Source organism: Trichosurus vulpecula, chromosome 8, assembly GCF_011100635.1.
Source record: "Trichosurus vulpecula isolate mTriVul1 chromosome 8, mTriVul1.pri, whole genome shotgun sequence".
Lineage (NCBI taxonomy): Eukaryota > Metazoa > Chordata > Mammalia > Diprotodontia > Phalangeridae > Trichosurus > Trichosurus vulpecula.
In genome coordinates this window covers 84,004,869-84,149,047 of record NC_050580.1, presented here as the reverse complement: position 1 = coordinate 84,149,047, position 144,179 = coordinate 84,004,869, and the positions used below count along the sequence as shown (strand labels likewise).

Here is a 144,179-nt window from a genome sequence, read left to right as displayed (position 1 = left end):
ATTTACCCCACTTTGAACCAAACAATACGGGGAATACCAGAGCTCAGAGATACATTTGTTTGTTAAATTATTGATTGCTTTCCCAATCCTCCACATTTTTATGTTTATGACCTTTGGTGGACAGTCAAACTAACCTTGTTGCTGAGAATTTAATTGAGTCAAAGCCTCTGATATCCTGACATTTTCCTATAATGTAATCAGTAAAAACAGGAAACTACATATGATCGGTATTCAATATATCACAAGTCTCTCTAATATATTCCACCTTCACTTACCAAATGTTAAAAAGACATTATTGCACCATAAAAAAGCTATTTATAATAATAAATACATATAATGAGTTACAATTATTTCCTTAATTCCTATCACTTGAGTCCACTGCAGATTATAATAGCACCTCTGGATTTTTGTTCAATTTGAGTAACCTTTATGATACATCCCTGACCTGTTTCTTTGCCCCTGCACCTGGAGATAATTTCAGGTCATGTCACCCCTTCTGTTTTATTAGCCCTGTATAATTTTGACATGGAATCCCCTTCTATTGATTGAATGATTTTATGATCATTAATTTTACTTGAGGTTCACTACTAATTTGCCTATGAAATGTTTCTATGGTATCTTATCAAGTACTTACCTAAAGCCTTATCCATGGTCTGATGAGAAATTAAAACGTATATTTTAATCTTCATGAATTGGTCCTGACTTAGTTTCATTGAAGACTCTGGCAAAAGCTGATTTCCTCTGAATTTCTACCAATCATGCTCCAGCTTATTCTCTCTTTTCTTGTGAACACTGAATAGTCCTGCACAGTTTGAGTAGAAGTACTTTGATAGGTAAAATCTTGGGGGGCAGAGGCAAGATGGCGGCTGGAAAGCAAGGACTTGCTTAAGCTCTCCCCCAGGTACCTCCAAACATCTATAAAAATGGCTCTGAACAAATTCTAGAGCTGCAGAACCCACAAAATAGCAGAGGGAAGTAGGGCTCCAGCCCAGGACAGCCTGGATGGTCGCTGGGTAAGGTCTATCCCACAGAGCCACGAGTGGAGTGGAGCAGACCCCAGCATGGGCCATGCCAGGATCAACCAGACCAGAAGACAGGAAGAACAGGCAGTAGGGCCCTGAATCATTGAGTTGTGGCAGTTACCAGACTTCTCAACCCACAAATGCCAACAACAACAGAGCAGATTAGTAGGAAAAACTTCTGGGACAGAGTGAAAAAAGTTTGCAGTTGGTCACCATCCAGAAGGCGATGGAGATGGTGCAGCTCTGAGGCTGCTTCCAGAGCTAAAGCTGCAGTTGCTTCCAGCCCCAGGCCCACCAGGTGGGAGAAATTAAGCAGTGGATTAGAGTGGGAGTGCAGAGCCTGCTTTGCCCTGCCTGGATCTGGGCCGAAATCCTGGTTGGCTGTTCTTGGGGGAGAAGGAGCCCTGGTGTGGCAGAGCTTGCTGTGTAGAAGTAGCTCTGAAAATAGCAGCACAGCCCCTCAAGCTTGGAACAAAGTACTTAATACTCTACAAGCAGTCATACCCCAACAAAAAGCTCAAGGGTCAAGTAGTTGGCTGGGAACATGAACAGGCAGCAAAAAACGGTTTCAGATTCAGACTCAGACTTTGGGATCTTTTTTTTTTTAGTGACAAAGAAGACCAAAACATGCAGCCAGAAGAAGTCAACAAAGTCAAACAGCCTACATCAAAAGCCTCCAAGAAAAATATGAATTGGTCCCCGGCCATGGAAGAGCTCAAAAAGGATTTGGAAAAGCAAGTAAGAGAAGTAGAGGAAAAATTGGGAAGAGAAATGAGAGTGATGCAAGAAAACCATGAAAAACAAGTCAATGACTTGCTAAAGGAGACACCAAAAAATACGGAAGAAAATAACACCTGAAAAAATAGACTAACTCAAATGGCAAAAGAGCTCCAAAAAACCAATGGGAGAAGAATGTCTTGAAAGGCAGAATTAGCCAAATGGAAAAGGAGGTCCAAAAGACCACTGAAGAAAATACTACCTTAAAAATTAGATTGGAGCAAGTGGAAGCTAGTAACTTCATGAGAAATCAAGATATTATAAAACAGAACCAAAGGAATGAAAAAATGGAAGACAATGTGAAATATCTCATTGGAAAAACCACTGACCTGGAAAATAGATCCAGGAGAGATAATTTAAAAATTATTGGACTACCTGAAAGCTATGATCAAAAAAAGAGCCTAGATATCATCTTTCAAGAAATTATCAAGGAGAACTGCCCTGATATTCTAGAGTCACAGGGTAAAATAGAAACTGAAAGAATCTACTGACAGCCTTCTGAAAAATATCCCAAAAAGAAAATTCCTAGGAATACTGTCACCAAATTCCAGAGCTCCCAGATCAAGGAGAAAATCCTGCAAGCAGTCAGAAAGAAACAATTTGAGTATAGTGGAAACACAATCAGAATAATACGAGATCTAGCATCTTCTATATGAACGGATCGAGGGGCTTGGAATATGATATTCCAGAGGTCAATGGAGCTAGAATTAAAACCAAGAATCACATACCCAGCAAAACTGAGTGTAATGCTCCAAGGCAAAATATGGATTTTCAATAAAATAGAGGACTTTCAAGCTTTCTCAGTGAAAAGACCAGAGCTGAATAGAAAATTTGACTTTCAAACACAAGAATCAAGAGAAGCATGAAAAGGTAAACAAAAAAGAGAAATTATAAGGGACTTACTAAAGTTGAACTGTTTTATTTACATTCCGAGATCATGGAAAGATTATGTGTGTAATTCATAAGACCTCAGTATTAGGGTAGCTGAAAGGAATATCCATATATACATACATATATACATATATATATATGTATGTATATGTATATATATATATATATATGAAGAGGTCACGGGGTGAGTTGAATATGAAGGGATGATATCTAAAGGGAGAGATAGAAAGGGGTAAATTATCTCACATAAAGGCGGCAAGAAAAAGCAGTTCTGTTGGAAGGGAGGAGGGTGCAGGTGAGAGGGAATGAGTGAATCTTGCTGTCATTGGATTTGACCTGAGGAGGGAATACCATACACACTCAATTGGGTATCTTGCCCCACAGGAAAGAAGGAGGAAGGGGGTAAAAAAGGGGGCACAATAGAAGGGAGGGCAGATAGAAGGAGGAGGTAATCAAAAGCAAACACTTTTGAAAAGGGACAGGGTCAAGGGAGAAAACTGAATAAAGGGGGACAGGATAGGAGGGAGCAAAACATAGTTAGTCTTTCACAACATGAGTATTGTGGAAGGGTTTTGCATAATGATACACATGTGGCCTATGTTGAATTGCTTGCCTTTTTAGGGAGGGTAGGTGGGGAAGGAAGAGGGGAGAGAATTTGGGACTCAAAGTTTTAAAAGCAAATGTTCCAAAATAAAGTTGTTTTGCATGCAACTGAGAAAAAAGATATACAGGCAATATGGCATAGAAATTTATCTTGCCCTACAAGAAAGTAAGGGAAAAGGGGTTGGAGGGGGGAGTGGGGAGACAAAAAGGAGGGCAGACTGGGGAACGGGGCAACCAGAATATATGCCATCTTGGAGTGGCGGGGTGGGGTAGAAATGGGGAGAAAATTGTAATTCAAAATCTTGTGGAAATCAATGCTGAAAACTAAAAATATTAAATAAATAATAAAATTTTTAAAAATAAAGTTACTTCCAGCTCTAAAAATAAATAAATAAATGAAATGTAAAGTCTTTGAGAATATGGATTATGTTATTTTTTTCTCTTTGTATTCCTATTACTTGGCATATAATAAACACTTAACAAATGAAAAAAAAGTACTTTGATAAAGTAAGTTTTTCTTTTTAGCTGTTTGTGAGATCTCTCTAGTATTGACAAATTTTATCCAAAAGTTCCTGAAGAAAATGGTGTATTTTTTATCATAATCCAGTGATTTTAAATTATCTGTCTTCTAATTCTGCTTTTTTTCTGGTTATTTTGTCCTTTGATCTTATTTGGCTATTATTTCAACTTCTGCTACTTTTTCTTCAGTCATGAGAATTCTATCTTCTATGGATTCCATTTCTGTGTTCAAATTTTTTACCATTACAAAGTTGTTGATTTTTATTTTCTTTTTTTAAAATTTAATTTATTTAATATATTTAGTTTTCAGCATTGATTTTCACAAGGGTTTGAATTACAAATTTTCTCCCCATTTCTACCGTCCCACCCACTCCAAGATGGCATATATTCTGGTTGCCCCATTCCCCAGTCAGCCCTCCCATCTGTCACCCCACTCCCCTCCCATCCCCCTTTCCCTTCTTCTGTTGTACGGCAAGACAAATTTCTACGCCCCATTGCCTGTGTATCTTATTTCCTAGTTGCATGCAAAAACTTTTTTTTGTTGTTTTTGAACATCTGTTTTTAAAACTTTGAGTTCCAAATTCTCTCCCCTCTTCCCTACCCACTCACCCTCCCTAAGCAGGCAAGCAATTCAACATAGGCCATGTGCATATCATTATGTAAAACCCTTCCACAATATTCATGTTGTGAAAGATTAACTATGTTTTGCTCCTTCCTAACCTATCCCCCATTATTGAATTTTCTCCCTTGACCCTGTCCCTTTTCAAAAGTGTTTGTTTTTGATTATCTTCTCCCCATCTGCCCTCCCTTCTATCGTCCCCCCTTTTTTATCTTCTTCCTCCTTCTTTCCTGTGGGGCAAGATACCCAATTGAGTGTATATGGTATTCCCTCCTCATGTCAAATCCGATGAGAGCAAGATTTACTCATTCCTCCTTACCTGCCCCCTCTTCCCTTCCTAGAGAACCGCTTTTTCTTGCCACTTTTATGTGAGATAATTTACCCCATTCTATCTCTCCCTTTCTCCCTCTCTCAATATATTCCTCTCTTATCCCTTGATTTTATTTTTTTTAGATATCATCCCTTCATATTCAACATACCCTGTGCCTTCCCTCTCTCTCTCTCTCTCTCTCTCTCTCTCTATATATATATATATATATATATATATATATATATATATATACACCTACACATATACATACATAGACACACACATATGTATATATATATACATATACATATGCATATTCCTTTCAGCTACTATGATATTGAGGTCTCATGAATCATACACATCATCTTTCCGTGTAGGAATGTAAACAAAACAGTTCAACTTTAGTAAGTCCCTTATGATTTTTCTTTCTTGTTTACCTTTTCATGCTTCTCTTGATTCTTGTGTTTGAAAGTCAAATTTTCTATTCAGCTCTAGTCTTTTCACTGAGGAAGCTTGAAAGTCCTCTATTTTATTGAAAATCCATATTTTGCCTTGGAGCATGATACTCAGCTTTGCTGGGTATGTGATTCTTGGTTTTAATCCTAGCTCCACTGACCTCTGGAATAACGTATTCCAAGCCCTTTGGTCCCTTAATGTGGAAGCTGCTAGATCCTGTGTTATCATGATTGTTTTTCCAAAATACTCAAATTGTTTCTTTCTGGCTGCTTGCAGTATTTTCTCCTTGACCTGGAAACTCTGGAATTTGGCCACAATGTTCCTAGGAGTTTCTTTTTGGGATCTTTTTCAGGAGGCGATCTGTGGATTCTTTCAATTTCTATTTTGCCCTGTGACTCTAGGATATCAAGGCAGTTCTCCTTGATAATTTCTTGAAAGATGATATCTAGGCTCTTTTTTTGATCATGTCTTTCAGGTAGTCCAATAATTTTTAAATGATCTCTCCTGGATCTATTTTCTAGGTCAGTGATTTTTCCAAAGAGATATTTCACATTGTCTTCTACTTTTTCATTCCTTTGGTTCTGTTTTATAATATCTTGATTTCTCATGAAGTTACTAGCTTCCACTTGCTCCAATCTAATTTTTAAGGTAGTATTTTCTTCAGTGGTCTTTTGGACCTCCTTTTCCATTTGGCTAATTCTGCCTTTCAAGATGTTCTTCTCCTCATTGGCTTTTTGGAGCTCTTTTGCCATTTGAGTTAGTCTATTTTTTAAAGTGTTGTTTTCTTCAATATTTCTTTCAGTATTTTTTGGTGTCTCCTTTAGCAAGTCATTGACTTGTTTTTCATGGTTTTCTTGCATCACTCTCATTTCTCTTCCCAATTTTTCCTCTACTTCTCTTACTTGCTTTTCCAAATCCTTTTTGAGCTCTTCCATGGCCTGAGACCAGTTCATGTTTTTCTTGGAGGCTTTTGGTGTAGGCTCTTTGACTTTGTTGACTTCTTTTGGCTGTATGTTTTGGTCTTCTTTGTCACCAAAGAAAGATTCCAAAGTCTGAGACTGAATCTGAGTGCATTTTCGCTGCCTGGCCATGTTCCCAGCCCACTTACTTGACCCTTGAGTTTTTCATCGGGTTATGACTGCTTGTAGAGCAAAGTGTGCTTTGTTCCAAGTTTGAGGGGATGTGCTGTTGATTTCAGAGCTATTTCTATACAGCCAGCTCTGCCACACCAGCACTCCTCCTTCCTCAAGAACCACCAACCCGGACCTGATGCAAATCTTAAGCAGGCTCTGCACTCCTGCTCTGAGCTGCCACTTAATTCCTCCCACCAGGTGGGCCTGGGGCCAGAAGTAACTGCAGCTGTAGTTCTGTAGTTGCACCACCCCCGCTGCCCCTGGGACAGTGGCTGAACTGCGAACTCTGTCCCCTGCAGCTTTTCCCACTAACCTTCTCTGTTGTCTTTGGTGTTTGTGGGTTGAGAAGTCTGGTAACTGCCACAGCTCACTGATTCAGGGCACTAGGGCCTGTTCTGCCTGGCTCCCTGTCTGGTTGGTCCTGCCGCCACCCACACTGAGCTCCGCTCCCCTCCGTGTGCAATAGACCTCATCCAGCAACCATCCAGGCTGTCCTGAGCTGGATCCCTGCTTCCCTCTGCTATTTTGTGGGTTCTGCAGTTCTAGAATTTGTTCAGAGCCATTTTTAATAGGTTTTTGGAGGGACCTGGTGGGGAGCTCACACAAGTCCCTGCTTTCCAGCTGCCATCTTGGCTCCGCCTCCTTGATTTTTATTTTCAATTTGCTTTGCTCCATATTTACTAATAATAAATCCAGAGTTAAAACTATAATAAAAACTCAGGCTTTTCCCCAAGGCATCAACATCTGGGAGCAAGAGGTCTTTACTCCCTGGTGTGTAGAGCATGCAGCCTTCCTGCAAACACCATGATCTCTGCACCTGGCTTCCTGGCAGATCCTTAGTCTGTCACCATTTGTGAAGTGAGCATGACCAAGCTACCATTGCAAGGTGTCAGTGTCTCAGTGCCCTTCCCCCACAGTCTATCTTCCCACCAAACTTTATAGGAACATGGGTTGAACCTTCTAAAGGGCAAGCCACATGCTCTCCCAAAATAATTGCAACCATGGTACCACCGACCCTTGCACTGCTTCCAATAGCCCTGATGCTGTATCACTGGGCCCTATCCTTGAATTTGTCTCAAACTTCCTATTTCAGACCCTAGATGACCCTCTCACTAGAAAGGGCAGCTTTTTGGTCATCCAGTCCAGATCTTCCATTTCCTTTTCATCACTCAGTTTGATGTGTCTTGAGTTAGGTCCAATGTTAGTATCTTGAATTCTGCTTGAAGTTAATTTGTTGGGTTTTTTTTCATTTTGTCAACTTACTTCAAGATTATTAAGTCCATAGTGTTTGTTGAAGATTTTATTAGCCACTTTCTCATTTCCTTGTCCTTTCTTTTTTTTTAATCTGTGAATCTGGGTTTTTTAAACCTCTTTGGTTTCTTCTCTTTATTTCTCTCCCCTTTGAAAAATATTAAGTAGTTAATTAGTTGTAGTTTAAAATCTATTCAAAAGTGGTAAGAAGTAGAAATTAAGCTCATCTCTTCCACCTCTCTGGCTACCTACCCATCTTCTAAAATTCTCATCTGACTCTTTTAAAACATAACCTTTGTTTTTGTCTGAGGCAAGAAGTTGAAAGTGAAAGCAATTAAGAGTCTGATGGCAAAATTTTTGAAGGGTGTGTTTTCTTTAGAAAAGAATCATTCTAAGTGAAATAATATGGATCTGACAATTTTCAATTCTTTGAAAACTCTGAAGGTTTTTTTCTCCTGCCTCTGTAGTTGTTATTTGTCTTAATATCACAGAGCAGCTAGGTGACACAGTGAATAGAATGTTGAATTTAGAGTCAAGAAGATTTGACAGCAAATCCTGCCTCAGACATTTGCTATGTGATCCTGGCCAAGTCACTTAGCCTCTCTCAGCCTCAGTTTCCTAAATTGAGATAATAATATCACCTATCTTACAGGGCTATTATGAGGCTAAAATGAGATGACATATTTAAAAACTTTTGGAAGCCATAAAGTGATATATAAATGCTAGCTTTTAATATTTGTGCAAATCTTAGGATGGTAGCTTTTTTTAAGTACCAAATACTGTAGTGTTGATATAGCATTAATATTGGGCATAAAATCTGAACGAGAATGATGAATTCCAAACTAACCTCCTCATTTTACAGATGAGGTCAAGAAACTTGCCTAAGGTCACACAGCTGGCAGCAGAGTGGGGCTTCAAACCAAGGTCCTCTGGGACAAACCCAGCACTCTCTTCTACACTGTAGTATTTGGATAAGGGACCCTGAAGGAAATAACTCTCTCCTTCTACTGCCATCATTAACCAAAAGGTCTTGTAGAACCTCCCTCCCTCTGGAAATTACTGTGCCCCTTCTGGCCTTCAGGCTATTTCCCTTCAGGAGCAAGGAAGTGTTCCCTATGCAGCCCTTTCTTTGACTCTGTGGTAATTTATCCCTTATTAGTAACCAGAAGTGGAGGGGGGGGGGCAAGGTTTAGAAGAGGAAAAATGTATTTCTGGTTATATCTTTTATAAGGCATAGATGTGACATTTTCAGTCCCTTGTCACCCTCTATCATTCCAATGGAGAGTTATCTAAAGATGGTGGCAGTGACTTTTAGAGCTACAATATATTCTTTGGGAATTTATTTTAAAGAGGCTTCAAGTATGGCAGAATAAAGGCAGGGGGCATGCCTAAGCTCTCCCTAATTCCCTTCCAAACAACTTAAAATAATGCCTCAAAATGAATTCTGGACTGACAGAACCAATCAAAGGACAGGGTAAAACAATTTCCTAGCCCAAGACAAATTAGAAGGTCAACAGAAAAGGTCTTTCTCACTGGGGTGAAAGTAGAGCACACTCCAGTACAGACTGTGTCCCCAGCAAGCAAACAGCAGGGATGGGGGTGACTGAATTGGCAGTGTCAGCTTCCAGACTTCTCAGCCCACAGATAATATGAGGGTCGAACAGAAGAAGATTATGGGGGTCATTTGCTGGCATCGAATGCAGGAATCTGTTGCATTGACCATATGGAGATCCAGGTGTTGGTCCCAAGGAGAGGAGGAGTAGTAGCGCACTAGAGTGTGTGGCTGCAGGGAAGCAAGGACCCTGGTCACAGTTCCAGGGTAAAAAAGAGTGTTGTTGTTCACAGACCAGAGCACAGGCCAGGACTTTCATACCACTTTGGAAAAACTGAAAACTTACAGACTCCCCAGAACTAGTTCTGAAAAACCTGAACCTAGCATGAAAAAACCTGAAGTTTGGCATAGTGCTCCCTACACTCCTGGAGCAGAGCCCAACTTTGACATATAACTAAAAGACAAGAAACAGGCTGGAAAATAAGCAAACAACAACAACAACAAAAGAAGCTGACCATAGAAAGTTACTATGATGACAGGGAAGAACAAAATGCAAACTAAAAAGAAGACTACAAAGTCATAGAAGCTACATGTAAAGTCTCAGAGAAAAATGTGAGTTAGTTTCAGCAGCCCCCCCAACACACACACAAATTATTCCTAGAAGAGCTGAAAAAGGAGTTTAAAAATCAAATAAGAGGTTTAAAAATTTTTGGAAAAGAAATTACAGTGATGCAAGAAAATCATGGAAAAAAGTCAACAGCTTGGTAAAGGACACACTTTAAAAAGCAGAATAAGCCATATAGTAAAAGAGGCACAAAAATCTACTGAAGAGAAGAACTCTTTAAAAAGCAGAATTGGCTAAATGGAAAAGGATATATAAAAATTCATTGACGAGAAGAACTCCTTAAAAAGTAGAATTGGCCAAATGGAAAAAGAGGTACAAAAAATCACTGAAGAGAAGAACTCCTTGAAAAGTAGAATTGGCCAAATGGAAAAGGAGGCTCAAAAGCTTACTGAATAAAATAATTCTGTAAAAATTAGAATTGGGCACATGGAAACTAATGACTCCATGAGATATCAAGAAACAAAAAATACAAAAGAATGAAAAAATAGAAGAAGACACGAGATATGTCTTTGGGAAAATGACTGATCTGGAAAATAGATTAAGGATAGATTATTTAAGAATTATTGGACTACCTGAAAAAGCCAGGATAGAAATAAGAGCCTAGACAACATATTTCAAAGAATTTACCAAGGAAAACTGACCTGATATCCTAGAACAGAGGGTAAAATAGAAATTTTAAAAATCCACCAATAACCTCCTGAAGGAGATCCCAAAATGAAAACTCCCAGGAATATTATAGCCAAATTTCAGAGTTCACAGATTAAGGAGAAAATATTGCAAGCAGCCAGAAAGAAACAATTGAACTATTGTGAAGCTACAGTCAGAATAACATAAGATTTAGCAGCTTCTACATAAAGGAGCGGAAAGCATGGTATATGATATTCCCGAGAGCAAGGAGCCAGGATTACTACCAAGAATCACTTACCCAAAAAAATTGAGTATAATCCTTCTGGAGGAAAAAAATTGATATTTAATGAAATAGAGGACTTTCAAGCATTCCTGATGAAAAGAGTTGAGCTGAATAGAAAATGTGACTTTCAAATGTAAGACTCAAGAGAAGTATAAAAAGGTAAACAGGAAAGAGAAATTAGAAGGAATTCAATAATGTTACACAGTTTACATTGCTTACCTACATACATTTCATTTACATTCCCACTACATGGAAATATGATACTTGTAACTCCTAAGAACTTTATCATTATTAGGGCAGTTAGAAGGAATATACATAGAGGGCACAGTGTGAGTTGACTATGATGGGATAATATCTACAAAAATAAAATTAAGGAGTGAGAAAGGGGGATTCACTGGGAGAAGGGGGAAGGGAGAGATGGAATGGGGTAAATTATCTCACATAAAAGAGGCATGACAGAGCTTATACAGTAGAAGGGAAAATGGGTGAGTAGAAGAAAATGCTTGTACCTTATTCTCATTGGAATTGACTCAAAGAGGGAATAACACACACAATCAGTTGGTATAGAAATCCATCATATCCTATGGGAAAGTGGGGAGGAAGATGATAAGGGAAGGGTGGAGGAGCTGATAGAAGGGAGGGCAGATTGGAGGAGGCAGTAGTCAAAAGCAAAACACTTTTGATGAGGGAAAGGGTGAAAGGAGAGAGAAAAAAGGATAAGCAGGGAGAAAATAGAATGGAGAGAAATACACGGTAATCATAACAGTGAAAAAGAAATTATAGCAAGTTTCTCTAATAAAGGCCTCATTTCTCAAATATATAGAGAACTGAGTCAAATTTATAAAAATTTGTAAGTCATTACCCAATTGATAAATTGTCAAAGGATATGGAAAGGCAGTTTTCAGAAGAAATCAAAACTATAAAGTTATATTTAAAAATGTTCTCAATCACTATTGATTACAGAAATAAAAATTAAAACAATGCTGAGGTACCACCTCATACCTATCAGATTGACTAATATAATAAAAAAGGAAAATGACTAATGTTGAAGGGGGTGTGGGAAAATTGGAACACTAAAGTACTGTTGGTGAAGTTGTGATCTGATCCAATCATTCTGGAGGGCAATTTGGAACTATGCCCAAAGGATTATAAAACTATGTATACCCTTTGACCCAGCAATACCACTACCAGGTCTGTATCCCAAAGAGATTTTTAAAAAGGGAAAAGGACCTATATGTACAAAAATATTTATAGCAGCTCTTTTTCAGTAGCAATAAATTGAAAATTGAGGGGCTACCCATCAATTGGGAAATGGCTGAACAACTTGTGGTATATGATTATAGTGGAATACTAATGTGCTATAATAAATGACAAGCAGGATGATTTGAAAAAAACCTAGAAAGACTTACATGAACTGATGTACAGTGAAGTGAGCAGAACCAGGAGAATGTTATACACAGTAAGAGCAATATTTTATGATGATCAACTGTGAATGATTTAGGTATGCTCAGCAATACAATGATCCAAGACAATTCTGAGGGACTTATTAAAAATGCTATCCATCTCCAAAGAAAGAATTGATGGAGTCTGAATGCAGATCAAAGCGTACTTTTTTTAAACTTTCTTTATTTTTCTTGGGCTTTTTTGTCTGTGTTTTCTTTCACAACAAAACATATGAAAATGTGTTTTACATGACCGCATGTATAACCTATATCCAATTGCTTCTCAGTGAGGGGTGAGGTGAGAGAAAGAGAAACTTTGGAACTCAAAATTTTTTAAACAATGTTAAAAATTATTTTTACATGTAATTGGAAAAAAACTTTTAAAATAAAGGGGCTTCAAGCATTTCAAAAAGAACAGAGCTTAACATAATTCCATATATTTTATCAAATTTATTACATTTTAGTTCTTTTTACCAAGGAGGTTTAAAAAAATATATTTCTGCTACAAGGTATGACTCTGGTTACTTTGAAGAATATAAAATAAATCTAAATTTCTGAGTTTTTAAAATAGCATTTGCTTAATTGGTTAGAGTACAGAGCTAATGAGGTGGCAGGGGCAGGTCTGGTCCCTAGTCCACTTATATTTGAAATGAAAAATAATTGTATTGTATCCCTACTGATTCTACCCCTAATCCCAGTCAGAAATTAGAAGGTGGTTCTAGCACCTAGGTCTCTACTCCAGTCAATGGGTAAAATATGCCTGCATATCTCTGACTTTCTTTTAAACTAAGATTAGCATCTAGGGCCCTGGGACCATGTACCCCACAGGCAGCATAAAACTGTGAAGAGAACAAACAGCCTGAGCCAGAGGGTAAGAACAATAATCTTCAAAACACGTAATCTTATCACTGATCATCTGTTCTCTTTGTAGGTGTCAGTACTGTGGACTTTCTGACCTCCTAGACTCTATCTTCCTAGACCTTTGGTACTTGTCTAGACATGTATATAGTGCCAGGCTTACTGGGTTTCCTTGCACTGGTCCAGAACAAATATGTTAGAACATGTTTGAAAACATGCAGCCCTCTGCCTATATTATCATCATTGGACATGAATACCTGAAGGTAGAGTAACACACACCTACCAATCTCTCTCTACGTATATCACAGGACCATACAATTGAGTCTAAAGATAATAGATCTCAAGCTAAAAGATACCTCAGAGACCATCTAATCTAACATCTTCACTTAAAAAATGAGGAAACTGAGGTCACTTGACTCACCCAAATTACACAGATAGTAAACCTCAGGGGGAGGGAAACAGCTTAACAGGTACTTAAGACTAAGGAAGACAATATCTTCCTAGGATCAGCAGCCAGACACACACTCCCCCAACCAATACAGAGTTGATATACCCACCTGGTTATATCCAATTCTGAGCTATTGTTTTGGTCTGACTTTTCTTTGGATCACCAACTACTGCTGCATACCTTACCTATTCCCCCCTAATTATCCTAACATAGGAGCACATGACCTGAGTTTTCTCCTAGGGATTCAGTCGCAGCATACCCCTCTTCCAGTATCACCACACTTTCCACATAAGTGGTGACTTCCTGTTGTCTTTCTCACCCTACCAGCCCAAACAGGCTTCTTGTGCTAGTCTGCCTTGCCCCAGACCTGTGCATAACTCAGTGTGGATATTTTATCTACCTAAATCTGTGGGATCTATTAGACTACTGATCCTGTCTTCCTAGCCAGTCCTATCCCACTCCCTAAAAATGCATGGAAGTAATAAAGAGAGGACTGGGTGAGTGAGAGGAGGGCCATACTTTGCTCTTATTGATAGGAGGCTTTATTTTCTATATATGTCCTTTATTTCCTAATTTGAAACCTGAAGTCTAGAAAACTGATCTCTATCAGAAAGGCATTAGCCATTAACTCAGCAGCCTGAGAGAATGAGAATAGATATTTGTCCTACCACCAAATGGTAGGAAGTTAAAAGTTAGCAGCCATATAGAGACAGCTAACACAAATAGCTAAGACAAAGAGCTCTTCCCCAATGGATAAGTAGTCAACTGATATGGACAAATAGTTCTCAAAAGAACTACAAACTATTAACAACTATATGAAAGACTACTCCAAATAACTATTAATAGGAAAATGCTATTAAAAACCCTCTAAGATTTCATCTCACACCCAGCAAATTAGCAAAGATGACAAAAATTGGGGAAAAATCAGTGTTGAAGTGGTTGTGGAAATACAGGCACATTAATACATTGTGGGTCAATTTGAATTTACATCAAGAAAGTAACAAAAAGACCTGTACCCTTTGATCTAGAGATTCTACTACTACATATACCCCAAGGAGGTCAAAGATAGAAAAATATTATATAACATCAAAATGTCTAAAGTAGCACTTTTATAGTAAGAAAGAATCTGAAATTAAATGGGAAATTACTAAACAAACTGTGGTACATGAAAGTAATGTAATATTATTACCTTATGAGAAATCATGAACATGAAAAATACAGGGAACAATGGGAAGACTTCTATGAACTGATACAAAATGAAGTAGGCAGAACCAGGAAAACATATACTACAGGTGAATACAACAATGTAAATGGAAAGAACCAAAAACAATTTTTAAAAACCTGAAACTAAATGCTATGTAATTATAATGACCAAGTATGATCCCAAAGAAGAGTGAAGGGGGTATGGAAGTCCTGCAGCCAAGTGGGAAAAGATGAGGTAACTGCTCTGAATGCCTTCCTTAAATGGAGGGTCTGGGAGGAGCTCTACTCTGATATCCACCCTCTACCCCTGCCAATAAGAGGGAAGTAGGAGGTCCAGGGGCAAAGGATACTGAGTAGGTGTGAGTTTGAGTTGACATGCTCTTGCAAGGAAGATAGGTTTCTGGAGAGACGGATGGAGTCCAGGAAAGCAACCAGGTGGGAAATTATGAGATGGTTGCCCTGAGTCACCTCATTAAATGGATGTTCTAGATCTAGCTCTAAATATAGATATAGGTATAGAAATAAAGACAGAGATCCATATATATGTCTACTACATATTTACAGAGTTGTCTACTATATATGGTTACTTATCTACTATATATAAATGTCTAATGTATATACACATATATGTACACATATGGGTATATATGTGGATGTACATATGTGTGTGTGTATGTCGCAATTAGGAAGAGAGGTGTTGAATTTAAAATGAAGACTATGAGCCAGACACTGAACTCCTTAAAAAAAAGTGGGGACAATAACTTGGAGGCTAGTAGATGACAGCAATGAGGAGTTGGAAAAGATAATAAAGATAACTGAGTGAAAGTCAAAGAAAGAAAGATTGCCAAATAATAGTGCCAGGGGAGTCATTGGGAGTAGCAGTGAGAATTGAGAAGTATGCCTATTCCTCATGGCCAAGTACTTGGGGGAGAGGTAGGGATGTAGTTGGGAAGAAAGAAGGAACCCCCAATACCGGAGATGGTGAACACGGACGCAGTGTCTTCTGGGAAGAGCCAGGTTTCAAGTAGCGCAAAAAGATGTAAGGAGTATGAGAAGATCTAAAGATCTAGGTTGGGGAGATGGGGAGAGAAGGAGGGGACAGGAAGGAGAGGGGGTTTACAACAAATGCCCTAAGTATTTGACATCACATTAGTAAAAATCAGATCGTCATTATATATCACAAGAGAGCACCAATTATAAAACTCACAAGTATTTGAATTACAACTAACTTTGGCATTTCTGTGGTGATAAAGGGATAAGTGCTGTTTCCCCTAACAGAGGTACCAATTCAAGGCTTGTTATTTCACTTTAGCCTTTAAGTCAAAGTACTAGATCACAATAACAAAAAGTTAAACCTTCACGATTTGTTAAATAATACAAATGTTTTAGTTGACAAAATACATTAACATACATTATTTCATTTGATCCTTCCAACAGACTTGTGAGGTAGTGTATCACTATCCCTCCTTGAGGCCATCCTTGAAAGATAGCCTGGAACAAACTTCCATGAAGTGGCCTCCCACGTGCATGAGAAAGCAACCAGGATTATTATTCAGTAGTACATCCATAAAGAACGGATGGGGGAAGGAGATAGGCTGGTGTTTTCATGTAGTGTGAAGATTTCTTCATCTCCTTCACTGGTTCATCATCCATATTGTGCTTCTTAGTTAGAGGTATACCTAAAGACTTAGTTGTGGACCCTCTCTCTTCCCTCTCTACACTTGCTCTGTTAGTGATTTCATTAGTACACATAGTTTTAACTATTATGATTATGCAAATGACTTTCAAATCTACATATGTAGCACTCACTTCTCTTCTGAGCCACATCACCAACTACCTATTGGACATTTTGAACTGGATGTCATAAACATCTCAAATTCTACATAACCAAAATATAATTCATTTTCTCTCCCCCAAAACCTACCCCTCTTTCTAAGTTTCCTACTTTCATCCAGGATGACACCATCTTTCCAGTCAACCAGGTTTGCAACTTCACTGTCATCCCTGACTCCTCATTCTCATCTATTCCATATATCCAATCAGTTGACAAATCTTGTTAATGCTATGTCCACAATATGTCTCCTAGATGTCTCTTTCCCTCCCTTCACACACACTGCCCTAATCCGAATCCTTATCATCTCTCACGGGGACTATTTCAATCACCTCTGAATTAATCTCTCTTTTTAATTCTCCTCCCTCCCTAATCAATCCTGTTCATAGGTACCGAAATGATTTTCCTAATGTGCAAGTCTGACCATGTCACTTACCTAATGACAAAATTCCAAGTGGTTCCTTTTTGTCTCTAAGAGCAAATAAAAACTCCTCTGACTTTTAAAATCCTTCACAGCCTGGCCCCAATTTACCTTTCCAGTCTTATACGTTACTGTCTTCATACACTATAATCCAGATACACTGCCCTTCTTACTATTTGTATCAGTAAGGCAAGTGTCACAATATCAATGGTGACCATGAATATGCCTGTATAGTTCTGTATTGCAGAATATAAGAGACTCTCCATATAGAAGGCAGAAGAAGCAAAATATTTATTCAGACACCAGAGGATAAAATGTCAAAACCAGTAACTCCAATTCAACATAGCAGCAATTAACTCCCCAAACTAGTAAGTCCACTTCATTATAACAGCAAAGAACTTAAGACACAATATCACAGCAGGGAGCCAAGCCATCTCATAACCTTCCACCTCTGCTGGGGCCTTCCCATAAACACTCACCCACAAATTCTAGCTGTCTGCTTGCCTGTGTCTTCTCCTCCCCTGTGTCCTCTCCTCCCACAGTTCTGAGAGAAAGGTTAAAGGCTACCCTCAGAATGTATCTATCCTTTTTAGATCCTGAGGGCCTCACAACCCTTGTGACCTAATTAGCAAAAGGGGGTGGGCCTTCCTACAGAACAAGCCTCCCTTAATCAAGCTTCCCTTCACTAGCTCCACCTGAGACCTATTAATGGGATTAATGGACAGGGAAGATCTCTAATCACATTAACACCACACTGTTACTCTTGCTTAGTCCTCCATTTCTCATCTCCATATCTTTGCGTTGGTTGTCCCCTCTGTCTGAAGTGCACTCCCTCATCACCCTTGCCTTCTAGAATCCCTAGTTTCCTTCAAGGCTCTGAACAATCACCATCTTATACATCTAGCCTTTTTTTTCATTTCCACAGCTACTAGTGCTTTCCCCCCCAAATTACCTTGTACCCATTTTGTTTATACTTAAATGCCTACATAATGTTTCCTCCAGTTAAATTAAAAGCCCCTCTAGAATAGACTGTTTTACTTATTTCTTTGTGTCCCCAAAGCCTAGCACAGTGCTTGGCACATAATAGACACTTAATAAAAGTTTGTTGATTGATTAATTGATTCATAGCTGCCAAGTCAGAAGAAGCAAATAAGAGGATATAGTCACCTCAATGGGTAGAGAGGGATAACCAGAGGACCATTTATAGCCAGTCCACCGCCAACCTCAACACTCCACTCACCGTCAGTGATGTGGATATATCCATCAGTCTCTCATGCACGTGAAGTAGTCTCACTTTTGTAGCAGGCTGTTAATAAGTTAACCATCACTTATCTACCCCCACCCTCTGGCTAGCCATTGCCCAGGGCAGAAAATACATGTGTACCATTGGAACTCAGACCTCTCTAAGCTGCACCTATTCCAGTTAATTGCACATAAATTCCAAGCAAAAAAGATGGATTTTCTCCTGATCATTTCTCTGTTTTCCCCTTCTTATCCTCACCTGCTCTTCCCACCCACCTGCCCTCTGTCCCACTCAATCAGCTAGTCAATAACATTTGATGAGTACCTATGATATGCAGACCCTTGCTTGAGATGAAAGAGGAGAGTTACATAAAAGGGTTAGGAATAAGTAACTCATTCCTGCACAGAAGACAACAGACAGGCATTACACCTCTAAAGCTTGGCCTCTTAACCAGTTGATGACAGCAGAGGAATAAGTGGTTATGGCTGGAAAGTTGTGTAAATCCACTCCAGGTTCACTGCTGAAGAAAACTGATGGGCGGGGGATAAATACAACATTCCAACCAAAGATAATTTCCAACCACAGCCCTAATGATCAAGCTCACATGACTCACCACCAGCTAGTAGTATGAAGTGGGGCCAAGGCTATGCTTAAGCATCATCTCAAAGTCATTTCTGGCAGGCTATGGCTAGGACAAATCACTGGCCTATACCCTTTACAGAACCATAGAATATCAGAGTTGGAAGGAACCTTAGAGGCCACTGAGTCAAATGCATGCATAAATAAGAATCTTTTCTATACCGTATCAGACAAGTGGTCATCCAACCTTTTCTCCATGGTCTTCAGCAATAAGGAAGCCACTACCTCCCAAAGTAGCTCATTCCTATTTTAAAAAGCTCTAATTGTTAGGAAGTTTTTTTCATGGGGCAAGCTTGAGTTTGTCTCTTTGCAACTTTCATCACTGGATTAGAAAAACAGGAGCATTCTAAGAACATGCTTCTACCTAGGGAGGGATACCTGCTAGAATGACTATCTTCAGCGCAGAAAAGCATAGTAAGAGAAGATAGAAAGACCCACCACTAGCACTAGTATAGTATTCTACTTTCAAAGATACTGCATGTTGAAATCTATTTCCCACTGGTATAAATCAGATGGAAATAACTAAAATAGCCATATGTATAGAACTTTGAGAACTAGTTTTAAAACTTAATTTAAGAAAAAATTCTAGATACCTACCACTTGACTTCTGAGCCAAGTTCAATGCTATCAGGTTCAACAAAATGTCAGCCAGCACCAAGAGAGGTTTTGCACCAGCAGAGTGGTTGCATAAGTCAAGAATACACATTCCCCCCTACCCAATCAATCATTCATTAAGCACAGCAGCCTGAAAGGGATCCAGAAATCAACTGATTAGGAAATGCCAACTCAACGACCCCAAATTGTCATTGGACTTAGGCCATGGAAAATTCATAGGGGCCCTGATAGATGTTATTCAAATAAAGGTATTCCTCCCCCTGTTCTGAATCCAGAATAAGTTGTATCAAGAGGTCATGTGCCAACAGGCAGATACAGATTATATAATGAATGCTAGGCCCCATGGCATCTGCTTCATTCACAATGTGTATGACCTCTTTTCTCTTTCTGAAGGCTTCTCAAGAGGTAATGGATATTTAGGGGTTACAGAAGATAGAGTCATATCTATGAATCCAGTGAAGTATAGCCTCTAAGAAGCCCTGTTATTATGGGTCCAAATTACTCCCAAACTAACATGGATTAGCAGGTAATAGATCCCTTTTTTAAATTTGGGAAATCAAATTTCAAAAGATTCATGGATTCCCAGCATGGGAGTGGGAAGTGTATTTTCCCTAAGTTGAAAAGAACTTCAGAGGTCATCTAATCCAACCCATATCTGATAATAAATATCTATCTTCATGACAACATTAACAAAATAGCCATCTAACCTCTTCTCTTTTTTTAAACAGGGGAATTGGGGTTAAGTGACTTGCCCAAGGTCACACAGCTAGTAAGTGTGTCAAGTGTCTGAGGCCGGATTTGAACATCCAACCTCTTCTTGAAGACATAAGACATCCAGCAAAGGGAAACCAACCACCTCCTAAAGTGGCTGATTCCACTTTCAAACACCTCTCAACATAAGGAATTTTTCTTTGTATTAAGCCAAAATTTGCCTCTTTGCAATTTTCACTCACTGACCCTCATTCTGACCTGAGGACAAGCAAAATAAGTCTAATTCTTCTTCCATATGACAATCCTTCAAATACTTGAAGGTTAGCATGTGTCCCCTCCAACTTTTCTACAAACTAAACAACCCTAGTTCCTTTAGTCAATCCTCTGATGACATACTCTTGAACCCTATGACCATCCTGGTTACTCACAGCATTCCAGATGTTATTCAATTAGAACACAATAAAATGAGGCTCTTCACCTTTTTCATCCTGTTTTCCATGCCTCTGTTAATGCAATCTAAGAAAGCATTAGCTTTTTTGGTTTCCATGTCACACCACTGATTCACATTGAATTTGAAGTTCACAAAAAAAATACTCAGATCTTCCCATACTTCTCCCTCCTCCTACATTTGTGAAGTTGATTTTTTAGCCCAGAGGTACAACTTTACATTCATTTCTGTTACATTTCATCTTATTAGATTTAGCCTGTCACTCAAGCCTATTAAAATTATTTGGGATTCTGATCCTGACATACAATGTGTTAAGTGTTTATGGCCACCTTGGAGCCAGTCTCCAATGACATGTGCCAAATGATCTGCCTCAGTCTGGTGCTGGCACCAATCAATGTTTTAATTTATGACTTGAATGAAACAATTGAAGTTATGCCTGTTGAATTTGCAGACGACATGAAGGTACCACAACCCTCTCAACCTCAGGTCATCTGCAAAGTAATGCATAACTTTAACAGTTTCATTCAAGCCATTAAAGAAAACATTGATCAGCACCAGCACCAGGCTGAGGCAGATCATTTGGCACATGCCATTAGACACTGCCCTCCAAGTTGGCCATACACATTTAATGTTTACTCCTTAGGTCCAAACTTTCGAGGAGCTCAGAATTCCCCTATCTTTACTGTTATCTAGCCTATATCTCTCAATTTTATTCATTGGGATAGCATGAGAGAATCTGTCAAATACTTTGCTGAGATCAACTTATATGATATCCACAGTACTTCCATGATCTACCAATCTAGAACTCTGACTTAAAAAAAAACTATGAGGTTAGTCTGCCATGATCTGTTATTGATGAAACTCTGCTAGCTTTTAGTGGTCTCTGCTCCCCTTATAAATGTTCACAAATCATCCCATTAACAAAGTGTTCTGTGTCAAATTTACTGTGTTTTTCTTTCTTCTTCCCCCTTTTCCCTTTTAAAGAAAATATTCTTTGTTATATAAGATGGCTATCTACAGGAAGGAAGGGAAGGGATATAAGGACAAATTTAGGAAATGTGAAAACAAAAGATATCATTAAAATTTACTTTTTAAATGTGATACAGAATTTTACCAGAATTCGAAATCAAGCTTGCTAGACTATCAGATTCCATCTTCTTCACTTTTTAAAAAATCTGTATAACGTGTATCTTCCCTTAATCTTGCAGCAATTCTCCCCTTCTCTGTGTTCTATTCAAAAATCATTGACACGGCTAACCAACCATTTTTACCAATCCTTCAGAACTATCTCTGTAGTTAATCTGAGTCTGAGCCAAACACAAATACATTGGCAGTTGTTCATTGAAGCCATTGGTCCCCATTTCATTCTTCTGTTCTCTTCCTTGCAAAATCATTCCTTAGCAATGTGCTTTTTTAGCTATTGTAATAGCCAAGAAAATTTGGAACAAATTGTGTTTATATCCACTGGAGAGAGGTCAATGTGAACTTAATCCCAGATTTTCCATAGTACTAATATACAACTAAGTCATAACACTCTATGAAATAATTTGACTTTTATCATTTTCATCTCAGGTTTGATAATTACCTTTTTTGAAGTTTGAAAATCTTTAACTCATTGGGAGGACTTTGGTGTGGTTTTGCTACCTCCTTACTTATCATCAATGTCAAGTTCCTGTCTTTTTGCAGAAAAAATAAAACTTTCCTTGGCAGTGAAAACAGAAACAAAGTAAGAATTAGGTAAGTCAGTCTTTTTACCAATTACCCTTGTCATTATTCCACCCACTCTGAACAGTGGTCCTACCCCGTCTTTCATCTTTTCCTGACTCCCCAACATAGCTAAGCACCAAAGCACCCCTTTGTCGTTCTTACCACAAACCTGTTCTTATTGTCTTCTCTTTAGAGAGAAGAGAGGCATGACCTTATGACCAGAGATGTTAAATGGGAATATGTAGCTCAAAAAGGAATGAAAGACTCTAAAAAATGAATCTCTGACTCTACAATTAATAATTGCTCCTTTTGAGAAGGAAAAGCAGAAGGCATCTAAAGAAACTGATGTAGCTGCAAAGGAACTCTCTAATGAGCTCAGATTTTAAAATAACATGTACAAAAGAAATTAGGAGCACATGAAACCAAGGATGAGAAAAAGACTGTCATAAAGCATCACAAATAGTATCAGGGAAGTTAAAGCTCAGAAGAAAATGCACTGAAGTTTGGGGAAATTTCTAAAGGCAACAAAAAAGTGCCTTTTAAAAACTTATGTTTAGGGGCAGCTAGGTGGTGCAGTGAATAGAGCACTGGCCCTGAAATCAGGAGGACCTGAGTTCAAATCCGACCTCAGACATTTGACACACTTACTAGATGTATGACCTTGGGCAAGTTGCTTAACCCCAATTGCCCTGTCTTCCCTTCTCCAAAAAAAAAAATAAAAATAAAAACTTATGTTTGGAACAAGAACAAGATAGGGATAGGCCTAGTGCTTAGGGTATATGGTGTAATATAAATAGAGAAAAGAAGAAAAGCAGGACTACTTGACTCTTATTTTTTGTCTGTATTCTTGATCAAGGACTATTACATGAAAATTGGAAAAATGCAGGATAAACAAGGTAAGAAGGGAATTGAAACTCAAGACAGATGAGGAAACAATGAGTCACCTAGCCACTTTAAAAGAGTTCAAGCCTAAACGAATTATAGGCTAGGATTCTGGAAGGATTTGTGAACATAATCCAAAAAATCATTACTGGTAAGGTTTGTAAAATAGTGGTGAATGGGATGGTCTAAAAGACTGGAGATGATCAAATCCTATCCTGATTTTTAAAATAGGAAAAATCATGACTACAAACAGGTAAGCTTGATGTCTATTCCCAACAGAGTATAATGGACAGAGTGTGACATCTGGAAGCCCTGGGTTCCAAACCTGCCTCACATACTTCCTAGCTATTTGGCCCTGGAAAAATCATTTAACCACTCTCAGCCTTAGTTTCTTCAACTGTAAAATTAGGGGGTTGGACTCCCTAATCCCTAAGGTTCTTTCCAGCTATAATCCTAAAATCCTATGATCCCCAGTAAAAAAAATTCTAGTATAGTTCATTAAGCCAATGGTTAATAAATATTTAGATAGGAAAACAGTAATCATTAGAAGTTAGCCTGGATAGTGTTGTTCTTGGATTGTATTTCTCAGCTGATAAGTCAAAAGAACAATGACTGACATTTACATAGAGATTTAAAATTTATTCTTTATGTACATTATCTCATTTGATCTGTACAACAACCCTATGAGGCAGGTACCAGTAATAATCATAAACATGGTGAATCTTCGTTTAAGGAAAACATCTGACAAAATCTCTGATGATGTCCTTGTGAACAAGATGAAGAAATGTATGCTAGAAGATAGTGTGAATACGTAGATTCATAGTTTGTACAACAGCTTTATTCAATGACAGATTTACATCAACCTTGGGGAAGGAGGGGAGGCATCTCATCATCATATGCCTATCCCTGTCCTGTCTGGCAACTTTATCAATAAAGAGGGTGGAGAAGATTTAGAAGACATACTTGTCAAATTTTCAGATGAATGCAATGTTGGGGAAATATTCTTAATATATTGGAAAACAGAGTCAAGATTTAAAACTATCTCAATAGGCTGAACAAGTGGGCCAAATATAACAAGATGGGATTTTGTGCTTCTCTCTTACTTATATAGCTTCGGACACGTTACGTAACTTACAAAACTTAGTTTCCTCGATTTTGTATGAAAGAATTGGACTAGAAGGCCTCTGAGGTCCCTTCTAGCTCTATCTAAATGATCCTATGGTCCTAGTAAAAATAAATATGAAGTAAATATCAGGCCTTGCAAATGTTCTTTTTACAAGCAAGCACACAAGCATGGGAATGAATACAAACACCTGGCTTTCTAGTAGTTCGTCTACAAAAGACTCAAGAGTTTAAATGAACAATAAGCTGCCTATGAGACAATAGTACAAATTGGCTATTTTAGACCAAATACCATCTTCTCTTCTTTAAAGAAAAGTAGAGTTCCCTGATCCAGGAAGGTAAGTGTCCTTTCTGTGTGAAGGACTGGTCAGACCACAACTGGAATACTGAAAACACTGTATTCTAAGAGAGGTACTGACAAACTGGAATATATCCAGAAAAGTGTGACCAGGATGATGAAAGGTCTGGAAATAGGGTCATATGAGGAATGATTAAAGGAACAGGACATGTTTAGTTTGAAGAGATAGGATAATTGTCTTCAAATATTTGAAGGGCTAGCACGTAGAAGAGGCAGTAAGCTTGTTCTACAAAGGACAAAACTAGGATTGACAGATGAAAGAAAGAGAAATGCAGATTTCTTTTTCAGAGTAGAGCTTAGCACAGTGCCTGGCACATAGTAGGCACTTAATAAATATTTACTGACTGAATGACTAAGTGTAAGGAAGGACTAACAACTAGTACTATTCAGAATTAGAACAGACTACCTCAAAAAATGAGCTCTTTGTGATGGCACATAGCTTGTAATTGAGACTTCCAGCAGCAAGATGGCAGACTGAGTAAGGAACCCTCTGAAGAAAACTTCCTCAGAATTGATCTAGGAGCAGGGAAGCAGCTTACTGGCCTGGCAGGAAAGGTCCATCTCACTACAGTGGGAGGGGAGTGAGGTCCAAGAGTATCAGCAGCAGCCAGCCTCATAGAAGGAAACCTGCAGCAAGGCTTCAAGACTGGGGCAATCCACCATCAAAGCCCCAAGCTCCTGCAAACCAGCAGCCCCCTAGGCAAGTGAGCAGTCTGTGCAGCACAGCAAGGCCCCACCCCAGTGACACCACTCCCAGAGCAAGCTACCAGCAAGGCCTTGATTCCATTGATGACCAGTAGTGAAGCCCTGCCTGGAGCAGCCAAGATCAAAACCCCACCCCTGGGGGCTGCCAGCAGAAAGGCCCTGTTTCCATACCAACCCAGCAGCAGGACCCTTTGCCCTGGGGCAAACCAACAACAAGATCCCTCCTCCAGGGACACCGAAAGACTCTGTTACCATAGCAACCCAGCAACAAGGCCCTTACCCCTGAAGTGAGCCAGCAGCTAAACCCCATACTCAAGTGAGGCCAACAGAAAGGCCCCACCCTCTAGTACAAGACAAAAGGGAAGCCTATTCTCCAAAGAAAGTAAAGCCCTAGGTCAGTAAAAGGCAGCAGTAAGACCCAGAAACCCAGAACCAAAAGCTTGGGATAGTACAGAACCAAAGCCCAACTCTCACATAAAAACACCAAGTCACAAAAAAGGAGAAAAAATTAGCAAAAACAAAACAAGAGCTTGACTATAGAAAATTACTATGATGATAAGAAGGATAGAGGCATAAATTCAGAAGAGGACAATAGTGTCAAAATGGCTACATATGAAGCCTCAAAGAAAAAGGTAACTTGATCTCAGACCCAAAAAGAATTCCTGGAAGAACTTAAAAGGAATTTTAAAAAGCAAATTAGAGAAGTAGAAGAAAAAATGGGGAAAGAAATGAGAGTAATGCAAGAAAACAATGGGGGAAAAGTGTCAATAAGATAGGAAAAGATATACAAAAATTTATTGAGAAAAATAACTCCCTAAAAAATAGAATTGGCCAAATAGAAAGGGAAATATAAAAGCTCACTGAAGAAAATAATTCCTTAAAAACAAGAATTGAACAAGTTGAAACTAATGACTGCATGAGACATCACGATACAATAAAACAAAATCAAAAAATTTTAAAAAGAAAAGAAAATGTGAAGTGTCTTATTGGAAAAACAACTGACCTAGTAAATAGATCTGAGAGAGATAACAGAAGAATTGTTGGAGTACCTGAAAGTCATGATAAAAAAAAAAGCCTGTACAACATCTTTCAAGAAATTGTCAAAGAAAGCTGCCCTGATGTGTTAGAACCAGAAGGCAAAATAGAAATTGAAAGACTCCACCAATCCCCACCTGAAAGAGATCCCAAAATGAAAACTCCCAGGAAAATCATAGCCAAATTCTGGAGCTCACAGATCAAGAAGAGAGTATTTCTTTTTTTTCTTCTTTTTTGGAGAAAGTATTTCAAGCAGCCAAAAAGAAACAATTCAAACATCATGGAGCTACATAAAGATTACACAGGATTTGCCAGCTTCCACATTAAAGAACAGGGGGTGGTTAGACTATGATATACCAGAAGGCAAAGGAGTTAGGATTGCAACCAGGAATCACCTACTCAGCAAAATTGAATATAATCTTTCAGGGTGGAGGAAATGAAAATTTAACAAAATAGAAGACTTTCAAGCATTTCTAATTAAAAGACCAGAACTGAATTTAAAAAAATGAACTCCAAATACAAGATTCAAGAGAAACATAAAAAAAGAAAGAGAAAATGTAAGAAATTCAATAGGGTTAAACTGTTTATATTTCTATATGGCAAGATAATATTTGTAATTCTTAACTTTATTACTATAGCAGAAATTAGAAGGAGTATATGTAGACAGAGGATGTGGATATAAGGTGACTTTAATAGGATGATATCCCCCCCCCAAAAATTAAAGGGGTGAGAAAGAAAATTGCACTGGAAGAAAGAGGGGGAAGATTGAATGGGGTAAATTATATCATGTAAAAGAGGCATTACAGAGCTATTATACTGAAGGAAAAGATGGGATGGGTGGTGGCAGGCAAAACTTAAACCTTACTGTCATCAAAATTGGCTCAAAGAGGGAATAACATACACACTCAGTTGGATATAGAAATCTATCTTACCTTATAAGGAAGTAAAAAGGGGTGGGAATAATAGAAGGAGGAGGGGATACTAATAAAAGACAGGGTATATTGGGAAACACAGTGAAAGGAAGTAAAACACTTATGAGGAGGGAAAAGGTAGGGTGTAAGAGAGAAAGGGGGATAAACAAGCAAAAAATAGCAGGGAGGAATACAAAGTTATTTTTCATAACTATAAATGTGAATGGAATGAATCCACCCATAAAACATAAGTGGATTGCATGGATTAAAAAACAGAATCTTACAATATGTTATTTACAAGAAACAAACTTGAAGCAGAGAGATACACACAGGGTAAAGGTAAGGGGCTAGAGTACAAATTTATTATGCTTCAGTTGAAGCAAAGAAAGCAGGGGTAGCAATCCTCATCTCAAACAAAGCAAAAACAAAAATAGATCTAATTAAAAGAGGTAAAGAAGGAAAATATATCTTGCTCAAAGTTACCATAGGCAATGAAGTCATATCAATACTAAACATACATGCACCAATTTGTATAGCATCTATATTTTTGAAGGAGAAGGTGAATAAGTAACAGGAAAAATAGATAGTAAAACAATACTAGTGGGGGACTTCAACTTTCTCCTCTCAGAACTAGATAAATCTAACCAAAAAAAACAAGAAAGAAGCTAAGGTGGCAAATAAAATTCTGGAAAGCTAGATATGATAGGTCCCTGGAGAAAACTGAATCAGAATAGAAAGGAATATACCTTTTTCTCTGCTTTGGAGGCTAAGGCTGGTGGATCACGTGAGCTCAAGAGTTCTGAGCTGCCATGGGCTAAAGCCAATCAGGTGTCTGCATTAAGTCTGGCATCAATATAATGAGCCTTTGAGAATTGGGGGAGGAAGATGGACAAGGGGTAGGACACCTGGCTCCCTAATGGTCCAGGTCAGAAATGAAACAGATCAAAGTTTCCACATCAATCTAAAGTGGGATCAGACCTGGGAGAGACTATTGTGTTTCCAGCCTGGTTGAGATAACTAGACTAGATAGATAGACAGATAGATAGATAGAAATATAGATACAGATACATATGTGTGTATACATACATACATATATACATATATACACACACATACACATATACATATATATGGAACTATTCAAGCAGAGCCAGGACTTGGTAGAAATAAATCTTGGGTTGGAGGTTGATCTGTAATGTGTCTTCTAATATGAATATTCTGAAGGCAGTTAGGTCCACAGTGCATAAAGAGCTGAGCCTGGATTTAGGAAGATATGGATTCAAATGCAAACTCAAACACTTGCTAGCTATGTGACCCTGGGCAAGTCACTTAATTTTTGTCTGCCTCAGTTCCTTCAACTGTAAAATGAGGGTAGTAAGAACACCTATCTCTCAGAGTTGTTGAAAGAAATAAATGAGATAATATTTGTAAAGTGCTTTTCAAACCTTAAAGTGATACATAAATGCTAGTTATTATTAATATGTTATTTGGAAAGTACAGTGCTTGGCACATAAGTCCTTAATAAATGTTTGTTTCTTTTGTTTCTTCCTTTCATCCTGGTATGTATTTGAATGACTTCAAATAAGGTCCTTTACCTCCCTCCTGAGGCCTGACACTAAGCATGTACGTGAACGGATTTCCCATTATCCCTTTCATTTAGGCAACACCATATTATAGCTCCAAGCATCAGGGGCCCCCACAAGCTTTCCATCATTTGGTCCTTGTTTTCCATTAAACCAACCCAACACCTGTCAACAGTACCTGCCCACAATAGAACAAGGAGATAGGAAGGATAGAACCTAGGGTCCCCCCTCTAGTGGGCAACAAAAAGAGCACTAGGTTTGGCTTCCAAGGACCCAGGTTCAAACACCAGCTTTGATATGTCCTCACCTGTGTGACCTTTGGGGAATTATTTCATCTTTCTGGGGCCTGGGTTTCCTCATCCATAAGCAAGGGGGTTGGAATATCTTGAGGGTCCCTTCAAATACTGAGATTCTGTAATCCTCATCATTCCTCCAGGCTCTACCTATGTTTCCCAGCCAGCTCTACATTGTTCCAGGTCCATCTCATACCTTCTTGCCTTGGCTTTCTCTCCCCATTTCCCAACTTAGCCCAACGATTTTCTGAATCTCCCCTTCATCCTCACCCCCACTTTTCTTGACTGCTTGAGCCAATGGGCTCAAAAGAATGGCTCAGATGCACATAATACCTGTTTGTAGAAGGACAAAGCCCCTCTCCCAATAAATTTCAATTTCCTTCAGTGGCAACTGATACAGTGATACAGTGGATAAAGTATTGTACCTAGAGCCAGGAAGACATGAGTTCAAATCCACAGACACTAGCTGTGTGACTCTGGTCAAGTCACTTAACCTTGTCTGTCTCCATTTCCTCATCTGTAAAATAGGGATGATAATAACACCTACCTCACAGGGTTGCTGTGAGGATACAGTGACATAATATTTGTAAAGTGCTTTGCAAACCTTAAAGTACTACATAAATGCTAGTTATTAGTATTATTATTATTATTAATTTCATTATTTCAGCTAGGGTCCAGCTACTGTCTCTATGCTAGTTACAGCAAGCATTTCTCTTTACGGTCAGTTTATGTGCTGGAGACAGCATAGCTCCCCAGGTATAGGATCACCACCAAAGAATGTCTATGAGGGCAGTGACTGTTTCACTTTTATCTCTGTAACCATCACCTAATGCAGTATTTTACGTATATCAATCAATCAACCAACATGTGTTTATTTTAACATTCATATCATTCTCTATAGGAAAAAAGAGTTAACAATTGTTCATGTTCATTATCTTGTCAGAATACAAGGTGCTAATGTTAGGTGCTAAGCATAAAAAAGATAAAAATGAGATAGTCCTCGGCCTCTGGGAGCTTACATTCTATAGGAAGAGAAGCACATAGTAGGTGCCCAATAACTGATTGTCACATTGAATGGAATAGCGGGCACTTTATAAGCATTTGTTGAATAATAGGAAGGAGAGTTCCTGACTCATCAAAGTATAAAGGCAAATTGGAGACAAAAACCCTGCAGCTGAAAAGGTAGTCCCCTATACTTCAAAAATGATCAGGTATCCTCTGAGCTCAAAGGGAATCCTGATTTCAACGCAAAAATAAGACATTACAGTCTCTATCAAGAAGTAAAAAGGAATCCAGTTATCATTAAGGAAATTCTTCTGATGTTAAATGGCAATGACTGACTGGTTGTTCCAGCTGAGGCCCATTAGTAAGCAAGCAAGAAAAAAATTTCATCTCAAGTAATCATTTGAGAAAAGGCATACTGCATCAGTATCATTCCCAACCTCTCGACGTGCTATAAGGTCAGAATAAAGATTTAGTATTGAAAAGGTACATACGCCAAAAGGGGCACATGTTTTAACTGATCCTCTGCCATATTTTATTTCATGCTGTCCTGCCCAAATTATATCAAAGAATCACAGGGGAGCTCGTGATCATAGTGAGTTTCCCTGTTCCATTTTCAAGTCAGCAGCCTTCACTCACTCTTGCTTGTGAATCAATGGTAGGAAGCTGGCCCATGGTGAGTCTTTCTTAGCACACTGAAAGGAAGGCAGTCGGAAATTTGGCACATTGCTTTGAAAGAGTTGCCAATCCCTAACGCAGAAGATTAGCTATGTGCTTTTCCAGATGTAGATATTGTCTATTTCCTTTATTTCCAGTGTTATTTGATATCTTTGGAAGTGAACATATGGTGTAAAACTTTCCAGGATGGGCAAGTAGTCTTGTTAAGATAATGACCAAAAACGGAATAACAAATCCTTATGACTAACCTAGTTGTCAGCCAAGTTGTACCTGCTCGTTCGGAAAGACTAGTTTCCAGAAACATATTCTTTTTTTAAGTACTAGTCAGATCCTTACCTCCCATTTCATCCTTTCTAAGCAAAGAAGTTCATAGGAAGTCATTGATTTTCTTATCCTCTCTTTATTCATTCAGCAAACATTTATTAACCTATCATGTGCCAGTCACCATGCTAGACCCTGGGGTAATAAAGACAAATATTTAACAGTCCGTGCTCTCCAGGAATTTAAATTCTGTTGGGGGGAAAACATATTGTCTCACTGCGCCACACTATGGTTAGCACCTTCATCCTCATTTTATAGATAAAGTGACTCATCCATGCTCACACAGTCAGTAAATAGCAGAGACAGCATTCAAACCTAAGTGTTCCTGATCCATAGGCTCATAGATCTTGAGCTGGAAGGGACTTCAAAGGCCAGCTCATCTAACCCTCTCAATTTAGAGATAAGGAGACTAAGGTGTAGAGAGGCCAAGTGATTTGTCATAGATCATCCAGGTAGTAAGCATCAGATCTATGCACAGTTGCTCTGACTCATCAGTATCCTTCCCAATATGCCATTGCTGACTCCAGGTCCACCAGTCTTCCCACTATGTCATTCTGTCTCTCTGTTCTTTCTCTCCTTCCCTTTATCCCAAGAACAAAAGCTATCAAAGAAGTAGTCTTTTTTTCTATTTTTCCCTTTCTATATCATGTATCCACTTCCTTTTCCCCATAGTACTACTAAGGAATTTTCTAGAAATAAGGATATCCCCATTGTCTCAGAGTAGTTCTAAGTTTCAACAGCTACCTCAGATATTTACAAGCTGTATGAGCATGGGCAAGCCAATAGTGCAGTTTTAAATTACTAAAGCTTTAGTTTTATTGGAGTTTTAATTTTAAGCTTCAATAGCTTAAAATTGCACTAAGATTTTGGGGACACTGAATAGAGGCAATATTACTAACCCTCATAATCAACCTATGGTAAAAGAAAAACTCTCAGATTTGGAATCAGAATCTCATTGCTTGGTTCAGTAACTAGATATATGATATTATAGCTACATACTCTAGGTAAGTCACTTACCTCTCTGTGCCTCAAATTCTTTGCCCTATAAATTGGGGAAAACAATACTTGTACTACCTATCTTGCAGAGTTGTGATTAACAAATGAGATAACAAATCTAATAATACATTGAAAGCCATGATATTTGTAAATCATTATAAAATGTAAATTGGTGGTGGTGGTGGTAGTGGTAGTGGTGGTTTTGTTGATTATTACTGAGGAAAAAGACAATAATCATGATCATAAGGATGGTCAAATAAAAATAAGCATGCATAATATCCCAAATCAATTTATTTCTGCATAAATCTATGATTCCTAGAATCATTCAGGGCATTTAGTATTAGTTATAAAAATGATTTTTAAGGGAAAGAGAATATTTTATATCACACTATGATAAGATAATGAAAATAAACTGCCATAAACTTTTTCTCTTGGAATCAATGACCTGAGTGTTATAGGCAGTCTAGAGCTTCAAGATCCAATGTCACAATCTCTGATTGTCATATGTCCCACTTAATGAGTAACCAGTTGCTGAATAAGACCTCAATTAGATTGCAGCATAAGATGTACAAACCAGACCACTGGGTTTTTTTCTGTTTGTAACATGGTTAAAGACTAACAAAGGTATTTTTAAAGTTCATTGAGAAGTACCACCAAAAAAAGTTTTTATTAGTATAACTAAGAAAATGCATCCTTTTCATTACTGCTTAGTTTACTCAGATATATTGGGCATGATTCTTCTCTTCAGACTCAGGGAAAATAGTAGAGTCTGAGCTGCCTTCAGCTAGGTTCTCCATGGTGTTCAGCATCAGACCTGGGACAACTAGCTTCCAGCCTGGCCAAGATCTCTACACTGATGATAAGAGTTAACCTAAGGTTAAAGGTTAACAGGAATGGTTTGGTGGGGAAATCACTCTATCTCACATAATCTAAGAGTGAAAAAGAACCTCAGAGAACATCTAGTTTAAGCCATGTCTGTTCAAGAATTCCTTCAACAACACCAGCAACAAGAGGTATACAGCTTCTGAAGAAGCCCATTTCATTGTTGAACAGCTCTAATTGTTAGGAAATTTTTCCTTACATTAAGCCAACATCAGTTCCTCTGCAGCTTCTACTCATCAGTGCTCCTAGATCTTTTCTCTGGGGCTAACCAGCACAAGTTTAATCTTTCCCACAGGTCAATCCTGCACATTCTTAAAAATAAATATCATATTTCCCCTAAGTCTTTGCTTCTCCATGCCAAACTTCCCCAGTTCCTTCAACTAATCCTTATATAGTATACTTTCCAATCTCCTCACCATCTCTTTAAAAATAATAGCTAATAATAGCAAGCATTCATACATTGCTTTAAAGTTTGCAAAGTGCTTTACAACTCTTATCTTGTTGTATCCTCATAACAACCTGGGAAGGTAGGTACTATTATTTTACAAATGAGAAAACTGAGCCAGATATTAAGTGACTTGCCTGGTGTCACACATCTATTGAAGTCATATACACTTGTCAAAAAGACTTTTATGGAGAACTCACACAGGGCAAGCGTTCACATGGTGGTCAAAAGCCATACAAGGACACTCTCAAGGTCTCTCTTAAGAACTTTGGAATTGATTATATGACATGGGAGATGCTGGCGTGGGACTGCTCAACATCAACATCAGAGAAGGTGCTATGCTCTATGTGCAAAGCAGAATTGAAACAGCTCAATGGAAACACAGGATGTGCAAATTTAGAATATCCACCCCAAATGTTCACGCAGACTATTTGTGCCCAATCTGTGGTAGAACATTCTGGGTTCACATTGGTCTGATCAGCCAGTTGGGCACATTGAAACTTGACTCTAGCATAGTGATGTCATTTTGGTCCTCTTTGAGAATGAAGGACAACAACCAACAACAACCATTTGAACTCAAGTCTTCCTGACTCCACAACCAGTGTTCTATCTACTGTATCACCTAGTTGCCTCTAAAAGCCTTATAAATGTATTTTTTTAAATTATGCCCTGGTATAACAGACTAAAAATATCAATCCTTTTATAACAGAAAGCAGGCTTACATAAAAGCAGAGATATCTGAATCTATGCTATCAAATTCAATAAGGGACCATTTAATAAGAATCAATATGAGAAATATTTAGCCCCTAGATACTTAATGGGATTGAGTAGATTCTCATTGGAGAGGTGAAAATAAGTTCCTTCTGAATAGAAAAAGAAAGTCATTGAACTCACATGGCTGACATTGAGTGTATTGTGTGACACCAGACCCTTAATTCCAATGCTGCCACTATGTTGCCTCTGTTGCCAAGTAAATTTTCTTAAGGTATAGTTAGCTGAGTTTCAGAACGTTGGTATACAATCTATTAAATGCTACCTTTTCCCATTGAGTTTCAACAAGACTCTTTACTAATTAAAATAATGCTATATGTGGTATAATAGGAAGAACACTACCCCTTTCTCCATTACCATATGGCATCATTCTGGAAATACTAACTATGGCAAGAAGACAATAGAGAGGATTTAAAGATGAAATCATCAGCAAAGAGAAGACAAAATAATCCCTCAGCGCTTATAACATGATAGTTTAATTAGAAAAACCTAGCAAATGAGTGAAGAAACTAATCAAGACTACAAATAGCCTCAGTGAAGTAGTAGGATTCAAAATCAAGCCATACAGAATTAGAAACAGGATAGGGATTCAACCTATTATTTCATGGGATAGGGAACTCCATATGTGAGGAAACTCTCTTTCCCAATGCACATCAGCACCTTCTCTGAAACTTAGAAGAATCCCTTAGGGTACTGAGAAGTTGAGAATTGCCCAGGGTCACATGGCCAGTATGGGTCAGAGACAGTACTTGGAGGCAGTTCTTCCTGATTCCCCTATATAATGTTGCCTCTAGAAAGAAGTTTCACTTAAAATAACTATAAAATGTATAAAATATTTGGAAGTTAATCTATAAAGAGTGGTAGAGGATGTGTGTGTGTGTGTGTGTGTGCGTGTGTGTGTTTGTGTATGTGTGTAGCTATAAAACTTTCTTTACAGAAATAAAAGAGGACAGATATTTGGAGAGAAATTTATTGTCCATGACTGGGTCATACCAACATAACAAAAAAATGATTTGTTGCTTTAACACTCTTCCAATCAAACTACCAATGGATTACTTATAGAACTAAACAAAATAACGAAAAAAATTATTTGGAGGAGCAAGTTTTAGAATCTCAAGGGAAATGAGGTTGGGATACAAAGAATTAAGAGATCTAGAATTATATATCTCAAACTACATTATGAAGCCACAATCTTCAAAACTACTTGTTACATACTAAAATATGGAATGTTTTGAAACTGATCAGTGGGATAAACTAGGGAATCAAGACTTGAAAAGAAATGAAACATGGAAGCCCACTCTTTAATAAATCTTGAAAGGCAAACTTTTGGGATTCCCCCATCAACAAGTACTGCTGGAAAACTAGAAACAATTGTCAGAAAATTGAATTGACACCAGCATTTTACAAAATACCACAATAAGCTCCAAATGGATAAGCAGACCAAATTTTAAAAGTCATATCATGATAAATTTGACAAGGTTGGGAAGCAGTATCTTTCAAATCTATGCTTTTGTCGAGAAATCCTAACCAAACAGGGGCTGGAGAAGTTTATAAAATGCAAGTAATAATTTAATGTTTAAAATAAAATAAAATTTAAAACTTTTTCATAAGCAAAATCAATGCAACTAGATTAAGAAGAAAAACTGTCCAGTGGAAAAATCTTTGAATTGGATATATTATAAAAGGTTAATATTCAAAATACATAAGGAATTAACAAATATATAAAACTGATATATTCTACTAATCAATAAGTGATCAAAAGAATTTTCATAAGGAGAAATACAAGCCACCAGCAATTAAATGACAAATGCTTCAAATCAATAATGATAATAAAAGAATTCAAAATTAAAACAATTTTGAAGTTTTACCTAGCTCCTATCAAATTGGCAAAGCTGACAAAATATGAAAACAGTCAATTTTGGAAGGATTGCAGGAAGACAGACATATTAAAATTTTGTTAGTGGATATGTGATTTCAAATATTCTGGAAAATAATTTGGAATTATGCAAAAAAGTAATTAAAGTATTTATATTTTGACTAATGATTTTTAATATTGGGCATGTTCACTTCAGGAGGTTAAACATAGAAAGTTCCTATGTATATCAAAATATTCATAGAAACACATTTTTAATAACAAAAAAAAAGCAAACCTGAAAGCAAAGTAAGTGTCCATCAGTTCAGGAATAACTGAAACAAATTGTGTTTTATGGAAGTAATAGAATATTATTGAGACTAAGGAAATATGAATATGAAAGATTCAGAGAAACTTAGGAAAATTTCCATGAACTGATGCACAGGGGAAAAAGTAGAATCAGACGAATATACATGACTGTAATAATATAAATGAAAACAACACTAAAAAGCAGCCTGACAAATTAATTTCAATGACCAATCTTGGTTCTAGAGAAAGAGGGAGAAAACACTTTTCCCTCCTCTTGGTAGAGAGGTAGAGGACTATGGATAGGGAATGCTTCATGCACTGTCAAGCAAGTGGCCTTTTTATCAAACAATTTTGTTTTACTAGTTAGTGTCACAGGGGAAGGATCAGGGTGGGATCTTATATCAGGAAATACGTATAGTATTAAAAACAAAAGCCATCAGTAAAACTTAAAAAGAAATTTTTTTAATTCTGGATAGAGTCAGAAGACCCAGGTTGGAATGCCATTTCCATTGTGGTTGAAGCATAATCTGACTTCAATTTCTTTAGCTATAAAATAGGGATAATGATACTTATACTATCTACCTCCCAGGGTTGTTGAGGGGAAACCATTTTGCATACCTTAAAAAAACCTAAGTAAATGTGAGCCATTTTAATTTTATTAATAGTAATTACTATGTCTGCTAGGCATAAACAAAGCTATGAAATGAAATAAAATTTTAAAAATACAAACGGGATATTTTCATTCTTTAGACTTCAAAGACCATTTAATGAAACTTTAAATTTCTACTTCTACTCAACTATTAGTGTTACATTTTTGCGTGTGTGTGTGTGTGTGTGTGTGTTTTAGTGGCATATATGAACACTAGATAGCTATTTCTGGCCATAGTGCTAAATCTGCTGAGTCTTAGGAATTAAGAAATGAAAAAAAAAATATAAATACCTGGGAGCACAACTCTTGCTGCATGGGTAAGGTAGTAAGCAGAAGCTAAAGGTAAAACAGATTTCAGTTCAAACTAAAGAAAAATTTCTGACACACAGAGTTGTTCAACAATAGAATGCACAAATTAATGAGCTTGGATAAATAACTATCTCAGCTGTCAATAAAAAGACTAAATGACCTTTAAGGTTCTACTCACTTCAAAGGGGCCATGATTTAAAGAGTTCTCCTAATTCTAAACTAGGACTTAATTAATAAATCCAGGGTCACCTTAATTATAGCCTCCAAGACTTTAGAGAATTCAGCTCAATTTTAAAAAAAAATTCTGTTTAATTCAGCAAGTGCTCATTAATACCAATTATCCCTTCTCAGTCTATACCTTTTTATAATGAAGGGTCCCAGTTCTTTTAGGCTGTCCTGTTATGGAAGCTGTCCCCCACCCATCCCATCATGAATTGTCTTTCTTTGGACATTTCTCTCCATTATTCTACAACCGGAACAGCACACAGTATTTCCAGTGCTTCTAGGGCATGTGAGGCACAATGGTGTAGTGCTTCTCTCCAGGAAGGCATCAGTTCAAGTCCTGCCTCTAACAAATATTAGCTTTTACCCTGGGTAATTTATATGATTTCTGAGTTTTCTAAGCAACTCCCTAAGATTATAAATTGCAGAGGAGACACCTTATATTAGTAGAGGGAGTTTCCTCATCTGAGAAGTGAGGAATATCAAAGGAATACCCTCTATCAGTGAAATCACAGATCCAATCACTATCTCTATTTCCAGTAAAGAGTCACTGTGGCATGGGGGTAGATAAGTGGCCTCAGAGCCAGAAAAACCTCTGTTCAAATCTTACCTCTGACACAGTGACTCTGTGACCTTCGTCAAGTTGTAGGCAACCCTTTAGCTCTATGGCAGAGAAGGTGGCAACCTGCATTGATAGAGGAGGCTTTCTTACCCAGGAGTTCCCTAAGTCAATAATATCACGAGTCTTCTCCCAACCCCTTTTTTCTAGTGCAAGTGCATCATAATTTGTTTATGCAAAAGAAATGCAGATAGTCAGTACCAGATTAAATTTGATACTTCAGCAGCATACTTTGCACCAGCCTGTACTCTGTGTGTGTTTGTATTGTATGTGTATATGTTGGGTGGAAGGGGAACAGGGGAATTGGAAGCTCCATGAGACATGACAAAAATCAGCACCAATGCCATAAAGATCCCAATGGACTGCAATCACTATAAGTCGAAGAGTTTATTGTTAGGATCCTACCAGGAGCCTTCAAAAATTCCTAAAGTTAAATATTTTATAAATGTTCTAACACCTGTTGAAGGAAAGGCAAGGGGAAAGGGGTGTTATTAAGAAAGAGATGGGTTGAAACTTGGCCCAGAAGGAAATATAAACAAATACATATCCCTCTTTTCATTGGAGAACTGAGGGACCAGGGGTGTGGATTGTTGTATACGATGTCAGATAGTGTTAGATGTGTGGGATGATTTTGTTAAACTGTTAGGGGCTCACTAGGCTTTAAAGGCTCACTAGGGCAGGGAATGGGGAGTATGTTTTTAAATGAACTTGGAATAAAAAACAAAGAGCTTCAGTAAAATTCTTTTTTAAAGGAGTGTTGAAGAAAAAGAAAAGGAGAGAATTACAGAGATAGTAAAGGAAAGTGACTAAGGAGAGAAGAGAAGGGAAAAGGAAATAGGTGATGAGAGAAAGAAAGAAGAGGAAAGGATTCACATTGAGTGTATTGTGCAACACCAGACCCTTAATTCCAATGCTGCCACTACGTTGCCTCTGTTACCAAGTAAATTTTCTTAAGGTATGGTTAGCTGAGTTTCAGAACATTGGTATACAATCTATGCCCCTGCCCTTAACCACCAGCCTAAAACCCTGGTGGAATGTGTATTGAGAGATTTAAGAGTGGGTTTGTAACTCACCTCTAGCCTCCCACCCAGGACCCTGAATCCAGGATCCAAGGAGTTTCCAGTATTATTCTTCACCTTTCCTGTCATGAAACTAGGGTAATTCTATGTTTATCATCTGTTAAGTTATCTGTATAAATGTTGTTTTAAATATGTAACAATCTTGTAGGGCTATGAGGTTTTATAGAACAAGCTCTGAGGCTCACTCTTCTAAAGACAGACTATATTGCAAAACTTCAGCCAAAGAAGACAATCATTGTATACAGATATAAAATGAATAAACAGAGAAAAGACTTAAAGAAAAAGACTTAAAACTTTTTTCTAATTAGAAAAAAGAGATAGTCACAGGAGTTAATAGAAAATCATACTGTGACTATAGTCTCTCTTTTTCACATACATATACATATATTATATATATATATATATATATAGCAGTTTTGCTTTAATTCAGGCAGTAGAGCCCTGTCTGTTGGTCTTTATTTCTCTACTCTGTATTTTCTAAGTTTGTATTTTATGTAATAAAAGAAGATTGTTGAGCCCTTTTAAGTTGCTTTCCTTAGTAAAGCAGATTAAAAAAAACCTGCATTAGCAGCCAACCTGGGTATGCCGGTGTGGTTGACGTTATACAGGCTTACTTGAAGTTTCCCGTGACTTCAGTCCCTGTGATAACACGTGCATACAGGAAAGAGTAATTGAATCAAGGAGGCAATAAAGACCTTAGAAAAGGGAAGGAAGAGCCTCTTGGAAAAGTCAATTTTAAATATGCCTGATGCAGAAAGAGAAACAACAGTAGTTCTTTCTGCTTGCCAGTTGCAAAGAGCAAGGTGAGAGGAGTCAAAAGGTAGGGAGGGGCTCTTGAAGCTGACATAGGGAAGAGCATTAAATTATCTGAGCAGAGATTCAGTTGCTACATGAATACAATTCTCCCAGCCTTTACTTCAGCCATGTAAGAGATATTTGCCATCCCCTCCCCACACTAGAAAGTGAGTCTTGGGTTTCCTGTTCACTCAGAGGAAAGGCTCTAATTCCTAGTACTATGTGTTTTCTGAGAATGAGACAGCCAGAAGATATAGTGGATAGAGTGCTAGACTTGGAATCAGGGAAAAAAGACCTTAATTATAATCCTGCCTCTGACACTTGTTATCTATGTGACTTTTGGCAAGTTGCTTAACCTCTTTCAACCTCACTTTCTTTATCTGTAAAATGGGGATGATAATAGCACTAGGGCTGTTGTGAGGATAACATATGTGAAGCACTTTGCCAACTCTAACATGCTCTATCTATAAATGCCACCTATCATTATTACTACCTTATTTCTTTGCTAACTGTTTTAGTTCCATTTAAAAGTGTTAGTATTACAATATTTTTTGTCCAGTGTGCTAGCATTGTACAAACCAAATTTAGATAAACATAGGTAGATATTCCCACTTAATCTAGGATAGGGACTCAAACCAAATAGATTGCACTTATCATCCAGTATTCATCATGTTGAATCCAATAATACAAGTAAAGTGCCACATGGGATATCCTAGTATATAATAAAGTATTAAATTATATGTTGAAAGTTGGCAAATGACAATATTTAAAAAGTTTACTTTATACAAAATGTAAACAGAGCTTAAAATGGAAGGCATCATTATAGGCTAGAGTTACTCCCAGAAGATTTTACAGAGGAGGTGGGCCTGAAGCCTGGAAATGTTATGAATGTTTGAAAAGCAAGGAGAGGAGCAGTCTGGATAGAAGACCAGCCTGAGCGAAGAAATGTGATTGAACTTTGGGGAAAGAGGATGGGCACTATAAGGAGATTGGTCTGACTAGTGTAAAGGATTTGCATTGGGAAATAGTAGGAGATAAGGTTGAATTAGTAGTGTGAGGCAACATACATACAGTGTAAATTGTTCAGAATTCCATATGAAAATAAATTGTCTCAAAATTATTTAAAGTAGAAAGACATTATCTATGAGTCAATGCTGAACAGTTCCAAAGTACTGTACTTATTTTAAATAACCTATGGAGAGCTTTGTAAGAATTTAAAAGTACACAGAAAGTTGTTAATATAGTTTGAAGCACCTTAATTGAAACATGTTTGCTTATTTTAATATTTTTCATCTCTAAAGAAAAATGAAAACAAAATTATCTCTAGAAAGTCATCTTGGTACCCATTAATGTTTGCCCTATTGCTCTTCTCAATCTCAGAAAATCATGAATTCAATAGTATGGAATTCCATATATCCTTTTCATAATGCTTCAGTTAATTATCACTACTTTTGGTCTTCCTCACTACCAATGTGTAAGCATTGCTAGAATCTATTATACAGCATTATGAAAAGGGATTATGCTAGGCAGAGAAAGGAAAAAGAGATACAGGGGAAAGAATGAAGAAAATGTAAGTTATGCCTATAAGTTTTATATAGAAAATATAAGTTGCTATTCATACTGGTAACCAGAGAAGTAGATGTATGTAGGGGAGGCATGTGAAAAACCCAATTTTTGAAAAAAAATCTAGTTCAACCATAAAATATCACTTTATATCCTTGATGCAGAGTAAATGCCTGTCTGCTAATTTTAATTCTCATTTAATGGCTCCTCTTTCCATCTCCAGAGTATAGAATTATAAAATGTTAGAACAGAAAGTGACTTTATAGATAGTCTAGTCTCTAGTCCAACATCTTTATTTGACAGATAAGGGAACTGAGGCAGAGAGGTGAAAAGATTTGGCCATGGTCACATTGTTAGGCATATCAATCAACAAGTAGTTATTGAATACCTGCTACGTGCCTAGAAACACACTGGGGTGGTGGGAGTTGCAAAAGATTTCTTATGTAAAAAATCTGAAATACATCAGTCTAATGAACCTGAGCAAGTTAAAGCCAGAGCTACCTCCACCCTGACAGGACTCTGGGATAAAAGGGCTCTCTCCATGCAGATAATAGTGGCCATGGGAAGAAAGAATCCTAGACTCGTAAGAATGGAAAGGAATCTCAGAGGCCAATCAGGCCAAGCCATGTTGGAATGAGATCACCCATATTGTATCAAATATTTACAAGACAGTGAGGTTACTTTAAACATTGCTTAGAAGTATTTTTATAGTACCTCTACCTTCACTGATTCCATAAATATTTATTGATTTCTTACAATGCAAAAACTACTCTAAGAGATACAAAGATGAACAAAAGATGCCTTCTTCTCCCACAGAGCTATAATTCCATCAGTATGTGTACTGCTTCCAGAGTGGCAGATCAAAATCTACCCTCAACTTCCATTCTTGTGTGACTCTCATCAATATTCACTCAGAAGTCCTCCACAAGGGATCCACCCAATATGCTAGGAGTCTTCCTCTGGATCTCTTAACTTTACATTGGATTCCAGTGGAGCATGCAGGCTATTCTAACTGGGATTATACTCCAAGGTCCTGTCTGGGGCCCTCTTATTTTTCTCTGTATTGTCTCACTTTATGAGCAGCTCCCATGGGTTCAATTTTCACCTCAATTCAGATAAATCCTACTCTATGTAAAGATTCCTAGTCTCTCTCCTGACTTCCAGTTGCATATCACCAACAGCCTACTAGACATTTCAAACTGGATGTCCCATAGACATCTCAAACTCAGCATGTCCAAAACAGAACTCACTGCCTTTCCCTAAAATCAACTCCTCTTCCACCCTCAACAGTTGCCAAATTTTGTCATTTATATCTCCACAACATCTTTTCTATTCACCCCCTTCTCTCTACTCACATAGCCATCTTCTACTTCAGGCCACAACAAATATAAGAGACTCTAGAATACTGATTCCATAATGCAATCAACCCAGTGTCATCCCAAAATAGGAATATATAAAGGACCCTACAATCTATTAAAAAATCCCTTTTCTATTGGAACTCTACGGTGGACATTTTTCATGATAATGATAAAAGCCCTTAACAAGCACATCTATCTTCGTTTTGTGTATTACTTTATATTAATATTCAGAGTGTTGTAGAAACAATCTCTTGTTACATCAGTAAAATCTTGGAAGATTTTAACATGTGCATGGGAGGCACATTATTGGAGAAGAGTTGTTAAGGTGGCATTTTGCTCTACTTAATCAAATGCTTTTTTTAGTAGTCAGTAAACAATAAGCACATTGTGATCTTATATTTTCTCATGTTACTATAGCTTAATTAAATATAGTAGACACAGAGACAGGGGAGAACTTTTAACTCACAGAATGAATGAGATTTGAGAGTTATTCTGATTGGCTAAATCACAGAATCACAAAATCTACATGTTGGAAAGGACCTCATCAGCCATCTAGTCCAAAGGAATCTCCATTTAACAAGCCCAAGAAGAGGTTGCCCAGCATTTGCTTGACAACCTCCAAGGAAGGGGAACTGATCACCTCTCAAGGGAGTCCATTTTCATTTTTGGACACTTCTAAGTCTTAGGTTCTCCTGACATCAAGTCTAAGATTAACCCTTTGCAATTTCAACCCATTTCTCCTAATTCTGACCTTAGAGCCAAAAAAGAATAAAAAGAAGTTTAATTCATCTTTCACCTGAGTCTTTCAAATATTTAAAAAATAACTAGTTCATGCCTTCATTCCTCTCTGAGGCCTTCCTCTGAGTCTCCAGATTTCTTTCTTCTTCATAACCTAGCAGCCTTCTCACCCAAGAAGATCACATCACCCTGCTGTCCCTTCTTCGGATTGGTCCATTCCTTCTAGAACCTCCATTTTAAGGAAAGTGTCCAGGCCAGTTATGTTCATTCCTTCATTCATCTCTGTGCTCAGATCCTGACTCTCCAGACTTCTTTCTCCACCATTGTAATATTAATTAAGGTGGGACCTTTTATTGTTTTCTCTTTTAGAATGCTAAAGTAATCAAGTATCTTTAATTAAGTCTTGCTAGGTGCGAAGCCCTAGGCCCAGACCCTTTTGCTGATTAGATGTGAAGGGTATATAAGGTATGTAAACTCAGAGGTTAGCATTTTGTTTGGGGCTCTCACTTACTGGAAGAGTGTCATGTGATTTGACTAGGCAAGACTCTGGGCAGTCATTGTTAAGAGCCCCCCGGCTTTGAAGAAATCAGATGTTGGTGCTTCTCTAGTAACTATGTATTGCTGTGGATAGACTGGTTTGTGTTATTTGATCTGTTGATATTTTCTGTTTGTAATTTCTGTTTGTATTTGCTCTGGAGTTCAGGATGCTGGCTTTTCCTCCTGAACTAAGTGAATGATGTATGTTTGATTAAAGTAAGGATTGTAAACCCCTTAAAGTTGCCTTCCTTAGAAAAGCAGATCAAAGAACCTGTGCTGGCAGCCCTTCTGTGTGCTGGTATTGTTAGTCTTACAACTCAGCAGCAGCTGCAAGCAGCATTGTTGTTACAACCATGCAGATATCTTCTCCTTGACTGCTCCCACTTTTCAGGTTCAATTTATGTGTTGTCTTCCCTTATTAGAAGGTAAGCTCCTTGAGGACAAGAACTGTCTTTTTGTCCATATTTGTATTCTCAGTTCTTAGCACAATGTCTGGCACATAGTACATAAATACCTGCTGGCTTGACTTGACTTATTTTGACTCAGTTTGACTTGAAAATAGTTATCACATTTCCCCTGAGTCTTCTCTTCTTCAGGCAAAACATCCCTAGTTCTTTCAACCATTCCTCATATAACATGACTTCAAGATCCCACGATCTGTATTCCTCTGTACACTCTCTAGTTTATCAATATCCTTAAACCATAGCAACCAGAACTGAACACGATATATCAGATTAGCTCTGACGAGGACAGAATATAGTGGGACTTTCATCCCCCTATTCTTGGAAGCCATGCTTTCTTAAAGCAGCCCAAGATAGAATGAATTAACTTTTTTGGTTACTACACCACATTTATGCCTCTTGTTGAACTTTTAAAGTCCACTAAAACCTCCAAAGCTTTTTTAGAACAACGTGTTCATGCCTCCCCCATCTTGTACTTACAAAACCAATTTTTTTGTGCCCAAATGTAAGATGTACATGAATCACTATTGAATTCCATCTCATTACGTCTAGATCAATACTATAGCCTGTGAAGATCCTCAAAACCCACATTGGCCACACTCTTTAGAATAACAGCATAAATTCTGCTATGCACAAAGAGCTAGTAAGAGAAGAGAATTATCTAGAAATCATAGAGATTAGCACTTCCTTGAAGACCCCACAGGTGTTGGGTGGAACACATAACTCTGAGCATGAATATAAGCAGTGGAATGCTAGTAAATCCTTAACAAACAGTTCTCCAGGGGGAAAAATATATGCACAGTACACCCTTAAGTTTGGTCTGCATTATTAACATTTTCTCCACCACTTTCTTAAGTCTAGACAATCAACAAAACAATAAATCAAAGCCTGATTTACAAAGCATTTGCCAATTTATGAGGTGTAAGTGCTGACACTGAAAATTTGACAATCAGTTTTCATGCCTGTAGAAGCTAGCTCCAACATATTCCTAAATATATGACTCTTCAGTTCCTGGTTATAGTCATGAATAGAAACAGGTTAGTGACATTAGCACCACCAGGTGGTTAAATTTAGCGTAGATCATTTCTAAAGAAACTGCCAACTACTCATGGACAGCTTTTATATGAACCTTTATCTGTTTGTAAATGCAATGAACACAGAAGTAATTACTTTAAAATTTTTGAGCTACAATTATTTTCAACAATCCATTTAATGTTTTGTTCTTCATTAGGGAAGAATCTGCCTAAGGAGAGCAAAGAGAATCTGCTAGAATAGGTGCTCAGCAACTGTTGCCTTTGACCAACTGAGAAGCCCTTTATTTTACTAAAATCCTCAATACCCTGTGCAATTGTCTATCTTTCCTTCCCCTAACATGACTTACTATTTCTCTGACATTTTGCTAGTATGACATATTCAAGTATATCTAGAGGGTGGCAGCAGGCATGAAGAATAAGTTGTGTGTAGAATAAGGATGACATTGGCAAAGAGAAGAAGCAGCTTGCTGGTAGCTACATTTGATCTTTGCTCAAGAAAAGGAGTAATGAATGACATTTTCATAGTTCTCAAAGAAGAAATGTTCTTATTTCTTTTTACCTTTTGTGAAAAAATGTTTGATTGTTGTGAAGCATGTTAATGAGCAGTGGACAGAGTTAAAAGTTACAGGGTAGCCTTTTTTTACTGCGCATACCAATGCTTTTAAAGATTGTCATAATTAAACATTTCTAATTTATTAAATATACTTACATAAGAATATACTTATAAGTGTAAGTCCAAATATTTAATAATAATAATAATAATAATAATGTTTGTTTTCTGAAATCATCACTGGGGCAATCTAAGAAGATCAAGAGTACTTCTTGGAATTGACTGGCATAACTTCTTTTGAGATATTTCAATATCCTTTCCACTTATAATCTTAAACATAATGAAAAATGGTTGGATATATAAAATTTAATAAATTCTTTTAAAATCTCAAAACAGTTTTTTATTTATATTTCAGCATATGGCCTAAATTCATCCATTTTCCATTCTAAACATCAGCATATCTGTTTCCATTAGATGGCTGTGTTTATGAGGAACTATGAAAGAGTTAGTCAGCCAATGTCAGATAGCTTGTGATAAAGGCATGTAGAAGTATAGGGATTTTGCAGGCATAAAGGGTAGGGATTCTACCCCTACTCTAGTTAATCAGCAGAATAAAATAGGCATTAAGGAATTTTCCTATAGCCTCCATACAATGTGTGGGAAAGTTATTAATCAATTTGAAAAGATCTTAAGACTTTTAGCTATTAGATGAAAGACACAGATGACACTACAGAAGAAATATCTTATGATTAGTTGAAAAAGTCCTACTTCTTTGGCTACATAGAAAAAGAGCAATAAGTCCAGCGATGATCTCAGTTCAGCAATGGGCCAGTCAAGTGGTGAAGGATTCAAGGCTCAGGAGTGCCTTGAGCAGGCAGACCCTTTTATTTTGAGATTTTTTATTTTTCATTTACAATACTCAGTTCTACATAATTTTGAGTTCCAGATTTTCTTCCCCCCCCCCCAGCCCTCCCCAAGACGGCATGAAATCCAATATATCTTCTATGTATAACTTCTCATTGAACTTATTTACACACTAGTCAAGTTGTGAAGAAGAATTATTACCAATGGAATGAATCATGAGAAAGAAGAAACAGAACCAAAAAAAAAACCCAAAAAAAAAAGAGGGGAAAAAAAAGGGAAAAAAAGGCGAGCCTAAAGTGTGCCTCAATCTGCATTCAGACTCTATAGTTCTTTCTCTGGATGTAGAAAGCATTCTCCATCGTGAGTCCTTTGGAGTTGTCTTTGCACCTTGTGTTGTTGAGAAGAGCAAAGTCTATCAGGGTTAGTCATCACAGAATCCATATATCTGTGGTTGTATATAATGATCTCCTGGTTCTGCTCCCCTCACTCAGCATTATATTGTATAGGTTTTTCCAGATTGTTATGAAGTCTGTATCATCCCCATTTCTTATAGCACAATAGTATTCCATTACCTTCATATACCACAGCTCGTTCAGCCATTCCTTAATCGATGGGTATCCCCTTGATTTCCAGTTCTTTGCTACTACAAAGAGAGCTGCTATAAATATTTTTGTACATATGGGTACTTTTCCCACTTGTGTGATCTCTTTGGGATATAACCCTAGAAGTGATATTGCTGGGTCAAAGGGTATGAACATTTTTATAGCCCTTTGGGCACAGTTCCAAATTGCTCTCCAGAATGGCTGGATCAATTTACAACTCCACCAGCAATGTAACGATGTTCCAATTTTTCCACATCCTCTCCAGCATTTATCATTTTCCTGTTTTGTCATTTTAGCCAATCTGACAGGAGAGTTGTGGTACCTAAGAGTTGTTTTGATTTGCATTTCTCTAATCAGTAGTAATTTCAAGCATTTTTTCATATGCCTATAGATATCTTTAATTTCTTCCTCTGAAAACTGCAGGCAGACTCTTACACCTGTAACAAAGAGGAGAGGGAGCCCAGAGGGAGTATTAGATTTTCTCCATCCGCACCCCCATTGACCACCTTATTAGAGAGACTGGACCAAGTAGAAAGAATTAATCCACCTGAGAACAGAGCGACTTCAGAAAGACACAAAGAAAAAAGTGCATAGAAAGAGAGCCACCTGAGGGAGGAAGTTACTTCAGAGAGTGTTATTCTTCATGGCAAAGAGTATGATGGTTATGGACCTAGGAAGGAACTAATTGGTTGTTGGTAGCTGGTGAAGCACCTCACCCAAGGAGTACTTATGAGGCATCCACAAAAGGAGAAAAGGATTCTTAGCATCAGAACTTATTAAGTCCTCCTTTGCAAATACAATGTGTTTCTTACACATGTGCTTTGCTACTTTTCTGTCACATTTAAGCCTACTCTCAGAATGGACTTTATATATTCAAGAGGGAGCATGCACTCTGATTTGGGGGAATGTTTTTATATCAATAGTTCTTACTATTGCACCTTAATAAATGCCCTTTGCTTAAAAAAATTAATTGTCTGGCTGTCTATAATGGGAAGCACACTAGCAGGAGCTCTTGAATGACAAGACTAAAAACCCCAGTCCCTCAGGGTTACCTGCCTACAACTCCGAATAAGTGGGGGTACCCACTCTCTGGAGACCCAATCTATTACTGTTGTCCAGCTAAGGAGTGGCCCCAGAAAGGGCGCTACAATTTTACTCTTTCTATCTTTTTTATTCCTTCTATCTTTCTTATTCCCCTGTTGAAAATAAGAAGAAAAATAATTATTTTATTTATCCAAAGATAAACATTTCTTCAGGAAACTAAGTTTCCTAGAAGGAGGGAAGAGAATAAGACTTTCTTTTACAAGTGTCTGGAAAACACAGCGTAACCCTTATGTCAGACTGAGCAAAGTATCTCTATTTTTTTTGCATAGTCATATGTCTATGCAAAGTAATGTGCCAGAAAGAAAATATATATTGATATTCAAAATGAAGTATCCCTCAATATTTGATGAAGGCAATCATATACCACTGTTATTATGCATTTATACTACATCTTTCATCCAAAGGAAAAATTTTAACTACCTTATTAATATCCTTAAATTATGGAGCCCAGAATTAGACACATTATTTCAGATGAGCTCTGATAAGGGCAGAATATAATAAGCCTTTCAACACCCTCTTCCTGGAAGCCATGCTTCTATTAAGTAGCCCAAGATCACATGCAACTTCCTCAGCTATCAGGAGTAATGAAGACAGGTCTCGTTCCAAGAACATAAACTCCAGGGATATAAATGGCATAATCTTTAAAGTCTGCTCATCTGTAACCACTGTTGATAATAGTTCAGAAAATTGTATTACAATACAGAAAACTTTCACAGCTTTCCATCAGATATAAGACAAATTCCCTTGATTGGTCCTATTCCTTCTTCCCTCCCCCAAAACTATGCACCATCAAATATCTTTCCTACATATGCAATCTCTCCTTCTTCACTGACTCCTTCTGCTTTACTTATGAACATTGAGGATAAGGGAGATTATTTCTCCTGTTCTTTTCTTCCCTTCCTTTCCCATCACCATCAAACTTAATGAAAATATTAGTCTACACTGTTTCTCCACTTCCTCATCAGTCACTCACTCCTCAACCACTTCCATTCTGTATTCCAGATACATTTCTCTATTCCTCTCTTCTAAAACCTCTCTCTTGAAGATTGCTAGTAACCTCACATTCATTTAATCTATTGTTCTTTTCTCAGTCTTCATTTTCTTTGCATTCTTTATTGACAATCTGTCCTCCCTCATACTATCCAGTCTTTTGGTGTCTCTTCTGCTATCCTTACATGGTTCTACCTTTCTGAATCTTCCTTTTCTTTGTCCTCTACTAGCTCCTCTTCTTTCCTTTCCCAAAATGTGGTCATCCCACATGGCTTTATGCTTGTCTTATCATACGTATATATACATATATATACACACACATATACATATACATATATATCCTCCCTTTGCAAGCTCATGTATTCTCATAATTTTAACTATCACCTTACTGTAAAATTTTTATCTCTGCCCCAACCTCCCTCCCAAATCCACATCTACATTTCTAAACACCTGCTAGGATCTCTAATTGTATGTTCTGCCATCATCTCAAATTCAAGATGTCCAAAACAAACCCATCTGCCTCCAAAAAAGTGTTCTTCCTCATCAACTTTTCCTGTTTCTACTCACTTGGGCTTGAAATACACATTTGTATGCCTTCCTCTCCCTTCACATCCACTCAGCTACTAAATCCTATCAGTTCTGCCTCCACTATAGTTCTCAGATTTATCCCCTATTTTCCATTCCCACTTCCACCATACTAATTCAGACTCTCATTTGTTGTTGAGTTATTTTCAGTCATGTTCAACTCTTCATGACCTCATTTGGGGTTTTCCTAGCAAAGATACTGGAGTGGTTTACCACTTCCTTCTCCAGCTCATTTTACAAATGAGGAAATTGAGGCAGTTAAGTGACTTGCCCAGGGTCACACAGCTAGTGTCTGAGGCCAGACTTGAACTCAAGAGATAAGTCTTCCTGACTCGAGGCCCAGCATTCTATCCACTGAGCCACCCAGCTGCCCAATTTGTTCATTACTTTTTACCTAAATTTACAATAGCCTCTTAACAGTTCTCCCTATATCAACTTTCTTCCCTCTTCAGTCTTTTCTATAAACAGACCAAGAGTCATTTCCAAATAAGGTCACTGATTTAGAGCAGGAAGGGACCTTAGAGGTCATCTAGTCAAACCATCTCACTTTACAGTTGAAGAAACTGAGGTATAGTGAGATGAAGTGAATTTTCTTAGGTTGCACAGGTATCAACAAGGTCAGGATTCAAATCCTTGTCCTTTGACTACAAATCCAACACTTTTCCTGCTATACCAGATTAGTCTTTCTCATGCACAGCTTTCATCATATCACTCTCCTATGCAAAACCATCGATGGCCTCATGCTACCTATAATACAAAATACAAACTTCCTCAACTGGTATTAAATGCCCTCCATGATCTGATTTCACCATGCCTTTCTAGCCTTATTTCTGGCTGTTCCCCTTCATATTTCCTAAATTCCCTTCAACCTGAACTATTCACTATTTGTTCAACATAGCCTATGTTTTCCTGACTACAAACCTTTGTTCACCCTATTCCTTATGTTCAGAAAGTGATCCCTCTAATTTTTAGATCCTATCCATCCTCCAAAGTCCAGCACTTAACACAGTACCTGGAACATAGTAGCACTTAATAAATCCAAGTTGGTGTGTTGACTAATTAAAATGCTACCTTCTCCATGAAGCCTTTGCAGCTGGAAGTGATTATTCCCTCTAAATTCTCTTAGGAGTTTGTTTACTGTATTTCCCCATGTATAATAATATAATAATAATAATTTTTGAAAAATTAGGGGTCTAAAAACTGGGTGCATTTTATACAGTGATTGTAGATTTTTTTACTTGCATTTCCCACTTGTTTTTGCGTTCATTGTTGTAGACTTTTTTACTTGCATTTCCCACTTTTTCACACTTGCTGTCTTTGTGCTCATTGTTTCACATTTGTTACCAACATATTAGGTTACATTTTGCCACATTCTGCCCAGAAATGGCTCAGAAAAGATTTTTATACAGTGCTGAATTCAAGTTAAAAGTGATCCAGTTTGCAAAAGTGAATGGAAATCGTGCTGCTGAATGTAAGTTTGGTCCTCCTCCAACTAAGAAAACAATTTGAGCCTGACTACAGGAAGAAGAAACCCTACTAAAAAAGCCATGGCAGAAGAAGACCATGAGAGGCAAGAGTGAAGAAACTAACTATAGGAGAAGTTTGTACCTGGGTGAAAAGATCCTGGGATAATATCAAGATTGAGATCATTGTCAAGTTATTTAAGAAGTGTGGCATTTCAAATGCCACAGATGGAACTGAGGACAAGGCAATATATGAAGACAGTGATTCGTCATCAAACACAGATGAGGACAAGCTAATGGATGGGAGTTTTGACAGTGATGAGTTGCATGAATTTTATGATGAATAAAACTTGAGTTCAATAACTTTATGTAATATATTTTTTTCAAATTTTGGGCCCCAAAATTAAGGTGCATCTTACACATTGGGAAATATGGTATATCATTCTTATAGCATTTAGAACATTATTATTTGTATTATACTTACGTGTAAGCATTTCGTTCCTCTTATGAGCTCCTTTTAAGTTCATTATAGGCAAGAGACTATGTTTTACTTATCTTTATAAAGATGTATTCCATATATTTCAATTCAACAAACATTTATTGAATATATACTATTTGCTGGACATCATACTAGGTGATAGTGATACAAAAAAAAAAAAAACCCTGCCCTCAAGGACCTTACATTCCACTGGGAGAAAACAACAATACATTATGTATACAAAATATATGCAGTAGCCTAATTTGCCTTTACAAATTTAATAAATATCATTTTAATTGATTATAAGTCAACAGAGTAGACCATTACAACAGAACCTCTTCCCTTGGGACTAGTATCTTTAGACCCATGGCCAGCTCCTGCAGTAATGATAGGCACAATTTCCTCACATTCCTCAAGAGGGAGCCCTTCAATCATATTTGGAGGAGTTACAACCAGTTCAAAGTCCTTTTCATCTTTTCTTTATGTATGATTTATCATTGATTTTTTAAAAATCTACTCTGATTCCAAAAATAGGGACACTCTTAGGGAATCTGGGTATTGATGCTAAAGAATTGAGGGAATTGTTTTTTCCCATAGTTTTATTTGCCATAGCAGATTATACCCACTGACCCTGTTGAATTGGAATGAAATGAAATTTAAAAAGGATTTGTTATTTCTTTGTGCAAAGAACTGTGGTAAGCACTAGGAACACAGATTTTTTAAAATAATGATAGTCCTTGCTCTCAAAGAGTTAAAATTCTAATTGAAAGAGAAAACACACAAAGGAAAGTTCAGATGTAAGGAAAATACAAAGTCCAGCGAGTCCTTAAGATACAACAATCAGGCTTATGGCAATGCTTGAGAGTCTGAAGGCCTGGTACAGGGAAGATTATAAAGCCTAGTGGTCCTCTATCTTACCAAAAAGATTGCAATTAGTGACTTCCTACTAATTGAAAGAGTGTGAGGAAGGGGAGATCCTGGTAGGATATGGGAAGGAAGAAAGATATCAGGTTGGTGTAACTAGGGAAAGGAGTCAATTAAATATAATTAAAGTAAATCCAACAAATATTTAGGGTGAATGATTTTCCTTATGTTCTTCCAGAGTCTTCCCAAAGACTATGATATCATCAAGGTACACCAATACTTACAGGTAGTTCATTTCTGTAACTTACTTTTTCCATTAATTTGTAAAGGGTGTCAGGTACCCCCAAGATGTGTTTAGGCATATTTTGAAGCTAACTAATCCAAAGGGACAAATGAAAGTGGACTTTCCATTATCTTCCTCTGCCAGGGGTATCTAGTAATAACCATTGCACCAATCCAACACAGAAAGTCACTGGCTGCCTAACAGATAATTCAGAGCATCTTGAACTCTTGATACGGTACATTGGTTCATTTTGGTTCTTTTGTTCAAGATCTGATCATCTACATAGATAGACATGTATCTTTTTATACTTCGATCAACACTAGGGGCAATGCATGCGTATTATTGGACTCTAATGATACCATTCACCAACAGATTCTTGAGATGCCCTCTAAGGTCACCATTCACAAATAAACTTTGTTCAGAAGAAGAGGTCTGTCCTCCATGTTACTTTGGGATTCTAACAGCTCTAAAGATTTGAAGAGTTCCAATTCCAAAACTTTGTGGATTCCAGTTAAAGTCTCAACTATTTAACCGTACTTTGACTAATTCACTGGATTTCAAAACCTTGAAAACTGATTCCAAATTGATCTCATGCTCATTTTTGGGCTTCACTGACCTTATTTTTACCAACTTCTATAATTTGATGTCCACATAGAGTATAGACAGATCACTTTCTGGGCTGAAATGTGGAAGCTACAAGTGTACAATATGCCCTTCAAGGGAATTTTCTTTGAGTTTTATCACCCAAAAAAATTTTTTCAAGTTTTTTGTACAAGCTTTCCATGTCATGTTTGCATTACCAAACAGGTTTTTTCCACTGTGTCAAAAGCTTTATAATTCTGTAATGCAACAGGTCAGGCTGTGTAGTCTAGGTTTCTCATATTCATTATTCAGTAGTTCATAGCTCCTGAGAAAGTTCCTAATTTTGGCCATAGCATAGTAATCCTATGCCTACCTTAGTAAAGGCATCTATGCCCAGTCCAATGGACTTCTTCTCTTTCTCATGTTCAGGTAAAGTTCCTCCGTACAAATCAGGGAGACTGATCCTACTCTCTACACCATCTCTCTGAGGTGCTGGTAATCTGCTTCCCACTAGTCTAGTGAACCTAAGTTTGGATAGTTTCCCCACTGCTACTCTGCCATCTGACCTAGGGGAGCTATTCCCAAACAAATGTGATTGCATAGGTAGGGCTTTCACAGAAGATACCAATTATAAGAATGTCATATCTCTTGCTTGTGTGAGAAGATAGTAAATCCTAAGTATCACTCTCAAGAATTCATTGTATTGATTCATTATGCCAATATATAACCAATGACCAAAAATCAATTCAAAATCTTACAAAACCAGTTCAGCCATAAAATAAGTATTACTAGAAGCAATGAACAAGTAGGGTAGTTCAACACAGTTGAAGTTATCACAGAGATAGAATTTTGAAACCCAACTGCCAAGTTAACAACAAGAAAAATCACTAAAAAGTCCATACTCCCAAGTAGATAAAGGCCAAAAATTTCTTTATCCCTAGCTGTTTCCCACTTGTGTCTCCAGAGAGAGAAAACTTCATTGTTAAGTCTAGAATGATTTTTATAGCAGTTCCCTTGGTTCTTTCTTAGCATCTGGTCCACTCATTTATAGAAACACTAACTCAAAATGAAACAAAAATCAACTTATCTTTTTCTGAAGATAAAACCCCTCATAAAAGTACAGGCAAAGAAGGAGGAGGAGGAGGAAGAGGAGGAGGAGGAGGAGGGGAAGAGGAGAGGGAGGGGGAGAGAGAAGAGAAAAAGGGGAAGGGAGAGGAGGAGAAGGGGAAGGAGGAAGAAAAGAAGAATATTTAAGAGTAAGCAATGCCAATCTAATGGGCATTGGTGAGGTAGAAGACAGGAGTAAGTGGAAAATGAAAAAATTTGCACATCCATGTACAGCAGCAAATCCTGTCCAGGCAAGTCATTCCATAGGCATGTCAGTGAGTCTGATGAAGCTCCAATAGCTCATGACTATATTCAGTTTAGGGTCACAATGTCCTTCCTTTTCAATTGACCGCTGCTGGCATGAGCTCAAGTCTACAACCAGGACCCCTGTTGGCTCTCCATATGGTTCAAAAGTTCCAGGGCTTCCCCAGCTTCCATCTCCTATTGTCCTTTAGTCCTACTTTCCAGCTTAGAAAAACTACCCTTCTCATCAATCCCATTGCTGATAAGGGACTACACATAGAAAGACTAACCTGCACATATGAGGAACCCAGATACTAAGTGATGGGCACATAGTCAGAATAACCAATTGGTAGGACCAAGACTGAGTTACAAGGTACCTGGGCAGTAAATAGGGAAAGACTAGTACAATATCTGGTTTGGTGCTGCCTTGAGTTTCCCTGAGAAAGGGGCTCACATTATGCTGCCTGACTAGGCTAGAACTGGGGCCAGGGAATGGGGACTAAGACTAGAAATGACAGCCAAGAAAATACAGTGGACTAGAACAGACAATTTTTAGGGTGGGAGGTAAGGTAAAGACTGTTCCCAATATCTAGTGCCTTTTGGTTCTTGCCCTTTTACACAATGTCCCTTTATCTTTAAAAATAATAATAATAATAATCTTCTATCCTTTGCAACTGCAATTCCTTTTAACTATTATCCTATTCTCATTCCTCTGTAGACAAACTGTCAGAATGAATGGTCCATACCATACCCGTTGCTTCCATTTCTTCACCACCCACTTTCTCCTAAACCAATCTCACTTCTATTCCCCATGACTCCACTGAAACAGCTTTCTCTAAGGTTACCAATTATATCTTTTAGTTCAATTCAATGGTATTTTCCCAGTATTTATGCTCCTCAAGCTGTTCTATTTGAATGCTGTTGCTCTCCTCCCTCCTTTCCCTTGTTCCTTTGGCTTCTATGACATTGTACTGTTACTTCTCCTCCTACCTCTCTCGTTGCCCTCTTTCTGTTTCTCTCCCTGGCTCCACTTCCTCCTTCCATCCCCTGACTTGAAGTGTTTGTTCTGCCTCCTCCAAGTCTTGGAGTCATTGTGACCAACACACACCAAGTTTTTTTTTTTTCTGATGCATAGAACTTCAGCACCATCATGCATTTCCCTGTATCTCAGAGGCATTAGAGTTACATTCATATTCCCTTCCTAGATTCTGACCTCTCATTGCCCAGATCATTTGACAGAAACTCTAACCTTTTGTCCCCTAGTTCCCTGGTCTGAGTTCCTGGCCTGTTAGACTCTTAACCTTTACTTTTCGAGACCCAAGATAGATATCTATTCAAGTGTCTTTGCTGACTTTCTGAATATAAACTCTGTCCTGTCACATTTACAGTACCTGTAAGACTTCTCCTGTCTTGCCATACTCCCATTCCTAGTCAGTTCTATCCAACCCCAATTTGCTGCCAGTTATTTCCTGGAGTGATATCTCCCTAATTTTATCTTCTACTTCTAATAAGAACTCCTTATAATTTGGTTAGAATTTAATCAGCTCTTTTTGTACTCCATCAAGACAATATTCATTACCTATATTTTTGCTCATGTTGTTCCCTAGCTTTTAATGCCCTCTCCTTTCTTCACCACCAATTCAAACTCTGTACTTCCTTCAAGGCCTAGCTTAATTTATACCCATCATCCATGAAGCCCACCCAAATAATTTTCTCTTTTTTCTGAATAACTAGATCACTTATAACTTGCTCTGAATCTGTAGTACTAGGAAATATTTGCTTGCAAACACTAACTCCCTGAGTTATAGGCTTCTCAAAGGCAGAAAAGTGATTTTACTTCTTTCGTTCTTACCATAGAGTATCTATTGGAGTTCAGGAAATATAGGAAATACTGACTGGCCTGATCTTTTTTAAACTTGAAATATTCTTCCAAATCACTAAACCTATCATCAAGAGAGAAACTCAAAAAACAGAATCATAGTAAGATTAAATAAGAACCCATTTCCTCATCCAATTCCACAGGAACATTGTTGTAAGTGTAGCCAGTGCTTCTGCATTGTTTTTTCATATCTATTAGAATCCAAAGGCTGATAAAGTTTTCACAGACAGACAAAAGAAAATTTGTGACGTACTTCACCAAAAGCGACAACATCCAAATCCTCTCTGGGACAGAGATGAGACAACAGAAACTTTGTCGGTGTGTGGCTATAGGTCCCATTGTGCAACTGAAAATTCACCACACATCCCCCAAACTTCCATGAAAGGTAAAAAATTGTCCCCAAGCTTTGATTGATCCAGAGGACTAAGATTTGAACATATTGGCATAACTCCCTGGTCACCTTAAGAATGTTCACTTTGGTGAACTTCCTATGCAAGTTGACACACCCTTCTGACCAGGCATGCTTCCAAGGGGAATTGGGAGTAGGAGAGAGGGAGCTATATCCAACTAAATCAACACTGCATCTTTCTTTCGTATCTTCCCTAAACTTCTTTTCTTAAATGTTACATGGAAATGAAAATATCATTTCATTCCAATGTAAAACCTGAACCACCAGACTGACTTGAGTCAGAAACCCTAAACACTTCAACTTTGGGACAGGATAAAGATAAAAGGACACAGCTTCATCATCATCCAAGGTTGGCTTCCTCTTTCTTTCACTGACCTTGGACTCAGACTTAGAACCTCCTCTGAGGTGGTTGGAAACAACCATTGCCACTGCTTCTCTTGTTGTTGCTACTGCTGTTGCAGCCAGATACACAAGTATCCGGGGGAGACATTCCACACCCCGGGACAGATAGAAAGAGTTACAAGGAGAGATGATACTGTTGCCAAAACTGCAAACTACTGTGAATCTCTGGGCTAATGAGTCCAGAAAAAGAGGCTGATTTCCATCACGGTCATCTCCCATTTTCCCTTGTTTATAACCCTTGATCCATTCCTAAAATTGGGTATGGATAACCTCCACTTTGCATTATTCTTATCCACAAGCAACTCTATATTGGAGCACTTAATCTATTTCCTTTCACTTTTTTCTATGTACAATGACCTACATGATCATGTTATGCTAAATCTTTGAATCCACAAATACAGGTGGTCATGAACTGATGATGTTTTTTTTTAAATAAGCTATGTACAGACCAAAGATTTGATATTTGAATATTTTCAGCAATATTCCATTTCATCCCCTAGATTAACTCCAGAGCTAGCAAATGTTAGCTGAACCAAACTGCTCTGTGTTAATGGCACAATCTAGGCATCTACAGGCTGAACATCCTCCTCTAGTTCAGTTACTGCAGCCTTTGAGGAAGACTGTCACATGCATGTAGCTGACAGAAACTGAAGAGGTCACTGAGTTGGTGACTCAAACAGGTTTCCCTCTGGTGGGCAACTAAGATACTGCACTCCTTCCTTGGGTAGTAAAACTACCATAGCTGTCTTCCTTCAAGAAGACAGCACCTGAACCACAGGAGTAGATTTGGCCTGCTTGTACTAATAAGAAATTTATACTAATTTTCCCTGATGTGCAAGTGAAATAGTTGAAACTCAGACGGAAATTGAAAAGTTCAAAGAAAAGAAATCATCCCTGTTCACTTCTACCTCCTAATCACTACCTTGTCATGGTGTGTGGCCGGGGGGGGGGGGGGGGGGGGGGGGGAGCAGGACCAGTCCTGTAGCTTAATGAAACTATGAGCTCTGCTATGTAGGGGTACCCAAGGCAGAAAGCTCGTAGTGGAGAGTTCTGACAAAAGGTGATCCATTGAAGAAGAAAATGGCAAACCACTCCAGTATCTTCACAAAGAAAACCCCATGGATGGTATTAAAATGCTGAAAGATATGACATTGGAATGGTGTGCTATGGTCCAAGAAGTCAAGAAGGGTCAGACATGACTAAACAACTGAACAACAACAGTTGGCTTCTATTCTTAAAGGTGTCCAAAAAGTAGATTGTAAGTTTATGTTCCACTTTGCATTTATATTCCCAATGCCTGCCATTCATTAAGCATTTAATAAATCCTGGATGATTGATTGACTAAAAGTTAAACAATCTAAAGGAATACAACCAATTCCAAATAAGTTTATCCCAAGTACTTTTTCAGTGGTTGTCTCATTCTCAATATCCCAACATTGTATTTGGTCTGAGTAAATGTCATAGAATTTCAGAGCTAGAAAGAACTTTAGAGGTTATCTGAACTATGAAGGAGTCTCCTATATAATATCCCTGAAGGGTGATTATCCAGAATACCCTCAAAGACTTCTAGATCTGGAGAACTCATTATTTCCTGAGGCAGGTCTTAGGTTTTTTGTTTGTTTTTTTTTTTTTAATCTTCACTACAACTCTCATTTTCTCCTTTCCTTTCACACAGTCACCTCACTAGTTCAGGCCCTCATCATTTCTCACCTAGACTGTTGCAATAGCTTCTAATTGGTCTAACTCTGCCTCAAGCTTCTCCCCATTCCAATTCATCATCTATCCAGCTACCAAAGTGATTATCCTAAAGCCCAGGTCACCCTTCTATGTAATAAACTTCAACTGCTTACTATTATACCCAGGATTAAATAAAAAGGCCTCATGAGGTATGACATTTAGAGTCCTTCACAACCTGGCCCCTTCCTATCTTTCCAGTCTTCTTACACTTTACTCCCCTCTGTGCACTCTATGATCCAACAGCCTCCTTCTCTTTCCTGTCACAGTACACTCTATCTCTTGTCTGTACCTTTTCACTGGATGTCCCCTATGCCTGGAATGGCATCCCTCTTTTCTTATACCTCTTAGTTTCCCTAGATTGCTTCAAGATTCAATTCAATTCACACTTTGCTCAGGAGACCTTTCCTGAACCCCTAAGTTGCTAGTACTGTAGTTTCTCCTCCGAGATAACCTTCCATCTAGTAGATAGGTAGATACAAAGATAGATAGATAGATAGATACATACATACATACATAGATGATAGATACATAGATAGATGATAAATAGATAGATGATAGGTAGATGATAGATAGATAGCTACATAGATAAATAGATGATAGATACCTAGATAAATAGATACATAGACAGATAGATAGATGATAGACAGATAGGTAGATGATAGATAGATAGATAGATGATAGATAGCTACATAAATAAATACATAGACAGACAGATACACAGATACATGAACAGATAGATACATAGATAAATACATACATAGATACAAAGATACATAGATAATACATAGATAGATACATACATACATATATAGAATGTATGTAGCTATTTACATGTTGTCTCCCCCATTAAAATGTGAACTCCTTGAGACAAGAGTCTGTTTTCACTTTTCTTTATATCCCTAGGACTTAGCACACTGCCTGGCATGTAGTAAATGCTTAATTAATACTTGTTGACTAACTTTTAGACAGCTCAAATCATTAGGAATTTTTTCCTTACATGAAGAAAAAAATCAACCCACTGGTCCTAGGTCTGCCATCTGGAGCTAAGCAAGGTGATCTAACTCTACAACACGACGGTCTCTGAGCTTCATTTTCTCCATCTGTAACATGATGATAATACCTGAATTTCCTATATCACAGGATTGTTGTGAGGACCAGATGATACATGTAAAGATGATATACACAACATGTGATATATGTTAATATGTGTTAAGCTCTTCATAAAGAAAAAAACAAAGGTGTGCTGGAATCAGTTGGGGAAATTTTTTAAATTTTCATGTTGAGCCTCAAATGTTGGTAAATATTAGAAACAAAGGCTTGATTTCTTGCTTTCTTAACTGTCTGGACTTAAGAAAATGATGAGAAAATGTTAACAACACAGATTAAACTTAAAAGGGTATCACAGATACATTTTTGAAGAGCTCAGTGTTAAACATTTACCAACACACCCATGATAAGAGTACTATATAAGTGTGAGCTGTGACTATGATTTCCAGTATCTCCCAGTTGTGTCGTCTTCAAACTTGATCAACCTATATTAACCCAAGCCACTGAAAAAATATTCAATAAAACTGGGCCAAGGACATAGCTCTGTGGCCTTCCACCAGCAATATCCAACCAGGTTAATATCATCTATTAATTACCACTCTCTGCATCTGGCAATTCAGCCAATTCTAAATACATCTAACTATACTAATCTACCCCATCTCTGAACCTAATACTGAAGGAAAGAATGAGAAATTTTGTCAAAAACCTTATTCAAATTGAGGTTTACTATTTCTACTGTGGGCAGCTAGGTGGTGCAGTGGGTAGAGTGGTGGGCCTCAAGTCATCTTCCTAAGTTCAAATCTGTCCTTACTAGCTGTGTGACCCTGGGCAAGTCGCTTCACCCTGTTTGCCTCAATTCCTCATATGTAAAATGAGCTGGAGAAGGAAATGCCAAAGAAATGCCACGAAAACCCCAAATGGGGTCACAAAGAGTCCAACTGAAATGACAGAACAACAAATAAATTTCCTATTGCATTCACTGATCTAGTGGCCCTGTCCAAAATAAAAAAGGAATACTCTTACTTACTTACTTACTTATGGTAATGATATAAAACTAAAATTATAATGTTATAAAACTAAAATTTTATAGGTAGAAAATTATCTTTTATGAGCTCCATATTATTTGGGATTTTTTTTCAGTTCTAAACACAAAAAGAAAGAAAAAACAACTCCTTAGAGAAAAGTGTTACTCTCAGACCTTCCTCTGTGATAGCTGGGGTTAGTTCAAATTTAGCAGAAAGGTAGGCTTACCTAAATGCTTTAATTGGTCTACATAGCTCCATTTATCATCTATTTGCTGGGGTGGTGTGGGAGGCATGGGGGAGAAAAGGGAAACACAAGCCTGTTTGACTAACATAGCTAAAATGTTTAGCTTCTCCCTGAAATACAGGAATTTATATTCACTAAGGTACATACATTTCTCATTTTCCCCATTCCCATAAAGTTAGCAATACTTCTTCTTTATCCACTCTCTTAAGGTTATCACAGTAACTTCTTTTATTTTCACCAGAGGGCCTAGGGATGCAAGGGAGGTCTGCCAGGTTTGAATCTTTGCCTCCCCACGTCCATGATATGGTACTCTTTTACCCTGATGATCTTACATCCAGAGAGGATTAGCAGCCATTCCTTGGTATCTGCCCAGGAATGGATGTCCCACCAGCCTAGCTAATGTGTGGCTACTTGAAATATACACTCATAGCCTGTGACAACTGTTGCAGGTTGGTGATTTGAAGGATTGGAATGGTCTAAAATAAGGCAACTATGTCAGCCTCCTGTGCAAATTTCCAGGGAGCCCAGTAATTGGCTTGTATCCTGGGCCCCACAATCCCAACCCCTGCCTTGTGTGGGTAGGTGGGTTTTTGGTTTACTTTGGTTTGGATTGGTTTTACTAAATCATCACAGAAATATAAGGGAGTGGTCTGGGTTAATACTCCTGAGAATATACCTTCAATCAGTTTGGACCAATGCCATTGTTCACCAGTCTGAGTGAATAAGCTTCTCCTATTACTAGTAGTCCTATCGTTTGTCATTCAGCAATATGAAATCAGTGTGTAACATACGGACCATGGGCTGAGAAGTGAGGTGGTGACTTCTAATGCCAGTAATGGTCTACTCCAGATCATGGACAGTGAGCTGTGGTGAGTATGTACAATAACAAACCATCTGGCAAAAAGGAACTTATGTTTTTGTAAGTCTCAGAATTCCAACAAAAGCCTCAATTCAATTACCTAATCTCATTTCCAGAATTGTTGGGGCTTATGAAGCATAAGCCAAAGATATGAGTTGTGCCTTTGATTTCTGGGATGCTACTATAGACAGAGTATGTCTTTCACAGATTATATAAATGATAATCACGTCTCTCCTTATTTAAAGGCAATGCCAATTTCTTACAAAGAACAATTCCTTAACACCTTCTAAGAAACCTGAGGCTCCTCATGAGGCTTTCTTTTAGTCATGCCAGGAGGGTGGGTTATTCAAATTTACTGGCAGAACCAAATAAAGCCAAGAAACCCCAGGAGTCACTGTAGTTCTTTAATAAATGAGGATGAAGGTAATGGATTTGAGTGTCATCCAGGAGGAATCTATTTTCCATTTGCCACTGTCATCAGATAAATGAGTCCAGACACTCATTGGGCTGCCTCAGGGCCAGGTATTACTTTTTCTGTTTCTCACTCATAGCTTCCAAGGTAAGAATGGCATCAACATATTGCACATGAGAAATTCCACATGGCTTCGATAACCCTTTGAGAGTCTGAATTCTCTCAGAATGAATTTTAGGCTGTATAAGTTCTACCAACCATTAGTCTATGACTATAATCAGGATACAGATTTTCTATCCCTCCCAGTGGAGGTAGCTCTTTGGGTCTCTCCTGAACAGTATAAAACCCTTTATAACCTGAATTATGTAACAGAGTGAAAATGTTTTAACAATCTTCCCTTAAATCACTGGGTAGTTTCTTCAAAGTATAGGGAGGGAGTAGCTGAACTATCAGTTTCTTGTGGGACCAAAATAGAGGCCTCTGGCACCATCTAGAGGTTAGAGATAAGCATACAGGAGAAAAGATTCCTTGGTCCCATGTAAGAACATGTTCAAGGTAAACCTGGTTGCTGGAGTATCATCCCACCATGGATTGATATTTCACTAATGTCTGGCTCAGAGGGCTGTTCTGAAGAATGAACTTGATTAGATTTTTCTCACTCTTCTAAAGGTTATATAGAATGGCCAGCATAAGCCATCACTGTGAGAATAGGTAAAGGATGCCACATATGGAGATAATGGCATGAGCATAATAGTTAAGAACCACTTGTGAGCTTCTGGACCTCATAACACATTTCTCATTTGTTTGCATGTTTACTTTCTTATTTGTATTATATAAAAAAATGAGAGAACATTATAGTCCAAGGGGTTAACTTGAAGGAGAAGGTAAAATACAGAAGTAGGAGAAAAGGAGAGAGCTTCAGCAACAAATGATTCAGGTACAAGGATGGGTCTCTAGAGTTTTAAAATAAATGTGATAGCTGTGGATTATCTTTCAATAATCTAGCTTTATTTTATTCAAGCAACTATTTCAAGAAATGGAGGTGCTGGTAAGACATAATTCTTAGAGCTAAGACACAAACCAGATTCACTGGCAGGAAGTAGACTACCCCCCAGGAGGCCAAAGGAATTTGAAACCAAAGGAAGTTTGGTCAGCATAATCTTGAAGTGAATTGAGGTACTTGAAATACAAGTATAGTAAGGAAATTATCAGGATAACAAATGGGTCTGCTCCCAAAAGCTTGGACTAGACATGTGCAGGACTATGTCAGTGATATTATGACAAAGATAAACAACAGCAGAGTCAAGGTATCTTGGACCATTGGGTGATATTTAGAGAAGGGTGAGAGAAGAATAACCTTGTGTGATAGGGATGGGAAGAGGGAAAAATATGCTTTACTGGCTATTTAATCCTGTATTTGGAGTTAGAAGTTGGAATTTTAACTGTATTATAAACAGCAAGTCTATTTCCCATAGCTTTTATTGGAACTGTTTGGGTCAAAAAAGTACTAAAATAAATTCAAGTTTTTCTACATTATTCCCAACCCTGACAATGATAGAGAGATCAGGAACAACAAAAAGAAATAAAGTACTAAACCAAAGGCTGAACAAAAGATACCAAATTGTACCTGGGTGAATCTAATTCACTTAATCATTATTTTTCTATTTCTATATTCACCTTTTATATAACACAGTTGACTAATGAGGAGCCTCAAGCTTCTTAGAAGGTATTAAAGAATTGGCTTTGCTAAGAAACCGGCACTAACTTTAGATAAGGAATGGTCAAAGTTAACTAATAAATATTATTTCAGTAGAGTTACATTTCTGTAGAAGAAAAAAAATCTATGCAACTGTGGAGGTATGTAATAAGTACCTTGTATCACAATTGACAACATCTGGGTAAAGTATGGGGAGAAAATCCTAATGGCCACATATATCCAAATGATAGTAGCTGTTGAAATTGAATATATGGAATCGTCAAGGGAAATAGTCAGGGATCATGCCTGGAAATGGCAAACCTTCACTGAAATAAACATCATAAGCCCCTTTTGACCTCTGAAGGAATACAGAGGTTGAGTCTAGATCCAGACTGAGGCTTCTAATGACAACTGTGCTCTCTCTCTCTCTCTCTCTCTCTCTCTCTCTCTCTGTCTTGATATATATACACATACATGTACATATATACATGTGTGTACAGATATACAGATATGTGTGTACATATAAAACACACTCACCCCTTTATTCTATATTAGCTTATCAGGTATAATTTTGTTCTCTCCCATGTTCCTTGCAGTGTGGCTCGCAACATCCCACTTCATATCCCCCCACTCCTTGGAATTAGAATACCCTACTGGCAACTAAAAGACAATCACTATCAGGTGATAGAAAGCACTCTGGTCCTTTTAAAACATTTTAAATACAATTCAACAAAGAACCTTGGAAGCATAGATTAAAAATTAATTGGAAAATAAATAATCTAATCCTAAAGAATGTGTGGGTCAAATAACAAAGCATAGGAATGATTGACAAATTAAATAATTTGATTTTTCTGAAATTTTTTAAGTGACAAATTAAAGAAAATAATAACAAAGAGACAACGTACCAAAATTTGTGGGATGTAGCCAAAACAGTAGATGAGTAAAATATGTATCTCTAAACGCTTATATCAAGAGACAGACAGAGAAAGAGAGGGGGGGAGGGAGGGAGAGGGGAAGAAGGAGAGAGGGAAAGAGAATGAATTGGGCATGCAACTAAAAAACTTTATAAAAGAAAAAATTTTCAATTTTTAATTCAGCATAAAAATAGAAATCCTTAAAATCAAAGCAAAGATCAATAATATGAAGGTAAAAAAATTAAATAAAACTAAAAGCTTGTTTTATGGGGGAAAACAATAAAATAGATAAACCACTGATTAATTTGATTTTAAAAAAAGAAGAAAACCAAACTACCAATATCAACAATGAAAAGGGTGAATACATCACCAATGAAAGATGAAATTAAAGCAATTATTAGTAGTAATTTTGCCCAATTAAATGTCAATAAAGCCGACAATTTAAGTGAAATAAATAGATACAAATTGCCCAGATTAATAGAAGGTAGAATACTTAAATAACCCAATCTTAGAAAAAAAGTTGAACTTACCAGAAATGAGATACTTACAAAAAAAACCCAGAATCAGATAGATTTACAAGTGAATTCTACAAAATGTTTAAAGAACAATTAATTCTAATACTATATAAGCCATTTTGAAAAAATAGACAAAGGAGTCCTACCAAATTCCTTTTATGACACAAATATGGTTTTAATACCTAAACCAGGGAGAGCGAAAACAGAGAAATAAAACTATAGACCAATTTCCCTAATGAATATCAATGCAAAAATGTTAAATAAAATACTAGCAAGGAGACCACAGCAATATGTCACAAAGACTTATACCAGGCATGTTGCGCTGGGTCAATATTAGGAAAATTATAAGTATAATTGACCATATCGATAACAAAAAGAACAAAAATCAATTAATTATATCAATAGATGCAGAAATAGCTTTTGACAAAATACAATATCCAGTCCTATTAAAAAGCACTAGAAAACTTAGGAATAAATGGAGCTTTTCTTAAAATGATAAGTAGTATCTACATAAAACCAAGAACAAGCATTTTGTGTAATGGAGATAAACTAGAAACCTTCCCAAAAAGATAAGGGGTAAAGCAAGGATACTCATCATCACCATTATTATTCGATATTGTACTAGAAGTGATAGTTACCATAATAAGACAAGAAAAAGAAATTGAAAGGATAAGAATAGGCAACAAGGAAATAAAACTGTCACTCCTTACAGATGATATGATGGTATTTTAGAGGACCTTAGAGAACCAACTAAAAAAGTAGTTGAAACAATTAACAGATTTAGCAAAGTTGCAGGATATAAAATAGGCCCACATAAATCATCAGAATTTCTATATATTGCCAACAAAACCCATCAGGAAGGGATAGAAAGAGAAATTCCATTTAAAATAACTATAAACAGTATAAATTACTTGGGGGTCTACCTGCCAAGACATACCCAGGAACTATATGAACACAATTATAAAACACTTTAATTTTCACACAAATAAAAACAAATCTAAGCAATTGGATAAATATTAACTACTCAGAGGATTATTTTGTAGAGCTAGAAAAACATAATAAAATTCATCTGGAAGATAAACAATATCACAGGAATCAATTAAAAAAATATAAAGGAAGATAGCCTGGCAGTACCAGATTTCAAGCCATATTACAAAGTGGTTTGATGATTACCACTTTGTAATAGGGTTTAAAATGTATCAAATGGTTTGGTACTGGCTCAGAAGTAGAATGGTAGATCAATGGGATAGATTAGGCACACAATACATGACCAGATAATCTAGAGTCTGATAAACCCTAAGATCTGAGTTTTGGGGGCAAGAACTCTCTAGTCAACAGGACTGCTGGGAAAACTGGAAAGCATTCTGGCAGAAACTAGGCATAAACCAATATCTCATGCCATACAGACATTTCTTGCTTTAAGCATTACATAAATTCAATTTTATGTAAAGAATTCTGAAAGAAATCTGCATTACGAAAAATATTATAAAATTCTTTACACAAAACAGACATTATACAATAAGACACTGTACCATGCGGGCAGCATAAACAGTGGCAAGAAGCATCTCTAAGTCAGTTCTCACTTGCAGACAATGAGTGATACTGTGCCTCTCCAATGCTCCATAGTCATCCTCATACTTTCACAATGGCTGGTGCAAATGTGCTCTTGAGGGAAAAAGTGAACCATATCCTAATCATAAGCCACTAGAATTGGAAATGAAAATAATTAGAAAATATGAAGGAGGACAAAAATTGTCATCTATAGCAGTGACTTAAGTCTTGCAGTGTCGACTGTGAACACAATAGTGAAGGATGCTGCCCAGATAAAGGAACATGCAAAAGGCAATGCTTGCATGAAGTTGACTTATCTGTTGAAACAAAGAGAAGATGCTATTCAAGAGATGGAGAAATTATCCTTTAAGCTTGCCTCTTTGCAGATTTAAAGGTAAAGTACCCTGGAGGAACACAGGTACCTAGAGCAAGCAGTAGATAGTTTGGGTTTTAAAATCATGCAGGATTTCATAATGTGCAAGTGTCAGGAGGGGTTGCTGCTAGTGCAGATATTGAAGCAGCAAAGAAGTTCCCAGAGTTCCTGCAAAAAATAATAGATGAAGGTCCCTACTTGCTGGAGCAACTCTTTAATATAGAAGAAACTGGCCTATTTCAAAAAAAATGCCATCTCAAACTTATGTCTCTCAGTGGAGGAAAAAACTTCAGTAGGGCATAAAGCTTTGAAAAATAGAGTTACTCTTCTGCTTAGAGGTAATTCATCTAGAACTTGCGAATTAAAACTTGCTGTTGTGTACCACTCAGATAATCCCAGAGCTCTGAAAAAAATCAGAAAGGCAAGCTCCCTTAGTACTATTACGTCACTAATGCATGTATAACCCTTTTCGTCTTTGAACATTAGTTTATGCAGTACTTCATTCAGGAAGTTGTGAAGTTTTGTAATGATAATGGCATTGCTCTCAAGATTCTACTGATTTTGGATAAATCCCCAGGTCACCCTCCCCATCTGGATGATTATGAAAACGTAAAAGTAGTTTATTTTTCCACTAACACTACCTCATTATTACAACCTATGGATCAGGAGTGATTTCAAGGCATATTATCTATGCATTACATTTGCCCAGGCAGTTGCAGCTTTAGACCTAATAAAGGCTTAACATTGAGAGATTTCTGGAAGTCCTATAATACTTATCATGCAATCTGGAATCTTGCAAGGCATGGGAAAATTTAACAGAATCATGTAATAGAATCATGTATAACAAGGAAGTTTAGAAGAAAGTGTGTCCATAGTTTATTCCTGATTTTTATGGATTTGACAAAAATGAACCTTTTGAAGAAGTAACAAGATGGTAAAATTAGCACAAGAAATGGAGCTAGAAATGGATGAGAATGATTTGGAGTTGATTAAGTCTTATGGAGAAGAACTGTCAAATGAGGACCTAATTGAGCTATTAGCTGCAAAGATTGCAGAAGAAAAAAGGGAAGATTGAGAACCCAAGGTCAAACCAAAAGGTTCACAACAAAACAGTTGGCAGAAGCATTTCATCAGCTGAGTAAATTTTTTTCTTGAAAAGATATATCCAAAGACTTCAAAATTTTTAAAAGTTCAAAGATTAGTTGAGGGTAATATTGCTTGCTATCATCAGATTACAAGGGGAAAAAAAGAAAGCCATTGTCTAAACATATGTTGATAGCTTCATAAAAAATATTGCACAGTCAACCACTGGTAATAAAGGCTAGGTACAGCAGGTGGGGAAGGGGCAACATACTGCATACTTATTTACTCTGAATACTTTACCATTAACTTTACCTTACATCTCACAATTCTGTTTATTGTCATGGTACAGTATTTAAAATATCTGCATTTTAGTATATTTTATGACTTGTATTAAAGTACTATTTTGTGTATGCTTTTGACATATAGGCTAAGTGAAGTAGGTGTGTAGGCGCAATGTAAAAAATGCTTTAAGTAGAGATCTGTGGAACAGTCCACTTATGTAATGTGAGAACTCTCTGTATACCAACATAAGATCAAAATGGGCATATGATTTAGACATAAAGGATGATATCATAAGCAAAGTAGAGGAACATGAAAAAATTATCTGTCATATCTATGGATAAAGGAATATTTTATAACCAAACACGAGATAGAGAGGATTGTGAGAGAGGAAAAAATGGATAATTTTGATTACATGAAATTTTAAAAGTTTGTGCAAACAAAATCAATGTAGCCAAAATTAGAAGTAAATCAGGAAACTGGGTGGAGGGGGATTTTACAACAAATTTCTCTGATAAATCTTTCATTCATCAATTATACAGGGAACTGAATCAAATTTATAAATATGAGCCATTCCCCAGTTGGTAAATGGTCAAAGGATAAAACAGGTAGTTTTCAGAAATCAAAGCTACCAATAGTCATGTGAGAAATGCTCTAAAGTACTAATAATTAGAGAAATGTAAATTAAAACCACTCTGAGATACCACCCATCAGACTGACTAATATGACAGAAAAGGAAAATGACAAATGCTGGAGGGGATGTAGAAAAATAGGTACATTGATGCACTATTATAGAGTTGTGAACTGGTCCAACCATTCTGGAGAACAATTTGGAACTAATACCACTACTAGGTCTGTATCCCAAAGAAATCAAAGAAAAAGGAAATGAACTATATGCACAAAAATATTTATAGAAGCTCTTTTTGTAGTAGCAAAGAATTGGAAATTAAGGGGATACCCATCAGTTGGGAAATGGCTGAACAAGTTGTGGTAAATGATTGTGATGGAATACTATTGTGCCATAAGAAATTATGAGGGTGATAGGTTCAGGAAAACATGGAAAGACTTCTATGAACTGATGCAAAATGAAATAAGCAGAACTAGGAGGACGTTGTACCCAGTAATAGCAATGTTGCAATAATGACCAACTGTGAAAGACTTAGCCACTCCAACCAATACAATGATCCATGACAATTTCATTCTCCAGAGAGGACTGATGAGCTCTGAATGCAGATTAAAGGATATTTTTTCACTTTTTTCTTGCTTTTTTTTGTAATCTGGCTAATATGGAAATATATTTTGAATGACTTCACATGTATAGTGGGTATCATATTGCTTGCCTTCACAATGGTGGGGCGTGGCTGGAGAGAGGCAGAGAATTTGGAACTCAAAATAAAGAATTAATTTTTTTAATTTAAAAATAAAACATTGTAAACCATTAAGAATCCACAATATAGCATTAATGCAAAATGTTCTGGGTTTAGAGTCAGGAAACTTGGTTTTAAGACCTGGCCAATATTTAAATGATTTATTACCATACTTGTCCCTTATTTTTTCTAAGCCTCAGTCTCCTTTTCCATAAAATGGGGATAACAGCATGTGTACCATCTATCACGTAGGCTTGTTGCAAGGAAAGTATTTTGAAATCTTTAAGTGCTATAGAAATGTTGAATTATTTTAACATACAAACTTCCAAGTGCCTGAATTCACTCAATGTATAATCACACAACACAAATTACATGCCTGCAAGTGTGTAGTCCTTAAGTTATAAAGGCAGGGTAAGGCCTATAGGACCAGAGAATTCTAGATGTAACCCCTATGCCAAGACCCATCGTTATCGGACTCTTTCCTTATTAGTGGAGATGAATGCCCTGCCCTGCATGAGAGGTAGAAAGGAGTTGATAAGAAGCAAGAGCTTCAATTCTCAGCTGGTCCCCATTCAGGACTCTTCCTGGCCAGTCCCTTTTGGGCCTCTTGGGGCTGCAAGTTGATTTGGGTGCTTCTGGCTTCCTACTTTGAGAGTGAAAATGGAAGAAGCCAACCCCACTTCAAGTTGCTGAAGGAAAGACTCTGGGAAACCATAGCATGAGCTAGCTGTCTCTATCCAGTTCCTATTCCCAACTTACTACTCTAGAGATTTCAGGTATTTTCCCCTCTGGTGAGATCAAGGATGCTCATATGTTGTTTAAGCTGAGCTATCTCAGTCCCAGTAGGCTCCTTTACTCTCATACTGTCTGGCATATATTCCCCTATGTATACCTTCCCTTATTTCTGTTTCATTGTCAATTTGTATAAATGGGTTTTTTGGTATATGTGTGTTCATTGTAGAACTGGTATTAGGCGGGGAAGGGGTCACACCTTGTATATAGAGCTTAGGGTCCTCATTCCCAAAAGGACAAAGCTATCAAAAGTTAGATGGAACCCAATCATATCCCCTAGATTAACAATATTTAAGGAAGCAGATGAGATATACTTCTAGTCGAGTACTCCCTCTACTGAGGAGACCAGAGTGGCCTTGGCCCCAATTTCTTGCTTACCCACTTGGTAAGAATGAAAGCCTCCCTTGGCAAAGGGTAAGGGGAAAAGAGGCTAGAGATGTCTATTCTGCCTCCCTTCAAGCCACACAAGGATAAGCCCTCTGCATATGTGGCCCCTCGCTACATGTGGGGCTCACCATCCCTTCCTGACATAGGGTTAGAGCTAGGAAAGACCTAAGACATCACATAGTCCTAAATATTCATTTTATACATGAAAAAACTGAGACCAAGAAAAAAAATGATCTAAATTTTGGCCACTGGGGACAATGGATATGTGATGTGTCTTTGTTTCTAGATTCTCTCAGACTCCCAGTGACCAAAGACATTTATTTGTAGAACAGGTGATCCAAGGTTAATTGGCACAGTGAGTAGAATTCAGCACCTAGAGTAAGACTCATCTTCATGAGTTCAAGTCTGGCCTCAGGGACTTACTAACTCTGTGATCCTGGGCCAGTCACTTAACCCTGTTTGCCTCAGTTCCTCATCTGAAAAATGAGTTGGAAGAAGAAATTGCAAACTCTAGTATCTTTGCCAAGAAAACCTCAAAATAGCAACAACCACAACAAATCACGCTATTAGTATCATGCCCTAAACAACTGATATATCCAATCATACTATCTGAGCTATGAAGGTGTTATTTAACGGCAAATTGTGATGATAGCTCTATTTGGGGGCTTTCTATTTCCAAACATGGAATTTTCAAACATTCTTGCCCTATAGTACTTCATATTTAATATGATTTAACACATTAGGAAGAAGAAGACAAAGAAACATTTATTAATCACTTATTCTATTGAATGAAGACAATATATAAAGGAGGCCTAGAAATGGGGGGGGCACACTCTCTGACATTTCAGTATGTTATGAAGCAGGTCAATAAGCAGTTTGGGGGACTGGATCCTGCAAAGATAATGCAAAAGTGAGGGACCCAGGTAGTGGATTTGAAAGTCCAAGTAGAAGAAGCATGGACAGGGAGCAGGCCACTACTTCCAGTAGTCATTTTTTTAATATTAGCAGATAAATTCTAAATTATGCGTAATTAGAAATGACTTGGTCTTTCGTATTATTTTCTATTCTTCTACTAATCCTTAAAAGTCTATGTGTTTTTTAAACCACTAGGTGGGAGCAATTTCTTATTCACTGTTAATTGTCTCAGCACACAAAAGTCTGAGGAAAGGAATGAAGGAGGATATGAGTATTTGCTGCATACCAGGGGTTCTTTCTCCTCTTCAATAAACAAAAAAAATGCATATTTAAATAAACATATTAACATTTGTGTAAGCATGTTTTTATGTTTGCTATTTTATTTATGTGCATATATGTATATATATATGAAAAATCTCATTATTGCTATTGAAGAAAATGACTAGTTATTGAGTGCAAGAGTATGATTGAATTACAGTAATGAGTAAGGTGACATGATAGCTATCTTCAAGTATTTTTAGAGGCTGTCTCATGGAAGAGGGATTAGATTTGTTTTGTTTGGCCCCAGAGAGAAGAACTAGAAGCAACAGGTGGAAGTGGCAAAGGGGTATATTTAGACTTCATATAAGGAAACTCTTACAATTAGAGCTATCCAAGAGTGGAATGGACTGTCTCAGGAGGTAATGGGTTCCCCATTGCTGGAGGTGAAGCTACTTGCCAGTTATGTTGTAGAGGGGTTTCTTGTGTGGATTCATGTGAACTAGATGGATTTTGAGGTCTCTCTCAAAATCTGACATACTATGAAATAATTCATAAAACAAAAAGAGACAAAATGAAAATTTACAGAAGTCAGCGCAATACCAGAAAGGTGGTGATGCTACCCTTGAAAATTTTTTAAAGTTTTATTGATGTGTTTTGTGTTCACACTACACATATCTTCAGATTACTCCCGTTTCATGAGAGGTCTCTTGAAACAAACAGCAAAATTAATAATATAGTAACCTTATCTGAAAGTGTATACAACACTTCACATCTGTGGGTCTTCCCATCTCTCTATTAAAACAAAACAGAAATCGATTTTCTTTCCTACTTCCACTTGATTAGGCAAAGCAAATTCCCTAAATGGCTGTATATAAAATACATATGTCTCATTCTGCACCCTAAATCCATCAACTTTATGTAATAGCCTACTGCTGAGTTTACCTGCCTCAAATTTCTCTGGACTGTGATTCATCCTCCATTCAGCCACCAAAGTGATTTTCCTAAGGTGCAGGTTTGACCACATTACCCCCCTACTCAATAAACTCTAGTGGCACTCATCACCTCCAGGATCAAATATAAAATCTTGTTTGGCATTCGAAGCCATATTTAACCTAGCCCCCTCCTACCTTTTTGGTCTTCTTACAACTATTCCCTAACGCTTACTCTTTGATCCAATGACACTGGCCTCCTGTTCTTTAAACAAGATACTACATCTCAAGGCTCCACACATTTTCTCTAGCTGTCCTCCACGCTGGACTCCTCTCCCTCCTCGTCTCTATCTACTGACTCCCCTGGCTTCCTTTAAGTCCCAACTAAAATCCTATCTTCTTCTACAGAAAGCCTTCCCCAGTCTCTCTTCACTCTAGTTCTTTCCCTCTCTTATTTTCTATTTATCCTGTACATAGCTTTTTGTACATTTTTGCTAGTTATTTCCCCCATTAGACTGCGAATCCCTTGAGGGCAGGGACTGTCTTTTGCCACTTTTGTATCCCTAATGCTTAGCATGGTGCCTGGCACATATTAGATACTTAAAAATGTTTACTGACTTTGATGGATAACATGTTTCATTATCTCAGTCCTCTGAAATCATGAATGGTTATTGTATTGCATAGTTCTTAGAGCTTTCAAAGTATTTTGTTTTACAGTGTTGTTACTATATAAATTGTTCTGGTTCTGCTTATTTCGTTCTTAAAAGTCCTCAAAAAAAAAAACAAAAAATAATAAAAAATAATACAAATAAAATTTTAAAAAGTCCTCAAAAACTTTTATAACATGGATGTTATAATTATCTTCTGTTGTTTAGTTTGTCAATTTATATAAAGTCTATAGGTAATAATCCCTAAGGTTCTAGAAAGCTAAGTTTTTACCAACCTCAAACTGCCTTAACATCTGATGTCTAAGGTAAGTAAAGTCCCCACTCCCACCTCCATGTTCTTCTCATTGCTCTATACATATCCAGAGTGTCAAAGATGGAAAAGACCTAAGAGGCCATCTAGTCCAAATTAAATCTGACCAAAAATCCTCTCTACAATATTTTGGACAAGTGTTTTCCAGCCTTGGTTTGAAGATCTCCACTTGAACTTTCTGTACTTTATGTAATCATTTTTTAAAAGAATTTGTCTAGACTGGTACTCTAACTTTACCAATTAACAATCAATCAAAACACATTTATTAAGTGCCTGCTATATTCCAGACTCTAGAAATACAAAAATAAAAATGAAGCAGCCCTAGTATGAATCTGATAGCTATCATTCTTTACCTTGTAAACTCCCTGAGGAAGATATAGGATTCCAGTAGTCTTAGAGAAGCCTAGAATCCTTAGAGCCAGTATGTGAGACTTGAGGCCAGTTCTCTATTCACTGCCAAAATGAATTTGACAACAAAAATTCCAATAATCATTGTATGCTTTACTAAAAAATAAAATTGTATTAGATGCTTATACATCTTATCTAGAAGCTGGAGTTTGGGAGTTTATACTGTTTCCTCCGAAAAAACACAAAGCATGGAGGAGGAGGAGGCAGTTCCAAAGAGAAATAACATTGTGTGTCCCTCCCCACCTACTCAACCTTTTTTAGAATTGAAATATGCTAACAATGAACCTTGAAGGAAAAAGACAGGAAAGTCACAAAAAAAGCAGCGTCTAGTTTGAAGAGGTGGTTTAGGAAAGGGACATTATTTTCAAGCTGCTGGCCTTAGTATTAAGCATTCCTTATGTACATATGCTATAGGATTCCAGTAGGCTGAGTGGCCTAGAGCACTTAGAGACCTCAGTAGGCCTGAATTACCTCTTCTCCAAAATGAGAGGGTAGAGTGGATGACTTTCTAAAGGCCCTTACAACTCTAAATCTTGTAATAATAACCCTCAAGCCTCACCCTTTCTAAAGCAAGCTGGGAGATAGTTTTTAGCGGCCCGGCCCTTTTTTCTTGCTTATTATATCACGTTTACACAAGCTTTAAAGTTTGCAAAGCACTTTACCTATTAGTGATTAACCTATTATCTCTCAAAATTTTCACAACCACCCCAGTGAGCTGGGTGCCATTATTCCCATTTTATAAAGAAGGATTAAGGTCCAAGGGTAAGGTTTGTCTCAGGTGAGATTTGGAATACAACTCTCTCACGGTACTCTCCACATTTCTACTATCGCCTAAGGAATTTAGGATTAGTCGACAAACATTTGTTAAGTGTTTACTTTGGGTCAGCCACCATTGTAAGATCTAGGAATACAAAGACATTGCCTCTGCCTTCAAGCTCACCTGTAATAGTAAGGGAGAAAACCCTAGTGTTAAGGAGGAAAATCTCGCTGTAGAACGTGGGATTTTTAGCTAGCACCTGTGTGTAGAGACCACAATCTGCACCAGAATGGAGGCAGCATCCGAGGAGAGAAGTTAAAAATCGAGGGGTCCAGGCTACAAATTGGGTGAAGTGTGCTGTCGGACTCCTCGCTGGGAGGATTCATGCATTCATTCGTCAACCACTAGTTGATTCATTCTTACAACACCTTTTAAGTGTTTATTCCTTTACAAGGCCACGGGCACAATTAAGTGCCTGCTCATCCGGTTCCGGGTCTTTTCCGCCTCGCGGGGCTAGGAAGCAAAAACAAAACAGCCCCTGCCCTTGGATGTTTACATTCGAAGAGGAGGTGGGGAGCGCGACTCACAAAGAGATAAGCAAATGCCCGCGGCTGGCTTTTAAATCGAGGTTTAAGGTTGGCTGAGCGCCGACTTCTTAGGTGATCCCACTGCAACATACATGGAAAGCGAACACAAAATAATAAGGGGGCGGACTCTCCCGACGGCGGGAATCAGGCAAGGCCTCTCTCCTTCTAGAAATCGTCTACTAGAAACAGAGAAAATGGGGAGGTTTCGAGGCGGGTAGGAGGAAGGGCCTACAGGAGACGAGGCAAACAACCGGAAACTTCCCTCTGGAGGAGTCCCCAACATTCTTAGGGCCTCGGTGCCGCGTCGAGGTCCCCAAGTGCTCACGGCAGACCAAAACGCTCAAAGATGAAGCTCGGCTCAGGGAACATGCGCAGAAGCCGCTAACCGATCCCGCCGGACGGAAGGGGCCCCAGCAGCCAACATGGCAGCCAGGCCCAGGACCTTCCCCGCCTGCGCCTCAACGGCCTCCTTCCTCCGGTCTTGTTCCCAGTAGGCCCCTCCCCCCTCTGAGCGAAACCTGCCCTACGCGTCAGCCCTTCTGCGCACGCGCGCCAGTGGCCGTCCCGTGAGCCTCCCGGTCTCCCCAGAGTCAGCCGAAGTGGCCTTTGCAGCCACCGTCGCGGCGGCCTCTGAGGGAGTGGGGGGCGGGGCGGGAGGGGACCAGCGCTGCCTGCGCGGCGGGGCAGCCGAGGGAGCTCGAGGCGTCAGAGGCCTGGGTGCTAGGCCGGCGGGGGGATCGCTGCGGGGGGAGGGGGGGGTCATGGTCCCGTGCCAGGGCCGGTGACGGCGGGGCGGAGCGGAACGGAGCAGCCCGGGACTCTGAGCACGTCTCTTCCCGGGGGCCTCGCCCTCCTCCTCCTGCCGTCGCCGCCGCCGCCGCTGGCCGCGATTATGTCCGGCCGCCGTTGCGCCGGCGGGGGAGGACCCGGCGCGGGCGCGGCCTCGGCGGGGGAGGCCGTGGAGCCCGCGGCCCGGGAGTTGTTCGAGGCTTGTCGGAACGGGGACGTGGAGCGCGTCAAAAAGTTGGTGACCCCGGAGAAGGTGAACAGCCGCGACACGGCGGGCAGGAAGTCCACTCCCCTCCACTTCGCCGCAGGTAACTAACTTAGGGGGCCGCGGCCGGCCGGAAGTGGAGCGCACGCCCCCCGGGCCCAGGGTCGCCGGGGAGGTTGAACTCCTCCCCCGACCCAAGCAGCCGGGCCCTGGCGGAACCCTGGGCCCAGGTTACCCGAGAAGGAGGATGCGGGAAGCGGCGGGCCCTTGACCCCACCCACCATTTAGGTGGCGTTTTGTTTGTTTGTTTGTAACCTCCCAAATTCAGCACCTTGATTTCCTGTCCGGATAACTTTGGTCCAGGAGCGCTGGCTACCCTACTCACACTTGGGGTGATGTGAAGGGTATAGAGGCTCCTGTCACCCCCTCCCCCCAATCTATATGTTCCCTCTTGTCCTACCCGAATTTTCTACCATTAAATCTTTGGTTTAAGGTACTAAAGGCCTTGGTTCTAACGCAAATGCTGATGGAAAGGGGAGGAAGGGGATAATAGCCAGCAGCGTTCGTGTAGTAGTTATGGAAGATAAGACTTGAACAATTCAATGAGTATTTGTTACATAAATAAGTATAATAAAAAATTGCAAACTTAAAGGAAAGGACCAGTCAGAGCTATTAGAAAATCGAGGGCGAAATTTCTTTAAGGGGGGGCGGGGCAGAGGGAGTACACAATAAGTTCAGCAAATTTCCTGGCATACTTTTGGCCTTGTCTTATTAGACACTGGACTTGGAAATTTTGATTTGGAATGGGGGGGAGGGGTAGCCAGAAAAGGGACTAGCTTGATAAGTGGGTGGGACAATAGGATTCCGGACAAATTGTGGGCTGTAGTTCATCTCCTTGAGAATTTGTTTGAGACTAGCCCTACCTAAACTTTTCATTAGGGTGGGGGTCCCATATTTGCCAAGAAGTAATAAAGCCTGACATTTGTGTATCACTTTACAATTTGCAAAGTTCACGTAAACTGTTTCATTTAAAGCTTATGTTATTTTTTTGTTTCCTTGGTTCCCTTTTCCTTGAGCAAAAAAATAATCAAGTTTTACCCTCATCCCCACCCTTTTTTAAAAAATCCTTTTACCAAAACATGGGGGAGAAAGGGCAATATGGGAATGCTGGGTAGAAGCAAGGTTAGAAAAATCAAGATGGGAGATCACCAAAGACTTTCTGTTCCTATTTTATACAATTTTGTCTAAAGCTTTTTTTAATGGCTACTGTGTTTGGCATTCCCAGCATGCAGGAACTTCTGTTAGGCAATGTGGGTTACAGCAAAACAACTGCTTCCTGACTTGGGCATATGTAACAAATTGACTTAATAATATGAAAATAAGATTATTTAGATTCCACTCAGTCTGTGGGACAGGAAAGCGTTTAGTAGAAAGCCTTTGAAGGTGTCTGTAGTTATGTTGGTTTCTCCTCCCCCACCTTTATCCAGAGACCTCATGTTCCCTGTCAACAACCTCCCTACATCTAAACTTGCCTCACCTTTAGCCTCCAATTGCTGATTATAAGAATTTAAAAGGGAAGAAGAGACAACACGAATGGGGAAGAGGCTGTAACAGTAAAGATTAATGCAAGGGAAGTTAAACCTTGTAAATTCAATCTAAATGAGAACTCCTTAGTTTTTAAGTAATGAGTAAAACTTGTACATTTTTTTTTCTTATTGAGGAGAGTAATTGTGTAACCTCCATTTTATAAACTTTAATGTTGATACAGTGATATTTTGTAAATATCTGTGTTGGAATCTTTACAGAGATGGTTCTCTGTAACTAATAAGTATACATATACTTACAATTTTTTTGCTTGTATTTTGTAATGAGAATTTTGAGTAACTTGCTCATCTATAAGGTAGAGATTTGACTTTACATTTTTCTGTATCAGTCAACATTTATCAAGTGTGTACCATGTACCTAGCATTCTATTTAGCACTGGGGAGATTAAGAAAACCAAAGCAGTTTCTGTCCTCAAGTAGCTTGTATTCTGTAGGAGACAACAGTACACTGTAAGTAAAATTTGTGGGAGAAGCAGTAATAGCTGGGGGCGGGGAGAGGAGGTCAGGAAATACATCTTATAAAAGAAGGCACTTGAACTGACCTTAGAAAGAAGATTGATATTCTAAGGGTTGTAGGTGAGGAGTGGGGTCCATTCCAAGCATAGGGTATTGAAGTTGAGAGCACAGACACAGTTTTTGACCTTTGTGTCCCTAGCATGTATTATAGTATACAGGAAGTGCTTACTAAATGTGTTTTGATTGAGGGTGACCTCTATGAAGAGCAGCAAATAAGCCATTTTGGCTAAACTTTAGAGTGTGTATTAAGTTTATAAAAGTGGGCTGGTGCCAGACAGAAGATCTTTAAATGCTAAACAGAGGAGTATATATTTTATCCTAAAGACAATCGGGAGCTACTGGAGCTTTTTTTTTAGCTGAATACTGACCTGCTACTAAGCCAACTGTCCTTTGAAAAAGCTCTGTATGGTGTCTACGTGGAGAATGGGTTAGAGGAGAACAGACTTGCAGAGGAATTGCCAATTAGGAAGCTGTTGTAGTACTCCAGATTGAGGTGATAAGGGTGGTGGCTGTATGAACAAAGATAAGGGAACAGATCTGAGAGATATGCAGACTCTATATGTGGGATAAGAGAGTTCAGGGTTGAGGACTCCAAAGTTGTGAACCTGGATGACTAGAAGGATAGTAATCCCCCTAAACAGAAAGAGAGAAGTTCTGAGGAAAGGTGGGGTTGGAGAGAAAGATGAGTTCTGTTTTAGACCTTTGGAGCTATGAGACATCCAGTTGGTGATATAGTTTTGGCACTCAGAGACTATAGCTGGATATGTGTAGGTCTAGATACATGGACTCATCACATAGAGATTATAGTTAAACCCATGGAAACTGATGATCACTAAAAGAGACAATATTGAGAATGAGGGAACTTCATTTTCCTTGGATTCCTAACCAAATAATTACATAAAAGTCATGGGTCCCCTCCCCCCCATGCAGGAGCCATGATAAGTAGTATGTAAAGCCAGAAAAATGTTTAGAAAAATTGTAGTTTCTAAAAGTGGGAAGAAATATCAACTAAGTATTGCAAGAATTAATTTTTGTCTAAATTTTCACTTTGTTGGGTCTTTTTTTTTTTAACAGGAAACTCTTCAGAGTCTTAGATTCTTTTCACTATGGAATTATATCACATACTTTCAGCCAGGAACATGTGTTGAGTCCTTAAGGGAAAAACACACCAATGGAATTGAATTTTCTGATTAGGTATCAGATTCTCATTTTGTCCAGAATGGTTCCAAACCTGGAATTAAGAAAGCAAAATACAGGACCTTTTTGTGCATGTATTATTATGTATTATGACCTTTTTGAAATTATGTAAAGAACTGAAGAAAGTCCACACAACTGATAGGCTGTGATTCCTTAGTTTTCTGATCATTAGCTCCATTAGATTGTAAGCTTCTTGAGGGCAAGGACTTTCTTTTGTCTTTTTCTGTATCTCCAGCAGTTAGCACAGTGCCTGGCACACAACAGGCACTTAATAAATGTATTCTGGTCGAGTGACCAAAAAGAAAGGGGAGGGCTCCAATTCAAGGGCCAGTCTTTTCAAGTAACCCCAGAGTTAACAGAGGCAAGAAATAAATACAGACAGAAGGAGAAGGAAAAGGGAAACTGAATGAAAGAGCATGTATTAACCCCTTACTGTGTGTAAAGCACTGATGATACAAATAGAAAAGCAAGACAGTTCACATTCTAATAGGGGACAACAACACATACAGGAGTCTTCAGCTGAACATCAGATGGAAAGGCCCAGAGTCCATGGTCTTTTGCATCACTTCCATCTTTAAAACAATATTTGTTTCTGAGTTGAATAGTTTAAAAGTGTCAAAGTCTTTGGTGGTGAGAACTTTCTTAAATGAGTTTTCAGTAGTTGTGGCTAGTGGGGAGCAGTGGAACAAGTCTTAGTGTCCTGTAGCACCTGCAGGTCATACTTCCCCAGGGGTTATTCCTTTTCGAGGTGGCAGTGGGCTAGTGGCGTGGGGGTGAAGGAAGGGGAGTGATGTTAGTTTCCCAGCTTTTGGGCATCGTGTAAGGGTCTTCACTGGGTCTCAGGGAAGGTGGTGGCAGTGGTTTGATTCATGTGGCATATGATGTTCCTATTTCTCACTCAAGAAATTTTGCTGTTCTTTCTATAAATTCAGTGAGCCATGGACTACAACATACTATTCTGTTGTATGGTGTTGCCCTGGATGAGGAAGTTATCAGACATGAAAGATGTTGTCACTCTTCATAAAGGAGAAAATGAAGGGTTTTCTCACCTATCTAACTCTGATGACTTAGTTGCCCTGCAGAGCACCATCTTCCACTTAAATGATTCATTACCTAGATAAATGCTACTTAATCCCTCAAGAGGGAAGAGGTAGCAGTGGAAAAGCTGTCAAGATTACAAACAGAAGAAATAGACACTAGCACAGCTTTCTGAACTTAAGGGCAGAAGCCTTCTGTTTTTACTGTACCCAGACCGCAGGCGTAGGAAATTTGGGAGAGGAGAGTTCCAACCTACCTTCACAGCCTTATTACGTTGTAGTCTTCTTCATGTACTGAATGGTCCATACATAGTACTCCATTTGCCATCTCCATTCTTTCTGCTGGCTGTTTCCCATATCTTTCCCCTCACCTTCATTTCTTAGAACCTCTAGTTTCCTTTAAGACTTAGCTCAAGTGCTTGCTTCTACATGAAGCCTTTCCTGAGCCTCCCAGTTCTTAGTATCCCACCTCCCACCTTTTATGTATTCCTGTGATTTTTCCAATAGAATATAAGCTCATAGAGGGCAGAGACTTTCACTTTTGTCATATTTCCCCAGAATCTGTCTATGAATAAATGCTTATTGGTTGATAGGTGCTTCAAAAGCTTTAGGGGTTCTCCTCTATATTCACTATTAGTCCACATGGCAAATAAAGATACCATTTGAGCAAACACTCAGCATCCTTAAGATACTGCTGAATCTCTTCCAAAGATAGGGTCTGAACATAACTATCAAAGAAAACACCGAATTGCCTTAGTTTTACTTAATATTTCTGTGGGGAGGGATTGGATCTAGAAATTTGGATCTTATTTTTCTCGACTATCCTAATTTCCAAAGACATCACAAAACTGCAATATTAGAAATATATCCTTTCACTTTCTACTGGACCCTGCTTACTGATTTTTATTTCCTAGATTGATAAAAGATAAAACTGTCAGAACCCCAGAGAACTGTCTTAGGACAGATTCTGTATTCCAAGATCACATGCTTTAGCCCTCCTAACTTGGTTCCCAAAGGGGTATCAATCTTTCCCTTTGTAATCTCTAAACTAATCTTAGATACCCTTTGTAAGCCATCAGAAAAATACATATTCCCAGAAGTAGAAATTATTTCTGTTGTGATGTGGTAATCTCCATGTAAATCCATTCCCTTTTCCATCAAAATCCATTGATTCTGCTTTCTCTGCATTCTTTGTTATCTTGTGCAGCATCTAGCACATATCTGAGTTGCTGTGCCTTTGGGACATCAGCCTAGATGGTATCATTTATTTTGTGATCCTATTTAGGGGCCTCAGAGGACCTCCAGCCTGACCCCCTTGTTTTGTAAGTGAAGAAGCTTAGTTCAGAGCAATGAAGGGATTTGCCCAAGGTCACGTGGCGAGGGAGTGACAGGACCCAAATCAGTGGTCTGACCCCCAAATCAGCACTCTTCCAACTACATCACTTGACTACTACATCACAGTTTTGCTTTTTACAGTCTTTTAAAATTCGTATCCATAATATCCTGATGCACCGCTTCTGGGGAATTCTCCTCACTCATTATTTTGTCAACATACAAATATGCCTTGATCATTGTTGCTCCTCAGGCTTCCCTCTATCATGACTCGATGCTCAGGAGTAAGGTAGAGGAAGTTTAGACTTGTCAAAATACTTTATTAATCCATGTATCTTCAGCCATCAGTATAAACAGCTAAAATTTCCACATCTTTCAGAAGTAGCTTTATATTCTTTTATCTCTTGCCCTCCCTATTCTGCTTATAGGGGTTAATGTCCTTCCTTTTTTCTCCCTAAATATCATTCAGATAGGCTGTCCCACTTCTGTTACTCTTTATCCTTATTATAATATTATTGGCATAGTCTTGCACATATCTTGTCCAAATTTCATGAAATAAATTCACCTGGTTACTACAACCTAGTCCTTGTTAGTTTATTGTTTCTGTAGCCTAATGGAAGACCCCAGTCCCTTTCTTCCAAAATCTAGAGAATCTGATTTGAATCTCTGCTTCAAGCACTGTTCTTGTATTTGAACCTATAGTTATTCATATAGTGTTTACAAAAAATAATCTGACTAGACAGTTCTAAAGATTAAACTTGAGGTTTTTATTGCTTTGGTTTAAGAGAGGCAGAATAGGGTGTTTGAGCCTGTGGAATTCTAGAGAAGTTAGAGCTGGAGGAGGATCTGATTTCATTGGTGTGAAGAATGCCTTTCCTCACTGATGGAATTGTGCAAATCATTAAACTTAGAAATTGAGAGTTACCAGAGTCACTAAGGTTTGTGACACCCCATAGTCGCATTGTAATTACATGTCAGACAGGTCTCGAACTCAGATCTTTCTAATTCCAAAGCCAGCCCACTATTCACTACGCCATACTCATTCTTAAAACTAGAGCTGTCAACGTCAATTTCTAAGTAGTATAGAGATCCATCCTTGTACCTGAGCTGGCCATTGCCTAATACACACACTCCCCAGCTCCTGGCTTCTGCCAGTTTTTCTTTAATTCCTTGGCTCCCATAATGTATGGGTTTCTGTGACTCCCAAGGTTGGAGCTTTGATAAAGGGAGGGCCTGGAGCAGCAATCATTTTGGAAAAACATTATTTTGACTCCCCATAGACATGTTTCAAAGGTGCTTGGGAATGTAATCTTGAACTCAACAAGCATTCATAGAAGACTTACCACATACTAGGTGCTGAGGAAGCAGAATTTTTAAAAATGGTCTCTCCCCCTCAGGGTCCAAAACAATACATTATCTTTTATCCTAGATCTGCCCTTCTTCCAGACTAACATTTTCTTTGAGGGCACAACCATCCTTCCAATAATCCAGGTTCTTGGCTTCCGGGTCATCCTTGACTCCTTACTGTCATTCTACACATCTAGCCATTTTCCAGATTATACTATTTCTACTGACATAATAGCTCTTATCTCTGTGTCCTTTTCTCTGCTCACATGGCCACTTCTGTAGTTCACACCCTCAATACCTCTTGCCTGGACTATTGCAATAGCTTCTTAATTATTCTAACTGGTTCACGTCTCTCCCTGCTTCATTCTGTCTTCCACATCACTACAAAAATGGTTTTACTAAAGCACAGGGCTTACATCCTTACTCAACAAACTCCAGTGCCTCTCCATTATTTCTAGGATCAAATATAAACCTCTATTTTTGGCATTTAAAAGCCTTCACTAATTGACCCTAGCTCACATTCCCAGCTTTATTACACATTACTCCCTCTCCCACACTCTGAGACACAGCTTTCTTATTCTTGCTCGCATAAAACACTGTCTCTTGTCTGTGCATTTTCACTGGCTGTCACCTGCTCTTGGAATTCACTGAAGTCCGTGTCATAGAATCCCTGGCTGCCTTCAACACTCAGGTCTAGCAGCCACCTTTTACGTTTAACCTTCCAGATTCCGTCATTTACTAGTAGTGTCTTCCTCCCAAAAGGACTACTAAACTACAATGTACTCAAGGGTAGGAACTGTTTAACCTTTGTCTTTGTATCCACAATGCTTAGCTCAATGCCAGGTACTTAGTATGTGCTTAATAAATGTTTCTTCTCAGGGTAGCACCATCATCTCTCTCTTTTACTTACCCTTCTGAATCAGTAATAGTTACTTCCATGCTGTACTAAGTGACATTTTTTTCTGAGTTAATTAATTTCATATCCATGCTAGGGAGCTTAAAACAATAAATCAATAGGGGATAGAGCTAATGGTCAGCCTAGGCTACATACAGATCCTCTCCCCCACACAAACTTTCAAAGGCATCTGTTCATTGTCTTTATGACTTGGAGCCCTATCAGTCAGCAGGTAAGAATTGGGCCTACCAGAGTCAACGTTGCTTAGAATGACCAGTTAATCACTCTGTGCTTCAGGCTTTGGCCACAATCCACTATATTTTTTCATCTCTATTTCTTGGAATCATTCAGGTGTCATATCCAACATCAATCCTTTCTTGATTTTCCCACTTGTGAATACTCTTTCATACTCAAAGTTGTTTTGTATTATTTTGTATCAACTTGGAATTATTTATGTACAAGATGTGTCTCATCCCCTTTTCACCTCCCAGCCCTAATATAGCATAAGTTTCTTGAGGGCCAAAACTGTTTCTTTTTTTGTACATAGATATTTCATAAATGTTTGTTGAATTGAAACCCTCAACATTGTATTTTTGTAATAACTAGAGAGTAAATTTAGTAGGCATATACCTCTCCATTGGGCCTCATAGTATATGTGAGATCTAAATGTTTCCAAATTTGCATCTTTAATAAAGTTCATCAACAACAACAAAAACAGGTGTGTTTTCCCCATGTATGTGTTTGTTTTGTTTTATACTTGTGATTTTCAAAGGCAACTGAAAAATTTTAGTGATTGTATTTCCCCAAAATAAATAATCTTTTTCCATTTAAAAAGCTATTGGACCAAATGAAACTTTAGATATATTTTCTTAAAGATTTCTATTTTTACTATTTCTGAAGGTCATTTAGAATATTCAGAATTTAAACTTGTCATTACATACCGATAACCTCACACATGGTAATATTATATCATAAATGGTAAGTCATTGAAATAACCAAACAAAATCTTAATTTTTCTTGTTAGCCCTCCATATCTATAATCAATTACTGATAGTCCTAATGTTGATAACAGGTACATGAAAAATGTCTGATACTTATATCCTGCTTTATTGTGTAATGATTCTTTAGGGGCAGGTGAATGAGATGTTACCCCAGTTTTACAAGTGAGACTTAGGAGAAGCTAAATGACTTGCCCAGGGTTTACAGAGATAAAGCTGGCACCTTAAAGGGTTGTTTTGAGGATCAAGGGAACTAACTCAGTTTTTCAACAAGCATAGCTATTCAGTCCTTGTGGCTGAACCCTCCTGTATCTTTGTCTCCCCCATTAGAAAATGAGCTCCTCAAGAGTAGGAATTATCTCAGTTTTCTATTTCAAAAGCCCAGTGCTTTGCATATAGCAAGTGCTTAATAAATGCTTTTCTTTTATTCATTCATACAGTATGAAAGGCGCTGTACTAGGATACATACACATATGTATGTATCCATTACGTGTGTCTACATATATATACACACACACATACACACGTAAGCATATATATGTATAAAGTAATTTGGGGAGGGAGAAGAATGTTACAAATGAAGGATAGGGGAAGGCTTCAAAAAGGAGATGGCAACTGAAATAACTCTTAAAGGAAAATAAGGATTCTGAGAGCTAAAGAAGGAGCACTTTTAAGGCATGAGGGACTGACTGCTTGTGTGAATCCATAGGGATGTGTGTAACATCCTAGTCAAAAATGAAAGACTGAGTTAAAAATTAGCTGGTACAAGTAGGAGAAATCAACAAGTTTAGCAATCTACTCTTTGATAAACCCAAAGAGGCCAGCTTCTGGACTAATAATTCAGTATTTCACAAAAACTGTTGGGAAAATTGGAAAGTGGTAGGGCAAAAACTGGGCATAGACCAATATCTTACACCATATACCAAAATAAAGTCAAAGTGGGTTCATGATTTAGGAGTAAAAGCTGATACTATAAGTAATTTGGGAAAGCAAGGAATAGTTTACTTATCAGATTTATGGAAAAGTAAAGAATTCATGACCCAACAAGAGATAGAGAGCATTACAAAATGCAAAATGGATAATTTTGATTATGTCAAATTGAAATGTTTTTGTACAAAAAAAGCCAATGCAACAAGAATTAGGAGGGAAGCAGAAAATTGGGAGAAAATCTTTGCAACTAGTATCTCTGATAAAGGCCTCATTTCTAAAATATACAGGGAACTGAGCCAAATATATAGGAATACAAGCCATTCCCCAATTGAAAAATGGTCAAAGGATATGAACAGGCAGTTTTCAGAGGAAGAAGTTAAAGCTATCTATAGGCATATGAAAAAATGCTCTGGATCATTACTGATTAGAGAAATGCAAATCAAAACAACTCTTAGATACCACATCTCTCCTGTCAGATTGGCTAAAATAACAAAACAGGAAGATGATAAATGCTGGAAAGGATGTGGGGAAATTGGAACATTGTTGCATTGCTGGTGGAGTTGTGAACTGATCCAGCCATTCTGGAGAGCAGTTTGGAACTATGCCCAAAGGGCTATAGATATGTTCATACCCTTTGACCCAGCAGTACCACTTCTAGGGTTGTATCCCAAAGAAATCACACAAGCGGGAAAAGGACCCATATGTACAAGGATATTTATAGCAGCTCTTTTTGTGGTAGCCAAGAATTGGAAAGCAAAGGGATGCCCATCAATTGGGGAATGGCTGAACAAGCTGTGGTATATGAAGGTGATGGAATACTATTGTGCCATAAGAAACGGGGATGATGCAGACTTCGTAACAACCTGGAAAAACCTACACGACATAATGCTGAGTGAGCGGAGCAGAGCCAGGAGAACGTTGTGCACAGCCACAGATATATGGATTCCATGAGGACCAACCCTGACATACTTTGCTCTTCTCAGCAACCTAAGGTGCAAGGACAACCCCAGAGGACTCACGATGGAGAATGCTATCTTCATCCAGAGAAAGAACTGTGAAGTTTGAATGCAGATTGAGGTGCACTACAAAAAAAAAAAAATTAGCTGGTAGTTCAGTTTGATAAAAGAGAAGACTGAAATAAGACTAAAAAGGCAGGTTGGAACACAGTTTCATTGGGCTATAAGTGCCATGCTAAAGGCTGTACTAGAGGCCATAAGGAACCACTGAAGACTCAAACATGGAAGTGACATGGCCATATTTTGCTGTCATTATACTTAACATATATATATATATATATGTTGCTTTCTTTTCCAATAGATCAGAAACTGTTTAATAATTTGCAGAAACTGTTTAATAGTTTGTTTTTGTATCTGCAATTCCTAACACATGGTGGGGGCTTATAAAGTTGGATCCAGGCAAGTGCTTAGAAGGGCCCTGATGTAATTTGTGACTATATCATATACATATGAAATAGAGAAAAATGAACAGATACCAGAGATCTTTTGAAACTTTCAAGATCATTAAAACAAGAGAATTAGTCAAGCATGACAGGTTATCAATTTGAATAAGTGAGAAGATAGTAGTGCCATCAGCAGAAGTAGGGAAGGTCAGTATAGGGGGAAATTAAATAAATGTCTCTCCTGAATTACAGTCGGGCTGCCCTTTGGATATTTCATACTGGATGTTTTATAGGCATCTCAAACTCTACATATCCAAAATAGAACTCAATCTTCTACCAACCCCAGCACCACCACCACTACCACCCTTTTCAACTCTCCTTATTACCCTCTAGGACAGGCCTTCAGGACCTACAACCCTTGGGCCCGCTTGTGGCAAGCCAAAGGATTTCAGATGGCCTGCGAAAAATGCAGGGGATGTTTTCCTCTACATTTTCTGTGGGTTGCCTGAAATCTCTTGGTGGGCCACAGGTTGTGCAGGCCTGATCTAAGATGCCATCCTTCCAGTTATCCAGAATCACAACTTCAGTGTCGTCCTTGATTCTTCATTCTTAGCCCTACATATCCTATCCTTACCAGATCTTGACATTTGTATCTTTTATATATGACCCCTTCTATCCACTCTACCACCCACTATTACAGTAGCCTTCTAATTAGTCTCCCTGTACAAAGTCTTTCTCTATTCCAATCCATCTTCTGTTCATCTGTCAGTGATTTTCCTAAAGCACAGGTCTATGTCTTAAAAAACCCAACCCCAAAACAGACACCCCCAGTAAATTCCAATGGCTCACTGCCATCTCCAAGATCAAATTTAAAGTCCTCTGACCTTTAAATCTTTTTACAACCTGACCCTTTCTTACTTTTCCAGGATTCTTATATTTTATTCCCCTCCACATACTCTGATACATCTACATTGGCCTACTTCCTATTCCTCACTCTGTTCCCCATTTGTATCTTTACAGTGGCTGGCCATCCCCTGTACCTGGAATGTTCATCATCCTTACCTCTACCTCTTAGTTTTCCTTGATTTCCTTCAAGACTCTGCCCAAATCCTACCTTATATAGGTTTCCATCTACTCCACCAGAACAATCAGATAAATGGCAGTACTGTGTCACTCTATTAAAGAATCCCCTCCAGGTGGACATCTTATTCAAGCAGCTTCAAATCCATCAAACTACCATGATTTAGCCCACATTTCTCCATCGTATCCATGGTAGCATAATTCTTTTTCATACACCTTTCTGAAATTCAGGCATCACATACAAAAATGTAGTCAGGGAACTTTGCTTTGAATAGCCTTAATGCTAGTGACTTCCTCTGTTGATTATCTCATTTATTTTATTTTTATTTACATATGTGTATATGTATACATATGCATGTATATGTAAAACATACATATACACATATCTCTTTTCTGTGTACATAATTGTTTGCATGTGGTCTGTCCCAGTGTCTCTTGCCTTTCCTTATATCTCTGGTGTTTATCCCCGTGCTTGGCACATAGTAGGTGCTTAAATAAATGCTTATTGACTGACTTATACATAGTTATTTACATATTTTCTCTACTGTTTGAATATGAATTCCTTGAGGGTAGGAACTATTTTTTTGCCTTTCTTTGCATCCTGATAGCTTAGCACTTAAAGGTTTGCAGAGTACTTTACAAGTATTATCACATTTATCCTAACAAGAAATCTGGGAGATAGGTACTATTATCTCCATTTTGCAAATGGGGTGCTAAGGCAGACAGAGGTTAAATGACTTACCTAGGGTTACTTAGGTAGTGAGTGTCTGAGGCTGCATTTGAACTCAGGTCTTTAACTGTATTCATTGCTCCACCTAGATGCTTAATAAATGCTTGTTGATTGAAAAGTATTGTGTTCCAGTTCTGTACCAGGCATTGTGCTAGGCATTGGAGAGACAAAGATGAAAATTAAATAGTCCTTATTCTTAAGGAGCTTACTGGTAGAACAGACCATGTCTTCACGTAAAATAAATACAGGAAAGAGAATCAGTTTAATTTTGACATGTTGAGTTTGAGATGACAGTGGGACATCCAGGTAGAAATAACTCCCAGACCATGGGCAATGCAGAAATGGAATTAAAGAGAAAACCGATTGTATATATTTGGGAGTCCTCTTTATGGAGACAATTTAATCATATGGATTAGATAATATCAGAGGTATAGCATGATCTAATGACTAAAGTGCTAAATTTGGAGTATGGGAAACCTGAATTCACATACTACCTCTGACTCTAGCTGTGCCTTGGTCAAATTACTTAACCTCTTGGAGCATGTAACAACAATGCTACTTGCCGCTACTATGGCTGTGTAAGACCAATAACACCAGCACGCAGAGGGCTGCTAGCACAGATTCTTTGATCTGTTTTTCTAAGGAAGGCAGCTTTAAGGGTTTTACAGTCTCACTTTAATTAAACATACATATGTCATTCACTTAGTTCAGGGGAAGAAGTCAGCATCCTGAACTTCAGAGAAAACACAAACAGAAGTTACAAGCAGAAAAATATATAAACAGAGCCAATAAATACAAACCAGCAGACAGAGCTTCTAGCTGTCTGACCAAAACATTACATTCATAGTTACCAGAGAGAGAAGCACCAACATCTGGGTTTTTCAAAACCGGAGTGGGGTTCCTGTGGCTACCCAGAGTCTCGTCTGGTCAAATCACATGACACTCTTCCAGTGTGTGAGAGCCCCAAACAAAATGCTGACCTCAAGAGTATATATACACTTCTTCAGGGTGACTCAAACCCATATGACCTAAGCCTTCCCTTGACTTAAGCAGGTCATCAGAGACTCTTGATTGAAACAAAGGCAAGACTCAAAGGCACTTGATTGCCTTAGTGCTGAGAAGCAATACAAAAGACAATATAAAAGTCCCACTTTGTTTGCCATTACAGAGCATCAGTTTCCTCACCTTTAAAATGGTGAAATTAAGAAGCAATCTGTCTAAAATAGTTTGCAAACCTTGGAGCACTATGATATGTTAGCTCTTTTCACCAAGGGAGAGAGAAAAGTAGATCAATAAAATACTATAATATGAACTATTTTCTTTCAGTACATTAGTATTGACAATTTTAAATAAATATTGGCAGTTTTCCCTGATAACATGTACATTGTACCCATTATGCAACCTTCACACATTAAAAGACATGTAGAATCTTATAACAGGTGGTAGAAGCTGTTTTTAAGTGAAGACATGTCAACAAAAATAGCATGATCCTGTGAATAAGAGAGGAAATTAATTTATTTTAAATGTGGAGGAGAGAGTGGACTATTCTGCTTGGCCCCAAAAGACAAGTAGGAGGAATGGGTAGAACTTGTAAAAAGACAAACTTAAACTCAATATAAGGGAAAAAACTCCCAAAGAATTAAAGCAGTCTAAAAATGAAATAGACTGCTTCTTCAGGGAGGAGGATCATTTATCAGATTAAAGCAGATTTATTCAGGTATGGATTGGACTGGATGTACTTGGAGATAAAGTGTTCCTCCTAGGCCTAAGATTAAGGCTTCTGATAGTCATTAGCCACACAAAGGATCTTTTAACAAGGTGACCAAATGCCCCTGAGTCCAGATATTCCTGGAACTAGAGAGGGTTGAAACTAGTCAGCCATACACACATTCAGTGTTATGGATGGTTTGCTCATAAAGTGGCAGTATGATAACCACATGGACTTAAAAGTACATAATCTAATTTATGATGAAAGCTGCAGAAGTAAATATTTTTAAATTGTTTTTATTCAGTACTTTAAACACCAAAAAGAGTTTCCATATTCACGATAAAAAAAGCAAAAAAGTAGATTCTTAATAAAACCATGAATCTCTAATTTCATACCATTTTTTAAAACTTTCAGGGGTCTCATCTTTAACATCATTACTGTTAATGCTTCCTCCCCTGTTGTCCTCTCCCACCCCCACCCCCAATTGAAAAAGGAGAGGGAAAGAAACCTCACTATTTAGTATAGTCAAGTAAAACAATCGCAACAGTGGCCCTCTCCAAAATGTATGGCTTTATATTTTGTATCCTTCTCCTCTCTGTCAGGAAGTAGGTAACATGTGTTTGTCATAGGTTCTCTAGAGACATGGTTGGTTATTATATTGATCAGACTTCTTAAGAAGTCTTTCAGTGTTTGTCTTTACAATGTTGCTGTCCTTGTATAAATTGTTCTCCTAGTTCTTCTCACTTCACTCTGACTACCTAAGATTCTTCACACTTATCTCATTTCTTACAGTGCAATAATATTCTTTTATGTTCACATGCCACAGTTTGTTCAGCCATTCCCCGGTTGTCTAAGAGACAATCTAAGGTATTCCCTTAGATTGTAGTTCTTTACCCCCCCCCCTTTGCTCTTCCCTTCAGGATCAGGAAGCCTATATTTTCCACCCTGGTAATGCCACCCCTCCTCTCTTGCTTATGTTCCTGTTTGATGTATTTTTATATTGAACTCTATGTGTCTGTTCCATTCTCATTTGCCTATTTCAGGTAAGTGAAGTTTATCTGATCCCCGACCCCCTCCAGTCCTCCATGTTTGTATACACTTCTCACACATCCTAATCACAAGAGAAATTATTTAGCAAGTTCCACTCCGTCTTTCTCCTTTCTACACTATTGTATTTCCTTTGCCCTACCATTTCTTTTCACCCTTCAAGTCCTCAGAACAGAACCAATCCCACCTTCAGGAATACTGGTTTTTCATTTAACTCCTTCAGTACCCTTCAAAGACATTAAAGTTCTAATAGGACACTTGTGTTCTCCTTATTAGAATGTTAGCACTACATCATACAGTTCCTTCCAGTTGCTCAGATAAATTCATCTTCAGACTCTTGTGTTTGTATTTCAAAGTTCCTACATACCTTTGGTTTTTTAATCAGAAATGCTTAAAAGTCTTAGATTACGCTAGAGATAGATTTTTTTTCCTCCCCTGTAGGAGTAAGCTTATCCTTCCACATAAATTATTCTTGGTTCTAAAACTTTTATCTTTTGCCTTTTGGAATATTGTATGCCAAGATGTTTCATTTTTAGTAGTAGCTTTCAGTTCTTATGTTATCCTGACTGATCTCTTGGTACTTGAATTGTTTTTTGTTTTTTAATTGGTTTTTTTTTCCTAGACACTTGGGTTTTGTTGTGTGGTTGTTTTTCATTCTTTTACCCAGAGCTCTGGATTTTGACTGTGATAATTCTGGAACTATTCCTTTTTGGCGCCACCCCCCCACTACCAGCAAATGATTAGTAAATTCTTTCTATTTTAAGTCTTGCCCTCTGCTTCTGATAAATCTAAGCAGTTTTCTTTATGATTTCTTGAAATACAGTATCCATGCTTTTTTTTCAAAATTTATCTCCTGTTGACCAGCTCAATTGTTTTGGTATTAGATATCTTACATTTTCTTTTATTTTTTCAATCTTGATTTAATTCTAGTATTTCTTACTGTCTTGTGGAGTCATTGATTTCTGTTTGATCTTTTCTAGATTTCAGGGAGTCCATTACTTCAGTAAGGTTTGCCGCTTTCTCTGCCACTGCCTCTACCCATCTCACATAATAAGCCAAGGAAATCCCTCTACTTGCACAAGTGATCCTTTTTTATCCCATTTTCTCCAGCACTTTGCCTCCTCTATCATCACCATTTTTTTCACTCATATTCAGTCTTTCCCTGTCTACTGGATGTTTTCTTACTGCCTACAAACGTGCCTATATCTTCCCCATTCTCAAAAAACCTCACTTGATCCATCCATTCCCCATTAGCTATCATTCTATATCTCTAAACTCCCTGAGAATGCCATCTACAATAAGTGCGTCCTCTTCCTTTCCTATTATTCTCTTCTTATCCCTCTCTAGTCTGGTGTACTAACTCAACATTCAATACTGCTCTCTCCAAAGTTACTGATCTCTTAATCGCCAAATCTAATGGCCTTTTCTCAGTCCTCTTCACTCTTGACTTCTCTCTAACCTTTGACACTGTTGATCTCCTTGATACTCTCATGACACTGCTCTCTCCTGGATCTCTTTCTTCCTGACCTGCTCCTTCTCTGTCTCATTTGTAGGACCTTCATGCAGGTCAAGTCTGTAACTGTGGGTGTATACTGGACTCTCTTCTCTCCTCCCTTTGTACTGTATTACTTGTTGATCTTATAAGTTCCCGTGTAATTAATTATCATCTCTGTGCTGATGATCCTTAAATCTGTTTATCAAGCCCTAACCTCGGTTGCTCTCCAGGCTAGTGCCTCCTGCTGCCTATTAGACATCTTAAATTTAACATTGTCCAAAACTGATTATCTTTCCCCAGAATCCTTTGCCTCTCCTTAACTTGCCTGTTATCATTGAGGGTACCACCTTCCCTGTCTCTCCAGCTCAAAACCCAGGTGTCATCCTTGACTCCATATTGTCTTCACCTCCCATATCCAGTCTGTTGTCAACAGACTCCTTTACTTTCATCGCATCTAGCTTATGTACATGTTCCTTCCATCCTCTGACCCTTATCTTGATGCAAGCCTTCATCACCTTATGCCTGGACTATTGCAGTAAGTAGCCTGCTGATTGTCCCTGCCACAGGTCTCTCCACTGTATCCTTCATTCATCTGTCAAAGTGATCTTCCTAAAACACAGGTCTGACTGTCACTTCCTACTCAGTCACTTCCTGATAATCTTTATCACTTCCATGATCAAATATAAAATCCTCTCTTTGGCCTTTTACTTAATACCTTTCTAGTTTTCTTATACTTTCCCCCTGTTCCCATCCTCCTTGTTCCTCCAACAAGACATTCCATCTTCTGACTCAAGGCATTTTCATTGGTTGTGCGCCATTTCTGGACTACTACTCTTTCTTATCTCTGCCTCCTAGCTAAAATCCCACCTTCTATAGGAAACCTTTCCTCATCCCCCTTAACATTAGCACCTTCCCTCTGATTTATCTTCAGTTTATCCTGTATACATCTTGTTTGTACATAGTCACTTGCATGTTATCTCTCCCCAAGTAGACTGAGTTCCCTGAAGGCAGAGACTGTGTTTTTTTTTTCTTTGTAACTCCATTGTTTAGCACTACACCTGGCACATAGTAGATACTTGATATTTATTGATTGACTGACTTTCTCTTCTCATGTAATTTTTCTTGGTTTTTTTTTTTAATTCTGCTTGATTTGTCATGGAGTTACTCTGTCCTTTGAGGACTATCTAGATTTGCAATAATTTTTTATACTGTTTTTTTATTTACTCATCTCTCCAACTTTAATTCCTGAATTGAGGCTTTGTGATAGGGCCAAGCTCCACTCCTTGGTGAGTTTTTAGATGGAGTAGTTAGCCAAGGTCTGGTCTTTCCCTGGGTTCCTGAGCTAACTTCCACCTCATTGAGTTAGGTCTTCCTGCATCTTTGAGCTTCAAAGTGCTGGATCTTCCGGACCTTCTCTGGTGACTCAGGACAGAGTGTTAAGGATCTGAGAACCCTTGGGCCTGGTGTATCCTAGTATGAACCTACTGTGCTGTAAGATCCTTTCAACATTTCTATCCCAAGAATTTTTTTATTGTCCTGGAGCTATTTCAGGGCAGCTTTCTGCTCATGCTGCCTGTCTTGCAGGCTCCATATATGTGTCCCTGGTTGTCTCTGGTCACATGCTGAGAAGTTGGGCTGGTGCTAACTTTTGGAGGAGGGGAAAGGGGAGAGATGGTTAGGGCTATCCCTTTCCTGTTGACCTCTTAGGCATTTCAGGGGTGGGAGAAATTACTTACTGTATTTTCTCATTGGATTTCTTGATTATTTTTCTGTTTGGTAGGGATTTCAGGATATTGCTAAAATAAGTCTGTGGGAACTGGGCAGTCTGCCTCCCATTCAGGCAGCTGTCTTGGCAAGAAGTCAAAAGTGGATATTTTAAAAAGTATATTGACATAAATGTTAAAACTAAGTTTTCAGATAAGTCAGCATTTTGAGAATTTGCTTTTGGGTGTAGCATCTGAAGGTTTACATGTAACATGTGCTTTTCTCCTAGGTTTTGGTCGGAAAGATGTAGTTGAATATTTGTTACAAAATGGCGCTAATGTCCAAGCTCGTGATGATGGGGGTCTTATTCCTCTCCATAATGCCTGCTCTTTTGGTCATGCTGAAGTTGTCAATCTCCTCTTGCGACATGGTGCAGACCCAAATGCTCGGGATAACTGGAATTATACTCCCCTGCATGAAGCTGCAATTAAAGGAAAAATTGATGTTTGCATAGGTAATCCTTTATTTCCTTGAAGAATCCTCATTCAGGATTTATTTCTTATGTTAAAATTTTGCTAGACTGAATTTTAATAAAATATGAGATGCTGAGAGCCTAAGGGTTCTGGAAATGAAAAAAGATAGCCAGTCTATAATCATTTATTAAATGCTTTCTGTGTTCCTGGCTCTATGGAGCCAGGACCAAAGACCAAAAGTGAAAAAGATGAGCTATTTCAAAAGAATAGTTGACAAGACCGTGTATATGGTCTGTTGGTAAGTAATGGGAAGTTCTTTTTGTAAATGGTCTCCGTGTTCCTCTTGCTCTCTCCACTTGAGAGCTTCTCTCAGTTTGCGTTTTGTTTCACTGAACATGTCTAAAAACTAAGTGGCTCTGGTGATGAGAGAAGTACCAGGGAAGTTGGATCTAGAAGAAAATGTTCAAATGATGCAAATGACTGAAACTTTTGGGGCTAGTAGGTAAAACCAGTTTGTTGGAATCAGGCACCCAAGTTGCAGTTAAATAATAACTGAAAAGTATCCATGTCACTATATTTTGTGAACATTATATCCTAAGGGCTTCAGACTAGTTTACATTTAAGTAATTTAGAAAGTATCATAAAGCCCCTCAGTTTGTTCATAAGGGCTATTAAAGAGACTTGGGTTGACAGAGCCGAGCCGATCTCTCCTTTTCTTTATTAGCTATACCACCCTGAATACCTTAAAGGGTATTTGACAACATATAGATTTTCAGCTAATGAAAATATATAAATACTGCATAACAAAACAGAGTCTATCTAGATTCTATCTGGCAAAATACAGTTCCAGTTTTATTATGTAATTAGGATCACCTAGAGAAATTTATAAGCAGGTTTTGCTTGTTGCATCTGGTTTATTAGATGAGAGAGATCTTTGTATGGTAATATTTAAATCCTAGGTGGTAATGATAATTTGATTTTTAGTGCTCTTGCCTTATTTGAATGTAGTTTATTAGGATACTCAATAGATAAATGGACTCTATATCTGTGAATAGCTATTTAATATGTCAGGCATAATAAACAAGTATGGAATTTATAGTAATATCATTAAGATGAATCTTTGAGCATCTTCAGGGCTTTGTCTGGTCCAGACCTTTTGAAAATACTAATTTCTGAGTGCAACATCATCAAGTTCTTCTCATTAGAAAAACATATCTGCTATTTTGCAGTCCTCTTGCAGCATGGAGCTGAACCAACCATCCGTAATACAGATGGAAGGACAGCATTGGATTTGGCAGACCCATCTGCAAAAGCAGTATTAACTGGTAAGGTATTGGTCTATTCTGGTATTTCAGAATGAGCATAAAGAACAAAGTCTTCAGTAAATAGTCTTCCCCAACCCCTTAATGATAATCCCTGGTGCATGAATGTATTATAAAGAAGCATTACGTATTACCTCATTTCATAACAGCCCTAGGAGTTATATAAAACAAGTATCATTAACCACATTGTTCAAATGAAGAAATTAAGGTTTGATGTAGTTAAGCATCTTGTCCAAGATGGCCAGGCTAGTATGGGGCCAGGGCTAAAAGCCATGTTTTCTGACTTCCAGACCCAGTCAGTGCTTTTCCACGATGCTGAGAGGCATGCCCCTGGTCCTCATCGTAGCCCCAAAAGAGTTAATGAGCTTATCTACACTTTTAAGATAGTATAACAACTATACTATCTTAAATAATACTGTATTATGCTGGCAATTGAAATATGTAATTCTTTCCTGAAAGGGGCAAAAACATCTTGTAAAAAAAATTAGTTACTACATATATGTTTATATTGTTGCCACAAATGCAAAAAATTCTCCAAGTATTGTTCTTACTCAAGGTATTTTTTTATTACAAAAAATACTTCATTTTTGGTAGCACAGGAAAGCCGTTCCAATTAAGTTACTTTTTCCAACAACTGAAATTTACTCATTTAAGGACCTTTTTAAAAAGCCATTTTAATGGATTTCTTTCTAAAATGTGTTACATGTTGAACAAGATCTAATGGTATGGATTTTGGGGCAGTAGGGTAGGCGGGGAGAAGACTTGTGGGCCCTTTATGGTGAATAGAAGTTACTTTTTCTACTTCTTGTAATTTAGCACTGTCCTTGGGAACTATTGAGATGTATAGTGTTATTTATCCTGCTATAGAATAGTCCTAAACTGATATGCTTTTGGGATCTGCTTTTTTATCACTTTTATTTCTTCCTTAGATGTCAGCTATCTCTGCTTGTTACATGTCATCCTCTAGTAGTAACTCTTTATCCTACCCCCATCATCAGATAATCAAGTTTATTAAAATTATATTTAAATTAAGAGTAAACCTAGAAGAGATCTTCTTTAAATAAAATTTCTACTTTGTGATATATCCTTAGACAACTCAGTCTCTTATTGCTTACTTCTTAGAGGTAACATCAAATAGCTAAGACTGCCACATAAGTGCCCTGTTGATAAATGTGGTATTAATGTAGCCAACAAGTCTACAATTAGTTTTTTCACTGTTCAGTGACTTTATCTCAATAAAAAGCCTTCTGCCAGAAAATTAGTAACTTCTTCATTTTTTGCAGGTGAATATAAGAAAGATGAACTCTTGGAAAGTGCTAGGTAAGATAAAGTAAATCTACGTGATAAAACATTTTTAGAATTTTTTAAAAGTATAACTTTGAAAAAATGAATTTTTTTTGTTTGTGTATATGTGAAGTTAAGATTTCACAAAGTATATAAATTACTAAAGTATTTTCTGTTACAGGAGTGGCAATGAGGAAAAAATGATGGCCCTGCTTACACCATTAAATGTCAATTGTCATGCAAGTGATGGCAGAAAGGTACCTCCATGTACAAATCACTTGTTTATTCATTTGCACTAAATCAGTTGTTTTTGGTAAATGTGTTCATCTTATGGTTAAAAATTTTAACCAGTTTTAGCAGAGCAGAAATTTTTGTTTAAACAAAATACCAAGGCCAAATATAAAAGTCTAACAAAATTGGTGATGCTGCCAGTATTTGGTGTTCAGTTGTCTACCTTACATTAGCAAAAAAGTTAATAGCAAACTTTCTTAGTGCCTATAGTGTTTCTAATGAACTTTTAAAAACCTAATTTGTAGAACTGACTTGTTAGAATTATTTACTTGATTGGACTTTTCAAGTATTGTATACCTTTGAATCCTGTATCTTAACTTGTGGCTTTGGTGTATCTTATTTAACTTAACTACAATTGTGGAAGCTCTTCTGCTTTGTCTTTATTGATATTTAATTCCTTACACTTTACTGTGATGTGCCTGGTTTACCCGATATTATTATTTTGATATATTAATAATAATTAATCTAATTTATTATTTCAGTCAACTCCATTACATTTGGCAGCAGGATACAACAGAGTTAAGATCGTGCAGCTGTTATTACAACATGGAGCTGATGTACATGCTAAAGACAAAGGGTAACTTTGTTTTAACTTGCTACATTATAAGAATGAAAACATTTTAAAATATTTTATATGCAGAATTTTTTAATCATTTTTAAAAATAAAACCAATTGCAACTATTTGTACCTTTAAAAATAAACTTCAGTATCTTGATATCTATAATGCTTTTTTAGTTATTCTCTCCTTGTGAGCCTTACATTGCCTTTTATGCTTGACCTCTAGATATCTCTTTCTTATGTATTCCACAGAAGCCTATTATATTTTGCTCCTCAGCCAAGGAGGTAGAAGGAATACTAACAATTATTATTAACATTTACATAATACTTTAAGGTTTATAAAATACTTTTACATACATCAACTTATTTTGGTAGAAATGGGCTAGAATTTCATGATCTGTTTTTCTAGGCTCCCATGCATGTTCTGCTACTACTCTTATATATTCCCATTGTTGATAGGAGACAAAAGCAACCCTATCCTATCCTGCCCTGTAGCAGTTAGGTCTCTTTTCACCTAACGGTATTTCACATAAGTTTGATAGGTCCAGTGTTTGAATCTTTCCTCTTTAATGATAGGCATGAAATTTTATTAATTCAGGTCAGGAAGCAGTAGGGGAGGGCCTACCACTATAGCCAAATAGATCCTGCCCAAGCAGAGAGGACCAATTGGAGCCACTCAAAATCATTAGGACTATTAATTAGCTATGGTTTAAGCTAATCAGAATAAGGAAACTCATCAAGATGGAAAATTGTTTTATTTTTTCAGACCATCAAGGAAAAACCTGTATGGCTTTTAAATATTTTTTATAAGTTTATTCTTTTGATTATGCTATTTAGCTTAAGTTAAAGTAGATTTGGCACTTATTTTATGTAAACCTCTTTCAAAATGAGTTAGTTTTGTCTCTAGTTGTTAAAAAATAGTCTTGCTTCTGCAGTTTTCCACATATGGTATTTAACATAAACCATAGTGTAGAAATTTATGAGGTTAACATAAATATGTGAAACAGGTCATATGTAACAACAGATATTTCTGTCCAATCTTAGAGATCTGGTGCCACTACACAATGCCTGTTCCTATGGTCATTATGAAGTAACAGAACTTCTGGTGAAGGTTAGTTCCTCTGTATCTCTCTACAATTTGTTTCTTGTATTTTGTGTGCCCAGACCTGTGTCTTGCCTGAGTCACTGAGAAGTTAAGTGATTCACGGAGAGTATGTCAGAGGCAAGACTTAAACCCAGGTCTTCCTATCTCTGAGCCTATCCACTGCCCCACTGCTTGTTCTATAGTCAAAATTTGTAAAACTTCTTACGATTACACTTAAGATAGTAACTTGATATGGGACAGGGAAGAGCTGCCCAAATTCATTCTTATATGTATATATACGTCTGACCATATTGTGGGTTTTCAAGTTTATAATTTATTATACACACATATCCATATATACATATTATTTATAAACTTTATAATTTAATACAAAGACAAAATTGCCATTGTATAATCAGCAAACTAAATTATAATTTGTGACAGTAGTTCAAGTTTCAGAAGTCCTAAAATATAATATTTAAAAGGTAATCCTTATTGAAGTCTATAACCATTAAGAAAATCAATGACTGTGTTTTTAAAAATCATTGACAAATTTGTTTGATATTTTCAAAGGTGTACTTTTGTTTTTGCTTCCTTAATTATCCAGACTGTTATGAAGTAAGTCCATGACTTAGAACTATCCTGTATGTAGAGCAACTGTGGAAAAATGACCAAAGCATTGGTTAAGAGTCAAGATCTAGATTCAGATCTTGACTCTGCTACTGCTTGCCTTTTTGGCCTTGGGCAACTTACATAACTTCCCAGGCCATCAGTTTCATCTGTAAAATCAAAGAGTTTAATTAGATGACCACTAAGAATTTTTCTAACTCTAAATCCTATGATTGTATTTGCCAGAGGATATAGAATCTCTCTGGTGGACATCCAAGTAACTGTTCCCATCTTTTAAAAGTTAAAAGGCTGGCTTCATGGTTTCCACATACCTCTTCCCTGCCCTGATTCTTACATATCCCCTCCCACTTAATTACTTTAGTCCCTTCCCTCACCTCCTCAGTCATATTTAAGATGCCACATTTATTTAAGTGATATATTGATACCTGTCAGAAGAAGAGTATTCAGATGATGTCATGAGGAATGGTTGAAAGTATTGATATTATGAGGAAGAGAAGTCTTAGGGTAGACATGTTGTCCATCTTCAAAATAATTTCAAGGACTCTCATACTGAAGGGGAAGTAGACTTGATCTTTTTTGCTCCCAAGTGCAAAAGAAACAATGAGTGGAAATTTAAAATAGGAGGCAGATTTCACTTAATGTGAGTAACTTTCTTATAACTACAGCTATCTAACAACAGAATAACCTTATGGAGCTATGTCAGCAGAATATCAAGTTAAATGCTGTGGATTGGCAGTACTACATTAGGTGGAAGGTTGAATTGCATGACCTCTTAAGGACTTTTCCAACTTCTGAGATTTGCTGATTTTAAATATCTCATATGCACACACATACACATATAAAAGCTGTTTTCTGAGTTAAGTAAGCATTTATGGGTTAATGGAAATCTATACAATGTCATTTTTATGGAAAAGGTGTTTCCAGTTCCGAATAACTTAAAAGTTCTTTGAAATTGCCCATTTAAATTGTTAACTACCTGTATGTAAAAATATTTTATAGTACTAATAATCACAACTTCTGTTTAAAACTAGATGTCAAATATGTGCTTTATTTCTAGCATGGTGCTTGTGTGAATGCAATGGATTTGTGGCAGTTCACTCCTTTACATGAAGCAGCATCTAAGAATAGAGTTGAAGTGTGTTCTCTCCTGTTAAGTTATGGTGCAGATCCAACCCTGCTAAATTGTCACAATAAAAGTGCCATTGATTTGGCTCCCACACCTCAGCTAAAAGAAAGATTGGCTTGTGAGTATATATTGACGAATGTTAAACTAAGATGCTTGTAGCTTTGGTAAAATTGTTCATTTCTAAAATATGTTTAATATATAGAACATTTTATTTTACCATAGGCATCTAGGGTTTTTCTTTCTCAGAATAGCACCTATTAAAACTTGAGAGCATCTCCTTTAAACAAAAAAACTAAAATATTTTGAAGGGAAGTTGCTTCTTCTACTTAGTTTATGAAAATATTTAAACATATTCACTTTCTTTTCAAATGAGCTTTATGAATCATGTATCTATGTTGAAGATGATGAGATTTTTATAATTAAAATAATTTTCTCAATTTGTTTTAAATAAGACTTCTGAGTTATTTTATTCTGAATATAAAATCAGAGTCAGAAGACTTAGGTTTGAATCCTAGCTCTACTTCTTAACACCTTTGTGACCTTTGGCAAGCCATTTAAACTTTCTGGGCCTCAGTTTCCTCATATGTAAAATGAGAGAATTGGACTAGATCTCTAAAGTCTCTTCCAACTCTAAATCTTTATCATTCTGTAAACTACTTTTATAATATTATTTAACATTTCTGTGATAGTAAAAATGGTTCTGAAGTCTGATTTTTCTTTGCTTATCACTGAAGTATATATATGTTCACCTTTAAGTACAGATAGGTGATAAATTAGATAGTGTGTTTGGAATGTTCACATCTCCCCAAAGGCTCTGGAAATAATAGAGGATAGTGATTTCACAAGTTAAAATTTGCCAAGCTGAAATTTTATAATACTGAAGTAGAATTGTGGTAAACCTTGATAAAATGCTACTTTTTAATCAGCAGGTGGCTTCTGGGGGAAACTTAACTTGTCAAAGCCTTTCTTTTCTCCCATAGGAATTAATAAAACTGACAGCTACTAGTAGGCCCAGTTCTCTTCACCTATAGGTAAAAACTAAAAAGTGAATACTTCACCTGTTAATAAAGAGGTCAAGTCCTACTTACACACTGTCAATTTTGTTCATTCCTCTGGTAGCACAGAACAAAGGCTTGGACAAGTTGACTGATTCCTACAAAAGTCATCTACTGATTAAAAAGTACAAAGGTATTTTTTCGTTTTTCTATACCTGTTGATGAAGAGGGTAACATTATTGATATATTCTTTTTAATCAAAAATGCTTTAGAGCGTTTCATCAGGATTCTCTGGACTAAGCATGTTTTGAAGTTATCCAAGCCAGCTAAAAGTAGAAAGCTTTCCACAGAGCTGGATTGGAACTAAACTGGCCCCTGAAAAAAGAGTATTCATGAGACAATTATTAGTCTTCTATTTTCTTGGATTTTGGATATTCTTAGAGCCTTCTTTCAGGTGTTTCTTATGGCATAGAAAGTAATTTTGAGGAAAATAATAAATATCTACTTTCACTTAAAAAATATGTTTCATAGTTTTCTTTCAAACTCAAATGGTTTTCTTCTAGATGAATTCAAAGGACATTCGTTGCTGCAGGCTGCAAGAGAAGCTGATGTTGCCCGAATCAAAAAACATCTCTCTCTGGAGATAGTGAATTTCAAGCATCCCCAAACTCATGAAACAGCATTGGTAATAATTCAGATATATGTTTTTGGGTTTTGTTTGTTTGTTTTTTTAAGAACAGTGATATAAAATACTAAACTAAGCGCAATGCAGTATGGCTTTTGTTGGCTCCAAAGCCAACCTTTTGAAGCTTTATACATTTAACATTAGTTGTTTTTTCATTTATGCTCAATGTTTTGTCATTTTGTTAAAAAAAATTTCCTCTCTTGGCCACGTTTTATAAGAGTGTACCTTAAATCATTTGTAAAGTTCTTTTTGATACCTTTGTGTTGTTAATTGGAAGTCTAGCCATTAACTTGCATTAAAATTCTGCGAAATCAGTTGTTTCTAAGATTTAGACCTATATGAATTCCATCTGTTTCAAGGCACAGGTCATGATGCCCAGTATATAAATTGACTTTGTTTCCCCTTAAAAACTTGGGGTTTTATAGCTACAAAAACCTTTAACTAACAGAAAACCTATACTCCCCAACTCCATTCTTTCTTTTGGCTTCCAACCCCAAAGGACAGGCTATTTCTAGCACCATCTAGGATGTGACTAGCCAGGCACCTGTTCTGAGATTCCCAGTCTGCAGCCGCTGTTAGTGCCAGGAATATAAGTTCTGCAAAGCTTACCTCCTGTAAGCAGTTATGATGCTTAGCAATAGAGGTCATCCCAAACTTGGGAGAAGATTTTTTGTTTCTTTTGCCTTTTTATATCCATTATATGATAACTGTCTGAAAAGGAGTGTTGGTCATAATCCTCATTTGTGTTAGCAATCTCTATCATAATTCTCTCCAGATAGAAAGGACATAGGAAAAGCGGGCCAGAATATCAAGTAGCTAAAGTCAGCCTAGTCTAATTTTAAAGGTTCTTTTTAGAACTGTTATCCTTATTCAGTTCTACCAAATGGAGTGTGGAGAGTAAAATTTCAAGGTAGTATTAAGTCAAATACAGAACACAGTAGATCAAGTAACTCCTTTAACATTGATTAAAAATATATTTTTAAGTAATAATGTAGTTAATTATGAACCTTGATTATGTCGCAATTTAAATTACTTAGCACTGTGCTGCTGCATCTCCATATCCCAAAAGAAAACAAGTCTGTGAACTGTTACTAAGAAAAGGAGCAAACATCAATGAAAAAACAAAAGAGTAAGTCTGTTTTCAGAAATAAGTCAACACAAATGGGGTTTTCTGGCAAGTGCATTCACTGACTTTTTATTTTTTCTCTACAGATTCTTGACTCCTCTGCATGTGGCATCTGAAAAAGCTCATAATGATGTTGTTGAAGTAGTGGTGAAGCATGAAGCAAAGGTATCTCTTTCAATCAAATTGATTTCAAAAAGCATTTATTAAGTGACTTTCTACGTGCTAGGCACCATGCTCAGTGCTGAAAATACAAGGAAACCACAGTCCCTACCTCCCAGGAGCTTACATTCATACTGGAGGGATACATCGTATACACAGATAAATTAGCACAAAGTCATTTCAGGTGTGGAAGGATAGTGCAGACAACAAGGAGCATCAAACAAGGCCTCATAGAGGAGGGGGTACCAGAGCTGAGCTTTAGAAGCCATTTAAAGTCTAGAGGTGGGACTTTGACCTGGCCTCTCCTGGCTCCAATTCTAGTATTTTTTTTTTCACCATCCCACAGTGCTTAAGAAAATTGTTCAGGCAATGTTATCCAAGCTAAGCCCTAGAGGGAGACAAAGAGGCAAGAAATCTGTTGGTCTAAGAGGGGAGGTATGGAGGCCTAAATTATATGAGAATGTATGAAGATGGTTGCAGTAGGAGTATTATTAGTAACTTTAAATTAGCTAAGCCATTTGGATGAAACTTTGTTTTGACAGACATATGGTATATAAATGGCTATATTCTTGTACTTTTAAGACCTATAAAATAATCATTTATGTCCCAATAGCCTTTTAAAATAGTAATTGGTAAAAGATAAATTACAGTGTACTGTTTACAGATCATTACCTCGCTTTAGAAGGGGTAACAGACCACCATCTAGAACTTCCCTCTGTTCCCAAAGATGTATTAAAATCTTCTCTCGAAATCTGCCTGCTCTAGTATTAAAATATTCCCAAAGAAATAAGTGCTTTACTCCCCTCTGCCATGCCTTCCAAAGTCCCACAAATTATTTTGTGAAAGTACTTACTAATATCTACTCTAGATTTCTTCTGCTGTAGTTGACTAAATGAAGTTATATTTATTTCATCTTGTCCTTTTTTTGTGGTCACTTTTAAAGTAATTGGCTTACTAAAGTATCAAAATATTTGATGCTTAAAATTGGTGGAAGACACAGACTTAAAGGGTAGCCAATTTAAGTTTTCATTTGGGAACGATTTAATGGAAATTTGCTATTTGAAGAGTTGTCATAATTGCCCTGGATTATGCTTACAATTCATAGAAACTTTAGTTTATCTATTTCCTTTTCAGTTACCAGTGGAAATAAACAGCAACCTCTGTTGTAGCCTCATTTGAAGATCATTGAGACATGCTTGTTGTGACCAGCAACAAGTTGACCACCCTATTACGTAAAGTAGTTGACAGACTTCCCAAAATGTCCTAGTGACCTCAGCTCATTCAGGAGCTTCAATTATTTGTTTCTTTTACATAGTCATCTCCCCCCCCAAAATACAGATCATATAGTTAGTGATGTTACTTTACATAATTAAATAGTACCGCTGGGATAAGCCAGTACGAAGTTTAAAATGTTTTTGTTAAAGAAAAAATCTTAATGCTAAATAGAGAACTATTCCTGTATTTATAGTTAACATTTGTACATTGATGAAATCTTGCTGTAGATTAATTTAAAAATTGCTGTGACTAATGGTTGTTTATAAGACTGCTTCCTAAAGAAGCAGCTTGGAATTAATTATGAATAAATAAATTGCCTTCTCTTTTTTGGCTTTTAATGCACCCTGAAATCTCAATGTAATCTCTTCTGCTTTTTTAAGGTTAATGCTTTAGATAATCTTGGTCAGACTTCACTCCATAGAGCTGCACACTGTGGTCATTTGCAGACATGCCGACTTCTCTTGAGCTATGGATGTGATCCATCAATTGTATCTCTTCAAGGTTTCACTGCTTTACAAATGGGAAATGAAAATGTACAGCAACTTCTTCAGGGTATGAAATATTTTTATCATATGACTTTTAAAAAGAAAGTCTTATCTAGTCTTTTAAATGAGTCCATGTGTCTTTTAGCTGTTAAACATAGACAAAGAAGACAATTTCTGAGTTTGTTTTCCCTTCCTTTTCTAACCAGATCAGTATATTTAGTGACCAAATCTTCTTAGGTGCTAATTGTAATTTGGATTGTTATTGTCTGTCTTCTTAAAGTTGCTTGCTTAGATGAATAACCAGTTTTTAATTCATATTTTAAAGCTTATTAGGATCTCTGAGTAGAGTAGCAATTTTGAGAAATATTATCCTAATCTAAGCAATGGCAGGTCTTCCTTTGCTTTCTTTTATATCTGTTGTATATACTTGTGTATAAGAGGTATAGAGCCAAGCACAATGCCTTGCCATTTAGTAAACATTCAGTAAATATTTGGCTACCAAATAGATTTATATTAACTATTACTTCAATAGTTAGAACAGCTATCCATTCACCTAGAATATCTGACAGAAAAGTAGTCAGCTAGGGTGAAATTACTACTTGCCATGAATTTTTAAAGGTTTCCTAAGGGAATTTAAGATAAGAAGCAGAAAAATACTACTCTCCACATTTTTAGGATCTGCTTACAAGAAACAAATGCAGTGGCTTTGGTTTAGTTCACTTGGGATACAGTTTTCAGAGAGAGCTTCTTATCCTTTTAGAAACATATTGTACTATTCCTGCCTCTCTGTTACTGCTAGGGAGCCCTGCCAGGATTTTAGTTGTACCCCCATTGTTCATTTGAAACAGCTTGTTAAAAGATGGTTAACAGGTTCTTCTCAGCCATACCCTGCTCCTGATATACTGTGGGCTCCATGATGCAGTTACCTGGATGCCAGACCCTTTCATCATCAGTATGAAAAGAACCAGTGGTCTGCCCTTCACCTAATTCCCCTTGTATAATATCTAAATAAATGTGGGGAGGTTGCATAATATATAATTGTGGACTGACTGATTTTTAAACTGTGAGGTGGCTTAGGATGACCTGTTTAACTTAACCATATATCATATATGAAACTTACTCAGTTTACTCAACTCAAAGTTTTGTGGGGTAGAGGTAACACAGTATCATTCATAGGGAAGGAAGGAAAGAAGTCATACTTGATAATACTAGTCTCACTTTTTAATGAGATTTCAAATTATTTGTAATGATAATTTTTATTAACCTAACCAAATTATACAGTAGGCCTCCATTTACCGTATAATTTGTGGTTAGTTGGTGTTTAAATTACATATGATCACTTATTCTCATATAACCATATTATATCTAGGCATGTAGGGGATTTAAAATAACACTGTTGAAGTTTTCATCTGGCTTGGTCCCCTCTAACTACATGCTAGAAGAAGGACAAGAAAAAAGTACCCAAACAGAGAAAACTGTTCAATACTTCTTATGTTCCACAGAGAAATCAAGTATTTTTTCTTCTTTTTAGAGGGGCTCCCATTGAGTAATTCAGATGCAGATAGACAGTTGCTGGAAGCTGCAAAGGCTGGAGATGTAGAAACTGTAAAAGTAAGATATAAACTTGTTTTACTTCATATATTTTTTAAATTTGTGGTTTAGAATATCTGGATTTTCCCTCCAGAGGATATGATTTATCATATTACTTAGAAAAGAAAAAAAATTCTTAAATAGATTTTTTAAGTCCCCTTCTGTTTTTGCTAGTATTTGTCTTATCTCTTTCTCCTACAAGTAAGAGTTTTTGAGTAGTATAAGAAAAAAAATTTACCCTCAATCTGTATCATTTGTATCAGTATATACATAAGCAGACCTTTAAAGATTTAATAAATATTTTTCCCCAAACAAGGCCCAACTAGATCCCATATTTTCTACTCCTTTCCTATTTTGACTACTATTTTTAATTAAATGTATAATAAACTCTGGAGGTTTTCAACCAAATGTTTTGTCTAAAGAGGTATTTAGGAATTCACTGGCATGGTTTGAGCATGTTGAGTCAGTCCTCAGGAGAATATTTACAGAATCTATTGGAAAGGATCCTAGATTCTCTAATCCAGCCTGAACCTAAATAGGTATCCCATCTACAACATCCTTAACTGTGGTTATTTCTGCTTGGAAATAGCTTCATTAATGGGAAACCCACTTCCTCCCAAGGCACCCACTTTGGGACAGCTTTTTTTATTGAGTTTTTTCTCCATACCCTGAGCCTAAATCTTTGTCTCTTACAACTTCCATGAGAACATAAAGTCAGCTACCATACCCCCCCATAGTTATCTCTCCAGACTAAATTTCCCCCAGTTCTTTCAGTTGCTCCTCATGGGAAAAAGGCCCCAGCTTCCCTGAACAAGTTCCAGTTTGTCAGTACTTCAGAGGATCCATGAGAGGTCTCATTGAACTGCATGCTAACAGTGAGGAGGAATAGGTTATATCAAGTATATATATAGAGGTTAAGGTTAGAGACTGGACCTGTGATTTAATTGGTGTAGGAAGCTCCTAGTGGAATAAAATAACTTCCTCTCCTGGCGCAAGTGAGCACCTTCTCTGCAGCTTAGTCTTAGAGAGTTCCCTGAGGAAAGGTTAACTAACTTGCTCAGGGTCACATGGTCTCTTTGCTCCTGGGGCAAGACTTGAACTGAGGTCTTCTGACTCCTAGATCAGTTCTCTGTCCACTATACTGGCATGCCACGTGTTTATAACATCTTTTTTTAAAAAATAAATTGTAAATTATTTTTGAAATACCACAGGAAAATTGCTATGTCTTTATTAGATTTTTGCATAAAATATCAGTAATTCTGTAATGTATCATTTCAATAAATCCTGGTATTTGAAGAGAAGGGTTTTGATAAAAGATTTTTGGTACTAAAGGGGAAAGAATGATAAAAGTGAGAACAAAGCAGAGTCATCAGAAACTTAGTTGAATATTTTACAGATCAGTAAAGCAACAAGGAAAATCACTGCTTATTTTCCTTAGAAAATGTGCTAACATTCTTGGTGCATCCTACAGAAACTGTGCACTGCCCAGAGTGTCAACTGCCGAGACATTGAAGGCCGGCAGTCCACACCACTTCATTTTGCAGCAGGATACAACAGAGTGTCTGTGGTCGAATACCTGCTACAGCATGGAGCTGATGTGCATGCTAAAGATAAAGGGTAAAGAGCATTTAGCATGACCTCATTTCCCTCCTTATCCCCTCAATTTAGTAGAAATTGTTTCATGAGAATTGTCTGACTCTTTTATTTTCCAGGAATTTTGTCTCTTGGTATGGATGTAGAGTTTATATTTCAGTTCAACTACTGCTAGCATTTATAAAGACTTAATTGCAGAGCATTATAGTTTTTTGGAATAGTAAAGGAAAGCAAGATACCTAACAGTTTTAATTCCTTTTTATGGTAGAAATAATTTTTCTCCACAAGGATAGATATCTGATACTCTGTTTTAATACTAATCATAGAATTAAGGTTGCTGTGAAATTTAGTGCTGTCTGTACCTGACTTTATGTCAGTAACTTTTTAAACAAATTACATGGGAAAAAACCTTGAAAACCAACCATCTGTTACCCTGTTTAATTTTTTTCCAGTGGCCTCGTGCCTTTGCATAATGCATGTTCTTATGGACATTATGAAGTTGCAGAATTACTTGTTAAACATGGAGCAGTGGTTAATGTAGCTGATTTGTGGAAATTCACACCTCTACATGAAGCTGCAGCAAAAGGAAAATATGAGATTTGTAAACTTCTTCTACAGGTATGGTCAAGTATTTAAATTGTATATAAAGCATGTAATTTATGAACCATATTTAATGATATGCCATGACTTTGGATAAGGCACTTCACTACTCTGGGCCACTTTTTTCTCATCTGTCAGACAAGGAGATTAGACTAAATAATGCCAGAGTTCCTGTGGCAGAATGGCTAGAGAGCTGGGCCTGGAATTGGGGAGACCTGAGTTCAAATGTGATCTCATACACTTAGTAGATGTGTGACTCTGGGCAAATCACTCAACCATTGATTACCTTAGTTTCCTCAGTGTAAAATGGGGATAATAAAGCAGGGTTGTTCCCAGGGTTGTCATGAGGATTAAATGAGATAATGTTTGTAAAAATGGTTAGCACAGTGCCTACCACATAGTAGATACTATATAAATGCTTTTTCCTTTCCCTCTTTTCTTCCTTTTCATGATCTTATAAGCCTATGATATTTCCAGTTGCAATTAATAAACTTAAACTGCCTAAGAAAAAGAGCCAACTTCATTATCTAGTTCTTTCTGGGGAGGCATACTATTTCATATTTCCCATACTGCGTTCAAATCCATGTACTATTCCTTGCTAACTATGTGATGTTGGACATTTTAACCCCTCAGACTCAAATTTCTTTTTCTGCAAAATGGGAATGATATTTTAACTTCCTCACAGAGTTCTTATGGGAGAAAAGTTTTGCAAGCCTTGAAACAATATAAAATTATGAGTTGTTACTACTACTACTACTACTACCACCAACACTACATGGGCCCTGGTTTTCTTCATCTTTCAAAGGGTTTCAGAATTAACAGATACTAGTACCTTAGTGAAATCACATGACATTTTTTGTAAGTTTTGAAGTTTATTTTAAACTTAAATATAAAATAAGAAAAGAAAAAAAAAGCATTGCCATGTATACAGCAGAACATGAGAGGATTCAATATAAAACAATAAATTTCCATTTCAAGAAAACCTATATGATAAATTCTTCACATTGTTTTCAGAGCTGTCCAGCTTTTTTTCCTTGTAGGTTTTTTTTGTTGTTGTTCTCTGCTATGTACTTTTTACTTTATTTTTTTCCCCTCCTTCCAAAGAAGGCTACTATTAAGTGTGGCTCTCTGTCTCTCTTCGTGTATATACATACATGTATGTATATATAAACATACACATATATACACATCCATATGTGTATATATGTATATGTCTATATATCTATCCATATCTATCTATAAACATACACATATATGCTTACACATATATGTAAGACTACTATGCTTATTTTTACTTGTCATCTGTTTCTTTGAAGGTAGAGAGCATCTTCCTTCATAAGTCCAAGTCTTCCCATGTTTTTTCTAAACCAACCAGCTTATCATTTCCTACACCACAGCAATATTCCAACCCAATCACATTCTGTCTGAGAGATTGTCTGTGAAAGTTTTTTTCCCAATTTTTTCATTCCTTCTCTTCTTGGCTGCATAGGTTTTATTTATACAAGAAAATTTTGATTTGAAATAATCAAAATTATCCATTTTACACTTCAACAATACTCTGATAGTTTAAGGTTTGATACTACTGAATCATCGTGTGACCTTTTTTTAGTGAAATGATGTTCATAGCCAAAAACTTGAGAATCATTGGACTAAATGATCTCTAATGCTTCTTCCATCTCTAAATCCTATAATTCTATAAGAAATTTTTACTTCCTTTGAATCATTCATTTTGGAATCACACAGAATAGTTCATCCTTTGAGGTACTCATAAGATTCAGAGCCAGAAGGGAGTATTAGGGGTCCTTTCCTCCAATCTTCTCATCCTATAAATGAAACAGAAGACCAGAGTTTAGGGGACTTTGCTGAGTTCACCATGAGTAGTAAGGAGAACAGCTAGAATCTGAAGCTCAGGCATTTTGACTCCAAATCCAGTATGTTTTCTACTGTACCTTCTGGGGTGAGTTCTCTGGTTATCATTTTTCAGAAGCCAATACAGTCTGTCATCCTAAATCAGCCTATCAACATTTCTCCTTCAACCTCAGAATAGCTAAAAAGTCAGTTTTATAATTTACCTTTATTCACACATATGGAGTTAGTAGCTCACTGTAGCTATTTAAATTCTTTTTCCTGAGGCTTTTAGCCTTAGAATTATCCAGAAGTACTATTAACATATTTATATACTTAGTTACTTCATAGCTCTGCAGTTTTCTTAGTGTGGAAGTAGCCCTTGCCCTGATTTAGGTCTCAAATAGTCTATAACTGGCATTAAACTTACATCCAAAATATAACATCAAGTTCATATGTAATTTCTTAATGAACAACTGAATGGTAGTCTGAACAAATAGTAGTTTGCAGAGTGTGTTTACAAATCTTTGAAAACAATCTGCAGATTTGGTTTGGTTTCTTATTATTTTTTCATGTAAATTAAACAGTAAAAAATAAAATTAGCCTTGAAAGTAAAAATTCAGAGGACAAGCAAGATGCTTTTCTTTGGCATAATTACATTGATTTTTCTACTGAAAAAAATCACAGTTTTCATCCCTTGCTGATTTTCATGTGCTTAGCATGGAGCAGATCCTACAAAGAAAAATCGAGATGGAAATACTCCCTTGGACCTTGTTAAAGATGGAGATACAGATATCCAGGATCTTCTTAGGGGAGATGCAGCTTTGCTAGATGCAGCCAAGAAGGGCTGCTTAGCCAGAGTAAAGAAGTTATCCTCTCCTGATAATGTAAATTGCCGGGATACTCAGGGCCGACATTCAACCCCTTTACATTTAGCAGGTAAGTGAATGAGATTTCCCAGATTCATTACAGTGACAGGTAAGGATCTTTTGGGATAAATTGGGTCCTAAGTCTCACAGGAGATACATTAATCCACTTAAAGCTTTTGTATTCCAAGTCTATTTTTTAACTGCATATCTTTACTGGTATGTGTATACAGTATTATATTTTCACTATAGCTTTGCCAACAGAGTAGTACAGTAGATTTGGGGTCACAGGACTTGTATGACCATGGGCAAATTACCCAGCATCTCTGGATCTGTGTCCTCATCTGTAAAAATGAAAGTGTTGGAGTAGATGACTTCTGAAGTCCTTTCCGTTTCTAAATATGTGATTTAAACTATGTTAAAGAGATCTGGAAGATTGTCTGTAAGATACAGTTAATGGAGCATTAGAAGGAAGTTTGGGGTATTTTGTTTTTAATGCTTTCACTACATTTTTCCAATGAAATATGTTTTCTCTCTCCTCAAATATTTTTGGCTGTCAGCGATTTCTGGAACTATACAGAATGGTATTATCCATTTGAAATCTGTGCACATTATTTTTCATTTATGCGTCTGTTTTGTAAATTGGAGTGTAGCTGCATTTGACTTTTTTATATAACTTTTCTCTTTCTTTTTCTGTGTTAGCTGGTTACAACAATTTAGAAGTTGCAGAATATCTGTTGCAACATGGAGCTGATGTGAATGCCCAGGACAAAGGTGGTCTAATTCCATTACATAATGCAGCATCATATGGGGTAAGCTGTCCTTTGACACCTAAAAAATCTATGGAAACTTTAAAGTACGCGGTAGTAGGGTAGCCTGCTGGTAAACTTTTTTTCCCAGGTCTTCCTTGGCATCTTCTCTTCTCCCTCCCCCCCCCCCCGCTTTTTTTTTAAAACTACCTTGCTGCAACAGCTCAGAGAATCTATAAGGATCATGGAAACCTGGCCGTAATAGAGTACTAACTTGTACAACTCTTGATTTCTTAAATTCAAATTATATTGAACTCCTTCAGTACAACAGTACTAATAATTAGGTGCAACTGAAATCTCTTATATTCAACAGCTGTCCTTGCACAAAATTAGAAAATGATTAAAGCAACATAATTCTTTTAGCTGGTTTCCTCAGGTTACCAAAATTTATTATGATGATATCTGACTAAATACTTAATTGTAGTGTTAAAAAAGAGTGCATTCCTTTTTAAAATTTTCAGAGTACATTTAAGATATAAAGATGGCATACAACTGTAATTTCTTCCTTGAGAAGCTAGTGTGATAGGAGAAACTGGTATCTCAAATGCCATACGTATTTTCATTCACAGCATGTTGACGTAGCAGCATTGCTTATCAAGTATAATGCTTGTGTAAACGCCACGGATAAATGGGCTTTCACCCCTCTGCATGAAGCAGCCCAGAAGGGAAGAACCCAACTTTGTGCCTTGTTGTTGGCGCATGGAGCTGACCCTACACTGAAAAACCAGGAAGGACAAACCCCATTAGACTTGGTTACTGTAAGTCATGGATTCTTTTTATTCTTGACGTCAGCTGGATTTCTAAGAATAACTTATATTTACAAGACTCTTTGAGGGTTAGAAAGCATTTCTCTGCAGCAAACCTGAGGGAGGTCATATAATTATAGTATCTCTTTTGAAACTGAGACTCAGAGAAATTAGATGACTTTCACATAGCTAGTGACAGTTGTAACACGGACTTTAGGAGAGATCTTCTTACTCCTAGTTTAGGATTCTGCCCTGAACTGACTGAATCTATCAATTCAGTGTTAAGTTTTTATTTTCTGAATATTAAAAATTAATTGGTAAAAACTGGTTATGTATGACTGAAGCATATTATTTTCCACTTTTTTTATTTGTATCTTCTTGTACAAAATGACACACATGGAAATGTTTTTCATGATTTCACATCTATATCACATTACTTACTGACTCAGAGAGGGGGAGGGAGGGATAGAATTTGGAACCTAAAACTTTTTTTAAAAAACAAATGTTAAAAACTGTTTTTACATGTAATTGGGGAAAAAATAAAAATTTTTTAACTGGCCAAAAAAAAAGCTAGTAAGTATATTCAATCAGGTAAGTTTTTACTGAATAGTTACTCTGTGCCTGGCACTATGCCAAATTGTTTTTTAAAATATAGAAAAAGTAGGTCCCTGCTCTCGAGGAACTCAACAGTTTATTATGTATTTGTGAGGATAAGACAAAACACATGTAAAATGAGTCCCACTCATTTCTCTTCCTTCTTAGTGAATTTCCCTTCCATCTTTCCTTCCTTTTCCCATCCCTTCCTTGCCACCACAGTTGTCAGGAATTTCCTGCTTCCTTTTCCACTAATGGAGCTTCTGTCATCTACCCCAAGAAGAGGTCCCACCAAAGTTTATGTTATTTGCCCTTCTTCCCAACTCCCAACTACACTGAGGAAGTTCCTTCCCCATTTAGAGCAGAGATTAGAAAACCTAGCTGGTACTTGGAGTACATTTTCCCCTGGAAATAATGACAACTGTAGTAGTTTTAATGCTATCTATAGCCAAATTAAGAATTGAATAGGTTTCTGTGGGCAATTGAAGATTTATGAATACTGATGTAGGAAGATGAGTTCTAAATTCCAAACAATCTCCTTAAAAAAGCAGTATTTGGAAAACAGATTATTTGTTTAAGTCAGAAATTGCTATTCGTATTAACTAAGTGGTAAATTGTGTGGCATAGACTACTTGAGCCATAGGAACTCAGAGGAAAAAATGAGTAGCCATTGTAACATAATCAGTAACAAATAGATCTCTTTATCTGACAGAGATAATGATAAGCAACTTAATGTTTTAAGTGAATTTTGAAAAGGATTATTTCCTTTTTAAAAATTGAAATTACTGTGCTTCCAGATTTGAGGACATTTGGCCAGCCAAGACTTTCTCTAGAAAAGAAAGTTCTTTACCTCAGAAATTGCACTGCTTCTGGAGACAAACATGATAACATTGCATTGAACATTTTCCTGAAAATGTTACATTGTCATTCGGTTTGGTTAAACTAAGTGTAGGTTGAAAAGGTTGCATTGATGCAATACCAATACAGTTAAATCAGCCTTTTCTTGATTTTTTGTGCCATTCTCCATATACTTTAGTAGTAATGAAAGTGAAGATTTTACTCATGATGAGCTACATTTGACAAACTTATCTTGATTTTTCCAGAGTATATTTGTTTTCCCTGAATGTTGACTTGTTTGCTTTCATTTTTTAAATGTTATAAACTAGCCTTTTTTAAAAGTACATGTCTGTTTCTAGTGTATTTTAGTGACTTAATATTTTAACATAAGAGATGACTGTCCATCATGTCTGTAATTTTCTGTTTTGACCCCTAGGCAGATGATGTTAGTGCTCTTTTGACAGCAGCCATGCCACCTTCTGCCTTGCCATGTTGTTATAAACCACAAGTCATCAATGGTCTGAGAAGCACAGGAACTACATCAGATGCTCTGTCAGTTCCCTCCAGCCCATCCACTCTCTCTGCGGCCAGTAGTCTTGACAATTTATCTGGTAGTTTCTCTGAACTCTCTTCAGTTGTTAATTCGAATGGAACAGAGGGTGCTTCGGGTCTGGAAAAAAAGGAAGGTGAGATAATTTTCCAGGGAAAAACTTTAAATGAAGATTATTTTCTCATCAGTATTTTTCATGAGTGCCGGAAAAATGTGTCAAACTAGAAGTGCAGAAGTCAGTACCTAACTCAGCTATCAGAACATTGAACTTTTCTTTTAATTATGATGAATGAATTAATGGTCATCATTTTGTTATATACCTTCCTTCCAAGCAGGACTTGATGAGGTAGACACTACCATTTCAGTAATGTTTTCTATCAGAATATTAATTCTGAAGGTTAGCAACACTTGTTAGGCAGATAGTTTTACCAATTAATAGTCATGTTTCATGCACTATTACGGAAGAATAAAAGCTTTGCATTATGGTTGTCTCTGTTTAAAAATAGGGCACTAATTTTTATACTTTAAGCTCCACATTCTAAATATATTCTTAAGTTCTATTTAACCTTTGAATGTTGTTAGACATTTTTGAAAATACATGAGCTACTTAAAGTAACATAGTGTAGGGGATAGTATAGGATATCTATAGCACAATCTCCTGAAACATTCCCCACCCTCACCCCAGGCAATTTTGACTCTAAGGAAAGCCAAGCTTGTTAACCAAGAATGTCTGGACTCCCTTCTCCCCCGACCAGTAAGACAGTGCACTCTGTCTCCTCTTCTCCCCTCTCCCCCAATTTATTCCCTAGCCCCATTGTGTTCAGAGTATCTATGTCGAATCATAATAATAGCTAGCAATTACATAGTACTTCAAGATTCGAAAAGCATTTAATATATAACTCAGACAATCCTCACAATGATCCTGTAAAGTAAGTGCTATTTTTATCCCCACTTTACAGGTGAGGAAACTGAGGGCTGTGAGATGTTAAGTAACTTATCTAAGATCACATATTGTAAGTCACTTGAAAATTGTTAACTAGTCAGATCATGTCTCCAGAACTCTTGTACTATCCCTATAGTGTGATATTTTTAGTTCACATATTTTCAAAAATATCTAATGATATTCAAAGGAATAATTTGTACGTGATGTGATTAAATAAAACTTAAGAATATGTTTAGGACTCAATGCAGAAAACATAAAAATTAATGCCATAAGGCAAAACTACTCTTTTTAGAGTGTGTAGCTAAAAGATGTCTCTTCTTTTAACCACAAAGCTTCTTTCATTATAACTTCTTTTTAAGGATTTTGAAATCTTAGCACTTTCTCTTTTTTCTTTTGCTATGAAGAAGCAGTGCAAGTCAATATTGTACACCCAAGTGATTATTAAGTATTCGTCTTAATGATAATGTTCTTTCTAATGCCTGTATTGATCTTGTGAAAATAATTAAGATGCTATGAAATAAAAAAATACTCAGATTGCAAAATGCTGCTTTACATGAGATTTAGTGTCTTTTTTTCTTTTCCAGTTCCAGGAGTAGATTTTAGTATAAATCAGTTTGTAAGAAATCTTGGACTTGAACATTTAATCGATATATTTGAGAGAGAACAGGTAAGTAGCTGTATTTTATAGCTAGGCTTGGTGTAGTATTGCATTTTTGTTTCTAGTGTTTTTCCCCCCCTAAATGATTTTGTCATTTGAGTCAGTGTGTGGAAGAATATTAAATCTGCTTTGAGAGGGAAACAGCACATTTGCTGCTAGAGGTTTTTGTTTTTTAATTTCACAGGCAATTCTCACAGTTTCTACTTTCTCTGATTTTAAGGTTTGTACCTATTTTGTTGGAGTGTGGATTATTTTCTTAATACTGTTTTACATGTATTAAAATTGAATGAGTTATCCCTTAGGGAGCTTTAATTTAGTTTTTAAAGATATTCTTGGATTTGCCATTTGTTCATTTTTGTTGTAACCAGTTAGCAAGTATTTATTGAGCATCTTCTCTGTGCTTAACTCTCTGCTAGGGATGTGAAAGAAGTATACAACGAAGTCCCTGCCTTAGGGATATAGGACTAACATACTAATGATTAGAAAAAAGTATGTAGATGTAAAATTATGTTACAGAAATTCAGAGAAGGAAAAGGTCAGTTTAGTCTGTAGTGGTCAGGGAAAAGCTCCATGGAAGAGGCAAGCCTCGAATTGAGCATCACAGGATGGGGATTTGTTGAGCAGAGAAAAAGTTATTTCTGATCAAAGGATCTTCAAAAGCAAAGAGGTGAGAATTTGTTTGTGGTGGAGTGGGTTAGAGAAACATTATTTCCTTAGTGAGTTTGGAGTTGGAAGGAACCTCAGATTATCTGATCTAATCCAAACCACATGTTTTGTAGACTGAAACCCAGAGAGATGATGTTACCTATCAATAGAGTAAGCAGCAGAGATGAAATTCAAACCCAGGTCCTTGAATCCAGTGCTCTTTCCACTGTTCCACATTGTCAGATTATGAGACCAGATTACTGAAAACCAAGCAGAACAACTTAAGCTTTGTAAAGGAATCATCATAATTTATATTTATGTGGTTATTTGCATTAGGGGTAGGTAAAGGGCAGTAAGATAGGTTCTTTAATAGGTGAAGAGATGTAATACAGCATTGTATTAAAATCACTTAAATTTCTAAATTTGGTTATGATGATGTGAAAGAAGCAGCAGACTGGGGATGAAGCTACTTAGATCCCACCTGGAGTTCCCCTAAAAGAACTCCAGTACTTCTAACCACTATGTGAAGTACTTCACAGACATTTGTCAGGAACAAATCTAGAATAGAAACTGAGGCCTAAAGCAGAGCTATAGTGTCCTCATTCTGATTCCTTTTCTCCATGGCATTCTCCCTTCTTCCACCCAACTTTGCATCCCTTTCCCCAGAACCTTATTGCCTTAAAGAAGTTTCTGACACTAGTGACTAGGTGGGTAAATAATCCTTTTGGTCAGAGGGGTGTTCTCCTTCCCAAAGCCAGATTTGAAGTCAGATAACCTAAGTTCACATCTCAGCTCTTGCATTTCTTGTCTGTATAATCTCAACCACATCATGTCATCCCTTTGGGTTTCTGTTTCATTATCTTTAAAATTGAGAGGGTTAGATTAGGTGATTTATAAGGTCTCTTCTCTGGTCCTGTGATCAGTGTTCCTTTTTGAAATTTACTCTTGCCCTCAGAATGGAGAGATTAGAATAAGGAGGACCAGGTCAGGATTGGATTTAAGGTCTGAACTAAGGGGATGCATTCAAGTATGGCGAAAATGGGAAGAAAATAGTAAATCCAAGAGAAATCAAATATAAACAGTAGAGTTGGTAATTTCTAGCCTTCCAAGTTTTAGTCCCTGATAAATAGTATGCTTAATTCTAACTTCTCACAATGAGTTGAAAACACTTTTTTGTTCTGCTATTTGATTCTGATGTAAGTTCTTGTACTTAAATTAATTTTAGATTTTAGGTGTTTTGTTCCTCAGTTGCTTAATTAGTCTTAACTCTTCACAATACCATTGTATGAATATTAGTTTATTTCCTTTTCTGAGGTATTGAAAATATTTCAGAATGACTACACATGTGTCTAAATATTCTTTATGATGACATACTATCAGATGTATTCCCATTCTTAACTGAATGTTTTGCCTTTTTTTTTTCTTTACAAGATCACATTGGATATTTTAGTTGAAATGGGACATAAGGAGTTAAAGGAGATTGGAATCAATGCTTATGGGCATAGGCATAAAATCATTAAAGGAGTTGAAAGACTTATCTCTGGACAACAAGGTACCATTTCTTTTAAAATAGTTGTTCTAATCACTTTGTTATCTGGTTATAGACATTTCCCAGCTTTAAAAATATTTGTATTCCAAAAGTTTGTTTTCTGGAAAGGTAGCATGTTATTATGGCAAAAGCCCAGTTCCTAGGAATCGAGATCTGGGAATGTTTGTCCGGGAGAAGACTCACTTTAAGAAGGAACCTGATGACTGTCTTCAGAGATTTGAGATTTCCACCCTCTGTGGAAAAGGGATTCTACTTGGTCCCAGAAGACAAACTGGGAACAATGCATAGAAGGTACCAAAAGGTAGATTTAGGTTTAGTATAAGAATAAACTTTCTAAATAAAGAGCTGGACAACCATTGGTCACTAGTACTGTAGAGTAAATTCTTAGCTACAGTTTTGACTAGGTATTTGAGCCTCTGAACAATCCTGTGAAGTAGTTACTATTCTCCCATTTTATAGAAGAGGATGCCAGCTGAGAAATTTTAAGTGAATTACCTAAGGACATACAACTAGAAAACATCTAAGACTGGATTTGAACTTAGATCTTCCTGACCATCTCTGAGGCAGTTTCCAACTGTTAGATGCTGTTCCAGTCCCAGTTGCATTACTGTGTTATCTTGGGCAAGTTGAGAAAACAACTAAATGACAAGGTGGATTTGGAGTCAGGAAGACCCGAGTTCAAATCCCCTTCAGACATTTAGCAGTTGTGTGATTCTAGGCAAGTCATTTAATTTGTCTCTGCCTGTTTCCACATCTGTAAAATGAGATTAATAGTAGCATCTTGGCCAATCTCAAGTGTTATAAAAATACTGACTCTTACTAGCCAATGTAATTATCTCTCTGCCCTTACTTTCCTTCCCTCTAAAATGATGAGATTGGTCTAAATGATTTCCCCAGAATCCCTGCCAGTGTGAAAAAATCCTGTGGCTTTAAGATGTTTAAACTTTGAACATATTTTCTCATAGAGCTAATGCTACAAATGGTGGCTACGTTCTTAGACTGGCCCACAGAAGCCTATTTAATTCATATTGTAGCCGAAATGTTGTATATTTGTAATGTAAAAGAACATAGAAAATAGTATTGTTGTAGTACTTCTGGTAATTAAACCCCCAAAAATACATTTTATTTACCTAGAATTCTGGTGCTCAAAGGAAAAAGGAGGGTTCACTAGAGAAGCATAAGGAATTAAATGCCTTTGTGGAGGTTCTAAATGGAATTTTGAGATACTTTCAGTTTTGAGGAAGGGATTGATGGCCCTGATTCTTTAGGGCTAATTTCTTTTGGCTTTCCTTTTGCTCACTGGCACCACTCAGCCATGGTTATCTCTTTTTATTTTACTTTATTTTATTTTGGTCTCATAAATGCAAAGAAGACAGGGGAAGGAAGATTTTCTTGATGTAACTGGACAGAAACTGGAGGTAAAAAGGGAAGGAGGAAGAGAACTAAAGAGGATGGATATGTGTATGAGAAAAAGTATTCTGAGAGTGAATGGAGCTTTGAGTACCAAAAGACAAAAAACCACTGGGCACTTGGCATGTGAGCAGTCACAGAGAGGGAAGAAATGAGGTGCTCAGATGAAAGACAGATCGCCAGAAGTGTTCTCCACCCCAGACAGAAGAAAGGAAAGGTATTGAGTGAGGGACGATGAAGTCAATAAGGAAGCCGGAGAGAGCTTCATATTTACCTTTAGACAAGTGAATGTCTAAACCAGCTAAGAGCAAGTAATTGTCTCTGTTTCTCCCAAATAGCAATAATAACAACAATAAGGTAGCATTTATTGGTCCTGTGAAATTTACAAAGCACTTTCATTACATCCTCATTTGATCCTCACAACGACCCTGTGTGAGGTACCATTTTACAGATGAAGAAACAGGCTTTGAGAGGTTAAGTTACCCAGGGACACAGAGGCAGGATTAAACTCGGGTCTTCTGACTCCAAGCCTAGCACTTTATCTACTGTGCCACATTAGCTGTCTCTAAGAGCTTGAAATCTCCAGGATGGTGACCCTAGGCTCAATCAGTTGTCTTTTCTATTATTTTATTACACTGACATCTAAAAGCTCTGTGCTCAGTTAAAATATCTCCTGCCATAAGCAGATTTCTTGTTGTGTCATATTCAGTAGACATGAAAAATTACTGAACACCTTCAAAATTAAATACCAAGTCATCCATCTGGACTATGTAATCTCTGTCTTTCCTGAAGGGAACTACTTTTGTATTCCTCTCCTATTTGTCTCTCCTTAGTTTCTCTATATCTTTTTTAAAGTATGATAAAATTGGACATAATGTAAATATACAATTGAAGCAGAATGTAAAAGGAAGTAATTTTTTACTTAGCGTCATGTGCCACACTTTTCCTATATCCCCATACTACCTCTAGTGATTTTTTTTTAAAGCAAAAGCAGTGAATTAATGATTGACAGTCAGTTTGTAGTTACCTAGAGTCATAGACTTTTTAGAGCTGAATGGAAACGTTGAGATCATCTGATTCACAATCCTGTCATTTAAGAGTTGATTCCTTGAGGCCCAGGATAGTTAACAATCTTACCCAAGGTCACAAAGAAATAGGTGGTAGAACTTAGGTTAAAATCCAGATCATACAACCCTTTGTCCAGTGCTTGTCATTGATTCACACCATGAATCATCTTGTTCAACCCTACAACTTCTGGGTCTCATATGTCAATACACCTGTTGAACCTTTACCCATCTTCATAGCCAACACATTCTGCCAACAAGGATCAGTTAAATCTGTTTTTACACTTGTTGCACTTTTGGTTACAGATGATGAATTGTTTTTTGACAAGTGTTTTATAACAACTTTAAAATGTGTTTTCTAGGTCTCAACCCATACTTGACTCTGAATACTTCTGGTAGTGGAACAATTCTCATAGATCTGTCTCCTGAAGATAAAGAATTTCAGTCTGTGGAAGAAGAGGTATAATTTCACATACCTTGAGTGTTTGAAAAGGATAGGCAACATTCAAGGCTGGCTCAGTTAAAAATTTCTAATCACAGCTTCTACGGAATTTAACATTCTGTTAACTTTCTGAAGGATTCTAGATTATTAGCTATAACTTGCAGTAAGGATACAAGTCACATTTTCCAGCATGTTACTAACTATATAGGTTTTAAAATCAGCATTTTAGATATACTCACAATTCATACCTTTGTTTTTTAACAGAGATTAGTGCTAGAACTGAGTAAAATCAGCGTGGAATTTTGTTAAAGAATAAATTGTCTAGTAGGAGGTGGCAGGATGGAGGAAGAAGGGAACAGCAGAGCCTCCAATCCAAGAAAAGTTTATTCAACAGCACTGCCTACCAGTGGCTGTGGCTAGACAGTGGCCCTAGAAATATCTTTCTAGATCGTAACTAACTAAAATCTTTGGCTAACCTCCTTTTATTAAAGCAGAAGGAATTGGAGCAAAGAAGTCATTTCCTGCTCCTTTGGTTTATGTCACAAATGATGCTTTTATTAAATTAAATCTACCTTTACATCCTCATTCTCACCTAAAAAATAGACTGTCTCAATAATATTTCTGAAAGTGGTTCTCATAAAGTTTTACGTTCTGAAGATGGATAAAAATGATTCATGCATCGTATTTGTAGAATTAAGTGAGATTTTTTATCTTGCTAAATGATTTAACTGTGAAGAAGTCTCTTAACCCCCTGAGGTTTTTTTCTGATTTGTAAAACAAAAATAATATCTGTACTACCTATTTCACAAAGTGGTTATGAGGGAACTATTTTATAAATTGCAAAGCATTAGATAAATATTTTTAATAATTTACACTAATCTTGAAGTTTTGGTTTCTTCAGATGCAGAGTACAGTCCGAGAACACAGAGATGGAGGTCATGCTGGTGGAATCTTTAATAGATATAATATTCTTAAGGTATTTTTTTTAACTATAATGGTTAAATGTTTCAGTAGTCTCTAAAATGAGAACTTTAGTATAATTCTAGGGTGTGTCATTAGTCCATAAGGTGGGAGGGTGAGTCATACCCTAACCCCTCCATAGTAGTTAATCACAAGCTTAACTCCAACACAACTACACAACCCCCTTTGTTCATCATCACTCATCAGTCCCCCTTTCCCTCCAGTTGTGCCTGAAAATAAGCCTGGGGCTAAAATGACTCAGGCACCTGCAGCAGTTGTGCAGGTAAAATTCCAGCCCTCTACCCTCATATCCCCAAACCCTGCCCCCCAAATTAACTCATGTCTTTGGTCAGCCCTGCACTCTAGAGTAGTAGCCAATGAGAGCTCCCACTTCACAACAACCCACTTATTATTTTTAGTGGGACAGAATGACTGGCCCAGAACAAGCAAATGTGGGTAGGTTGTGATCTGTATCACAGATCTCATTGCAGTATCTTTCCCCAAAAAACCACCTGCTGGGTTGTATGAGATCCTCACCTCCTCACTTTTCCTAGCCTTGCTTGTCCAGTCAATTGCTAGAACTTGTCTTTTCAACCTTCATGACATCACTGACCTCTGTTCTCTTTGCCTAACACTCACCACCCCAGTTCAGGCCTTTACCCTCATCATATCTTTCTTGCATGGACTACTACAATGACTTCTTAATTGGTCTCGATGCCTCAAGTCTCTCCCTTCTCCGATCCATCCCCCACACAGCTGTCAGTGATTTTCTGAAAATTAACATGTTTAGCTCATCCTTTTTCAATCTTCAGTTTAAGTTCCAGAAAATACATAATCATCAGTATGTCGATGCATTTATATAATTATAAATATAGATACACATGGGGAGGGATAGTCAGAAAAATTTTATTGATGGAATGCAGAATCAAAAACAATTGGGGAGATGACTGGTATAGTAGATAAGTGCTGACCAGCCCTGAGTTCAAATAACACCTGACATTTACTACCTGTATTGACTAGACAAGGTACCCAACATCTCTGAGGCTGTTTGCTCTTCTTTAAATGATGTTATTAGTACCTGCAGAACCTGCCTCATGGAGTTGTGGTGAAATAGAGAAAGAGCTTTGTAAATTTCAAAGCACTGTAAAATTGTCAGTTAAAATTAATATTCTCATACCCTCTTGGCTATCATCCGCTTTCACTTAAGAATACAAATTGTTTACTTGGGGCAGACTAATGACCCATCCAGCTCAATATTTTTATATAGGAATATCACCTCATAAGCTTAGGAATGGACTGCAAGCATTCCTACCTTTCCTTAACAACTCATTAATTTATCTAGAAGCTTGTGGTTAAATGTGTTGAACTTTTTAACCTATATTTTCTCTTGAAATAATGAGCCATTTTGTTTACTACTTCCTATTTAAAGTATATGATCACTATAAAGAAGTAAGATAGAGCTCTAAGATGCCTTCCAATTCAGATGGTCTTTAATTTATTAAACATGGTCACTTGTGGAAATCAGTCATTGTTACCAGTCAATACCTTATCACATATGTCCTGATATAGGACTCTCCTTACTACACAGTAGGGGCAAGACACCCTAGATTATCCACAGATAAATAAGAGATTTTTATTACCCTTTTTTGAAACCAGTGGTGAAGCAGAGTGGTCTAGGGTGTAAAGAACAATGGACTTGGGCTTAAGAACTGGACTGACTTGGTCTGTACCTCAATCAGTATGGCCCAGGTACTGTGCTAGGCATTAGGGATACAGGCTTAAAGAATGAAACCATCTCTACTGGAAAGAAGGAGGGAGAGAAGTACATATATAAATATGTAACACAACTGTAAAATTAATAAATACAAATGTGTATAGAATAATTAAATACATAGTAGTTTAGGGAAGAGGACACTGGCAGTTGGGGGAGTCAAGAAAGAGATCATGCAGAAAGTGGTGCTTGAGCTGCATCTTAAGGTGGGGGTGAGGGGAAAGTGTGTTCATTCCAGGGAAGTGAGATGGCTGGTTAAAAGGCATAGGTTAGGGCTCAGTGGCCAGTTTAACTAGATCACAGCCTTGTAACCCTGTACAAGTCTTAACTTCTCTGGGTCTCAGTTTGTTCAGTCAGTCAGTAAACATTTATTAAAGCCCTAATATGTACTAGGCACTGTACTAAGCTTTGGTAATACAAGAAGAAGCAAGACACAGGCCTTGCCCATAAGGAATTCACACTGTAATGGAGACAGCAAGCAAACTAATATGTACAAATGGACTATGTACAAGATAAATAGAAAATAACAGAGGGAAGGCACTAGAATTAAGATGAGTTGGGCACAATAAAATTGGCAGTACTTCACAAAATGGTTATAAGGAAAGTTCACTATAAAACAGTTTTATATACGTGCAGGTTTGTTGGGGGATAGGTTGTAACAGTGCACTGCAAATAATAAAAGTATTTTTATTTGAATTAATGTTTTTAGTCATTCGTGGCCCTTCAAAAAATCATTTTTAAATCATCTTTCTCTTCATGCCCGTGATTTGTGCTCTTTGAGGTCTACAGTGGCATCTTGGGCAGTTTAATTAAAACAACCTGTTTACACCAGCACGTGCCATGTTCTTCATTCCACATCACCCCCTTGGCTTCTGAATTTCATTCAGCACCTGAAGACCAGCAGGGGGCTATAGCACACTCAGAAAAGCAGCAGGGAAAACATCTTGCTCTAGGACTGTTAAATCTTGAGAACTGGTAATGTTCACATTGGTTCCTTTCAGCTATTTAGCCAGATAGAAGAATGTTTAGGCATCTTGGTGTTAGGGGTGGCCCTTTTTTTTCTTTTGAATGATGACTAAATAATTCTTAAAGGAGACAAGACATTTTTGGTAAAAATCTCAGTTATGCTTTTAGTTTCATAAAGAGATAAAATACTAAGCACTTTTGACAGTGCTTCACATATATATATGTATATATATACATACACATACATGCATGCACATTAGACTTTGAAGTACTTTAGTTACATTTCTGACTTAGTGAGGAAAAAAAACTCTAAACTAGAGTCAGTCTATCTTGTGAGTATAGAGTCAGACTGATTCAAAAACTGTGTATTTATAGTGAGGAAAGTGCTGAACTTAGAATTCAAGAGACCTGGAGTCATATCCCACTTCTCCTAATACTTGACTCAAACAAATGAAACATTTTGCCTCCCTTCTTCTAATTAAAAAATAGAGAAATGTTTGGCTAAGATGAACAACAAGATAGCTATATAATACCAAACTAGAGGCTTGAATTCTGGTTTAATTTTGCAGATTCAGAAAGTTTGTAACAAAAAACTCTGGGAAAGATACACTCACCGAAGGAAAGAGGTTTCTGAGGAAAATCATAACCATGCAAATGAAAGAATGCTGTTTCATGGTAAGATCCCCAAGCAGTTTGAATAGCTTTATTCCTTGGTGTTCATTCTAAGAAAGTTACATGGCTAAATAAGCCATCTGTTTTAAAAGATAATTTCTTTCTTTCTATTCTTGATGTAAATTCAGTTTTAGCAATGTTAATTTTTAAATCACATTCATTTTCATGCTCTTTGTAGAATTTATTTTTCAAGGATGCAAATGGTTTCTAATATTAGCTTTGAATACATTTCATTCTGATCTAGTAATTAACATGAGGCTTATTCAGATGTGTGCTTTGTAATGGTTATACCAAGGATGAATCCCAAAATAGAATAAATGCAATTGATAACAATCTTCTAGGCTATTTCTATTTTATTTTTCTAATTCAGCAGATTCTGTTTATTAGAATCTTTTAGGAAGTGACAGTATAGTTCAGTTAATTCACTGACCAGTTAAAAGAAGTAGAAAAATACCTACATCCTTTTCAAGATCAAATTCAAAAGTTCCGAACTAAAATGTAGGGGTTTAAGTGAAGGGGAAGTTTTGTGTGTGGAGGCTTTCTACAGTTCTCCTTCCTTGAATTAATGGCACAAGCTCAATTAACTCTTGCAATTTCAGTCTTTTGGGAACACATATACTTTACTTGGCCTTTCAGTTTTAGATCAATCATGTTTATGTGTTACATATAAATTTAGTATTTTATGGAACCTTAGAGGTCTGCCGTAGAACCTGTTGGGGCCACAACTTGGGTAGAAGAAGAGGAAGGGGATAGTATAACTACTGGTTTCCATAATTTGGCCAAGAATAATTTCAGGAAATTGTGAGATTTTTCAGTACCTACGCAAAACACAGCTTTTAATTATAATACTGCCCTAAACAGAGAAGGAATGTAGGTCTAAGGGCTCAAAATGCTGCAGTGAGTTGTATAAATGAGCAAAGAAACTGAAATCTAAATGGCATTTGATTGCCAAAACCCAGAGTCCTGTTCATACTACTATATACTACTATACTAGGCACAGTACCTAACATAGAACTCAAGCAGAATAAATATTTATTGGTTTGATTTACTGAGTATAATGAGTAGTATTTATAAAGTGTAATCCACAGCATTCTCTTTACCTCTCCATATGAATATAGACACAGTTTGTTGATGAATCAATTAGTTGTGCAGCTGCTATAGTCCTTCTGCCCACCCAGTCACCCCACTCCCTGGCCCTGATCCAGGACTTACTACCTACTTCCCCTTTGGCTTAAGGCCTACACTGATTGGCCCTGTGAAGCGCATGAGAGGCTGCAGGAGAGAAAAGGTGGCATTCAGGGTTCAAAGAAAATGTACCGCATTAATAGTTAAGACTTTAGATCTGAGATGGAAGGATGGGACAGACTAAGAGAAACAGAATTAAAAAAGATCAGGGCATAAGAAAAATTACTATGTCTATTGCCTGTTTTGCTAGTAAGTCCATGGAATCACAGAAAAGATTGACTAGATTCAGTAACATTGGAGAGATGAATTAGACCTGTGACTGTGCCTTATCCATATCAAACAACTTTATTTTAGGTTCTCCATTTGTGAATGCAATTATTCATAAAGGTTTTGATGAAAGGCATGCCTATATAGGTGGAATGTTTGGAGCTGGCATTTACTTTGCTGAGAACTCTTCCAAAAGCAATCAGTATGTATATGGAATTGGAGGTGGTACCGGGTGTCCAGTTCACAAAGATAGATCTTGTTACATTTGCCACAGGTAAGTCATTTATTTACACCCATGTGCTTGGTTCTCTTTTGGAAAAATATTTGAAAGAAAAACATTACCATCATTTCTGGTATATAGAGAGGGTTTTCCAGCATAGGAATATCTTGAATAACATTTATGGGTTTTGCTTAGTAGAAAGCTATTTAAAATAGGGGGATGGATTTAGATAACCATAAGAAAGACATCTTGAGAACTCATCTGCCATTTTCTCCCCATTGACTTAGATCAGTTAGAAGCTATTTTTCTCCTTTAAAAAAATAGCCACGTATTAGGTGCCTTGCTAAAAGAAAAAAATTGTAGCGATCCACTAGGCTACAAAAAATAACTGAAAACTTTTGCTTAGCAAAATAAACAGGCAGAACAGTCCCAGAAGGGGAAAAGAGCCCTCATTTATAAGATCATAGAATTTAAAGCTAGAAAAATGATCTTAGAGATCATTTAGTTTTAAACTTCTTATTTTACAAATGAAGAAACTATAAGGTTTAGAATAAGCAGTTCACCCAAGATCATACACATCATAGCCAGGACCTCTGACTCCAAACCCACTATTCTTTCTACTATACCTCCATCCATTCTGTTTTGTGTGACTTGAGTGATTAACATGTGCTTTCAGAATCTGGTACTTGAGTTCATGGAGTAACCGAGTGGGTATGATTTTTTTCAAGGAGTAGAATTTATAAAGGATTGGGTAGTAGGTAGCAGGATCCCAGGTGGAAAGCCTAAGTGGAGTGTTCTTAAGGTATGGCTTAGGTCAGAGGGTCTGCAGTTTATACTAGTGTAGGAGAAGAGATAGGTTCGTTGTCAAGACAAAAAGAAAATAGCTTCCCCCATAGTCCCTGTTCTATAAATTGGGCTTTTGCAGGGATAAAAAGGAGGTGACGAGCTTCATCTCTGAAAAGTTATTAAATTGTTTTCACTGCTGCAGGTATAGCTAGGAAAAGTGACACATTATTTTGGGAGGAGAAATTCTATTTCCCCTTTGTATTTGAAAGATTGTCATTAATACCCTGCCTACCTCACGAGAATTGTCTTGAGACTGAAATGAAATAATAGGTAGAGACATTCTTTGACAAGCACAAAATGTTATAAAAGTAGAAGGTACAAGTTATTCCTAAAAGACTTGTGCTTTTGATTTTTTTCTTTTTTCCTTTCCAACACAGGCAATTACTATTTTGTCGGGTAACATTGGGGAAATCTTTCCTGCAGTTCAGTGCAATGAAGATGGCTCATTCTCCTCCTGGACACCATTCAGTCACAGGTCGGCCTAGTGTTAATGGCCTGGCATTAGCAGAATATGTCATTTATAGAGGAGAACAGGTAACAATTCTTTATCATATCTTCAAAAAGTACTTGGGAAGTAGACTTTTTAAAGGCTGTTTTGTGATGTCTTATTGACATGCCATACTTTTTTAGAATGTGATATTTTCTAAACTTTAATAAAATTCAATATATGTCTATATTTAGTGAACTCATCAAAGTAGGATATCATGCTGCCTACTCCCTGTGTCAGTGACTACTCCAGTAGGACCAGAAATAAGTTTTACTGTTAAACATTTCTCTTTCTCTTTTTTCAGGCTTATCCCGAGTATTTGATTACTTATCAGATTGTGAAGCCTGAAGCCATAGCTGAGGGGTAGATAAGTGAAGGGGCTGTTTTGATTTGGTTTTTATGAAGACAACTGTGCTGAGCATGAACACATCTAAGCAGCTGGTGACCTCAGTTTTACTCTTTGCTGAAAAATTCTGTTGGCCACAGATGTGGTATAAAATAATGTGAATGAAGTTTAACATTCTGACTTGATAAAGCTTTAATAATGTACAGTGTTTTCTAAATACTTCCTGTTTTTCAGCACTTTAACAGATACCATTCCAGGTAAAACTGGGTTTGTCTGTACTAAATTATAAACAGGTAACTTGAACCTTTTTACATTATGCATTGAATTTAGCAGAAACTGTGTAATGTCCTCAACAGGAACTTGTCTTACTAATACTGTGTTCTTTCAAACACAACATTTACACTGAATACAATGTCATTTGTAAAACTGTAAATAAGAGCTTTTGTACTAGCCTTGTATTTATTTACATTGCTTTGTAATATAAATCTACTGTTTCAGAATTGCAACCTTGTACAAAGTGTTTTTCAAATGTATTGCTCATCTGTATTTGATCTTGTACAATAGAGACTTTTCACTCAATTCCAGAGGCTTTGTTGGCAAGATAGCTGAGTTTATTAACAGTAATTTCATTTAGTTGGGGATGATTTATTTGCCAGATTCAGTTTTTTAATTATGGAAGTATCCAGCACACTTTGAAAATCTTTCCAATTAAAGGAATTACTAAATATCCTAGAGAGGTTTTTGTTTAATGGTTACTTTGTGCATAAAAAACACATTTTCCAAAGAACCATGGCTGTGATAGGCACCAGTTTGCTAATGGGGCAACCTTGGTTTCATGGTAGAAATGTTTTTTTACATCATTATGTGGAAATCTAGAGCAACTTGCTTGTAATTTTTAGTGACTAAAATCTGTCTATATAGTTACAGATTTCTTCTTTGATTGTAAATAGTGAATTTCTGGAGAATTTTTTCCCCTGGGTGAATCCCAAACTTTTCTATATACCTTGAGTCCATTGGAAACCTCTTATTCATTTAGCTAGCAACTGTCTATTAAGTGCCTGTTATGTGCAAAGTACTTTATTAGGCACCAGGAGAGATACCAAGCTAAGTAAGACATTGTCTCTGCATACATAGACCTTACAGTCTAGCAGGATTTGATAAACATACGGTGTGGTAGTATAGCAAACGACCACAAAGTGTATCTTAGATGGGCCATTAGATTTCTAGTTTTGATATTTTGTTTATTCTGTGTTTTTTAATTATCGTTTTTTATCTGCCTCTCCATTATCATCATGGCAGTCAATATGCATAAGAAGTAAATTCTTTACAGGCCTTCCAGTAGTCTCAGTTCTCTGCTACCGTTTCTGTCATAAATGCAGTGAAACTGGTACTTCTGCTTCCCATATAGCTCCACCGGGAAGAGCAGCTGCCTGACTTGCAGACTTAGCAAGGTAAAGCCCAGGTAGAACAACATGAGTTAACATGGTCTTCCTTCATGTTGGCAGCTATTGCAGGAAATGATGGGCCATCTATCCACTGAAGCATGCTCTAGAATCTTGGTACAGAAGTGTTGCATTACATCGTGTGCCCATCTTCAATGATTTTTTTAAATCTTTCTGTCTCTCAGATATCAAGGAAGAAAGTTTGCCCATTAAAGGTATTTGCTACTTTAGGGCATTTCTGATTTTGTACCCTCTGTTCCAGTTTACCTTGGTTCTATATTAATTGCTGAATTCATTGTTTGTAGTGAATTATTGTAAATAGTTATAGAAAATCATGGATACTCTCTTGAGAAAAATGGAGTCCAGATATATCTGGGGTGTTTTTTAATTGCTTTATATTATTGGCTTTATTTAAGAAGGCAAGTTGTGATTTTGAAGTATTTTTAGATGGCACTCTAATAATTGCAGATATAATCCTAAAATTACTTTTGAATACCAGTAAGTGTGCCAATTTTATATAGTCTTTCAGGATCAGAAAGAGATCTGTCTACCAATCCCTCCTGATTTTCTGATTAGGTATATTGAGATGAATCAAAGAGGCTTATATTTAGGTACTTGTTCTGCCAACATTTGTCCCATATTACTCACCCTGAGTGATTCTGGAATTGATTGTCATGCCAGGTTTACAATAATGTTATATTACTTCTGATATGTCATTTCCCATGAATAATTGTATCTTGTTCAGTATTTTAGCATGGAAACATTTTTTTTCAAATAGTTTTTGTTTTAGGTTTATGCATGACATGCCTTATGTTCTGAAGGTGGAATTTTATCATTGTTTGGTGACTCTTTCTGAGGTGAATTTGAACCTCTTGTGCAGTTAGTGCTACCTAACTCATCTTTACGGTGTTTTACATGTACTGTCTCACATTCCATACCCCATTTAACATGAAATAAACAATTTTGTTCACTGGTATTTTTGAGTAATTGTCAGAATGTTACAAGTTTATCAAATCATCTTCAAGAAAACAGATGAAGATTACATTAAACTACACTTTCAGAGTAATGTAGCATAGTTCTGAATCTACCAGACAGGACTGACGCTTCCCAAAACTTAGGATGGGCCTGTAGAACTTAGAGTTGGAAGGGACCTTGGAGACCATCTAGTCCAGGGACAGGGAACCTGTTGCTTTTTGACCGAGTCCAAGTTTTACAGAACAGATCCTTTTGTTAAGGGGATTTGTTCTGTAAAGTTTGGATTCTAGTCTAACCTCATTTTACAAATCAAGAAATTGAGCCCAAAAGAGGTACAGTAACTTGGCTAAGACAAACAGCAATTAGCAGGGCCAATATTTGAATATATTTCCTACCACTAAACTGGGGCTCTTTCCTAAAAGCTAAAATGATGGAATTTTGAACATTTTAATCATACCAACTCAGTTACTCTAAAAAAAAAACTAATGTTCAAAATGGTATAATACAGAGTCTGAAGGCCTGGGCTCAAATCTTCCTCTTCTATGTACAAGCTGTTTGTCTTGGAGCACTTAACCTCTCTACATCTCAGTTTCTTCATCTGTAAAAAATGTCCCACTCCCTACTTCACAAAGTGGTGTGAGGAAAAGATCTGTACATTTCAAATGCTGTACAGATGTAAAGCAAGTAACACAACAGTAAATCTCAAAATTCATCTATAGAAGCTAAGTCAAAACCAGCCTTTATACAGTTATGTTGTATTGCATGTCACTTATAGAAAATCTTTGTGCAAATAATAATTGCTTATACATACATTTACATATACCTGTACATGTGTGTCTGTTTGTAACTAAGTCAATTGCCAAATGAAAATTATAACAAGCACTGTGTTTCAATTTTTTCTTTCCTTGACAGGGCTTGTCAGATTCTTTCTAATTTTTGCACACTTTTTTACATGACTATTTTCAAAAGTACTTCCACAAAACTAGGCATTTCAAATATTCAATCAAGTTTGTAGATGATATTGGTAGAGTCTTGTACGTAACTAACCACGCCCACCTCTATGCCCTGCATCTTTAGAACAAGAGAATACCTTGTATTTTTCTAAATATAGACAAATCTGCTAGGTATAAAACCTGAATGTAGTTTATAATCAGTGTTATTTTTTTTTCATTTCACTAATATATTATGATGGAATTTAGAACTGGAGACTGGACCCCAAAAGTCATCATTTACGGATCTAGGTCACCTAGGTCTCCAGTGGACTATACAAAAGTTTTGCCCTATGACAGCCAACATTTCTGCCAGTGACTTAGATAAAAGCATAGGAGAACATACTTATTAAAATTATAGATAACATAAAGTTTTGTGTCTAAAACAGATGGCAGGACCCAAAACTCACCAGGCTAGAACATGGGGCCTAATCCAATATGATAAACTTTTAATAAGGTATAAATATAAAGTCCTACATTGGGTTCAAAATATCACCTGCACAAAGTACAAGATGGGAGAAGGTATGACTGACCACCATGAGGCAAAATATCTGGGAGTCTTCATGTCTAGAAATTCAGTATGAGTTAATACAACATAATAATGAAAAAAAACTAATGCTATCTTAGGCTGCTTTGAGAGGTGTACTCTCCAGAACAAGAAGGAGGATGACTTCACTGTGCTCTACCCTTTTTAGGTCCCATCTGGTTATGTTCAGTTCAGGATGACACATTTTTGTGACTTTGTTCAAGAGGGACATACAAGAGTCAGGGTATTGGAGGCCAACAGATAGATGAATTGGTTGAAAGACGACATGAGAGCTGTCTTTAGGCAGAGTAATCATGGGGAAGTTTGTACTGCTTTACCCCAGAGGGCAGAATTAGGGAATTCTAGAGGCAAATTTAAGCTTGATGGAAACAAACTTTATGAGAATTAGAGCTTTTTCAAAATTGAATGGACTGCCCCGAGATGTAACAAACTGCCAATTCCTGGAGATATTCAAGCAGAAGCGGTCAAGCAGGTTGCAGAGGAGATTCCTACGAAAGTGTAAGTTCAATTCCATTATCTCAGAGTTGAAAGTGACTTTGGAAATAATCTAGGCCAGCCCATACCTTTATCATATCCAAGAAATTGTCATCTTTAAGTACCCACCCAGTTCTTTTCATAAGCCCTTCTATGACCTTCATCTACCTGGTCATCCTCTGTGTATACGAGGTAACTGAACATTTTAAGCATTTAAACTCTACTGTGGAAAGTGCAGTGCCGATGATGAAATGCCAAAAATATGTTTGCCTAAATGACTTTTACAGAGGACTCACACAAGGGAAGTGCTCACGTAGAGGTCAGAAGAAGCAATATTATACTCTCAAAGTCTCTCTGAAGAACTATGGAATCAGTTGTGAGACGTGGAAGACACTGGCACAGTACCATCCAGCAGAACTAAAGAAGCTCCAAAGAAGCATGAGATGCAGTTAGACTTCACTCCAAAAGTTCATACAGACTGTTTGTGCCCAACCTGTGGTAGAGCCTTCCAAGCTCATTGGTCTGATCGGCCACAGTGGGACACATCATCCCTTGACCCCAATATGGTGATGACATTTTTGGTCCTCTTCAAGAACAAAGGACAACACCGAAACCAAAGTAGCAGTTGTTTCATCTTTTTTATTTGTATCCCCAACACTTAGTACAATAGATATTTAATAAATTTTGTTACTTTATTGATTACTTGGGCCCAGAGAAACACTGTAATAGTAAAATGCTAAAGAATCAGAATTAGCAACACAGATGTCACAGTAGTCCAATCCATACTTGAAAAGCAGCCTTTCTTTAATGTCTGTAGGAAGTGGTCATCAGCCTTTGCCTTGAAGAACCTCAGTGATAGGCAGCGCCCTACTTCCTAAGGCGTCTAGCCACCAGGTGCTGAATTTCTTGACCCGATCTGAGCAGTTCTCGTTGGGCAGCTGTGACTACTGTTGAGAAGTTTTTTCCTTACATGAAGCCTAAAGCTTCTCTGCATCTTGCACTCATCACACATAGTTCTGCTGTTTGAAAATACAAATGATTTTGCATTCTTTGATCCATATAGCAAAGTGTCAAGGAATAGGTATGTTTCCTTTAACTCTTTGATCAGTACTTAGAACTATACTTAGAAACTCCATCATGCAGCAAGATCCCTGTCATTCAGACCCCAACTGTAAGGCTTCACCCAGTTTGCACCATGTTCACCTGAAAATCAGTTAGAAAATGTAAAAACCGTCTCTGGATTAAGTCTAAATTTTTTTTTAATTTAAGTAAAATTGGCTGCTTCTAAAACAAGTTGAAAAGCAAAAAAGTTGAAATGGAAATACCTAGGGAAAGGCAAAGGAACCAGGTCCTTGTCCCTACACTACTATAGACTGATTGAGCCTGTCACTTACCTCCTGATCCTTTTTTCCTCTTCTGTAAAATGCAGAGGGATGAGGAAAGAAGGTTGAACCAGAGGGTCTTTAACATCTTTTCCAGCTTTGATATTTTAGAACTCAGAGTTTGCAGAAAATGTGATTTGTTGATTGGACTTATGATCTCATCCTCGTAAAGAGCATTCCTGCGGGGAAGTTCTTCCTCTACCAAGGTATTAGATACCAAGAAAAGTTCCTTCAAGAGCACACACGGCTTGTACTTCTAGTGAACACCAAATGGCGGACCACGCCAGTGCTGCAGGAGGTGCGGGAGGCCCCGGAGTCAGAGGTCGGGGTAGCTTCCATGGTGGCTTGGGCAATGGGGGCCAAGGTTGAGGCCAGGGCCGCGGAGCCCGGGGAGGAAAGGCGGAAGACAAGGAGTTGGTTCCTATCACCAAGCTGGGCCGCCTAGTCAAGGTTCCAACTCCCTATCAAGGAGTCTGAGATCATAGATTTCTTCCTGGAATTTTCATTGAAAGATGAGGTTCTGAAAGATCATGCCTGTTCAGAAACAAACTAGAGCTGGACAACGTACTAGGTTCAAGGCTTTTGTGGCCATCGGTAACTACAATGGCCATGTTGGTCTGGGTGTCGAGTGCTCCAAGGAAGTGGCCACAGCTATTTGTGGTGCTGTCATTCTGGTCAAGTTGTTCATTGATCCTATGAGACGTAGCTACTGGGGGAACAAGATTGGCAAGCCTCACATAGTGCCCTGCAAGGTCACTGGATGATGTGGATCGGTTCTGGTGCACCTGATCCCCTCTCCTAGAGGTGCTGGCATTGTCTCAGCTCCTGTCCCTAAGAAGCTCCTGATGATGGCTGGAATTGATGACTGCTGTATTTCTGCAAGAGGCTGTACTACCACTGTGGGCAACTTCGCTAAAGCTACCTTTGATGCCATCTCCAAAACATACAGCTATCTAGCCCCAGACCTGTGGAATGAGACTGTTCACTAAGTCTGCCTAACAGGAATTCACCAACCATCTTGTGAAAACTCACACTCAAGTGTCAGTCTAGAGGATCCAGGCAGCTGCTGTGGCAACCACATAGATGTTTTTTATAAACAAATAAATTGAACTATGCCCTGCTAAAAAAAAAAAAAAAAAAGCACACGGTGCTCCACCCACACAGATCTCCATCTTCATCTTACCCTGAAGTCTCTAAGAATGGTGGCGTGGGGGAGGAGGGTTCAAAAGCCACTAAACTAATTGTTCCAGAATTCTGTGCACAGATGATGCTTGTACTTAAAATTCCTAATGAGAATGCATTTTAAAGAGATTTTAGGGACTCCTGGGTTCTGGGTTAAACTGTAATCAGAAGTTGAAGCTATGTCATTATTTACTATTTCAACCCATGTACATATGAGAGGGAAACCAATGTAAATGATTCGGGGCAAATAAAAAAAAAAAAACACCCTTGATAACAAATGAAAAAAGTTTTTATGCTCTTACCCCAGAAGAAAGTCAGAGTTCATCTGGCTAGAAATAATAGAGCTGAAGTTCACTAGATTTTAATACAAAAAGGCTAGCTTTGTCATCCAAAAGGAACTATGCTCAATTTATATTTATAGGCAGGGACTCAATAAACTAATCCTTCAGGAGTCTGTGGGGTGATTGTTCCGAAGCAAGATCGGTCCATCAGCATGGGAAGACTGGCAAATGAATGTGAAATCCATCGCTCAGTGTACAGAATGCAGCCCAGGGGAGACCACCAGTTCAGATAATCAGACATTCCCATTGCCTACTGTTTTGTTCCATTGTATCCAAATGTGAGAAGCCTCTCTGGAGCCCCACAGTACAAAGCTCTTTATTAGTCTTTACTGAGGCATAAGCCAAGGCTCCTAGACTGGGGCTGCCAGCCTGACAGAGGGTCTGCTTCATGGCATCTGGTAGCCTGGCTGTGGAGTGAGTAGATTTATGAGCTGTGAAAGATGGTCAAATTAACATCCTCTGCATTCTTGATAGGATTAGGACTTTGGAGCCATGCAGGCATTTGCATATTGCCCTGACTTACCACATTTGTATTGTGGTTTCACAGCTCCCCTTGTTGGCTTGCTAGGGCCTTGGGGGGCGGGGGGAGGACATTCCAGTAAAAAAAAAAAGTGTCACCATCCTCTCACCAATAACATCTTCCATTTGATGGTTTCTAATGAAAACTTTGGAGTAAGACAGCAGTGGAGGCTTAAATAACGCTCCCTTCAGGAGTAAGCATTCTACAGTAGACCTCAGAGAAACCGCTTCCAAGGCAAGTAAGGGCTGTTGTACTTTGACCAATCCTTAATTGTGAGACATTTTAATGAACAATTTTTAATGGAAATACATGGAGATAAAATCCCCAGCTGAGAATAAGCAAAAAGCTTTCCGAGCTGGGTGAGCTACTAAGGAATTCCTGTGTCCGTCAAAAATAGTCCCAAGATTTTAGTGGGATGGGTAACCAAATGAAGTACCTCAGGAGGTACAAAATTTATAAAAGTGCGGCTACGTCTTTCCCTAAAGGGAAAAAAAACACTTGATGAGGTGAAAAGCCACATAATAAACTAATAGTTTCATATCCCTCTCCTGAATTCTAAGCACAAAGGATGTTTTTAATTAAAATCCCTAATCATACTGCCTTCAAGGAGTTCATAGGATGGCACATTAAAAGAAGCTGAAAAGGGTTAGGGGTGGGGAAGAGGGTCCCAAGGGCAAGGGACATGATAAACTCCATAGGAGTACAGCTGGGTAGGAAATGATGAGATGGCTGCCTTGGGCACCCTCTTTAAATGGAGAATCTGAGATGAGCTCTGGGACGAGGTTTGTTGTGAGGCTCAAATGGGATAATGCATGTAAAGTACTTCTAAAACTTCAAGCACTACATAAATGCTAGATATTTTTATTAGCTATTACAGTCCCAGAGCTGCTGTTAATTTACTTCATGATTTTGATCAGGGCCCTTCATTTCTTTAGACTTCATTACCATCTGACGGATCCAATGATATCTGGTCCTTGGAAAAAAAATGGATGGAACATCATCAGGCCCAAACTGAAGCCTTTCCAGTTTGGTAATAGCTATGAGAGCTTCTGTTCCAGCATCATCTGTTCCGCTGACATAGACTTCAAGAGCCCAGGGTCATCTTCATGCCATGATAAGACATCAAAGTAGGCCATTAGTGGAGTCAAACTCAAAAATTCCAAGTCCTCAAATCCTGTCTTGCCAAAACCCTATTCTTCCAGATCAGCAAATATAAAATGACTCCTTTGTATTTTTCTGAGCCCAACACAACACGGAGATTCATTTTAGTATTTCTGTATAATTGAGACCTGAAAATAATTTGTCTAGAAGAAACTACTATTAAATCCTACTATTTACTTCAGGATTGAGAATCAGAATGTTCTCACCTTGAAAATTCTAATTAGCTCTCCTATAGGAGTTCTTAACCTGGGGTCTATGAACTTTTTAAAAATTATTTTAACAACTATTTCAATATACAGTTATCTCTCACTTTCCCAGTCGAGGTTTTGATATATCGGGGGTCAGCATAAGAAATTAAATTGGAATTTTGGGTGAGTTTTTGGAAACTGAATCCAACCCTCCAAGGCCAGCAAAGGACACAGAACCTATGACCAAATACTTAACCCAAATTTTACAATAAGGTACTGTAAACACCCCATAAAAGAAAAAAACTCAGACTTCTCAAAAAATTTTACAGATCTGGGGGTGATGGGGGTATGGTACCCCTAACCCCATGATGCAGAAGGAATAACTGTAATTTGTTTTCTTTGTAATCCTATGTGTTTTATGCATTTAAAAAATTTTATTCTGAGAAGGGGATCTATAGGCATCACCAGATCACCAAAAAAGGCTATAACAAAAAAGTTTAAGAACCTTCCTTCTAAAAGTTTAGACACTCCTTTCCTCATTGGAAAACAATTTGGACATTTTCAAATTTCAAAGTTTATTTGAAAATGAAAGTTTATTTTACTGTAGAATGCTAATGGTTTTGTATTTAGAGATTTCGATTTTAGAAATGTACTTTGGCTTCTGAGAATTATCTCTGCATTGTCTGAAAGGTCCTTTTGCCACTGCTATGTTGACAGGTTTCCTTACCTTTGTTCTTTGAGACAGCAGACCTAGCTCATATTACCATGCCTGAAGGTTGTCCTTAGACCCACTATTGATTTCATTATTATGAGCACTTTTTTGTCCAATCAAATCCAGGGGCAGCTGCTTTGTTCTGAAAGGCATTCAAAGCAAGAGGTTGGACAGGATTATCCCCAAACACTGGAGCTCAAAAAAGTCAGTCAAATTGAAGTAATACCTTATTATATGAGTTCAAACCTATTTGGACACCCTGTCTCTTGAACTCTTACCTGGATGTAGACTGTATTTTCCTGGGTTTTTTTCCCTTTCATATAATTGCCTCTGCCACATTGCTGACTAACACTTCTAGATTTTGGATTTCTGCCTCTGGCCCCCAATTTCTGGTTCCCCTTCATGTTAGCTGCCCTTGTAATGGACCCGATTGCCTCGAACAACCCACCTCTTGCTTCTCTGGCTCTTCACTCTTTGGGATGTGACTACTAGAGACTGCTCTACCCAAACTAGGATGACCTTGCAAGCTGCACCGTGTCCCAAGCTTGACTGCCTCTTTGGGGGTCCAGGAAACAGCCCCACCCCACTGTGGAATTGAGGAATGAGGTGATTGGAGGAGAGGGGAAATCTTTCTGCATTTGGAGTGTCTTCCATAAATGAAATCAATTTAAATAGAAGGTCTACATTACAAACCAGTTCAGGAGAGGTTTTCTGTTTTGTTTTTGGTTTTTTTTTTAATTAATGCACAGAATCATAGATTATCCAAGCTAGAAGGGACCTTAGAGGTCATTTGGTTCAATCTCATTTTACAAATGAGAAAATTAATTGAATCCACCATTCATTTTAGAAACCATTATTAACCACGAATATTGTTTCAACCATTCATTTTTCAAATAAACAGTTGTTGGAATTTAATCAAGTTTCTTTCAAGCCAATTTGCCTCTGGACCTAGCATATGCAGCGTATTACATATTGTAATTCCATTCAATTTAACAGACATAATCACTTATTAAGTACCTACTAAACCAAAGGCCT

General features: G+C 37.5%; 1 protein-coding gene and 1 pseudogene across 1 annotated transcript; both read left to right on the top strand.

Moving 5' to 3' along the window:
• Positions 1-78,076: 78,076 nt before the first annotated feature.
• On the top strand, positions 78,077-135,649 carry TNKS2 (tankyrase 2). The gene is made up of 27 exons (XM_036734723.1): positions 78,077-78,361; positions 97,567-97,791; positions 98,980-99,075; positions 100,356-100,392; positions 100,538-100,613; positions 101,130-101,224; positions 102,250-102,316; positions 103,977-104,163; positions 105,604-105,725; positions 106,763-106,854; positions 106,938-107,016; positions 108,666-108,837; positions 110,302-110,381; positions 111,832-111,977; positions 112,406-112,571; positions 115,118-115,337; positions 115,967-116,076; positions 116,643-116,831; positions 118,687-118,936; positions 120,328-120,410; positions 122,478-122,598; positions 125,432-125,529; positions 126,413-126,487; positions 129,778-129,883; positions 131,420-131,606; positions 132,776-132,932; positions 133,190-135,649. The coding sequence occupies exons 1-27, from the start codon at positions 78,157-78,159 to the stop codon at positions 133,250-133,252; spliced, it is 3,504 nt and encodes a 1,167-aa protein (XP_036590618.1). The 5' UTR covers positions 78,077-78,156; the 3' UTR covers positions 133,253-135,649.
• A 3,661-nt stretch (positions 135,650-139,310) lies between these two features.
• Positions 139,311-140,123, top strand: LOC118827990 (annotated as a pseudogene).
• Positions 140,124-144,179: the final 4,056 nt, after the last annotated feature.

Bases quoted from the DNA above. Each gene is read 5' to 3' on its own strand.
- TNKS2 (XM_036734723.1), top strand. From the start codon at position 78,157: ATGTCCGGCCGCCGTTGCGCCGGCGGGGGAGGACCCGGCGCGGGCGCG. The intron at 105,726-106,762 runs GTAATAATTCAG...TAAATTACTTAG, and splicing joins AAACTCATGAAACAGCATTG to CACTGTGCTGCTGCATCTCC. The intron at 110,382-111,831 runs GTAAGATATAAA...TGCATCCTACAG, and splicing joins GAGATGTAGAAACTGTAAAA to AAACTGTGCACTGCCCAGAG.